The 130000-nt window shown below is 37.3% G+C and overlaps 1 protein-coding gene and 1 long non-coding RNA gene across 2 annotated transcripts; both read right to left on the bottom strand.

The window, feature by feature from the left end:
* Window positions 1–12082: 12082 nt before the first annotated feature.
* On the bottom strand, window positions 12083–115506 carry SKAP2 (src kinase associated phosphoprotein 2). Its single transcript, XM_057408298.1, has 13 exons — window positions 115377–115506; window positions 114658–114780; window positions 110839–110952; window positions 107422–107526; window positions 58371–58448; window positions 57563–57646; window positions 48534–48658; window positions 47582–47645; window positions 47119–47223; window positions 29353–29421; window positions 22747–22859; window positions 13112–13213; window positions 12083–12714 (listed from the first exon to the last, which is right to left on the bottom strand). Exons 3-12 carry the CDS (start codon window positions 110873–110875, stop codon window positions 13121–13123), a joined length of 873 nt encoding a protein of 290 aa, XP_057264281.1. The 5' UTR covers window positions 110876–110952; window positions 114658–114780; window positions 115377–115506; the 3' UTR covers window positions 12083–12714; window positions 13112–13120.
* Window positions 115507–119373: 3867 nt separating this feature from the next.
* LOC130598653 (uncharacterized) lies at window positions 119374–127890 on the bottom strand. The gene is made up of 3 exons (XR_008972046.1): window positions 127842–127890; window positions 119693–119798; window positions 119374–119538 (listed from the first exon to the last, which is right to left on the bottom strand). It is a non-coding gene; the product is annotated as an uncharacterized LOC130598653 (long non-coding RNA).
* Window positions 127891–130000: the final 2110 nt, after the last annotated feature.

Genomic DNA, 130000 nt, shown 5'->3' with positions numbered 1-130000 from the left:
TGTACCTTGTCTTTACTGAGGCGGAATAAGGCTGCCAGCTGAGATGAGCCCAAAAAGAAGAAAAGAGGGGTGGGAAGCCCTCCGCGCACCCTTCCTTTGCCGTGTTTGATGTTTGCATTGCGGGCAGCATGCAAGCACAAGGAGGGCTGCTCTGGCTACAGCCTCCTCTTCCAGCTGCACCTTTGTGCAGATTATTTGGCATCGCCTTCCCATTTCTTTTAAAACATATTGAAATCGTATTCAGTGTGAACTCTGGACACCTGATACACCAAATGGAAAACCTGCTGGGCTGTCCCTGAATACAATTTGGAGATGACCTGGGGAAAAAAAGGAGGAAAAAACCCACATTTGTATTTATTGTCTGTGGGTTTCTCTGCCGCTTTTGCAGAGTACATTGCAGTCTATCTCAACAAAGGCTTTTGCTTGCCTTGGAGAGATGAAAGGGGGACATCTCACATCACTTCGGAAAGCCACGACGTTCACACAGCATTATTGTGAAATACAACCTCGCTTGTACCCTGCAGCAGGGTTTGCTCCAGCAATGGTGTACTTCGGAGACCAATTTGTTTAGCTGATCACTGTCTCTTTGACGTGGCTGCAAATGTTACCTTTCTTTTCCAATCAAAAACACAGCAGGGTGTGCCATCTGTTTGGCACAGCCTTCACTCTCTTCCCCGATGCCTTTTTGTGCAGATCATTTTACATGGCAATTTGCACGAATCTTTTATACCTTGATTTTGGTAAATATTTCTGCTTTCCTTTTTTAAACAACATGTCGCTCTGCTGCATATCTTCAGTTTAAAAAAGAGGCTAAAAAAGCAGTGTGAACACGGGGAGCAAAATAGAATAAAAAGTATTTAAAAAAAGAAACATTTTCTGAGCAAATGGCTGCCTGTCATTACACTGATTATTTAAAATAGACATGTTTACTAAGGCCGGCTAACGCATTTTACACTGCTGTGTTCCACACCATTTTCCTCCTTATATTTTACCTGGCAGGCACAGCTAATCAGAAGATTAATTTAACCATTTGAAAGACCTTTTTAAAGCAGGTTAACAAAAAAATAGCCACCGTATTAAATTGTCATTATATAACAAAAGCTAGCAGTAAAGCGGTTAACTATTTTCTCCCCAGCTCAGATGCTGCTCGGAGCAATGAAACCCCCTAAAGCAGGAACAGATGATCAGCACCACAAGCCGAAGCCACGGGGATACTCATGGAGTCGTGAATGCTTCGCAGCATACAAATGAATTATCCTCATTCTTCTCCTGCCGGAGCATATAGGCCAGACCTCATTAGGATTCAGTATCACTCTGCTTTTCTAATGGTAATGTTCCAGTTATATAAGAAATGTGAAAAGGGGCTACGTATGGGGAGGCGGGGGGGGGGGGAGATGATGCCACACTGACGGTCAACGTGATGCCATAATTCTGAAAGCAGAACTCCATATTTTTGACCAAATTACTCTGGTTTCCTATATTCTCTTTCAGTTCTAATGCAGCATTATGTTCTTATCATAATTCAGCATTATGTTCTTTCCTCCTGCTCATCAGTGGGTTTTAATTGTGCACCCATCCCACAGTTACAACTGAAATAACAGGGTTTATAGACTTTTTTTTTCGGGGGGGGGGGGGGGGTAGCTGGAAAGAAAGATGCTGTGACTAAACATCAGATTGTGAAAGCTCCAAGTTCATTTTACTCTGAAAGGAAACATTGCACTTTATGTTAATAAACAACTGTAGGAGTTTTCACCATCCAGGAATAACTCAGACATTAGGCTGTGTTCTTTTGTCTGGAGAGCAGCAACCAGGGTAATGAAAACAAAACCCACTGAGACATAAAAATACAATTTATACGTTTTTATCAAGCAAAGAGAAAGTTGGTTAACGTTTGTAAAGGGAGCAGTAATGTATATTTATTGACAATTTTATTGTAATAATTAGATGTTTACACAGTCTGGACATCGTGGCTAAATCACTTCCAGCATGTTTATTTGTAAAGAGGTGTTTTCAGGGCAGTACAGTAGGCTCATTAAGAAGACAGACTGCATTAAGATTCAAAGAAATTACTACTTCCCAGGCTTTGCTTCAATGATTTGGATTTAAAATTAAAAAAAAAAAAAAAATTAAAAAAAAGGGGGGAAAAAATTGAAAAGCCTAACAGCAATATCAGCCAAATACCCAACGGCCTAGAAATTATGAAGTAAAAAGGAGAGTATTTTCTCCTGTAAAGGAAACTTCATCTTTTCTGATCCAAAATAATCTGGTATTGTATATTTGAAACCATATACAACATTGTGGATGCCACTTCCAAGTGCCTCTTTGTGGCTGTTAATATATATTGCTTCAGCACTTAAATTTTGCACTCCAGTTAAATGACTACGTCATATTTAAGATATACCTTCCTCTCTTTACTTTTTTTTTTTCCAGGCAATGCTGTTAGCTCACCTTTAGAAAGTCTTTAGGCCAGCAATAGGTTTGCCCATTTATTTGATGTGTAGGAGCCTTTTATTCCTTCAGCCAAAGAAGGATCAATTTTTACTACAAGTCCTCAGAAATGTTCAGTATTAACCAGTAAACTATTGCATGTGTTTTGGTTTCTGGGGTTTTTCTTAGGAATATAAAAAAAGTGAAACTTTAATATTTAGTCTGGATAAATCCAAATTCTCAACAGAACCCTATTTGGGGGCTTTTTCAGCAATCAATCTAAAGCCATTTGTTTGATCTGAAGTGAATTTCACACAAGCTAAGAGAGGCTAAACACCAAGTACAGATTTTTCTGGGTATAAAAAGGTAAGAGAAAGGAAAGCATCTGAAACAGAAGGAGCTTTCAGTAACACAGCCTTGATGAGGAAGTCCTTCTATATCAACTTCTGCACAGAAGAGCACACCACTGCATTTACTGCAATATCCCTTTTAAAATTTAAAAACTCTTTAAAAATTAAGGCAGTAAATAGGCTACAACGTTGCTCCTGTCCAAGTATGTTTCCACTACAATTAAGTAGTCAATATGCAGTATTTATTGCTGAAAGATTATGCATGAAGAGGAGCACATAAAAGGAACCGAGTGCTTAAACCTCCCTGACTTTCCTTTAGCTGCTGTTTAGCTATTTTTCCCCAGAAGCAGACTTGTTAAATGCCATCCAGTATGTTCTATATAAATGCTGTCTACTCCCTGCCCTCACAAATAAAAACAAAGACGATAAAAGAAATGGATAAAGAGATGTCAGTTTGCAAAGAAAATACTGAGTTATATTTCCTGAAAGCTGCACAAGTCAACTTACAAACTTGAAATATTACAGATTTAGTTTTACAAGTCAATCACAGCTATATATTTGGCCTCGTAATTACTGTCAGTTTTGACAGGGAAGGCAATAATTTTTTTCCTGACATGTGAGTTTCAATAAAATCAGGTACCCACATCACAGAACACTTTCTTATACAGAGAATTAAAAGGACTTCTCACAGAGATAAAGAATACTGCCAGGATTAAATATATGTCATACATTCAATTAAAGAGTATGAAAAAAAAAGAAAAGAGGACTATCCTTTCCGGTGACCTGATCCAAAGCCTATTATAAGGATGAGAATGTTTCTATTTATTTAAATGGACCCTGGAAGAAATCTCTTTTGATCTCAGAAAGGGGGAAAGAAATCACAGGCAAAACTGAAGACTATTTTCATCCTTTCTATTTCCTAAGACATTTAGACACCAAAGTGATAACTAAAATGTAACTACCTGAGATGAATAAATGGCTACAACTTGAAATTGTAGTTAATTTATTTAAAAATACGAGTGAAATGCTTTCAATGGCAATTAGAATCAACGCAATGTTGCACATACTCACAATTCATTTAATATCTGGTACAGGCAAACATGCTTTAAGGCACAGCAAGGTATATGATACTTGAAAGAAGCCTACAGTTTTCTTTACAAATACTAATTGTTGGCCAAATTAATTACTGAGGTAATGAGCTACCATGTTTATTGGGCAGGAAATAGTGAATTCAGGTCCTGCTTGGAGCCTGTGTGGTTGAAAGGGGTGAGGAACATGTGAATCCACAGAGCAGCAGCAAATTAAAGCTAAGACTGGACTTGCATTTATTCTACCACTTCAGAGAGGTTAGTCCACTGCCGACTTACAGAATTGCAGAAAAATGGCCTGGAACAGATTTTAGGAGGTCATTTAGCACATGCTCCAACCCCAAGGCAGGAATTGCCATGGTTCTGCCATTCCTAAAAGGTGAGTTCATCCCCCACAGGTTCTCCAAATCCTCCAAACATGGAAATTTCAGAAGCTACCAGGCAACCAATCCCAACACTTTGCTGCCTTCATCATTGGAAAGCTTCAACTTCTTCCTAACCTGCCTCTACCTGGGAGCAATATAAGCCTGTTATTTCTTGGTGTCATCCAATGATTAACATGATCCTATTTAGCAAATTGGGGGTGTAAGCCTTTCTGTGAACAAAAGGTCATTCAGGCATTCCTAATGTGAGATGGAGCAAATGATTAAAATGACTAATTTGAGCTTTCCCTAAAGCTATGCCCTGTGTCACCCACCCTTCATTTGGAAGGGGTGGAACTGCACCTCAAGCAGACCAGAGCAGGCACAGGCTCCTGGCTAAGCAAGAGCTGTATTCCCTCCTACTTTCAGAATGTGCAACTCCATTAAGTCCTCAGGATTGGACTTAATTATAAGAGCAATAAATTTGGCCTAGAGAAAATAGAACATACTGGAAGACATGGAGACTGTCAGTGCCCTATATACAGATGTTATAATTCTGTGTCAGTGTACCCATGTAACAAGATAAATCCTCATATGTTTATTCCTTGTCTGAAAGGACAGAGGCCCAGCCAAAGCATTCATCTGCCATTGACAGTTGTCTATAATAAAGGTTGCTGAAGACAGCGATAATGTCTGCTCCTATACAATTTAGATTTGGTAGGGAAATGAAGGGGACAACGAAATAGACGGGGTCAAACACAACTTTTCATTACACTGGCATACAGCTGGCATACCTGCGATGTTTTTGGAAGAGTAAGTCCCCATTAATCCTGGCATAATCAATCAGACCTCGGCCCAGAGTCTACAGACCATCAGTGTGCGAACTGGGAGTTCAAAATGAGAAGCGCATAAAATACTTCCATCTGGTTACAAGAGCTATCTTACACCAAGGAGATCTTCTCTGAGCAGCTGGAGATCAGAACCATCAAAGCCATTTGCTTTGTATTCATAATACTCCCCGTATTTGTTAAGAATTGCTGGGCACAGAGCACTTCTGAACATCAAGAAATACTTCATAAATTGACGTCCTATATCTAGGTAGCTAACTCATGGTTAGCGGTATCTTTTAAATCACAGAAATTAACTTTCCACAACACTAACAACTTGATTTTAAATCCTGTATTTAACACAAGTAAGAGGTTTTAGGAGCACTTCCAATGAAGCCAATGGAACTATGTTACTGAATACTTACTATTGCCAATAAGGAGTTAATACGGTGGCCTCTCAAATTATGAATTACCTACACAACTTTTGCTGAGGTTAAGGAGGAGTCACATGGCTAAATTCCCTTGTTTCAGCCTGTACATGCAGAACTGACTGTTTCCAAGAAGCAGACAGTGGAAAAGACAGAAGATGTTTGTGTCATTGACAACTGCCTACATTTCAATTTTTTTCTGTAATACCAGCAGAAATGACAACACTTAGTATGAGCAGAACATTTAAGAGACCACAGACATAGGAAGGGCAGACACTAATAAGTATTATGATGAATGTAGTCTGAATAGCCACTGTAATGTCAGTTAATGCATTTAGCAAACAGTATGTCTACTGTTTCTGTTAACTAGACAAAATTATGGAAATAATTGTCTGAATTATCACAATTAATTCATAATCAAACACTGTTTACAAAATGAAATAAATATGCTCTCAGTAGCTGGTCAGTACTCTGTTTAATGATCCCTGTGAGTCACTCTGGTCAGTCTTAGACTGCATTACCTTTACACATATTCCCCATGTTTCAAATGTTATGACACCTAAGCAAGGGTATTGTTCATGAAGGCTTCTTTAACAAGGGCAACATCAACCACAATGTGCGAAAGAGAATTCCACTGCAATACATTATCTTTATCATTTAATTAGATGGGCATGATGAAATCCCTCTGCTGTCCACGTAGTCTTCTTGGTATCATCAGCCTGTCTGACGATACTTACACAGGAACGCATTGCATCATGGTTTCATATGCCATTCTGTCAGATCAGGCTGTAATTCAAGACCCTGATCCACACCTGATGGACAAACACCTGCATAAATTTCTAGCTCATTGAATTTATTAGAGATTTTCAGTAGCAGCACTGCAGCTGAAGGGCCCAAGACAATATTGAACATAGATGACTAATGATCATTTTTTAGCCACATAGGTCTTCATTCCCCACTGCTTGCCTAAGTCTGACACAGACCACCCTTGGTATAGATTCAGGTTCACAATCGCCAGCAGACATCTCCTTATTCTGTACCTGAAACACCAATTTGACCCAATTCTGTACAAATCTGTTTCAGCAAGACACCTCATGGCACACGTTCTCCTTTCCATAAGTAAATGGATGCAGGAACACAGTGAAGACAGAGTACTTACAGAAGTGAAAGCCATAAACATGGCTTCATGAGAGAGATTATTTGTGGTGATGCCTCTGTGTTTTGAAGTTTCTTTCACTTTCTGAAAATTTACAAAGCCCATGAGACAAAATGCTCATTTCCCAAACACCGCTTTCAGAGCAATGCAAGATACATTAGAGGGGAGGTAATTCTGGTTGCCAGTCGATAACGACCTATAGGTGACCTTTGGTGGCTATCATAAAACAGGAAGTAGCTGAATAGGTAATCTCAGTCCAGACTGGTTAAGTACCCACATCATCTATAATGTGCCAGTCTCAGAAGAACAAAACAATGAATGGGTAGACCAAAACAGTTCTCATAGTCGGTAATGTGGATAGCCTATTTTTCTGTTAAGTAATGGAAATCTAGTTGGATAGACTACCCACCCCCCTGCCTCCCTCTTTTGTCATGGTCTAATACCTTAAAACTAAGTCCAAAATTAGCCAGAAAATAAGGGGAAAAGACATTGCAAAAAATAAGAATGGAGTATTTTATTGGTACAGGCAACCAAAATCAGTGCCACAAAAGACACATGGATTTTGGTAAGGGGCGCTTGATGTAATACACTAAGATTACTACTATGATGAGAAATGTAGGACAAGAGAGGAGTTACCAGAATAGCCCCTTTAATCAACTGGAAATAGAAATTTTTTAAAAGCTAGGAATACAGTTTTTCTGTAATAAAGGTAGTGTGGCTGCTATCAGCATGTAGATATAAACGCCTTTTAGAAAGGAAAAACCAGCATCAAAACATGATTGTAAGTGACTGTACAATAAAACCCACTGCTTCCCACACACATGTGCATTTATGCCTGGCTGCTTTTAATTTAAATATAAGGCAAGAATGGCAGCCCTCTCAGAAGACAGCAGCAAAGGAAGATGGTCCCTCTGCTTCCCTGATGCCATGTGACTGTTTACAGATTTCATGTTTTCCCTTCCAAACTGAAATAAGTCACCGAGGCTGAAGACCGACAGTGAATAAACTGAGTTGCCCACGCCTGTCAGACTGCCTGCGCTCTGCTCTTCTCATGCTGACCCTATTAGTTTTGACTATTAAAAAGCAGCATTGGGCCATGTCAGCTCTTGGGTGGGAGACTGCCAAGGCACACTTCCATGCTGCTGGCGTTTGAAAGATTGATAATGATCCTGTGTAATACTTTTTTTTCCCTTTAACCCAGGCAGTTCTGCACGAGAGTCAGTTCTGTGGTGCTACGTACCCTGTCTTGTAACATGAGGTGTAAAACTAAAACCCTGGTTGCCTATGGATGTTAAAAAAAACCACGGCACTGTTTGCAAATATGCAAGAGGTTACAGCAGGCTGGAAGTGGCCACACTGGTAATTCTATTCGGCCAACATAAATTCTCCCACTGTAACAACATGGAATTTTTCATATTTTTTCAACTCAAAGCATAAACTTTACAAAGTCTTGCTGCAAAATGCTCATTAGCCATCACATATCTTTATGGAGTAGCACTTGTTTTGGAAAAAGGAAGTTTGTTCTATGGTCTGTGAGACACTGAGGCTAGTTTAGGATAAAAGCTCTAACACATCAGTTTGCTACAGCAGAAAATTAATAGAGATAGCATGTGTGTTAGTGGCATTTCAAACTATCAGCCTCTTCATCTACCAGTGGCTCTTCCCAGACTGCCTGCTCTGTTGTACTTTATTCTCCCACCCATTACTACAAGATGACACCTTGGAATTTTTCAGTTTTTCCTATTAACTAAAAGACTTGCTCCTCCCAGGAGGCTGGGAAGAACCTGATATTTCAGTCTTAAATTTGACTCATGTTGGCATAGCTTTCAGGTGCAGCGGTTTTCCTTGTATTCTGCTTTGAACCCAGCTTGCTGTGAACTTCTGTTGTGGTAGTTTGGACTAAGGAAAGTTCCAGGCAGCAGAAACAGAATTGTCTAGATCCCATTACAAAATTGCTCCTAAACAAATCCATAAAAGGCTATGACATAGCAATTCAGGGCTTATCACTGCCTGATCTGCTCCACAATTTAAAGGCAAAATATCCATATACATACACAAATATGCATATATGTCTATCTGTACACGTTCCTTGCCACAACACAGTTGGATAAGAAAAGCAGCATCCTTTTGACCTGCACATCCTGTCATCATCCTGGCCTCCCTTTACTTCTTCCTGTAGCAAGAAGAGACAGCCACATCACACAAAGCAATTTCATCCCAGAAACATAAGATACCCGGTTTGAATCCACAAATTTAAGTCCATAGTCTTAAGTTGGTTGGTGCTGGTCCCTCTCACTCTGACACGAGATGCTGGCCAGGAAACGAACTCTAAAACAAAGATGCAGGTTTGGCAGAGCACTCTTTACTGAGTTCAGTGTCAGTTTTTCTAAATCAAGATGGAATTAAGTAGGCACTTGTCTGAGAAATGTCAGCCTCAGAGAAACCCTGGTAAGCAAAGGCCCTAAGAGTTTATCAGTACATTGTGGTATGTAAAGTGGAAAGTTGTTTATAAGGTTTCTATGCATACACTTATTCCCACAGTTACACACTAATAAATTTTTCATCAACTTGACAGAGAGAGATGAGAGAAACATCAAATGGCTCGTGGAGCTGAAGAGCACACCACTGTCATCTACCTGGTTACTTTCATCACATTTTAATATTTTACAGCTTTCCTACAGATCCCAGTGAACTTTACCAAGCCAGGACTCAGATCTACAGACGTAACTTCATTTTGATTTACCTGAGATAGAAAAATGGATTTCTATCATTCAGCTGTAGAGAAGTCAGTGCCTTTCTTTTGTTTAGTCCAGCTTATAGAAATAACTGCATCTCTTTCAGAAAGAGAACACAGAGCATTCAGCAAAAGGCACTTTGAAATTGTATTGCCTGTTTTTGAGCACTGTTCTGAGAGCCTGATGCAGAAGCAAGCAAATTCAATGGCTTCTCAGTTTCAACAGTCTTTGAATCAGGTTCTAAAGGGTTATTCTTTACGCTTCTTCTAATGCTGTGTCATACTCAGAATGCAGAGCCAAAAAGAACAAATTTTACACATTTGGCTTTGAATATAGAATGGGATCTTAAGTAGTATTTACATTCAGCTTAATTGCAGTCAAAGAAAGTTTTTATCATTAATGGAGGAGCAAAAAGTACACCAACGTACACCACTTTTCTAAATCTCATCCATACATCTCTATGATGGAAGAACCAGCACATACACTACTATCAGTACATGCAATTAGTGGCAGCATGCACAAAGAGGTATACCCTAACTGGATGCTGGAAAAATACATGAACTGGTTATCTGTATGTAGAAGTACATGAAAAAAATACTACAGAGTGGCACGATTATATCTGGGTGCAACTGCTATAAAAAGCCTTCGTATTACCCTTACTTCTCCGAATAAATTCAAATGACAGCCCCATTTCATTTCTTCATTCAGTCTGGAGGCCAGATGGCATTAGAATCATTTACTTCACCTTGTTGTGCTTAATTACTACAATCAACACACTATTTTCCAAATTAATCATAACAAAGTAATTTCATTAGTAACACAGCAGGCTGTTGAATTATTAGCATCATAACAGTTTGCAAACAATTAAACTTTATTTGAACCTTAAAAATTTGCAGAGTTGAACATTATTGTAAGATCTAATGGCAGTATAGTACAAATCCAGAACAGAGCAAATAACCAAGTAAAACGCTGTACAGAATATGACTCGCAACACCTCGAAAACATTTGCTTACTGTTCACACAAAGGCAAGCGCAACCTCGGTAAACAATGAAAATAAAGCAATTAGCATTTTGTACCACTGGGGTTTGTTTAAGTTGTATTCACAGAGGTTTTCTTACCCAAAAAAGGTTATGGTATTTGCACAGATTTCAAGTAACCAATTCATCCGTGGTCCACTGCTGGTTTATACCCAGACACTTCAAGTGAGTTTCAGGACATCTTTCACATTTCGGATTTTAAGGCAGTTTGTTTACAGCCACACATACATATGTCCTAAGGGAGTGAGGGGAGCTCTAAAGCAGAACTACAGACAAAAGACACTTCATTTCTCCTGCTGCCACCACCCAGGGGAGCAGGCTCTGGGCCGGCCCCACACCCATCGCTTGGGTAAGGACTCCCTCTCCTGGACATACGGCAGAAGTGGCGGAAAAGGGAAGGGGCGGGCTCCTCCTCACATCATAGTCATCCTCCTCATCCTCCTCCTCCTCCGCCTCCTCCTCCTCATCCTCCTCCTGTGATATGAAAATTTGCTGCCACCTACCGCTGCGGGCGCGCAGGGCAGCGCGTAGCGCGCAGAGCCGCCCCTTCCCTTCCCTTCCCTTCCCCCGGTAGCGCTGGGACCCCGCTACCACCTCCGGCTTCCCACTCGGCACCGCTATCCCCCCATCCCTCCTGTCCCAGATCGAGTTTCCCGTGCATACACTTCGTCTCAACGACAGGAGGGGGCTTACTCCAAAAGAGTAGGTGGTGGTGGTGGAATTGGGAATTACGTAATTAATACAAAGACATTTTGGCCGGCAGATTTATTACAGTGCCATATTAACAAGAGAGAAGGAGGTGTTCTAGCCGTGATATTAACGCTTCACATTCTGTACACAATCCACAAGCACACTTGATAAATTAAAGTAGTAAAAGATCTGAAGACCATAATCTATCATTTTAATGCTTCACTGATAACATACAGAATCAATTTCAACGACTATCTCTTCTTTTAAAAAATTACAGCGAGACTCTGTACCTTGTCTGACTCCTATTAGAATCCAGCGTACCATCAAGTACCATACATTAGCTAACATAAAGCACAACATCTCAGTTTACCGAAAGGATCTAATTCCGAGTTCAGACTAACATTACCTTTTAACCCACAGTGTTTCCAGGGCCCGCCTGAAGCGTAAACAGCACAAGCAACTACAAGGGGACCTGCACAGGCTCAGCGATTCGCAGACTGGCTTGACCTGCCTCGTTGGCAGATTAAGGGTCTCACAAATCAAGTGTGTGGGAGGACTCAAAAAAGTTGGTCTTGCCTGCTAATAGCAAAGCCCATCTCCAAAACAAGTATTAACTCTGACTTGCCCAACCCCTTCCACACAAGTGACAGTATTTTAGTGTACTTTTATATGTTTAAACTGATGCTTTTAGCCACAAAGAGCTGGGTTTGACACTGAGAGATATTAAGAATCCTTGTGGAGCTGAAGATGTCTGCTGCACACAACTTACATCACGAATTCCACCTATCAACAAGGTACCCAGATTTTATTGTGAAAGTATCTATAAGGTATAGAGAAAATAGCTCACGCTACCACAGACAAAAATCATTCTTAGCTGCCATTTGCCTCATGTTGACTAAGCAAAAACTGTGGGGTTTAATATATTCTCATTTTTATACATTTTCACATCACTCCTATCTCCAAGTGAGAACGGTATCAGGGCAATATTACCACACAGGCTGATTTATTATCAGCAAAAGAGCCAAGGCTTCATTTTGTGGTAACAAAATAATAATTAACAATGTAATACTGAATATATGAGAAAAATAAATCATTGGCTAAAGCAAAATACAAGAACATTTGGAAAAGAATACCCTGAAGACTTGCAATATTACGCATAAATTTTGCTTGAGTCTTCTAGGAAACTGCACAAAATGTACAGTAAGCATTAAAAGGTTAATGCATGCATGAACTGAGCAACAGTTTTCTACTTTCAAAGTTCAGATTAATTTTTCTAAATCTGAGGAAATTCCCTGAAAGAACTCAAACCCAACGCTGTGCAGAGTCCTGCTAGTATGCTGAAGGAAAAAGCAACAGGCACGATTTGGCTGTTTGTGCCCCATATGTTAATTACCATCTACTTCATTTCCTAGCGCTACAATTCTATAAAAAGTGATGAAGAAGAACATTTCCTCAGAATTATGATCAATTACAGTTTTTAATGTTTAAAATACACAAGGCAACGATCTGGCTACATTTACTGAAACCACAGAATGTGTACGGCAGAATCTTCTTCTTTCGGAGGCCGGGTCTGTAAACTGCAGCTGCACACCACTCCCAAGTGCAGATTTCTCCTGATTAGGAAGAAGGAAGTTGAAAGTTCATCATTAAACAGAAAACCTCAAGCGCGCATGTCAAACCCAGACCAAATATCTATCCCCTTCCACAGTTTTCTGCACAGATACATGCATATATACTAAAGTAATAAAACTACAAAGCACATGAATTCTACTGAAAAAAAAAAATCTGGAAAAGGAACATAGTTATAAAATACATCATCTTTTGTACACTGTGGTTTCATATTTCATACAGAATCCAAGAAAAAGTGCTTTAATTGAACCTTCAATATATTTTGCCATAATCTTTATGTTAACAGGACTCCTGCAAAGGTTCCAGGAAAGAAATACTTATGAAACAGAGAACAAGGGAACATATAAGCCATTACAGAAGATTGGATTAAAATGTACTTACCCAGGCCTCTCAAATATCATACATCTCCATTATGTAGGCTTTAGGCACCAAGCCAATGGTTCCCTTCATTTCTCCTACCCACCAGCCAAATCTATTGTACTCCTAATTGAAAACAATATGCAATATTAACCTTTAGTCTCACATAAATGCAATAGAGTTTTGTATGCAACTCCTTATGGATGCTTTCTCTTATATACAGTTACAATCATTTCAACTGAAAATTAAAACATTGTTATCTTTTTGTTGGAGGCATTCACATGCACTGTTAGGCAAACGCAGAAGTTAAGTTTTAAGAAGGCCAGGCATGCTCAGGAAAATGTCTTAATTACAGCCACGCTTCTCTATAACACCTACTAAAAATAGCTGACCTCTATCCTCTATTCATCACAAATAGAAAAACCTTATCTTTGAAGCTAAAATCTAATAGCGCAATGTTGACCTATAAGAATCAACTGGGATTCTTTTAGTACCACAAGGCTAAACTCTGAGAAACTTACAATCAACTTTATTTTAAAAGCTACTTCACTCAGATGTGAAGGGAACGCTATATATCTACTACATAATCTCCTTCTATGGTCAAAGTCTACCCTTGCTTTAGGCTTGCAGAAAATTCTACAGCAGATCTCATATGTCTGACAGATGACTAATGTACTTTTGTTTGAAATTTGTTTAGGCTTAGTGAGATAAATATGAAACAAAATGAATTATAATAGTTTAAAGAAATAATATCTTCCAAAAGCAATACCAAGTATTGTGGGATCCAAATTTAATTTTTTTCCTATGAGGTAAATATTTTAAGATCAATCCTAACAGCAGTTCAATAAATTGTAACAGCTGAAATTGCACACACACATGTATTGAGTTACAAATGAAGCATTATTAAAACAGAGACCCCATTCAAAATTGAATGATTAGTAAGACAGAAATTACTTTGGAACAAACACGGAAAATACGAAATACACAGATATCTCTGGTAAGCAACATCTGCTTCCTGCTACACTGCTCTTCCAATGAGAAAAGCAAAAGGTTGTAGGATTTTGAATTAATGGTCCTACTGAGATGAAGCTATTATTTTGGCTGTAGATAAAGTTTTTTGGTTATAAATAGTCAAGTGGAGCTTAAGGGTTAATGGAGTTTCATTAGAGCCCGAGCTATAATGATTTGCTGCTGGCATATTTGGCCAGGTAGAGAGTTCTCTAGGGTCCTATGAGGTGCTTAGTGTACTCAGCTCTCCCTGTGCTTAACTACAACGAAGCCCTGCTGATGGCCCACTTTCACGTGGGCTCAGGGGGTTTTGTATTTTGTAGGGTTTTTTTTTCCTTTTTATTTGCTTTAAACGCGTTTGCATGCAGGCACACACACACTTTTATATTTTCTTATTGTGGAAGGGTGAACACCAGTCTTAAATTAAACATTTTCTTCCCTCTCTTCATAGTGAATTGGTGATTTAACAGATTATATCCTACTACCCATAAAATACTGCAGTAAGCATGCTTTAAAGAAAATCCACATTAAAAAGCAGCAGGAAACCTCTGGTTTTGATGTGAACATACAAATGAGAAAGCTGCAAAAAAGAATTCCACCTTCTTCCCCCTTCCACTGCTGAACAGACTGCTGGGACTGGGGCTGGTCTGAAAGTCTAGAGGTATCTGGACTTGATCTTCAGTGCAAACTGCTCTTTGTAGAAGTTAAGAACCCCTCATAACTTTTCCCATGGGGGTACACTTTGCACCCCAAATCCTTAAAGGCTAAATAATAACCTGACACTGAGGTTTATAATGTTCCAGATCAGCCTGTTTTAAGATCTGTGGTTTATCTCACAATGCACTGGTTATATATACAAACTGGTTTTCTAAACTGAAGTGGGAAATTGCTGTAGGGAGCAGTACTCATGTATACTACTGGAATCTCAGCAATAAATCTCTCCAAGAGAAAGCAACAAAAGGTCTTAAGCTGTTACATGGAACTCGTGAAGTGACTGACAAAAGTGATTAAGCAAGTTTTGCTAGACGTCAGCCAAAAAAACAAACAATACATGAAATGAGGGAAGGGCTTAGTTAAGCGGTCATTAAATTGCATATGACAAATGGCACAGAAAAAGCATGTAGACTACATTATCCATTGAAAATGTTCCACTTAGCAACACTACATGAACTTAGAAACAATTGTTTTAAAAGAAACAATTCAGATACCTCAAATTAAAATTAAAAGCATGCTGCTGTTTTGAAAACTTTCTGGGTTTTGCTACTTACTAATACACCACTTACTGCTCTGGCATGAAGCTAAGTGAGAAGATGAAATGGATGTTGATGTAACAGACTAGTAAACTAATTTAAGGATTCACTGCAACCATTACACCATACAGACAATATTGCAACACAGAAGCTTTTACTTTACATTACTATTCTTTGCATGGGTCTCAAGAGCAACATGAATCCCAATTAAACTATCTGCAGACTGTAGAAGCCCAAACAAAAATATAATGCGGATACCTCACTACCAAGAATATAAAACCTTAATCTCAGGGTTTAGAATAATTAGATAGCACTCCTTTTCAGACTGATTAAAGTACAGACATTTCTCTTTAAACTCCTAACCACTCCTTTCCGTCCTCACCACCACAAAAGAGCGCTTACTGGTCAGGCAGATAAGCAGTCTCACCGCCATCACCAACCATTCCTTTTTTGAAGTCACATATAAAATCCAAATTGATGTATTGTTTCTATCAACATTAGCAACTATAAACTGCTTTATAGCAATATAATTTAATTATTACACTGCTGTTGTGAGGTCCATATGCCTGTTACTGCTGCTTAAGATGTGTAGAATAAAACCCTAAAGCCCACATTTGTGGGAAAGGATGAATAATACACAGAAGGATACGATTTGGAGTTTTATATGAATTCTTAGGAGTTGGGAATCACAGTGCTTTTGCAAGCATCAGCTTCAGATCTCAGGTACCACCGAGTTTACCATCTGGTATCCTTCACCGCATTCAGCTCTTAACATCACTGCTAACATAGGCAAGCAACTATACTTCAGAAGGACTGATAAAATAATGAAGAGTCCTTTAATCTAAGGAACCATTGTAGTCAATTTATAAGAAATATTGCATCCCTTTGTAGGATGTGTAATTATTTTCTATTAATCATGTGCTATAAAGCTACATTATGTGGTTATTCTGTTATCACTAGAAAGAGGCCTGCAGTCAGCTCCTGACAATGTTAGGTAATTACTAACACAAAGCTTCTTTCTCTGTATGTAGAAATGCTATCAAGATCCAGAGGTGCTGTGATGCTCGCTGTATGAAAATAACTCTCCAAAGAAATTCAATAACTGCAAAATGAATTGCTCCAAGGCAAAGAGAGGGATAGGAGAGGGGGGCAGGGCCAGATCCAGCAGCCCGGCAATGAGGAGAATGCACAAGTGTGCAGCCAGGGCTCTGCCATGTGACTGGGAGCACATTTGCCATACCAGGCAATGTTAGGCAGAGGCAGGGGCAGGAAGGGGCCACCGCAACCCCTGGAAGACAAGCACCAGGGCAAAGGAATGTATTATGCCAAATAACACAAAACAACTACCTTAACAATGACCAAGTGCTTTCTAAGCTACTTCCACTGTCTGTCAGAGTGGATTTATTCCCCCCCCCCTCAAGCAGAAATGTATTAACCAAAGTAATTTCACAGTGCAGCAAGGAACAGGTTAACAACATTTAACGTGCTGGCAAAACACTCTATACAGAGCACTATGATAGCAGGGGAAAACAATCCCGTCAGGGTTTACAGGCTCTTGAAATGCTCTCAACTGAACACACTGTGAGCAGATGCTGCTTCTTGTCCCCATCCCACCAATTTCCCTGCACCGATATGTATGTATGTGTGACTCCATGAGACATGGATCGTAAAAGTTTTTGCGCTTGGGGAAAACACAGTAAGGGAGAAATACACTACCTGCTTTTTACAGATACCTTTTAAGTCCACAATTTCTGTACTATGCAGAAGAGAATTTTGATATGCAAGAAGATAAAATTTTTACACTTAAGGGGATTTCCAAAACAGTCTCTACCTTTAGGACAGATCCTCTGCGTAAATGAGGATCTCCAGATGCTTTGCACCATATTAACTTCAGCAAAAGTTGAGAACATCTGGTCCTTATGCAATTGGTCCCTATTGTTCAATACATATGGTATGGTTTTTGTGTTTTGTGGGGTAGGAGTTTTTATTTGTTTTGTTTCTTTAAAAAAGTTGCTGAAAATCATCATTGTGTTTCAATGTCTTGAAGAAAACAATGCAGTTGTATTTAAAGAAACACAACTGAAGTGTGTGAATTCAAGATTTTTCTCCTGTTCTCTTCCAGTGGCACTATAAGTAATATAAACTTACTGGCTGAAGATCTGCAAACTTTAAAACTGAAAGGCAAATGTATCTGTAGGCCTGTTTGGGGTTAAAATAAGTGGCCTCTCCCATCAAGCTAAAGATGTGCAGGAAGCAGGGAGAATTTTTTATTTTTAGTAAGACTATCCTGGGGGCCAATTCTGGCAATAGAATATTTAAAAACATCTCCAATTCATCCAGGAGATTCAGACTAGCTAAAAGTTTTAGAACTTCCTTTGGTGTAATTGCTGGATGATACACTATCAACCAGGGAGCATTTCTGCCACAGAGCAGCATTTCCTCTAAAAAGCAGAAAATGACAAATGTTCTGGATAACTGAATGAGACTTCTTCACAGGTAGTAGAGTTGTTTTAAGACAGCAATAAAATGGTCATCTTTAAGAATGTAAGTCATAGATTTATTGTATAGTTGCATTATTGTTTTATTTCCTTTTATGATGTGAGACAAAATAGACACCAATTAGAAAGTTCCAATATAAAATCAGAGTAAGTAGACTGAATTCTGAACCAAAACTGGCCCCTGAAAACACCTTTAACGATAGAAGGCCATTTTATTTTCCATTAGATAGCACAATGCCAATTTTTTTAAAATCAGTTAGGTATGTGCTTACATACAATCAGTATACAAACCAACAGAGCTACAATCGCTTTGCATTAGTCTGTCCTAACTAACCTTCCATTTAAAGGTCTTTGCTCCTATCTGATGTTTAAACATATACCCATTTTTTTGCCCTGTAAGCAATATACCTAAACAAGCCAGAAGAAGGAAATGTACAAAATTGCATTGCATTTTAGTTTTGATCAGAAGCATCCCACTAAAGTGAATCTCCCAGTGCTCTACTTTGCCCACCTTGGCTCAATTTACAGAGCCATCAGTCTCAGAGGACCCATGCTACATTTCTTTCAGAAGCTAAAATGAAAGATGCACTTCAGTACGTTCCAATCACTAATGTGTTCTCATTCACTAAACCAGGCTGGACCTCTTTGGACATCAAAGCCCTTTGAAAACACACGGTGTGGACACCAGCGCCTCAGCACTAAGTGCTTCACTCTGCAAATCTGCTCCTATTGGTACTCCCTATTTGCTAGAGTAGACATAGGCAGTATGGTCATGGAAAGAAGAATTACTGTTAAATGTGGATCTCAGTATGATCTGTCAAAAAATAGCCTTTCACACCGTGTTGAAAAATACCGAAAAAATGCATTTTATGAAGATTATAGAGATAATGTACAAAATGCTCACACTGATTATGAAACAGCTGCACCATTAAGTTGTGCTTTACTTCATAAGCAGTAATCTGAAGTATGGAGATTCTGTTTGTCTGCTCAACTTGTATTTTTGCTTAGTAAAATATGAGCATTTTAACAGACATTTATTGTATTGAAAGAACAAAAATCTGCCACACAGGAAATGTACAACCACTGAATAAAGGTAATCTAGATGGAGTTAACACTCTACTTGCATGGAAAATTCTAGAGCAAAGGGTTAAGTCATAGATGTGATTTCCATGAATCATAAATACAAGAGTGAGCAGCATGATATTGCGCTAGCATGTGCTGAAATACAAAAAAGGGAGGGAGAATTCCAATTTAAGATATAATTTCTGATTTTGAAGTATTATTTATTGCTTTAATGCAAATATAAATATAAATGAGAAGGAAATCAAATTAGCTTCAAAGTTAAGAAATGTCAATAATTTTACTAAGCATAAGTAAAGCACACTAACATAAATAAATTTTACATTTACTTTATTCACCTGCTAACATAAGTTAATTTCCATTACTACTTGCATTTGGCTGCTGAAACTATGGAAGTTCCCAGCACAAAACACGCACCTAAAGCAAACAAATACTGGAAGTGCTGCATGCATAAATTGTGCATACAAACTTTAACAAAAGGAATAATAATATAGCTATTTCCACTCACAGTTGTGTTTGTTTCTGAAGATTGACTTTCTGAGTAGAGCTATGAAAGCCTTATATAAGGATTGTTATGCCACAGTTTGTTTTCCCATTTATCATATGGGGTTGAAAGCAAAGGCAAGTCCATAAATGAATGGGAGTTAAGAGCAATAATAATTTTAGAAAACAGGAAGCCCAAGTATCACATTTCTAATAGTCAGTATTAATTAAAAAGTCAATATTAACTAATAAATCTTATTAATGAGTCCCTCCATCAGCATGGCTATAAAATGTTTTCTACTGCATAGCAGGAGAGGGGTATAGAGTTTTCTGAATGTTCATATGATTCACAGTATGTTATAAAAGCCACTTTTATATATTCAATAATGCATATAGTACTCATGAATATTATAAATTAAACCAATAATGAGTTTATCTGTACAGACACATCGACCAATTAATCTGAAAATGTAACTATTTTTATAAATAAAGAAAAGCTAACAATTATTATTTCAACAGTTCTGTTAATTCTGCCCAGATTAAAAACCCAGCTTCTGAAAGAAACTCTCAAAGGCAGAAAAACCGATGAAAAAGGTTTGGGTTGGGTTTGTTAGTTTTTTTTTTGGAAAAGCCCATAGGACTGATGCTGCACAAAAGCAACAACTGACATAAAGATTTAGAAAAATAGCTAAAATAGTTACTGAACACACCTGTGAAACATGGAAAACATGCTTTTCTACAGTAATTACACTAGCCAGGCATTGACATTTGTATTATCAGAGTAAAAGCATGCAAACCATGCTCACTGCACTAACATTGTATTTTGATTCCCAGTTTAAAGCAAATTAGGGGGATTTGTCTTTGCATAACGCTTGGCTATCTTAGGACGCAAATGTTGCCAATCTCAAACCTTGCGCCCATTCTTCTAACAGGATTTCACCTAGAAACGTACATGTAACATATTGCTGCTCTTGCTTTATTTAAATTCTATCCATGCCCAAATTGCTCAACTGGTTCCGAATTACTTCCGTTGTACTAATGATCTCATTTCTTGGAAACAAAAGTGTCGCTTTTCCCCTCATAAAGGTATGTGAGAAAGCAGGTAAAAATATATTGCTTTGGCATAACTGTTGCTGGGAGAGACAAATATCTATCTTATCAGATTCGTCAGAGCAAGCTATACCTTTTATATTTCATTGTAAAACAAAGAACTATTACATGTTGCACAAATACACTTGCCATTTTGTTAATGCTTCACCCTTCCTACTATAATACTGCTGTACCCATACTCACTTCCTTATCAGCAAAATGTGATTTTTAAGAGTAATGTTCATACCTGGCTGACATATGATAGAAAGGCAATAAAGCCATAGCCGGGTTCAAGCTGAAGCTGAATTTATGACACCATTTTGGATCCGTTCACATCGCCTCCCGTCAGTACCTGCCTCTCTCATTTTCAACCACTAGATGGTGTGAAAAAATAAAAGAATTGCCAAGGCTTCCTACCGACTGCCACAAAATCCGATTAATGTTGTGGATTAGGGAATATTCCTTGAAGAAAAGTCTCGACCCACTTCAAGATGGTTAGGTTAACTTTCGCTTTGGTTATATTTCCGCTTACCAGACAAAGAGCTCGTAAATGATCAGACCTTGAAACTGAATCAAGTGGAGGGTTAAGATGGATAATTCTCTGGCACTTTCCCCTCCAAGGACCCTAAATTTAGAGCTGACAGCAGTGGCCAACACTCATTTTTCTGAAAAAGCTGTAACAATCTTTAAGTGAAACGGGACTGAATTTTCTGGGCTGTATTTTGGAGTAGAAATCATTCCCAAAGAGAGAGGCTCTATATATCTGGAGCAGCAGCAAGCCTGCTTCAAGGCCCGATTACGGATTAATCACGGCGTGACCACAGGACAGTTGATATAGAGAGGACAGCTTAAACTACTGTTTTTCTATTTGGCTCCATATTTTATATTAGATTTCTTGCTCTTTTGGAGAAGGAGCAAATGATTTTTTTACCTACAAGCTGAAGATGAAGATTTTATAGTCCACATAACATACCAGAAAAGTGCCACCCACAAAGAGGCCAAACTCATACAGTGGAAAGAATCTGTTCATCGGCTTTTTGGGGGGAGAGGGAGAGCAGGAAGAAGTGGTTATTTTAAATTAGATGCTGTATAACTGCTTGAAAGTCTGCCTAATCCAAGAGTGTTATCCGGCCTTTAGTGATGCAATGCAGTTATTAATTTAAGTGACAATGAAATACTTCTAAAGACATACATGGTCACATTACCATTAGTAATATATCTTCTACATTTTTATATAGGACCATCTTTCTATCCATAAATCTTAAATTTATTTAAAACAGAAGCTGTTACATTTATTATCCAGAAACACTGTAGTTAAAGGTATCAGTGAAGATTTAAAGCAATCGTGATAAAACTGAAAAGTTTGAAACTGAGACAGATGCCTTTAGCTTGCATGCACCTACTTGTATATTTCAATGACCTATGATATCTTTGGCATTAATTATACTGAACAGCAATTACACCTGAGATATATATTCTACATTTTTTTTAAAAGGTGTTTTTTTTCCAATGAGAACTTGAAAAGAGAATTTTTCTTTGATGAATTGTTCAGAAGTAGACTTCAATGGACCATAAGATCCCTATTTTAGGGGAGGTTTTGGTTTTGCTGGGGGGAGGATGGAGCGGGTTAAGGAAAAATAAGAAAATTAAACAACATTAATGTAGAATAAAATTTCATGCTTATACCGCTTATCATCACTTCAGATGAGAGGAATTACATTTCTCAATTGCTTTGCAAACAGGAAAGCGGTGAATTAAAAACTGCCCAAATCTGTCAGCGCAAACAAATTTGGCATCTGAGCTGTCAGAACAATTACAATATACATACAAAGATGAAAGCATAGTTCAAAAAAACAGACCACCTTCTGTAGCAAGATGCCCAAAACGTCAGAATGAGCACAGTCAGGAATATAAAACAGGAAACAAAAAACATAACATACAAGATAATTTGAAAATCTACAAGGTTAACTTTTACAAGCAGAAAGCACATTGTCTCCCATTAAATCAGTTAACAAATGGTAGCCAAGATTTAACAAGTAAATAAACATGCTTTTAAGTCAATTCCTGTTACACAGCTATGTTTTAAACGCGATTATAGTTCATTTGACAAAGTAATTAATTGCAGTGAATATCTGATTGTAAACAAAGGATCTGAAAGGGAGTGCCAGTTTCCCCCCATAGAACTGTGGGAATGTGCCCTTCTGGCATGGCTTGCTTTTTACAACTATGTAGCCCCAGTAGCATCCCATACCTTGCTGAGAATGTAGATAACGTCCCCACGTTTAAATGTCAACTCATCAGGTACATCTCCTGTGCAGTCCCACAGACCTTGATAGAAATTGGCATAATCGGTATTTTTGTTATCTGCAAAGAAAACAGCATTTTATCACAAAAGGATAATGACTGAGGGACTAAAGTACAAAGCAATTTATTAAAGCACACTTCTTACTCCTCTTTTTAGAAACATACCACAAAAGGAAGTGGAAAACAAGTCTAATGTGCAAGCCCTTCTTTTGCAAGTCCTATCACTTTAAGACATGCAGCTACAGGTTTTCAAAGCATTTTCCAGCTGCAATTTAAAGCAGCTAGTTTCCTTCTAGAATATATTTCCAGCAAGCCATATTTGTATCTCAACTTGAAACTGATAAAATTGTTACAGTATAATTAATAATAATCTGTGAAAGGAAGCCAAAGTAAGTATTCCGTGATACGCTCCCCCTCCCTCTCCTGTTCCAACAAAACTAAATAACTTCTCTGAGAACCTTTGAGATAATCCTTGATTGTTCCTTCTGAACTTGGAAACTGTTGCTGAAGCTGCATTTTAAAAATATTTGTGTCATTTCCAGTTTAGGACATTAAGCTCTGGCTAAACATGCAACTACACTACAGTTATAAACTCATCCTTCTAACGGCATAAGCACAATGGATGTGCTGTGTTCAAGCTGCCATACAGACCATTAACTGATTGATTATTTAGCACTCTTTGCTCTGTAATACGGCAATAACACAGTAATAAATGCTTTGTCATACACTTACAATACAGAGTACATCTACTGAAACACAGCGCTTGCACATGGTTAAATACACTGGCTGCTTCTGTTACACTGCAAACCATTTCCTGTTTTTAATTCCATGAGAATGGAGCGTGATGAGTTAATGTAAAAAGAATGTAAGCAATACCACTAAGATGACCAGTTACATTATGTATACACTAACCAGACAGAATGTATATGTACTAATAATTTACATCACTGGAAAGCTATCTTCTAATTCTGATAACATAAATATCACTGAACTGGCTGGATCAAGGCTGTCATCTTAGTTTTGTTATATGAGCCTTGAACAGCAGGCTTGCTGGTTATTCCAGCATATACCAGTTACATTTGCATGTCGTTAGCACTCTACACCATTATTTATAGTTTACAATTTAATCATGATTGGTTCACTTTATTACTGAAAAAATCCTGCTAAAATATCAAGTATCAAGACATATAAAGTGTCACGCTATAAAAAAAAAAGGAGTATTGTTGTTCCTGTTTTGATAGAGACTTCGATTTTAATACTCCCTGTAGAAGCAAGAAGGGCTTGTTTCCTATTTATCCATTTCAGTCCATGTTCTGTCCTGTCTTCCTTTGATGGCAATACTGTCATACTGCTACATATTTACATATTGAATTTAAACTTGCTATGCAAGTTAGCCACTATTTAATTTTCCATAAACTGGTGATTAATAGCTGTCTCTTGATATATAGCACTAGGGGGCGTTCTGGCTACCAGTGCACAAATTCCTTTCACCACACCAAAAGCAGCGATACACACGTACATAGAAACTCTCAACCATTCAGAAATGCGTTATTTGGTTATTGTAAAATGCATAGGCAGGATTATTTCAAGGGGAGGGTGAATCAGTTTGAAATGTTACATCTCCAAATCCCGGTCCTTCCTATTTGTCAGCTCATAATTCATCAGTTTAGCACTAGACAATTATAAAGAGTAACACAGGCTAACACCAAATTAATTTGTGATGAGTATTAAATCAAACCTCTCCTCAGTCTTTTGATACTGCACCGATCCCAGTTCCCAGTTCTATGCCATAAAAGATAACGTAAGGACACATGAGAAAAAAAAAGAACTATTCTGGTATATCCTACCTTTCAAATCTTTCAGCAGATTCGGTTTAAAATACATTAATCAGGACTTTTACTTCTTCAGAACTGAAATTAAATGAAGAATGATTTTTCTCTGTGACCTTTACTACTCTGAACTCTGTTCTTACCTCTGTGTGCCTGAAGTAACTCCTGTTAACACTAATGGGAGTTGCATGAGGAACATCAGCAACAGAAGAGATCCCACAGCAGGTGAGACACATCTCTCTCTAGATGTTCATCATGAGCATTTAGTTAAGCCTTAAAGCGAGAAAGCAACTCAACTAATAACATGGCACCACTGGAAAAGCTGCATTTTAAAATAAGCTTATTGCAACAATGAAGATGTTGCCTAAAGTCTAACCATGGTTCTGTGCCCTCATTTGTGAATTCAACACAAAACAGAGTTGTTTAAATCAGAAAGCCACATTTCTAGGAAAAACACATACCAATATACTGGGAGCACAGAAATGACAGGGACAGGAAGTGCCAGTGCAAGTTTGTGAACAACTGTGCTGGTCTTCCAAGTTTTAATTTCATACTTGAAATCCTATCTTGTACCCACCAGCACAAGTTTCCCAAAATTCTTTAACTGCAACTATGCACGTATAAAAGGTAATTGTAAATTTAACTCCAGAATCTATACATCTAAAGGACAAAATACTTCATAAAATGATTCACAGCACTTCACAAACACAGAGGTAGAACCAAAAAAAAAAAAAAAAAAAATGAAAAAAAAACCTCTGCAAAACACAAGCCCATTATTTCTTACTTCAGCCCCTCTTTCAGTTGGGGAGGACCCTGCCAAATTTCATTTGATTGCCCCTGAAGAACTGAAGAAACCAGAACCCGGAGACCTGGGTAAAGGAATTTGGCATTTATACAGTAATGAAATTACATGGGCCTTCTTAAACACATGCAATACCTGAAAACAGCTGGTGGATTTAGTGTCTAGAACTTATATGCCCATTAGAGTTCAGATTCAAAAGGTGTTGATTTGCTGGCATTATTCTGTCACAATTATATTCTATTTTTACACACTCTGAAATGTTGTGTGCCTTAAACATACTATGATGATGTAATTTCTAAACTAAAGCCTGTAGTATTTTGAAGGCATGATCACTTATGCCACAAATACAAGTAAGACAAAACCAAAGAAAATTTAAATGTGTAGCAGCGAGTAGAAAGCAATTTGGTTTTACCTACCCACTGGTTTTAATATTATCAATCACAAGAAATGACTGAGCAGGATTTTGGATAGGCTGTTTCTCCAGGAAACACTTTTTTCATTCCAGGACAGATACCCAGATGAACTATCCAACAGTTTCCAAAACTCTTCCATAAAGAATTCCTCACATGGTTTTCTTCTGTCGTCTCTGTTTTTCCAGTAACAACAGTAATAGGAAAAACAGATATTTTTCTCCAGTATACTGATGAAAACACTTCAGAGTTTATTTGACATATCAAACAGCAAGGGCTGCCAGCCTTCCTCACAGTAGGCTCAGTCTGCATATTTCACTGAAACATACTGGCACCTGACAATAAATGCTTGAAAAAGAAAGGTGACAAGTATCATCAAGCATACTCTTCAAATCTTGTAGACTGTTTAAAACTTAAGAATGCCCGCGGATTATTCAAGGGAAAACAAAATTATAAGAATATTCTAAAAGCCTCAATAGACAAGACAAAAACAAACCCTGGGGAAAAAACAACAGATTAAGAGTACTTATTTCAGAGCGATTTAAGTGTGCTGTCCCATTGCAGCCTGAGGCAATCTATCTGCAGGCTGTTCCATTCCTGACCCCTAATTTTTGACAATTTTGGCACATGCCATTTCTGAGCACAAGCCTGTCAGAACACTAAACTGAACAAAAAAAAAAAAAATCAGGAATTATAGCCCAAATACGGAAAAGCACTACTTAAAACATTAGAATAAATGTGACTCTGCCTGATTTCCACTCACCTTCCATTTTAACATTGTTAGCAAACACTACAACAGTAGTGACTTAGGGCTAGAGTTATATTACCTGCTTACACATTCCTTATGGAATGAACATGTATACATGCTTTCTTTTCACCACGGTGGTCGACTGCCCAGTATATTAAACAGCTTGCTACTCTGAATCATATTTCTTGATTCTTGATCAGATTCTTCAAAAGTTTACAGCATCAGATTTGAAGATTACAAATCTGGACACAGGAACAATATTTGACAGAGGTGAACGGTATCCTCTTTTAGTGATGATATGCTCAGTACTTACCATACTGGAGGCTTAAAGATGGGGAGACAGGTGAGGTTCAGAATTAACAGTACCAGAATGACTGTGTCTTATACAAATGATTTAGACTCTCAGTGTTGAGTCTTAATGCCCAGATGAGACATGCCCTGTTAAAGAACAGTTACTTGTTTGCCCTGATGATGTCCTAAATGGCAAAGAATGCCTGTTACTTACTTACTTGCCCTTTCTCCCACATTCCAGAAAAATTATGAAATAAGGGGAAAACAACTGCAGTGTATTTATGCAGACATAACATCTAATCTAGCCTTATTTGTTCAGTATAATCTTTCTCACTTCCCCTCTCCTACTGTTCCTTAGTTACTCTAAAATCATTTACACTGAGACAGCACAGAAAAGGACACTTACTGAAATAGTGATTATGGAAATTATAATGGGTAGATAGTGATACCAAAAAAAGTCCAGCAAGCCATATTACCACTGAAACTCTTCAATGCTTTGGTATATTTAAATAGTTAGGTCACTAGCAATTCATGTAAAGCTATCCAGCAGCCACAGTCAGCATCAAGACTTGAGCATCATTGCACATTAATTGAAGTACAGATTAAGTTAGGGCAAGAAAAGAGTAGGAAAAAAGAAAGTTTTTTGTACTTAACAGGCTGAGCTCAAAAACAATTTACAGAATATTTCCAGGTTTAATAAATTTAGGCAATAAACTTAAGAATGTATGCACTGCTTGTGTGGAAAATCATGAAATATTACTGATTCAAGTTAGATATTTATTATGTGATGCCTATCAGAAATATTGATGCAAACGGAGCCCTAAAAGTAAAAAAAAAATCCAGTGTTGAATAGTTAACTAAGTAAGATCAGATCAGAAAATTACTTCTTGAAATGAAATTGGTATCTGTAGAGAGCTGGTATTTTCAAACACATTGCACAAATACTAGAAAGACTGATAAGGCTGCTCCCATAGCTGTTGAAACTTTTCAGAAATGAAGGAGCTAAGGTTTTGATTTCCTAAAAGTAGGAACTCCAAGAAGATCTATTAGGGAAAAAAAAAAAAATGCTGCTGGCAACTTTATAATTGGATTGACCCCATGCTCCAATATGACATCACACTTATAATTACAGTAATGTCTAAATAAGTACTAAATATTAAGGCTGTAATGAGTCATGTTGTTTTACACATGTTTTTAGCAGAGCACAATGCTAACAGCATCTGATGACTTGGTTCTTGTTTCCTTTCCAAGAAAAGCAACCCAAAACTCCTCACAGCAACCTGTTCCTGCTTTCCTGTATGGCTCAGGAAATCAGGCCTCTGTTTCCTCTCCACATGTTGCAACAGGAAGAGCACTGCAGAGCTACTTCCTAAAGGAACTCTTCTTGCCCACCCTTTCCTTGACAGCCCTGAAAGAATTATGTGTATTAAGTACGATGGGGGAAGGAGAGCCAGTTTGCATGTCAGTGCAGGTCACGGTTACAATGCAGCAGATCTCAAAAAGGTGCAAGGTCTGATAAGAAGCAAGTCTTCTCTACTTGCTGTGTCAAATCGCCAACAGTTTATCTAGAGGTCTGTGCCCTTGAAGCACAGATATATCTTGTTTTTAAGCATAACTGGAAATACCTTTCTGTCAAGAAAAGTTGTCTGGCCATGTGACTTTACATGGGGTATTATTTTTCCAGTCCCAGAGATAATTAGCACAAGGGCAGTTTGCCAGACTGAAGCTGAGAGAATATCCTTCACAGCCTTTCTGGGCATTTGTGTCCTTTTCCAATTTTTATGCTGCTGTCACTGGACTCTGGCATTTCTTACCCAATTCATTTGCTTTCTGTGGTAATCATATGCACTGAAGATATGCATGGCCAACATTTAAACAGGCTGCAGATCAATTAGTGGTCTTAAGTTTATCTGATTTTTATCAAAGAAGACAGAGCTTTGGGTCGATTGTCAGAGCCTGTGTCAAGTTGACCTTTTCAGAGACGTCTACATTGCCAGTCCCTTGGGCAACTTGTTGTCCCCTGTTTGTCTCTGAATGGCAGAAGTCTGTTCTGCTCAAGCACAAAGTATACACAGATGTCTATATTAGATTCTTATAGGTTTGACAGCAACTGCATGTTGTATCTATAAACTGTCCTTTAGCAGTGACACTTCCTCAATGATGATAAGCTAATTTATGCAACTAAATCTCCTTTGTGCAGAAATGAAAGCTAATTGAGTCATTACAAAGTAATTCAGGAAGGAATACCTTGTATAAATTGGCTTACTTTATAAATCCTTCTCAAGTGGTTTTCATGCATCCTAAGTGGTGCTAAGCAGTTTTGCTGCCGTCAAATACCCAGATGAAAAAGACAGCTTTACAGAGCTATAAAAACATTATTTTAACACAGCAAAGGGAAGAGACAAGGAAATAAAGGTAAAAAGAAAGTGCATTACACAAAAAAAAAAAAAAAAAGAGGAAATATTTTCATTACCTGAAACAACGGTAACTTTCTCCTGGATGAGTTTTCCTGGCACTTCAGCCTTTGAAGGAGTATGTTCTTCTGCAAAACATATAACTGCAAATGAAACTCCGAAGGGACACCTCAGCTGACAGGAATTGCAGCCTGCATCAGTCTGAAAGCCACACTCTACATTTCCAGACTGTAAACCCTGTTTACTATTTTGCATTGTACAGAAGTTGGAACATTGTTATTTCTGTGGTTTCCCCCACCCATCCAAACACTCCAAGAGCTTTCTTTCAAAATCTCAATTGTGAACATCTGTTTCCCTTTTCACTTTGCTCTGGATACAGTAAAGCTACAGATCTGCTGGGTTTCATTCATTCTGAGGCAATTAGAATGAGGGTCCTATTCTGCTACATGTATTTCTTACCAGGATAAAGAAAACTGAACTGAGGATCACAGCTCTGAAGCGTGTTTTCTGGCTAACAGACCTGGAACACTGAAATCCCCACAGGCAATTTCAAAAGATGTTCTCCATATTCCTTGTCCGGCACAGACAGGGAACTACTCTCTCATGCCCACACCATCACTTAAGTAAATCCATATTCCACTCAGTACAGGGACAGAAGACCTGCTCCTTACATTTCACAGTCAACAATTCTGTTGATGAGGAAAAAAAAGGGCACAAAGTACAAGGGGGTTTAGCTGTTTTCTTTCCTTATGTTCATAAGGAAATAGAAACAGATTTATCTTGGCCTTTACAGTATATCAAAACTGACAAAGCTGCTGTACTGAATGAAGAAATAGTATACTGATAAACCCACTTCTCAAAGAAGAATTAAGCTTTTAATACATTTAAAGCATTTGGCTTTTATACTCCTCACATTTTACACAGATATTCATGCTTCATTTTAAGACTTGCATTTCAGCAACTAATTCTGATATTAATGACAGACAAAAGATACAGCTTTTAAAATGTTCCTTATTGTAAAACTTCTATGTAATTGCCTATCTACTTTTACAAACAGTGAATTTTATATCAACAGTTCAAAGGATTTTTAGCCTTGTAAAAAAATAATCTATCCACAAGACTGTTCCTGCAAACATTAAAGCAGATGTTTAAAGCACAAGAGCAGACCTGTTGAAATGAGTATGCATTATTGCTGCTAAACTATGTACGCAGTCCTACAAATTACATCATGAGATTCACTCTACAGAGCTCTGAAATTCTGCCCTACTAAGCCAGCAAGAGTTTTTTGCTTTCTGACTCTTGAACAACTAAAAATCTGGTTGAGATCAATATATATCATAGCCAAGGGAAGAAGAAGGGAAAAAAAGGAAAAAGCAAAACAATAGAGCTGGGAAAATGTGAAGCTGCAGTACAACACAAAACACTCTGAACTATTTACTGCGCTCAAATGTATTCCCCTACTTGGCATAACACTTGTTGCACATTCCCAAGTACACTCATTTATTTTTATTTTAAGCACTCACAGTCGGAGTATGAATGGCAAAAATACACCTGTATGTGCTGTCCAGAGCACTAGGAGGCACTGTCATTCTGTGGCTTCCCTACTACTATTACACCACTCACAGGTAGTATTCATCCATTACCGATCACATTTTCTAGAATTGCTCCCTTTTCCAAGAACAACCCAGTTGCATTCAACACGGAGTATTACATTGATTAAATAAATCTTGATGTTACATGTTACTGAATATTTGGACACACATCAACTGATGTGTTGAATGTACTGTGGATTTTAACTCACGATCAACTGAGGACTGACTTTAGTAGAGGGTATTTTAACTGAAGTAACAGCAGAGGACGTTTGAAGAGATGTGTTTTCATAAGGTACAGCTGAATACATGTAGACTGCATTGTGGTTTCATGGAAAAAAATAGAATATATGCATTCCCCTTCCTGAAAAATGTATTTCCTAGAAACAAGAGGTCACCAGATCCATATCTGAAAATGGAAAAATGTCTGAACCAAGAAAATATATGGAAATACTGGAAAGGTCCCAAATTATAGAATAATGGAATAGTTAGGGTTGGAAAGGACCTTAAGATCATCTAGTTCCAACCCCCTGCCATGGGCAGGGACACCTCACACTAAACCATGTCACCCAGGGCTCTGTCCAACCTGGCCTTGAACAAAAATATTCAAACAAAGGCTGTCCATATTAGCATACCTGTTCAGATCCCAACCATCCTCACCTATTCCACTTTTATTTACACTATAGAGTTGCACAGAGAGAACAAACCTTCAGGTGTAATTAGACTGGAAGAGGCATTCCGGAAGCACACTGAACATTGTCCAGCTGCCTATTCACATAGAGTCCATGGAACCAGACTAAAGAGAATCCATAGAAAACCTCTTCTGAAACATGCACAGAACGAACATCAGGTCTTTGGCACAAACTTGTGCTTTATCTGTTGCAAATGGTCCACACTACTTGCTAATGCAATCATACTCACAGTGGAGCAGAGGTAATAGGCTTGGCTTAGGCTGGTAGAAAAGAACCTATGGTTCTTACTAATGTTTTCTGCTATTATGTCCTGAATCAATATGTAATTAACACTAATCAAATCAGTGAACTCCTCTAGAACTGCAGACCCAAAGAGCACTTAAAATACAGGTTATGTTCCATACTCTGCTGGTATTCAGAGATTCTAATGGCAAACCCACAAAATTCTTTTGGTGACAGTGCAACAGAGAGCCAACTATATTTGTTAAGGGTTTTTTCAGTCAGTTCATGAAAGCTGTTGAAAATTATTTACTTACTTAATTTGCAGTCACCCAATCAGACATGATTCTACCATCCACACAATTTAAGAAGTGAACAATGAATTCTACACTAGCTGAGTTTTTTACATTAATCCATTTTTTTTAATTCTAGTTTTTCTTAAAAGGAGAGGGGATAAAAAAAAAAATCAGGCTACTTGAGTATAAAATGGGTAAAGTTTGGCTTGAACAGTGCATTCCTTCAATGGAATGTGGTATCTTCATGATAAATATGCATAAACTTCACAGTTTCCTCTACTAACACATTACTTAACCATCTTTTTACACTAGACTCTAATTTAATGCCATTATTAATTGGTATTTTACTGTCTTCTAGTCTCTTGACACATTGTCATTGCACAATACTAGTTTATACCTCGGATAATCCCAGTTTGTGGGTTAATATATTCAACACTTTAATCACAGTAAACAAAAATAGCTCAGCTATGCAGCAAAATCCACCAAAACACACAGATGGTTATGAGGTTTTCATTGTGTGGTTTCCATAGCAATCATTTTGCAAATCTGGAAGCTTCTTGCAAACAAGCAGCTTGTATTTACATGCCTCTTGACTGCAGCATGGGACTCTACAACATGTGAAGTTGTTATTCCAATCGCATATTGTTAGAAAAATCATTGGGAGATGTTTTGATCAGTCCAGATAAAAACTACTGCAGTGAACTAATTTTTCATCTATTTCATAATGACACAAGCAATCACACGCTTGTAATGCACACTAATACATCTTCATTTGAAATCTCACTGTGGTGTCAGAAGGCTATAAGCATACAAACAGGTTTTGTTAGACAGACTCCCACAAAAATACTTGCATTATTAAACAGTCAAATAAAAAATACAGTGTCTTTATTATTGTACTCAGCAGGGATGACAGATGCATGCAAATACAAAGGTATGAGGAGGAGCTCTGATGACACTGAACGTCATGGGTCTATATTGCTTTGTGCAAGAAAAAGTAAAAGATACAATGGCATGGTAACACTAAGAGTATTACTTCTCCACATCGATTTTTTACTACCAAATAATGACTCTGCACAAATGTAAACAAGAACTTTCAAACATGAATAAATGCTTACCGTGGGAAAGAGTCAAGAGTTTTTCTCCCCCAGATTTATAATTTTATGAATTGACCTAACCCCATTACAGATGAATTATTACTCTAATAAGGAACATAAATCAATCCAGCTATGTAATTTTTTTTTAATTAGTGAGAACTTGCTTTTTCACAAACAACAGAGAAACATTTAAGAATTCCAAAGAAGGAGTAATAAAGAAAAAAATCATTTTTATAATTTTGCCAAACTGACACCTTTTGCCAGCATTAGTAGTGCGGGCTATTGACCACCTGGGGTCAAAGAAATAAGAATTAACATCCCTGTTTTATGCAGGACCAGCAACCTGCCTTACCTGAGGACAGCGGTCCCCAGCCTTGGGGATGGAAGCAGTCCTCTGCAGTGTTATCCCTATATATACACACCTGTACATGCCTATATACTTCATCCAAACCAAACTTCTTATGAGGTTTTAGCCTAAGCAGCTTGGTACTCCAGAAATCCTTCACATGTTGCTTCATCCTAGGCTTATTTGCCTTAGTGTGCATATTTATAATGGCAGCGGTTTTCTTTTCTGGTGTCTTCTTTTAGACTCCAGAGCCATCCATTCTGTAGGGAGAGATCTCCAAATCCAAGAAGCAAAACTCTAGCTTTGATATCCTCCAGTATTCCCACAGATCCGCCCCTTTCCCCCAGTTCCTCCTGGACATGACAGATTACTGGAAGATTTACACACAACTTCTTGACATTTCACCCTGCATTCCCAGTAGCACTCTGGTGCACTCTGTAAACAAATGAAACAGCTTGGAAAAGGCTGCTGAAGGCACTATTCTCTAGCCATGGTGTGAGATCTGGGGGGCGGCAGAGAGAGGGAGACAGACTATCATTTTGTTAAAGCTTCATCTGACTGAACCACGGTGAAGGTTTGTAGATTAAAATCCTCTTCACTACAGTGCTAGAAGTTAGAAACAAGCTGGTTGCTATTTAGAGATGATGTTATAAATGTAAGAATTTCTTACTATGGCAGAAGAGTTCTTGTTTTATTCCTACTTCTATGGGTCAGCCAGTTACCACTCAACAGCTCAGGAAGAGAAATTATGTCCTGCATGACAAGCTTAAGTGAAAAAAAAAAAACCAAACCAAAAGCCCAATATCCACAACACAGTCGGAAAAGACAGACAGAAAAGGGTGATCCAGACACAGGCTAAAAGCTGGAATTGCAGATGAGGTGACATCAAAATAGGAGGAGAAGCAGAAGTTGAGTCTGAATAAATGGTCACCACTGTGCTCAGAAATACAGTGGGAAACAGTACAATTCTGTATTCCAGTGGAACACAGAAAGAGATCTCCCAGTTCTGATCAACATGAAAATACATTTTAATGAAAAGTATTACATATACTGAGATGCTTTAGTTTTAGTTGAGGACAACCCATGTCAGTTCCTAGCTCAGATTCCTTCCAACACATGTGATCCAAGCCTGATTCCAAGATGGAGGCAAAAGGTTTCAATCAAATACATTGCCAGCTAAACTGGATGGGAGCTCCAACTAACATCTTCTGAACAAGTTTTAATCAGCTTTTTGAAAACAACCATTATTTAAATTCTAAAGTAAGGCTGAGTATATGCACCACTCTGCCTGACCAGTAGACAGCAACGCAAGACTCTTACTACTATTGGCAATGTATTGACCTCCCAATGGCCTCAAATAAATAGCACTGGCTGTATAAAGTGAAAAAGCTAGAATCATGAAATAGTTTGGAATAGAAGGGACCAGTGGAAATTGCTTAGTCTAGCACCCTGCTCTAAGTCTGAAATTTAGATCAAGTTTCTAGGAGACAGCATTTGGCTTCCTTTGGTACTCCATACTAAGCTATTCAGCAGCAGTTTATAAAGGTCTGTGCATTTTAATAGTTCACATATGAGACAGATGAAGCTAATGACTTTATAGAACAGGATTAGCTCAAGTGACTCAGTTTTGTACAGATCTTGCCAAGCCCCAGATGTCAGGTTTCCTGGAGTCCTTGAGAAATTCTGCAGTTCTTTTTCCCCCTCAGTTGTACTCCTTGTATCTGGAAAAGGTGCTACTGTGCACCACCATTACTCCCAATTGTGTAAGCAGTTTTAATAACCAAATCAGCCGTCTCAGATAGAAGTGAAGCACTGCCTCATGTTGAGACAACCTTGGAGAAGTTACCCCACCATCCTCACAGAAAAGATTAGTATGAAAACAACCTTCCTGTGACACCACCCAATGAATCTAAGCATATATTATGGTTTGGCTTAATCAAAACCAAAAAGCAGATATAACATTCACTTCCTAACATAAGCATTTTGGAGTTACAGAATTTGCTAAACTAAAGAGTGAAGTAAACTGAAACAATTCCAGTTCCACTAGGGACAAATACAAAACACGCTTTAAAGCTGCAATTCTCCAGCCTTGTGCAAAAGAATGTTGTTTGGATCACATAACTATTGCTATGAAGAACAATAACAAAGTGAAGTAGCAGAGAGAAATGAGTACGTTTGGAGAGCTGCTTGAGAAAAAAATCCTTCTAAATACATCTGTGAAAAAGACACTGCATTTCTCCTATGTTACTGCACACATACCCATCCACATGAACTATAGTAGGGCAATGGATTTAAAAAATACGTTTTTAAAAGCAGGAAGATACTATATGACTTCTCACTGGTTTACTGGAAAAAAGAAGCAAAAAATATTTTTCCAGCAGAAAGTATATGTTATAATGTTTTAAGACAGAAAGTATGAAGATAAGCGATTAAAGAACACATCTCTGTCCTTGGAACAAAAACAGTTACTCTTACACAAGACAGAAAATCGAGCACTGTTGGCAAGGTCATCCACAGTTGTTGTGGATCTTCTCACTCTACTGTGTATAATATTACCAAGTTTTCAGAAAATGTAGGAGCATGCTTTGCTTTATTTACCTTTCCCACTTGTTAAGACCTGAATATGTGTTAGCATCTTTCCTCTTTCTTCTCCTTTCCTTTCTCCAGTACCAAGGGTCCCAGTACTCTTGCTCCCTTATCCTCACCCCATTCTGTAGTCACAACCAATTCAATTAAAGACTATATTCTCTTCAGACCCCACAAATTTCATTTATTTACCAAATGCAGAGGTTGCTGTTATGAAAGTTGCTGTTTTCGGGGTTTCAGAAGGCCCTTAACTCTCAGAGCAAAGTATTACAATGGGAGGAAAAACATGCTCAGTCACCTGAATGACAGAACAGCATATATTCATTAGGAAAACTGAACAATTCACAGAAGTACAGGCAATTCCTGATTTTAGTTGTTATGAAGCTAATATGATTTCATGGACTCAGCTTCCTGCTTGGAAAGCCTCTGTGGAGCTCTCCTTACAAGTAAGCAATCTTCACTCATGATTTAAGTGACAGTTAAATCAACTTATTTGTACAGGTCCTAGCACTAGTCTTCCAAACCACAGAAAATTTTAAATCAAAAAAAAAAAAAAGAAAGAAAAAGAAAACCAGAAAACCAATTTTACATTCTCTCAAACACAATGCAAAAGAATTAACAATTTGTCAAGCAAGTCTGACAGGCTTAGAAGGAATGTATGTCAAATCCTAGTTACACCAATAGCAAGCCTGGGAGAAGAGGAGGTAGAGAAAGGCAGGAAAGACAGGAGGACATACTAGCAAAGACCACTTAGAATGTCTAATTTTACTAATTTTTTTTTTTTTTTACAAAATGATCTATTATTAATAAAATTCAATACAAACATGCCAAAGTGCAATGTGCACTGCATAGAAATAAGGTATGGGTTTTGCACTGACCTTTATATTTCCTCATGAAGAAAGACCTGATAATAGTAATTTTTCTCAAGAGAAAAGATAAAGGTCATCATAAGCAAGTTCAATTGCAGATATGCACACAATAGTTACAATGGAGAATAAAAGGAATTAGAAAGATCCACTTCCAGAAACCCATTCATTCTTTTTGAAAACAATTCATTGTTTTCAGGAATCATGTCTCTTACAACTGTCTAATCCTATATGCCGAATGAACTGGTTAGAATATGTCAAACTCAGCAGACAAAAAAAACATTTGATGGGCTATTAAGCAAGGTGAAAATTTCATAAGTGACTTCAGGATGCAGCTCCTTACAAATTCCTCATGTTTGATTGGGCACTTTTTAAAATGTTGCCTTTTTTTTTTTCTTGTTTGACCAAGAGATAAAATAACAACTTCCACACCTAAACAGAAGCATCTCTGAAGGTAAAATTTCATTTTAGCTTCCAACAAAAGCACAATTTTTGCTCCACTTTTAAAAATGCTCCCAAAGCCTCAAATTCAGCATACAAAATCTAGGCAACAGGCGTCTTACCTAAATCCGTATTAAACAGTTAAAGAAGGAATAAAATATTTCACAATACCGCATTTTACAGTAAAGGAAAACTTCTGGAGTTTAATGTTTCTACATGCTCACCCAATTATTAGCTGTCCCTTCTCTGTCCCCCATCACCCTCCCAAAAAAGTAGCTGCAGTAACTGGACAGAATGCAAATTAGTAGCTCAGAGGGACAAAACAAAACACAGTTTCAAAGTCGATTCTGTGGTTGTATTGTAGGTTTACAGGAATTTGCGCTAGAGATTGCTTGCCTAAATACGTGTGGCATGCACATAAGTACATTCTTATATATAAACATAATAAAGATTTATGTGAATTCACTGTAACTAAAATAAATTTTTGTTCTCTCAACCCATAATAGCTCTTAGTTATGTAAATAGTTTAAGTGTTCAACATGACATTTTATAAACCTTATTATTAAAATGTTTTGCTAAAACAAATGTGGAGACTATTAAAATCTACATAGAAAATACAAATAGTTCTCTATGTAAATACATCTAGCAATCAACTATTCAATTAACTGATCTATACTGTATAACTCTGTACTACAGTGTTGTGTGCCAACCATGTACAGGGTTTGTATTTCTCAGGATTAAATTTATATGATAGACAGAATTAAAGTCTGTAAATGCCAAATAATCTTTTCATACTCGTTGATCAACAGCAAGATTTAAATTTAAAAGCTATTTCTGAAAACTACATATCCCTACTTGTGACAAACGTAACTTGACATAATACATATATACACATAGAATTCATAAAGAGAGAATCTTGTTTAAACCGCATAATATCCTTTAATAATCTGCAGGGTTAAAGTATTCAAATTTATAGTCTGATTCCAGAAATGAACTTACTCAAAGAGGGACAAAAGACATGGCATTTCAGTATAGCTCACATTAGTGAAAGGAAACACAATACAGTTGTTGGCATGTTTCCACAAGAAAAGTCTGGCTCCCAGATGCTTCTCTCACAACTCCTTTAAAAACATTCTACCGAGACATTTTTGCATTCTCTGTGTTGATCATTAACTGCACGCTGACCAAAATAAAATCCAGCAGCTTTCACCCTTTGGGTATTTTCATGAAAGTAACAAGCCCACACCACTGCCTCTTTTCACTGTTCACGGCCCATGCCATCAAATTAAATTGTCAACTACGCTAAATCCTTTGTCCATCTTAAATGATGAAATGAAGTAATTATAAAAATATTCTTGTTATGATTCAAAACCAAAATTCAAGTTAAATCAGAAATAAACAGAAAATTATAGCTGCAACGCAGACTGTTTACGCATACCATATTTTAGGTAACGTTCCCACATTCATTTCTACAAACACAGTCTCATTCTCATATATTAGGTCCAGACTACAACCAGCAACTCTGGATGCCAGATCTTACTAGTCCTACATGCCATATACCACAATGCACCTCAGAGAGATGAGGGAGGACAACAGGGATATGGAAGAAGTTCATAAGCAGGAGATGACAACTGCTCCCCAGGCAGCTCACCATGTAACTACGGGATTGGCATGCAGCTGGATCTCAGAAAACCCAGGGTCCCCAGAGTCCCAGATTACTTGAATCCCCTTGCAGCCAGTACTTTGGATTACTGAGCTCTCATGCCAGAGACACAACACAGTCCTTGTTGCACTGTAAGAGCCACAATTTGTAAGCCTAAACTAGGGCAGATTAATAAGAAATTATGTTTTATTATTGGGTAATAAAACAAATTCTTTTTAAACAGAAAACCACATGATTAAAAATTATGACAAAATTGTACCCATCTTGAACATTTTTAGTGAATTAGCTGTAACTACTAGTAGTAATGGAGATGACTCACTTCTTAAGGTAAACAATTTGAGGCAGGTAGAGAAGAAAATACAGATTCAGTTAGTGTATTTTGGGAGTACAGCCCTCGTGCTAGGATCCACAGGCTTTTCTGTAGATAGTGCTTTGTTTTGAAAATGTGATTCTTTCCTTCAATTCCCAGTTTTGCTGATGTTTGCCTTCAAGATTCAAGGACAGAATAACTGCTACAGCCCGCTAAATCAAAACCCTCCCACAAACAAAAGACAGAAATGCTGGAACCTCTCCCTTAAGGATATTGAAAGCTTCCAAGATCTTAAACTGCTTTTCATTAGAATTCAAACTCAGAGGTTTTTAGATGGAGGAAACCAGGATCTGCTCGGAAAAAAAAAACGATCAAACTTCAAAACAAGGACTGAAACAAAATATCCCTTGTGCCAACCATCCCCTTTCTGGATAAGAAAATTTTCCTCCTACCTTGTTGTATAATTCAAATCTCTTGGATGTACTTTCCTAAGTCTCTTAAGAAAACATTCTTCCCTTCACTGCTGAAGCTTATCTGTGTACCTGCAGCCTGGACTTCCCTGGAGCATTCCTCTCTCTAGGGCTCAGCAGACTGCTGCACCTTGCCCTCTCTGCCTGGTCCAATGTGTGGTCTGGGAGCTGTAGCCCACTGACCATTTTCCTTTCCTAGAAGCAGCCAACCTGCTTCTTTCACAGGCTCCTACCCAGCCCAGGGAGCAGTAGCCAAGACAAGGAAACAGCCAGCTTTTTCCTACATTGCCTTCCTTGTATACATGTAAACTGAATGTGACATCCACTGCAGACTCCATACACTGAAACACGCAAGCAAATCAGCTACACATGCAGATGACCAGTAAAATTCCTGAAGGTCTGGTTTATCAGGAGTATTATGTATGTCTAATTTCTGAATTTTGGGGGAGAGTAGGAAGGAGAGTGAGTAGCAGATAAAAAGCACACTGAGAGGAAGAGACATATATAGAAGGATTTATGCAGATACCTTTATTAAGGCTGAAAAATTCAAATAAGAGATTTGTATCTATAGTAACTGTGATTAATTCAGCCTTTAAAGCCCACCTTGCTGGGTCTTATTTGAGAATCTAGTTGTATAAATTATGGTTCTTTAATAGCTACCTTGTGGAAACCAGAAAAGTTGAGAGAGCCCGAGGCACCCTACAACCTCTGGTTGCTCTTGTTTCTCAAAGAGGAAAAAAATCTACCTAATAGTTTTAATAGCCTGATATGTAGTCATTCGTCAAAAATTCAAAAAGTAAAGGTTCCTTGATCTATCTATATAGTATTCATCACAGTTACACCCAAGCACTAGAGCGAGCACATTTCTATTTTCATAAATATACATAATACAATTGACATTTTGCTTTGAACTTGCTAAACTACAGCAATTCCTCAAATTTATGGTTAATAAACTATCTCACATACCAAGACATTTCTTCTGAATGCTTTGCATTAGAATTATTGCACTGCTTCTTAATTAGATAAAAAACAGTGCTACCAAAGAAAACTACTTTGCTTTCAAAAGAATGAACTCCGGATCCATAACCCACTGAAGACATGCTTGCATAAAAAAAGCTTTAGTCACATTTAACATGAAGCCAGCTGCCAGAAAGAGAGTGAACACAGAAAAAACTATGACACAAGTAAAATTAGTTTGTGTGAGTTTTGTCTTGCCAGAATGACAAGCTCTTGAGACAGGATTCTATCTCTTAATAACAACTTCTGTCACATACTGTTCACATCAGATTGGTTTTATAAATCAATAGCGTCAAACATTGTTTTGTGGCGAAGCACAGAAAACAGTATGAAAATGAATGATAAGTACTTGCAATAAATATCTTATTTTGATAAGTAAATTTCTTTCAATGAGTTGTGTGCTAATTATTTTTTGAAAGAGTTCTTTACACAGAAAACCACATGATTAAAAATAGTTCCTTTTTAGATATTATTATGTCTTCTAATTTTAAGTAAATAAGCTTTGAAATCCAAATAATTAATGCAGATTTGACAATCTATTCCTGGGCTGGGGAACAGGGGTGTCTCGTCGGGCTTCAGGATATCTTTAATTTCGTTTTTTAATCTCTCAAATACAGAAATAAAATTTAGCCTTTGCTAACCCAAGACTTTAATGAACACAGCCTCTCCACATGATCTCCTTCAATGTGTTGAAACAGTTGACCGCAGCTTCAGGAAGGTCGCTCCTATTTCTCCACTTGTAAACTCTGAAACCTATGAAATTTGAAACATCTGAAAACTATGAAGTCCTGCATGCAGTTCAAAGCAAAGAGAATAAATACCTAAACTTAATAGCACACATTTTCCATTTACTGTAGATGCTGTAATTAACTACTTTGAATCTCACAGCTAACAAAATTTTCTGCAACCGAAGTATATTACTAAAGAATACTCTTTTTTCAGAGTATTTCTCCGTAAACAACCCCACCCTATTCCAATCAGTGAATATACCCCTCACATGCAAATCAGACTAAATATGAATACTCAGTTATTATTTCATTTTTATTGGCCTCCTTACTTGTACGTTTGTGACCGGAGAGCAGGGATTGAACTGCATCACAGACAGTAGGCTTCGTGGTGGCTATAGGCCACCTGTTCTTCACAGACCACCATTTATATTCATTTTACAGGAAACACAGAATAGCCTGTGAACCTTATTCTTCATCCCAAAGACTTGCCACTTCCCACTCAATGGACATCTCATTCTTCTCAGCTACACCAGATTTTCTTACCTCCTCTTCCATCACTGCCACTCAACCTCAACAGAAAGAGAAGGTTCCCTCTTTAGATGTGGGAATACATTAATTGAAATTAAAGCTCAAGTTCTTGCGGCAAACAAAAGCTGAGGTCCAGGTATCGAGTTCCTAACCACCTCCTGGATGCAATGTCTTTACATACAGAAAGTTGTCTGGATTCTTAAATCATGTCTTGTGAGGATTTAGTACCAGCTGAAGGACACTCCAAGGTATATACTTCCCATAAGTGTACTGCCTCAAAACCCACAGTGATCTAGAATTCAGACACAGTTCCATTTCAACATACTAGCTGGGATTCAGCAATATACAGTTGAAAGATACAATTTTTCACTTATTTCCATGTCTAACATATAATCAAAGACATTTAATAGACCCCAAATCCCAGTGATCAAGGAAACCAAACCATGCGTCTTGGACAGAAAAAAATGTCTTTACTATTCCCTGACACCAAAAGTAGTTTACATCTGCTTTTCACTGATCTTATGTAGTATTTTAATTACTTTCAATTTGCAGCAAACTGAATAAACCCTGTAGCACCCACTCCTCCTTATTCTCCACCCATCAGTAAGATATTAAAGGCAAAACACACCATATATTACAATAACACAATGGCTAAACAAGTAAAAAATACTAATTTCTTAACACCACCAGGATTCAATCTTTGAAAAACACAGTTTTGAAGAATCCTCTCTGCTTTAAAACAAAAAAAAAAAAATTAAAAAAAAAAATCTCTGGCTGTGTTCTCAAACCTGAAAGACATTTTGATGGAAATTATTCAAAAGTAATCACTTTGGAAACTCATCATAAGTACTGTCCTCGAAAATACCCATCTTACACATGGTCTTCTCAGCTTCAAATATTCCTGACCCTACTTATACTTTGAAATCCCTTAATTTACTTATTAAAAGCACTTACAATTCTTTCTGTGGAAAAAAATAAAAATAAAAAATTGGTAGCACATCAGCATTATATACAACTTTTCTGGACAAGAAGTAAAGAATTGCCTAACTACTTGAGGCAAACAAATGTTGGGAGGACAATATACCATGATATGTAATATACTGACTTAACAGCAATGATTACAGATACCACCTCAGATTCCATGTCTCTGCTGACTTAAACCTACTGCTCTAGTTTACACAACCAATTATCAGTTTCTTCATTTTAGTTTACTGGTTTTAGGAACTGATAGTACAGCTATAATCCACAACTTGGACAGTTTGACACCAAACGCTATGTTGGTCCCACAAACCCTGACTGTGATATATTGAAAGCTCTAAAATAAGCAAAGCTCTCCTGAAAAGGCATTTTCATTAATGCAGTGCTGTGAAATTTTCACTTCTAGTGCCAGAAAGTCAGTACATCTGACACTACATTTTGAGAACACAAGTATTTGCTATGAGTTGGTGTCCATGAGTAACTTACACTCAAACTCTACTACATAATCATTATTTTCCTTCTTCCCCAAGAAGAGGTAAATCAGAGATCATGTTCTCCCTCCCCCTGCAATGCTCATGGAAAGGGCACAAAAACATAAGCACAATTTTCTTCTTCAAAGCTCAAGCAATTCAGCAACAGCAGATGAGGATGGTATTAAGTTAAGCTGCTTAACTACAGAGGCTAACTGTTAGAAAAAATTAAAGTGACAAAGCTGCTGAAAGAGATAACCATAAGATAGAGACATACTTTCTTACTCAATGTCAGAAATAAGTTCTGAAACAAAATCAGTATGATTTTAAACTATAAAGTCAGTAAACATCAAAAAGTGTTTCTCTGCATAGCACACTTTCTCTTGTATAAGACATTTCTTACCTTTCCCTGAACTTTGCCTTAGTTTCCATAGCTAAGCTCCCAGCCACACTGCTAAACAGAAGTATTGTCTGGACACCTGGCTTGACATGGGCAAATTGTTTGGCAGAGGACTGACTGTAGGAATCAAAAGACAAAAGCAAGCTTTCCATCCCCACAATCCTTGGCCCAATCAGAGACTGAATCAGCCCTCAAACTTAATTTACAGTAGAAGACTAATGCAAATTGTATTGGCTGGGTTAGTTCTCCACAGCAGTTCCCCTGATCAGAGATCACCATAGCACCAAATTTCACTGCCTCCAAAAGTTTTCTCTATTATGGACAGGCAGAGAAGAGATGGCACAAAGCCAACAGTGACAGGCCTTGGGTCACATCATGTTGCTTCAGGATTACCAACCTGACCTACTTAAAATTGTCATCTTTTCACCTACATGAACAAACCAAGCACCACCAAAGTAAGAATCAAACCATTTTAATGGAAACTAGATTGTATATCACAGAATCTACTGCTATAATGCAAGTTTGTGACCAGAAAGAGAACAGAATTGAAAAAACAACACAAGATTGAAAATGAACATAAATATTAACTTAGATTAACACCTCTTTTCTCCTATTGTGCAAGACTGTTCCAGACAGTACACGATCTGAGCTGATGTTGTAGAAAGGATGAAGGTGTCAGGCAGCAGTTAACATTGCAATTTTGAGTATGTGCTCCATACAGATGTGAAACCACAGAAGAGAATACTGAAGGCCATTAAACATTATGTCACTGAAACCCCAAATTAATAAAAATAAAATAAAAATCAGTCTCCAAGAGCTATAGCAGATGGAAACATTTTTAAAGCTGGCAAGTGTTGTCTCCTCTGACAAGGATAGTTGTTTAAGACACCACTAACCTAGAAACTCTACGCATCTAGGTAGCTTTATAGGCACACATAGCTATTTAATACAACATATTTAGAAGTTATTTACACCTTATAATATCCAGTTGTGGACTGTAAAATTATATAGAGTGTACTATGACAGAAAATAGCTAATTAAGCAAAAATGGGCCTTTATTGGTAATAATTTTGCCTAACCAAGTTTTCCTCTGTGTTTTTATTAATAAAAAAAAAAAAGGGGCAAAAGCTTATTTGGTTGAAAAGAGTATAAAGCTTTATATTCCTGAGGAATCTTGCAAGGAATATTTACAAGTTGGGAAATCTTTGGAAGTTCTGACATTCTTGACTCTACCTGAATAACCAGAGTAAAACACTAACTAATGCTGAGAACCAGGAAAATTATGTTTCTACAGTAAATATGAATTTTTATGTGCTGTTAAAGAAGTGACTTATCAGATCAAAATATTAATCTTCCCACCACTCTTTGTACCCCTTCCAACTGTAAACCCACTCCTCCTGCCAGCAGACACTTCAAATTGAATGCCACTGAAATCTGTGCTTTTAATAGGCTAATAGACTATTACCATTCTGGATGCTGGCTTGGGGCTATCCGGCTGCTGCCTGGAAAATTCATCTACACTGTCTCCTGCCACAAACATGGGAAAAATAAAAAATAAAAAATAAAAAACAAATCTAAGCAATGAGATAGCTAAAATATCCATCATCAGTTAGGCCTGATTACTGCAATGGTTCCTGAAAATTCCCAATTTTCAAAACTGCACAAAAATTCCCTTTTAATCCAAACACTTTATTCAAATACAAAACCCAGTATTACCAGATGGACTGCATCGTGAACTATCTTAATTTGCTTTAGAAATGCTAATATAAAGAAACACTGAAAAGCCACCAAAATGTAAAATTTTACTTACTTGAGAATTTATCCCACAATACATCGAGAGGTGCTTTAACAGAGTGTAAGCAAGCACAGAAGATCACTTTCTGTAAAAGCCTGAGCATCCAAAAAGCACTGCAAATAAGATCTGCCTGTATTCTCCAGCTAAAATATTAAGTTCTGTAATGGAATTTTTTTATTCACTGCAGAAGAGGTTTTCAGCAAGCATGACACAATGCACTCCATTTCAGCAGAACTTGTGCTCTGTGCTGGAGTAGCGTAGGTACAATCCAAGGAAATGGAACAAAAAAGAAACAACTTAGCTCTTAAAGAATTGAGTGCTGCTACAATTTTACAATTTTATGATCGTAATTTTCACTCGTGTTCCCTGCTCCCTTGGTTCATTGAAATGACCGTAAAATGAAAACTGAGGCATACTGTAAACCGTTCTTTTCTCCAGTGGTCAGAATATTGAATCTAACAGATACAGAAAGTTAGCACCACATGACACAATTTTTCCTCTCAAGTTATTGCTGATAATTGCACTGCCCCAAACAGCAAGGAGTGAAGAACATTATTTTATACAAAGTGATTATTAATTGTCATATCACTTTAAAATACCATTTGTTAACTAATGGTGACTGAAACATTGACTTTTTCATAGCTTCTTAAAATATAACCAAGAACGACTACCTTTCTCCTAATACTTGAATGCCTACAATCAACTCCAAGAGATTTTCACCAGCTTTTTCTTTTGTTTTGCCATCTGATAGATACACTTGGACATTTAGAGGCATAATCATTTTACCACATCAAAAAGTCCACAGTAAAAAGTTTCTGTATATTCATAATCATGCAGGAAGATATGAAACAAAACAGTGTCAAAACTCATGTCAGTTTATTTACAGTTAATCTCCAGTGCCTTTTCCAACAAACGCATTGCTTTCTTGCAGGGTTATAACATCATGTATTAGGCAACAGCTGATAACATATGGCATGATAGTGAACTTTTGCTTCATACAAATTCCAAAATTAATAAAGAAAATATGATGGGCAAGGTGGTGGAAAAAGCTTTAAGGCAAGGCAATTTCCAGAGAATCTTAATGCGCCAAAAGTCCCCTGAGACGACTTCTACACATGCTGCACTATTCTGATGCCCTTATAAAGAAAACTGAATTGTTCTCACTCAGATCTGGTTGAATACACTTTTTCTTTTTAATGTCCTAACAAAACCTGAAATCTGAAAGTGTCTTACTCATCTGATTATGTCATTCACTTACTTCTAGCCACTCAGAGTTACCAAACTGGAAGTGGAGAAGACAAAATGATTACAAGACACAAAATAAAAAATTTCAATACCTTTAACTTCTTCGTAAATGCTATCATCTATTGATTCACTGCTCACATGGCAAACGTCATCATAATCCTCTTCTTCCTCCTCGGGAATAGTATTAGATCCTGAATCTATGCAACAGCAGTTTAAAAAGTTAACATTTACTACAGAAGAATGCCTTAGCAGAAAATCATGCAAAGAAAACCACAATTCTTCTATGACCTGGTGTTTGCAGTATACTCTGCTTATTTTCTTATATGTTCAGTAAGGGAGAGCTTTCAAGATAAATACTTTTCTTGGAGAAAAGCAAAAATCTCACAAAAGGAGAAAAGTCATACGAAAGCTGTATGATTGAAAAATAGGACTTGTTATTCAAAGCTTGGACAAGGGAGAATATAACATATACAAAAATGATAGATAATGTTAATGGACAGAACTACCATCACTAAGCAGTACTAGCAAAGTCTACTGCTTTACTGGCTGGCTTACCTTGGATGACAAATTTGACTTGCTGTACCCATTCCTCTGCTTCTTTGGGAGTGGCAGCTGTAAACTATTAAATGTTTATTAATAACTACTAGCAGTAATGACAAAAACACAACTACAATTTCATTGGCAATAAAAAAGAGGGACTGTAGCATTCTCGTCACTTCCTCAAGAAACCATTAGAAATTCTTTTCATGTCTTCTGGTACTTTTCTTGCAAGGATGCTTCTTATAATGTACAGCTAATTTTGACAAATTTAAGTAATTGAAGGAGAGGATGATGGATTTGAAACTCTGATCAGCAGCTGGCAGCTGTGCAGAAAAAAGCTGCTTCTCTTCATCATTGTCAAAGCCAGAACTGATGAACAAAATTTGCCCTTGACAATTAGAAGACACCCATGAATTTCTTTAGACTGCTGGGTACAGTTTTCTTAAAAATGTTCTTGTCAGACTCCAACACACTACCTGACAGCTTAATTAACTGGCTTTCAACTGCAATCTTAGATATTTAAAACTTATTAAACTTACATTCCATATTGATGTCTAGCTGATAGATCTCTGAATTGCACAGCTGACATCTGCCTTTACGTTGATTTTCTTTGCAAAGCCATGACCGATGCAATATGTATTTAACACTAATATATATTTTAACTTTTTTTACTAACTAATTCATCCAAGAAATCACACAGACATACGATACAACAGATATTAAAATGCTAATGTTGAAGTGACCAATAGATAAAGATGACAGATTTCTCTGCTCTTGTCCAAAAAGATAATATTTGAACACATACGTATTTTAAATCAGATTTTTTTTCCTAATATATAAGCAAGCAAGGGTTTCCTTTTTCCATTAAGATGTCAGTGAAAATTGTTTTACTGAAATGTTAATTTAGTAACTGGAATTGTAACAGCTTTATCAATTTAATTTCAAGTCAACATAAAAAAAGTCCAACCTGATAAATGCGCTTATCAGGAGCGGAGATTTCAAAACAGCAATCTTTCTTTGCATCCTTCCGAAGGCTATTATTCATTCTGATGGTGTAGCCCTCTAAGGCAAATTCACCTTTCTGTTGTTTGTCTGTTGGAGATAAAAAACAAAGTTAGAGCTTCATTTACAACAGTGAACGTAAGTGGCTCAGCAGGTTATCTTTTATTCAGATTTTGTTTTCTATTTCATGAATTTTACAAAGAACAGGGAGATTTTTAGCAAAATAATTAAGTGATGCTGCTGAAGATAAAGCTTTGGTTTAAAGGAATATGTACACAAAGTGCATTTTTTTGTAGGATGCCTAAGGAATTTCAGAGGGGGATGTTTGCAGATGGTGGTCTTATTTAGTAAGAAGTGCATGTTATGACACTTGTATCTAGGAAAAGTCAAGAACTGGAACTTGCAAGACACGTTTCCTATAAATCAGTGTCTTTTTCAGGCAGTAAACCAATGGGAAAACCTGTCTAGCTCAGAACTTGCTGAGCACCCTTCTAAACTAACCACTTCACTCAAAAAATAAACTTCAAACTCCTTTATAAGCAATTGGAAAAGCTTCTTTTCACATTCCCCCACCCGTTCCCAGATGTGCCTTCTTTCCACATGGCAGAAGTACAGAATGAATTTTGTTATAAATTCAGGTGTGTGTTCCAAAAGCATTTCTCTCTAGACAGCAAATATTTAATTAGCTAATAAAAGCACTGAGCCCTACCACAGTTTATTATGTAGAGCCATGTGTTTGTGCCATGTGGTTGTTTTAAAGACAATTCTACTTTTCAAAGGTTCTGGTTTATAAAAGTATCACTTAGAATAAACCTGAGTTTAAAAACACTACATGGTGGGCAGGCGGCACCTGTGCATGCCTTCTGAGCTCTTCAGGCCAAACCCTTCATCTGACTTTATATGCTCTGATATGTTTTGGTGAATATTAAAAGCAAACCTAAAAACTAAAAGTGACTCAGTTTTGCAATTTTTGTAGATCACAGAAATCAAGTGAATACAGTATCAAGTGAAGATCATCATCATCATCAGTCACATTTTGCTCAGGCAAACAAAAAATGAAATGCAGTTCCAAATGAAAGAAAATTCCATTAAGTATGGGATTTTTCCACAATAGAGAAAAATTAACAATAAGCATCAGGCACAACAACAAAACTACTTTAAGTATTGCTGAACAGAACTTAAGTGCAAATCAAACATCCATTGCTTATGCTTGTCAATAAGAGAAAGAAACTTCTTACTGTAGACAAAACAGAAAAAAACTACAATTTTCAACATAACTTTGTCATCTTCCTGGAAATTTAATAAGAGATCTTATCTTTTTTCCAATCACGAGGGGGCAAAAATTGGCTAACATAGCAACATCAACATCAATGGACATCAGGGCAGTCACCATACAACTACTCCTGCCAGTAATCTTACAAGCACATAAACACAAATTCTTTGTCCTTCCACCTTTTTATGAACTCTCACCCAGAGCAAGTAAATACCAAATAACACAATTATATGAAAAAAAAATCCAGGGTACTGTTCTATTGTCCCTTCTCACCCCTTCCCCCACAGTAACTTTGATTATGTCTTAATTAAATACTAATAGCACAGTACTAATGCTTTTTATTTGCTCGATCCTCCACTCCTATATCAAACAGCACACATAACACCAAATTCATGGAATCACAGCAAGGCAGATATAAGAAATAATAACTTGCAATAGGTTAACCAGGTCCCCTTTTAACAAAATTCATTTCTGCCTTGAAATTTTATTGTTCCTTCACTTGTGACCTCAGGGAGAAGATGAAGTGAAAGACATTAATTTCTCACTCTCCCATGCTGGAGGTTTATCAAAACCCAAGAAGATAGGAGCACGCAGACAGAATAAACAAACACCAGGTTCAAAAGTTAAAAACATTTTGTCAAGATAAAAATGAGGCAAGTATTCAAATTTAGTCTCTTGGATTATTTCTGAGACTGTTTCTCTGCGACATGTATGGTCCATTTTATGGTAATACAGTTTTATAGAGAGATGATCTCTGTACTAGTACTTGTTCTTTCAAAGAGAATTACAGTTAAAACACAAAGATGCTGTACTTTGCACTGGAAGGGAAACATAGTGCATGGTACCCATATTGCATTTGATTGGTTTTATTGTTAATACTGTCTGTGTCTTATCTCTCTGAACACACCATTCCAGAGCTAATGAAAATTACCTGTATGCACCACAAAAAAAAAGCAACACATACTCCTTGCTATTAAATTCTTTCACTGACCTTTATAGCAACAGAGTCGTCAAAGCATTGCTACTTTTGCTTCTAATTGTCTGTCCAGTAAAGTAGCTCTGACTAAAGTCCAGTGTAGCATTTCACACACACTTGAAGTATTAACCATGGGGAAATTTTAAGACAATGAAACACTTCACAGCGCTGACCCAGAACCCATTAAAGCTGAAAGACTTTCAGAATGCATTCACACTCCCTGTGGCAGCAAGCCAGAGATAAGACCTAGTACATCCTGAGAAATGGCTTCACAAATACAGAATGGCAGGACACAGGTCAGCTACAGCTTAGTTGCATGCTCAGACGGTGACAAGCAATGGAGGTCTACAAATCCAAGTTGCTCTTGCAGACTATACTTTTCCAGGTAGACTGGAGACAAGCCCCATCACCTGATCACCATGGAGCAAAACATGACCCATGGTAGCTGTTTGGCCAGACCCTATAGTCAGGTGCAAGCTTGAATGCAGGGCCATCCTGTAAGTGTCCGACTCAACAATCATCTCAACTGCGTTTACTGGCAAGGCCTTGCAGCTAAACAGGGGTGCAGACAGACTTGGGCTTTCTGTTTAAAGCTGCTGTGTGAAATTAGTGCCACAGTGATTTCTGTGAACTTTCACATTCGGAGTTCTATTGTTAAACAGTTACTGATGTTTAAAAACTTTGAAGACTAAAAGATTTTTCTTGAAGACTTAAAATGAGGTATCGTTGGGGTTTATGACAGGAGCCTTAAAAGCAGCTTCAGGAAGCACATTTACATTACAGAGATTTCACTTTCATTTTGAACTACTAAGTCAGAACTGGAGTTTTGCCTAGGCAGGAAGGAATACAACAGCATATTTAGGAGGAAAAAGGGAGAGACGTGGATGGAATGCGCTTCTCTAAAGAATGGTAACATTCTTGCTGCTTCTTATTTTCTCAAAGTAGAGCTTTGCAATTCAGCAACAGGATATCCTTAGGTTGTCGTAGAACACAGAATAGAGCTGCAAAAAGTATACTATCAGTCTAGTGAAAACAAAAAGGATCACAAATACCAAGCATAAGTCATTCCACAATTCAGTTAAATCTCATTTCAGAATAAGCTGGTCTTTGCTCTCATCTCCTCCTCTTCTTCTTCCCTTCTCCCTTATCAGGCACATAACAGAAGAATAAATCTGGGTCTGGGTGGACCATTTTGCATCCAGAATTTAGAATTGTAAAACACCAGTATAACAAAGTAGAGTGTCAGGAACTAGTTTAAGAAAAATTAAAAGGTCAAATCTAGTACATAGATATTCGAGAGAAATAAATATGGGAAGCTGTATTTGAAACAGAGAAAATGCAGATCTGCATTAAATTTGAGAGCCACTTTAAACATTTTTCGTACATATAAGCTTCATTCATCCTAAAAATATTTAAATGTTGTTAACAACGGAAACAGGTCCAATATTGTATCAGGGAAGAAAAGAGTCTCAAGGGAAGCAGAGAAAAGGGGTTTGAAGTAACCTTGCATAACTGAGTCCATGGGAACTTTTAAAACAAAGAAGGGTAAACCTTCAATGGGGTCTTGAAATGATTGGGTTGTAAATTTGAGGCCTAAGGCGATGTGCCCATATTATTAGCACATGTAAAATGAATTAGTGCATTCTGAAGAACAGAGCAGACTCGGGTAGTAGAAAGGAAAGAAGTTACAGAGAAAGGCATAAGGAACAAAGGCAAACAGAAAGATTTCAGACACTGATAAAGTATTTATAGATACTATTAGAATCTATAATTTAACTCTCTTCATCTTGAAATTAGGAACCTGTAAAATCTTACAGGTTTACATGGCTTCATGCTAAATTTAGTTGACATATTTTTCCATATGCAGGATGTCTGCTTCCTAAAAATAGTGTCAGTATCTCCAAAACAGTAATTCCTTCTCCTGCTTTTGGAACAGTCCTTTCCAAAAGAATGCAAATGAGTTCTTCCCTTTTAGATAGCAGACCTGAAATGCAATCGACTTTTTCTCTCTTTCCTTTAATCTAGTCCTCTGAGAAATCTAAACTAAAAAAAAAAAAAAAGAAAAAAAAATAAGAAACAGAGGGAATTCTTGAAACTATTCAGGGCATCAGTTTGTTTATATGCAGTCTTTTTTTACTCAATAGTTACTTTTTAAAATAATGCACTGTTAATGGCAAGCGTGTTTTTCAAGGCCTGAATTTAACATTCTCATAGCAGAAGATTCAGTACTCATTCGATAGATGCCTTTGATTGCCATTCCCCTGCTACAAAGTCCTGTTGAATATCCACAATTCCTGGAGATTTCTGTTACTGATTCTGTCAAAAGTATAAACTAAACAAGGATTTTTGCCTTTTTTTATCTGGTTGTTCAGACAGGGAGGACTAAAAGAAGGAGGTCTGTAGCTATAAGCAAAATGGTAGGAGAAATTTGTGAGTTTAGCATGTGGCAGAAATTCCAGTAGCCTGCTGAGGCAAGTAACTATGATTTCGCTCTCCCTTAATAACACTTAGTCACCAAGTTCTTCAAAAAAAAAAAACAGAACAGAAAATAAAACAAAATCACGGTTTTTTACACAAATATAAGAAGATTCCATTGGTCTGGCCACCACTGTCTTCCTATTCAGAGAAATACATAATTTTTATGTCCATGTTAAAAATACTAAATAAGTATATAAATAAAACCTCAGTCACTTCTAAAAGCCTCTGAATTGTCCCTCTCTTTAATATCATATTACTGGCAGGCAGGCAGATACCCTTTTCGAGTTATAAAGATTAAAATAAATTTTTAGTGCCCATTAACAGTGGAGAAAATTGCCATGATGTTATCAATTACTGCCTTGCTAAACATTTAGCTGATCTCTCCAGCTTGCTGAGACAGAAGGGCATATAATATTGTGGCCTAGTGAGGAAGAAGGAACGAAGTCATTAATTCATTCATTTACAAAGCAACTAATTAACTTTCCTTCTTCACATGCACCTCTAGGTCTGGAAGGTTAGCCATACAACCCAGATGCTTGAGAACACAGGAACTGCCAGAGATCACATAGAGAAATGATATGCAAAAAACAGGGTACCTAACTCAGGATGCAACTGCATGGAAGGAAAGAAAAGAGAAGGATTATACAAGTTTTATGGAAGGAAAGACTATGAAAAGGAGGACCAGGCAAGCTTCTGGAAATCCAAGCCAGCTCTGACATTTGAATGTGCTTCTCTGCAGTGTTGTGGGCCACATGCTGGCAACAGATACCACAGCACAAGCACAAATACACATGCGCCTCCTGCAATACCCATTTTTGACATGAATTAGGTGAAACCTTTAAGCGTTTTTCCTCCATCTACTCCACGTATCATTGATCGGGTGGGGGAAAAATGTAGGTGATTCACTTAGTCCTGTCTATACTGCAAGGATAAATAACACTGTTTCACTATCCAGTGCAGTGTACCAAATGTATGAGAAAATACAGGAGGAAGCAGTGAAACAAGACATTCCTTGCCCTGCAGGCATCACAACTGTTAAAAGCATGCTTGTAATCTATTAGGTGAACATACACACATACACAAACACACAGTCATTTACTGTATTTTCACAAGCTTTAGCTTGTACTATATTCTCCTGGACTAGGCCTCATATTTTTCATCATTCAGCTGTGAATAAATGAGAGTTTTACTTACATGCGTCTGTGAGCCTTATACACTTCCATACTTCTTGTTTTCCCGATGTAAAAAGGATAGTGTTAGAAGAACTGAAGTATTTTGGAAACAACAAATCCACACAACCTAATAAAAAGGCATCCAGCAGCCTCACATTTAGCATTCAGTTACATTTACACTGATATGTAAGCATGAAAATCAAACTTTGCCCAACAAAATACACACTGCACCAGATACAAAATATCCTTCACAGTTACTCACCCATGTGTCCAGTTTTAAAAACATACACAACGTAAAACAAGCCAAGCAGGACCTAAGAAATCCCTGCTGCCTCTCTGCATTATGTCCCCCAACACACACACAGGCACTAGCACTCCATTACCCAGTAAAAGTGATTAAGGCAGCAGGACTGAGCATGTATGGAATCCCCATCTCTCTTCAAACCAGGTTCAACAAGGGGGGAATATTCCTGGTGTGTGAATCAGCCCTGGAACCTGTCAGAAACCTGATACAAAACACTTGCAGACGTGGCACAGGCAAGGGCAGACCAGCATCTTTTAGACAGACACCACTCCAATGATTCAGGGGGTGGTAACAATTTGCATGAAGCCACACAAATGCACACTTCACCCATATGCTGCAGCTGGTAAGAGCACACACTGATCTTCTATGTGGTCCAAGTTATCTGGTACAGCGTCAAGGGCCACAGCAAAAGAAGGGTCCCAATGCAACAGCGCACTATAGAATCATAGAATCATAGAACTATACTGCTGACTGTAATAGTTGGAGTGAAAACAGTTTCAGGTTCTTCCAGCAACTAAATGCCAGATCTCAGGATAGTCTCATCACACACCTCATCCATGCTGACAACCTGCAGCTAAACAGTGTGATAAACAGCAGCACACACGTTCACAGCCATCAGGACATCAGCTCAGTTTCAACAGCAAACTAGTTTGCCATGGAACTACAACAGTCACTGGTATTCAATTTCTGCACAATGATGGTGATTTGCTTCTGCACTGGAACTGACACCTTTATGTACTACAGCATCACAGGGCTGAAAAAGAGTACCTCCACCAAGTATAGAAAAAAGCTTTCTGCTTCAAAGGCAAGTTCTGGAGTGACTGTTGATCATCCCAGATCTGCAAGATGAAACAATTCTACCATGCTACACTAGTTTTATTGCACTAACAGCACCAGTCACATGGGGTAGGGCAGAAATGCATGCACCTAATTTGTTTACTTCCTCCATGAGCTACTACTTTTTGGAGCCCAGCCATGCCTACATTATTTACATGGATTATATGCCTCTCCCCACATCATTAGGTTACAGTTAGCAGGATCTTCCCTAAACAATCTGCAGCCTACAAAAGCTATAAATGTATAAGCCAAAGCATCTGTCTATAGATTCTTAACGGAAAGAAATCCCACGTATCCCACAGTCAATTCCTAACATGACATCAACTTGTCGAAGGCTAAGCAAAGTGCTTCTGTGCATTTTAGGGAACATGATTCCATGCATCTTAACTTTTAGCAGTCATGATGCAGCCTGGATAGTCAGGTTGTTGCAAAAGAAAAAAAAAAAAGAAAAAAAAAAAGGGGTGGAGAAGGGCAGGCAGGCAGTTGCCTGCCTTAATGCAAAGACCATGTACTAGAAATCATGAGTGATTATCAGCATAGGCACAAGGAGAAGAAATAAAAATTACCAAGCCTTCCCTTCTTTGTTCTGTGGTTGGGGTTTTTTGGTTGGTTGGATGCTTTGGGAGGTTTTTTGGTTGGTTGTTTTGGTTCCCCCCATCTCTTCCCCCTCCTCCCAAAAACAAAATCTGTAAGAACCAGCAATATATCCCAACTAAAAAAAAAAAAAAAATCCATTTTTTAAAGTATTAGGTAATGTATAACTACATAAAAACAAATATCAGAAGATAATTTTCCAGAGAAAGAAATGAATCGTTACTGACAAGTCACTGTTAATGCCACACCTCCTCAAAAATTTTAAATAAAGACTCTTTAAAAGGTTTTGAATCTTCCTCAGTCTACAAATCCCAATAAAAGAGTGAAGAAGAAAAGCAAACATTTAGCAGATATACTAACAAAACACTAGAAATGGAGAATACGATGGGAAACTCGTGAGATGAAAACTGGACTTTCAATTAGAACATTATTTCTTTTGGTTTTAGAGAAAGGGTGAGTTTAAATAAATGAGTCAGCACATATTGAAGAATGAAACAAACTGGATCAAATTAGTCTTTGAATAAAACACCACAAAATAACTACCTGCACTGATCTCAAGAAAAAAGTTTCAACAGATAGTTTGCCCAGGAATAAGTACACAGGTTGGTTGTTGGGGTTTTGGGGGGGAGGAGAGGACAACATAATTGCACTTATAAAATTTACTCAGATCTATTTCTGTATCATTTGTTCTACCCTTAGACATCAAATACACTTAGCATACAATTTAAAAGATGTTTATTAACTGTCAATTTTAAAAATTCAAAGTGATATCAAAGCATTTATGTCAGACTCTTTCTAGATTGGCCATTAAAAGTTAAAAGTCACTTTCACGAGCTAGCTTTAGTGTCCAGGACTGGCTTTTAATTAAATATATTATTTAATTTCTAGGTTTTTCAAAACATAAGGCATTTAGAAAGAAACATGGAACTCTATGCTCCCTGCAAAACTATGTGGGTTTTCAGACTAACACTTTCCTGGATAGAACCATCTTTAAAGAGCTCAGAAGGTATAATTGCCAGAGAGTGTTTTAAAATTAAGATTCCATTTAGACAGAAAGAATATTTTCTGTCCAGTAAATCAACTGAGTACCAGCATAGTATCAAACCTAACAGCTAGCTGTTATTGATGCACAAAGTAGCTTTACAAGTAACCCTTTTTCCTCAGTTTCCCCTCTCTAATAAATGAGTACATCACTTACAGATTCTGAAGAATATTGACACATTTTTAAAATTCAAAGCACTGTTTAAGAACCATCTATTCTTTTAAAATTTCCATTTGCTTTCTTAAAATGACCTCCACTAAAACTTTTTTCTCTCATTAAAATACTGTTTTTATAGTTTATCATCATTATTACAAGTACCTTTATCACTTCCATAGTAATAGAAGACCGTCTTACTGATAGCACACCAACGCTTCTGCCACTCAAAGCCAAGAAAACTGTGGTCTGCAATTGATATAATTTCTGTTACATCACCGTCATTATTGAACATCAATACGTTACTTCTTTTCAAGGTTGGGGTAAGAGACAGGAGGAGACTGGAAAAGCACTAAGGAAAGGAAACAAAACCTGGGCATGAAGAGAAATGTATGGCACTGAGAAGGAAATAAAAACTGGTGATAAGAAAACAAATGGGAATTTGAAATCATATAAAGAGAGAAGCCATGTGTAACATTAAATATAAGGAAATAATTATCAACTTCCTAAATATTTCCTACACTTATCGCAGCATTAAGTGGGTATTAAAGTGACAATATAAGATTTATTGAATCAAGGTAAATATTGACCGAACCAAAGCTGAGATCAATATTTGCCCTCTTGAAGGAAAATAAATCTTGATGCTCACTGAAACATGAAGTCAACATACGGTACTTTTACATATATTCTTAATTTTTTCCTCAAAAATATCTATAAGTCTCTGAATTGTGGCTGACAGTGGACTTGAACAGCAGGATTTTGTTAGTCAATAAAGAAATAAGATTTTCTTTTAATACTACAGGAGTAAATATGTGCTCTGCTTCTTTTGCATAATAATGCTTCAACATTTCAGCCTCTATTTCGTTTTAACACTCCTGTATGAAGTTATTTGTGTGTATAACGTCAAATACTGACACACAGACTTCACAGATAGAAAATATACACTACTTTTGACAAAGACAGTTGAACTTACCCTTTCTGCGTTTTTCCAGGTATCCGGCCTTCAGAACAAACTGAAGATCCTGAGCTGCAATAAGAGGAAACTGATGCCCTGAAAGAAAAATAAATTCTGTAAAGCACCACTTTTTAAGAAAAATGCTATAGTAGCATTAATAAACTTACAGATTTTACACTCTCAATTTGCAGGAGCTACTGGAAAAAATAATTCTAGTAACTATTATGTCAGATTATTTTAAATACAAAACCCCTATAACGATAAATGTCGGAGCTGTTGCTGCTGTCCTCACCACTTCAGTAAGGAAAAATATAGTTGCGTAGCAGGCTCTGCAAGTCTCAGAAGGGAAAATAAGTAATTAAACAAGCTATGGCAACTTAGAAAACATTAGTTTGTGATTTGAACATGGTCTGTAAAGCAGCAAGTTGGATGATCAAAGCAGTAAGTTCTCAAATGTGCAAACAAAACCAAGTATCACAATTCAACACAATTAAAACAGGAATGTGGTTTTCACAATGCCAGCTTCATAGAAAAACATCTCAAAACAACACACAAGGTGAGGATTCCCTATTACACCATCTACAAGAAAAAGGAAAACAGACCAAGAGAACATAAAAGGCAATGCCTGCTGTTGACAGACCATGTCTGATTTGCAATATGACGCAAATGTATTGCCTATAGGATCTATAGGGTGATGCTGGATAGACCAAAAACATGGCATAGAACTCTACAAAATTGTTGACCTACAGATACCAGCTTTAGATTTTGTAGACCACGGCTGCATCTGCAAAACAGTGAGGATGTTCCACTGTATTTTTTTGTTCTTCTCAACTGCTAATTCATAGCTAGAAGCATGAGACTGACCAGTCGACCCTGCCTCAATTTAGAACACAAATTTACATAAGAATTGTCTTCTGTCCTGCATTCTTCCCCTCCTACAAGAGAAATATGATTTAAATGGAGCTCCTAGTATTAAGAACAGCAATATGTTAGATAATTAGCATGTAATAATTAGCATGTATATAATCATCATACTGTTTACCATAAGTGAAAAAGCAGAACAAAAAAAAGGTATCCTTCTGCTGCTGTTTTTTTAAAGTGCATGTGAATATAAGAGTGAAGTTCCTACTACTTATTATCATCAAATATTCATAAGACTCACTGTAGGTAGGTGGCAAGTTTACAGGTAATCTCATGTAATCTCATTAAGTTCTACCAATATAAACATACAAAAAAGAACTGATAGCAGTAGACAACCCCTGAGCTAAAAAAAAAAAAAAAAAAAAGAAAAAAAAGGAAAAAATCTAACCACTTTAAACTACGCAGTGTGGGTTAAAAATCAATTGACTTTGAACCAAGAACACTGCCTCTGGAATGTGGTGCCATCTTCCTGGATTTTTAGGTTGTCCCATAAACCAGATTTTTTTCCACAAATGAGTAGGTTTATGGTGGCCTTATTTAAACACAGATGTGACTGAAAAGACAAGAAAAAGAGACAGGAACACGCAGAGAACGTTATTTTTTGAAGTATGAAAATACTAAAAATAATACAACTGGCTATTTAGGCAACAAAAGATTCTGCCATAAGGCAGTAGATAGAAATTTATACACATTGATATTTCCACTGAATTTTTAATTTAATATTCCTTTTAAAGATTAGACGTATGCTAGCTATCATTTCATCTTCTATAGAATTCTTACTACTGTGTTAAAAATAGAAGAGTTACTGGCCCCGTGTACATGTATAATAAAATGATGCAGCTGTCTCCTCCTTGATAATATGCAATCACTGCACAACATTAAATGAGAATTAAATGCAAAGACACTCACTAGCTGGTACATGTAAAGTTTAATAGTTACTTAAAAAGATGATCTAATGATGCCATTATGAATGGGGGAGGTGAAGAGTTTTACAAATATACAGTGTGCTGCTTTATATTGGTCATTGGGAGGCATCAGTGTGCAACGCTTACAGCTTTGCCTCATCTAGTAGAGCTCATTTTAGAACACTGCATCCCCACAGATATGGAAGACATAAAACCTAATTAAACAAACAAAAACAGTTCGCTCTTAATTTTTTTTAACTTACGAATTCCAAGCACTAAGGATCTAAGCTTATACATTCCTGTTTGTGTCAGTTTGGGTTTTGATGAGAAAGCTTGGCAAGTGATCATTTAGTGAACAGTCAAGTCAAACGAGACATACAACCCCAGAGAAGGTAGGCAGAAGCTCATCCAAACTGACTGCTTCAGAAAGTCAAAACTTCACTTCCAGTTTTGCTACTTCTTCTGAGATAAGTCAGGATAAATTTGACAATGCCTCTTTCTGAAGCTACATTTATCTCGCACAGAGCACTGAAAGCTTCTGAGGAAAACCTGCATGAAAAATGACAGACTTCCACAGTTCTGGTGACAGTGCAGAAAGAAGCCCTCCTCACACCCTCAACCCGTAGAGCACCCAGATCCTTCTTCTGTTCCTTAAAGCAACTGAGGCAGTAACTCCATTGAACAAGCAGCAGCAGCTGGTCAGCCCCTCTGCCACTCACAATCTCTAAGTAGCTGAAGCAGAAACAGATCCCATGCATATTATCATCCTTCTGTCAGAGAAACGTGGGAACTAAAAAATATGATGGAACTTTAGCAGAAGGGCAGGAGAAATGGACCAAATTGTAATATCCCAAGACGCATACGGCTGTACATGACAGAAAAAGCATAAATCTGGGTAAATTCCTTCTTTCATTGCCCTGTATCTCCAGGAGGAAGGAGGGGGAAAGTAAGTAGTATAAAAAGTATAGAGAAAGAACCACTTCCTCTCAGATTCTCATTAACCACAGGTGTTGTGCATATGCGGCTGGAAGAACGCACAAGCATGGATATACTCTTACCCCTGTATTGTAACAAAAACAATGAGAGAAGGAAAGAGAGAATGACATCTTCCTTAACAGCTACTGGTTAGAGTCAGCATGGAAGACTCCTAAACTCTGTCACCTTTCTATGTTTCTTCCAGTTTTTTCACTTCTTTACTCCCTCATCCACATGTCAAACAAGATTTAGAGCAAACTGCAATCCCTAGCTGTGGGAACTCCTAACTGAAAGTTTGGAACTTGCATAGCAGGTTGAGGTTTTGCAGTTGCTTTCAATCAAAATGCTGCTTTCACATTCGTGTGAAACAGATCAGGCTTGACACAAATCTCACTTTAAAAAGTATCACTAAAGTAGTGTTTTGCTATAGTAAAGCAGCATTCACTTACATTACACCAGCAGCTGAGATCACAGACTCATTAGTTGACTACTGCGTGGGACTTTGAATAAGACAGCTCCTTCTTCAAACAATCTACTTAACACAGAGACAGACTGCCAAGAAAGAAGGCATACTATTTTTTTTTAATAAAAAACTGTGAAGCAAATTAAACAACATGCTTCAAAACACATATTCCTTTAGAGTTCAGAGCTCCAAATTCCCAAATATCACACTCCCACCCATGTGCATCCCAGGATGTCTTTATGACCAGGAAAATTTTTCTCTTCCTTCAAGGATCCAGGTGACATGGCCTGAATTTCAGTGCCCTCTAATTTCACTGGAGATAGCCCACTACAAGGAATGAAACGTAAAGATGCAAGGAGCTTGCACCTATTGGTATAACTTTCTTGGGTGTCTCAGTGTTTACTGCTCAGACACTTAAGGTTAAGCTGACTACCAGACCAGCAGAGACCAACAGGTCTTCCTAACAACTTCCTACTACTGTATGGTCTATTTCCAGATGTGTCATGAGCATTTAGAAATAAAGATGTTTAACATAGTCTTTCCTGAGTTCTCCTTTGGTACACTTAAGTTTCTGAAGCCAATTTTAAATATCAAAGAGTAAAGTTGTACTATGGGTGAAGAAGTGCTCTGTGACTTACACTTGTAAACTTGTGAGTTTACAGGTGGAGAAAGGTACAACGGCTCCTGTGAACCCTTCCAGTCCTAATTTCTGCTGCATCATTGCCCTGACAGTGGTGGGCAAGAACAGGATTTTAAAAAGTCTCCATTCCTGAGTTTCTACCTCAGAAATAATTTTTCAACCTTATGCTTTTGATGTGCAAACCAGATCAATACTATCCAATATTTGGGGAGATGATTATCTTGCATCCCCAATATATAAAATAAGGGAGGTCCATCTGCTTAACATTAAAGTTTTTCCTTTTTTCTTGACCACCCACTCGCAGATGAATCTGCCAGAATAATCTCTCTTCTTATCATGGTGGCAATTATTACAATGTACTCCAAACTAAAATCTGCAAGCTTTGCTTCACATGCATATTCCCAGACTGATGTGTACAAAGGCCATGAAAGACCAGATGAAAATATTTATGAGGCCTCAACCTTCAAGTTTTAGAGAAAAGTAAATTATACATATGATACACCAGGCTCTTCCTCTTGGTTCTAGACACTCTTGTGCCAAGTGAGCAGCTGGCAGTTATTACAATGCTATTGCTGCCAGGCTAAAAATTCCTCCAGTGAAAAGAAAGTAAAATGCTCTCACTCAAGCATAAAGCCAGCTATTCTACCATTCATGCTTTGACTTCAGGAAAAAAATACACCTATATGAATGTAGGTGTATTAATGTACAGGTTCCTGTCATGGTTTAAACCAAAAACACGACAATGGGGTTTTTTGTGCACAAACCCCACAAATCAAGTGTACCCCATGACTTCAGAAAGACATTAGATTATAGCCATGGCATGGCTATAGGTTCTGCAAATTGGTAATCAGACAGTCAAAAGGTTGAATTATGCAGTTTTGCACCCTACCGCAATTGTGAATTTGGCCCATTACTTACAAACATTTTCATCAGTGTCACTTGACATGAAATTCAATCATTACGCATGGTGGTTTTATTTTTGAAGGACCCAAAGCTGTTAAAATTTCACTCTGCATACAAACTAAATAAAACAAGACCAGGTTGTGTTACTCTGCACTGTATACCAATAAGAATATTTTTTATTTCTTCAATGTGGGCTAAGGGATACATAAAGCAAGAAATAATTAGAGTTCAATGCATTCTAAAGAGGTGCTTAGCATGCTTATGGGAAGTTAAACAGGCGAAGTGGAGATAAGTGTAATTCAGTAACAGCTAAGTGGTTGATTACAGCTTGCTTTCCTAGTAGAGGACCACAGGTTTAACTATTATAATGGTAAGGACTTCTTGCTCAAATAAAAATAATTCACTGTTCTTCAGTCCTTGTAAAAGAAAACTACCATTACAAAACACATTAATTCGATTATATGGAGAAAACTGATTGCTATTTCTTTATATTCCTTTAACTCAAAATATAAAATCACTATTATGGAAAATTACTTTTTCAGCTTCCTTTTACTGCACTCAAGACCCATTTATTCAAAAGCAGAAACTGAAATCCATTCCTGTTTGAATTATTGCTATTAAAAAACTTTGACACACGCTAGAAAACAGAGAGGAAAAATGCTGGCAATATTAACGTGTATCTTGTAATCTAGTATGAAACTGTATGTTTCTCTAGAAACAAAAAGTTGCTACTCTACATATCCTTTAAAATATAGAAAATACTGGGAGGCTGTCCTCAGGCTCAGGGCTCTGATGACATCTCTCAAGCTGCAATTGTAAATTGGCAAAGATTTTCTGAAAATATTCGTGCTAAAGTTGAGCAAAGGAGGAGTCATGTTTCTAGCAACAGAAGTATTTTCAGCTCCTTTTCTTCCTTTCCACCCTCTCCTCCCACACACACTCAGAATTTTGTCCCAGAATTTTTCATATCTCTCCATTTCATTTTGATCTGGAAATACAGCATTTACCCATTTTTAATAGCTACTACAGAGGGATTCAATTAACTTTGAATCTGTACATAGCAATACACTGGGGTCACATCTGTTGCACAAGCACTGTAAATCTAGGCTGAAGAGGAGGTGGTTTACTTTCATATGCATACCTTCTGCCTACATTTATTTATTTTTTTTTCTTATTAAAGAGAAGATTGATGCATACTGAATTTAAAAAAAATCCCATTTCCTACAGTTTTCTGATTAAGGAAAAGATATCAGTAAGAAGATCTCATAAAATCTCATTAGCTTCATTAACTGTCTTGAACACTTTCACAAAGACTACTTCAGTACTTTGCAAATGTGTAGTCTAATAACTCTGAATTAGCTTAACACGCAAGAATACAAAGGTAATTGTTAAAGAAAATGCATTTCTTTCAAGGGAATAAATACAACTAAAATGTTCAGCTTTTGAAACATTGGTTCACGAAAAACTAGCATTCTGATCTTCAAAGCGCTTGCTCCAAAGACTGCCTAGTCTATGATGTTTTGCACTGGAGCCATCCCCAGCATTCACCATTGTGTTCTCTAACAGTTTACAATAATTATCACAGAATAACTTGCCTTGATATATTCCTCTAGTAAGAGCCAGCAGTGTATTGTACTAAAGAATACTTAAAGCAGTGTCATCTGTTTCTAGTTTTAATTCTTTCTAATTTGGGATATGAAGTTTGGGTTACAAATGCTAATACCACACCCTCAGAGGCCTAAATGCTGAGTATTTCTTCTTGACTCCTCCCTGGGAAAGAGAGCAGTATGAGCATTTCTCCTCCCTTCCTTCCTGTAAGCTCAGGAGAAGGCAGTGGGCCAGGCAGCCTAAGAAACACTGCAACATATTCTGTATAAATATATTTGGTTCTTTAAAGCAGTTAGCATGCTCAAGATCTGTCTTTTTGTCATTTTCATTTAGCCCCTAATTAAATAACCATGTATTTAGATAGTTTAGATTTTAAAAATCTTACATCTATGGCTTCTCAATCCTCATGTCTTTTCTAAGCAAAGTTTCATTCATATTGCATTTGATAAAAGACTTGTTCATTGCTGTTGTTGTTAATAAATTGCCCTAGTCAGTCAGTCAGACTCTATTGACCAGGATCCACACACAACCTGATGGAATTATCCTGGATCACGCACTCCCCATCCAAATTTAACTCTGAATTTATAAACCAATATTGTCCTGGCCTTACACATTCTTTTGCTGGCTTTTAAATTCAGTCTAAACAGCCACTGTGACATTTTGCATAGCACTTTAACACACATGGCTTCCATCTCTTGATCCAGAATTGATTTTCACATAGGTAATTATTAAAATTTCACAAATGACACCCATAGCACATGGTGGAAAAAAAAAGTAATGTTTTCTGGTGTGAGCGTGCATTATCCCCTCAGGGTTATAAAAGGGGCCGTGGCATACTTCACAGGAGAAGCCTTCCCACTTCTTCTGTTACTCAGATTCTGAGGCAAGACAGAAAGAAGATACAGCAACAATGAAATAGTCTCTTGTACAAGGTCTGCTTCTCACAACACTGAAATATAAGGCATAGAAATACAGAAGTTTTACTCAAATTCCTCCAAGGATCATGAAAGTTTAATCAATCATTCCAGAGCAAGACAGAAAGGTTTCAATCACCCAGAGGTCCACACTACCGCTAACAGTAAAGTGTATCAATTGTAGAGATTAACAATACAAATTTTTCTTAGGCAACAAGAAGCTCAGCTTCCTACTTTGCTGTAACAAATCAAGTATGCAGGAAAACACAGAGATAAAACCAATGCCTCCTGCACTGCACTTCAGACTAGACCATCATGGATCAATTAGAGGTACTGGAAATTCTCATGAAATGATGTAGGCAAGCCAAAATTTCCCAGCATCATCTCACAGACAAGCACACACATCCAATTTTGATTAGAAACCCGAAGTACAGATCCAGAATATCTACACAATAGCTGAACCAGAGAAGGTGCTGTTAGCTAATCAGAGAAAATTAAAAGGCCAGGAATAAAGAGTCTACAGCTGGAGCACGACCAGCATGATGTCAAATTGCATATGGATAGCATCTTTAACCACATCATGATTCCTGTATTCCCAGATGACTAATAGGAAGAAAGTCCTAAAGGTTTATCAAACAGCAAGTTAAAAGCTAGTATTTAATATGTCCAGGTGAAAAAAAACAATTTTCAGCTTAATAGTTAAACATCTGGAAAATGTAATACTACAATACAATTGTACACTGCAGTTTACTACTATTTTTAAATAGCCACCTGGTGAGCATAAGAATCCCTTGGAAATAACAGCCACATATCACAACATCTTAAGAAAAACTTATGGTAATCAGAACTAAAAGTTTCCTATTACTTTTCTGATTTTGTCATAATGCTTTTAATTAGTACTTTGAAAGGGTCTAAAATTTTGTCTTTAGGCAACTGACACATTTCATTCAGCAAATGAAATAAGCCTAAATAAAGACTAAGCAATGACAACTGTTTAACTGAACATAAGAAGGACTTAATATGTTTTGGCAGAAAAACTGCCAAATGTCATTCCTTGCAAAGTTAAACAATGAACATTCAAATTATATTTTAAAATTAGTAGTACATGTTCTTTTAGTTTCAGCATCCTGGTTATGCAAGTATTTGTTACTTAACATTTTGACAGATCCATGAGAACTTAAATCAAATTAACTCTGTGACTCTTACCCAAATTTTGGCCAATACCACACAAGCTAGATTCTTCACAAATCACAGATCCATCAAAGAAAAAGCATAAATATTCTTCCTCATAATTTTATCATTTGGTCAATTTTTTGCTTTGTCTCCTCTCTTAAGTAAGCTGTATTGTGTATACCTCCTTTCCTGTAATGTTCTGTTTCTAGTTCCAGAAGCTAGTTTAAGCCCTCTTTAAAAATTAAAAAAGCAAACAGTACACTTTGAGAAGTGCCCAATTTAGCTGATCAGGAAAATCATCCAATGTAAATTTCAATCTTTGATAAGGATATTTGAACTTAGGGACATTTTCGACTATTGCTCTCAAAAGCAGCGTAGCACACTGGAAATACAGTCAGCAATACCAAAGAAATCCAGGGAAAGAAGGAAATTCTCAGACTACCACAAAACACCAATAAAAAAAAAAACAACAAAGTAAATTATATGACGTTTTATGTATGGAAGTCACTTATGCCAAGTGGCAGCCTCTCAGATTAACTGTGTAGTCTGCAAAGTTCCAACTGTTCTGACTCCTGGCCAAAGGCTTGGCCTGCTAAGCTTCTGAAAGGAAACATACATACACACTTTGAGCATTTCAAATGCTCCAACAGCTCATATCCTTGATCAAAAAAAGTTGTAACGTTACTGGTTGGAGTTGAAAAAAATCTTTCATCTGTATAGAACAAGAGATTAGAATTTCTACAGTCAGCTAAAAACAGCCTCACATTTTCAAAAGTGGCACTTGCAGATTTCAATGAAGAGATCCACAAAAGCTACAGTTTTCATTCTCCACCTTCTACGTAGTCCTGCAAACACAAAATGGCTTGAATGTTCTGCCCCATTGCCTCATTCTTGATACATTTCTTCCACTACTGATAATGTAAGTAAAAAGCTGTGCTCAGTGATCAGTGAACTATCACACTCAAAGCTCCTCTGCATTCAAAAGCTAATTTGGATTAAGATGGAGGTAGGACTTTACACTGCAGTGTGCATGTAAAGACAAGCCTTTTTAAAATGAAAATGAAAGGGAAAAAATCTCACACGAGCCTTTCAAGTTTTCCCACTGCAGCACACAAAATGCATATCAAATGTCATTCAGCATGTAGAAGTTGGAAGTTCTGGTAGAATCAGACTCTTGCAACGACACTGCACTTACAAAAATCAATCTATAGAGCAAAACCAGGAGAAAACATGAAGGTAAATACTCAAAAGTGACTAACAGTGTAATTATTTCTAAGTGCTCTGAAAAAGGTAATAAAGAGGTAATAAAAATCAAAAGGTTATATTGTTGGTAAAACACGCTGCCATTTTCAAACCTCCTCTCACAAGGAGGTTGCTACCAAAAAGAGAGAAAATTCTCCTATTTTGCTGTAATTGCATGGGGCCAAACTTAAAAAAAAAACAAGTGAAACACTCTAAGAAGCCAGCAGATCACACTACAAAGAGCCAGCAGAATACTCTTGTGTTTCCTGAAAGCTTTCCAGATGTCAATTTCAGTGATCATTCACCTTGGAATACTGAGAATTACATGAAGAATCATTTTCCAGTATCAACTTCAAGTTTTCTGAATGACCGCATTAATATTTTCATTCCATTTTAAGTCTCCAGAAGAAATCATACTTGAAGATGCAAGTAACAAGCACTCTGGCAGAAGCTGTTTTGCTCTGCTCCAATTGTCCCGTTAAGTCCCATTTTGTTACATCTTGTTGCTCAAAATGTCTACTTTAAGTTTTCAGTGGCCTAAGTGATACCAAGCTACAGAATGTATTTCCTGTTTCCACAAGATTTATCTTTCTCAGATGACTGTACGCAGTTTCCACTGGTTTTATCAAGGAGGAGTAGGAATATTTCAAATAATATTTTTATTTGAAGTTAGTAGCAATTACTTTTATTTGGGTACCATCTATGGGATAGAAATCCAAAAGTGAAAAAAGATCATTTATATTGCCTTGCTAAATGACAGCTTGTCTTTTCTTATGGTAAACACATACAGGTTTCTATATCTTCAGCATCTACCATGGGAAATCCCAAAGCATTAAGGGACTGGAAGTTTACAAATCACAGTTATCAGCATATTCTGCAATAGAAGACACAATTTGGGAAAAGAGAATCAAGAGAAGAGCTGTGATTGAGTTTCATGATCATCCATATAAGAGGAAGAAGATGAAACATTGAGAAAATGGGCATTTTTAAAAACTTTAAACTTTCACAATGAGGAAGTAGCTGAATAAACATCAGCAGGATTTTTTCCAAACTCATTGAGCTCTCATCTTGTGTCCCATGATTCTCACAACACACCTGAATTTTCCTTAAGCCTACCTCTGCACATAATAAATGTGCATTTAGGATTAGAAGAACAAATCGCCTGGTGAATGTACCACTGTTGGAACTTGAACCACTTGTAACATTAAAGGTGTATGAACTAACTGAACCTGCTAAAGGAGTAGCACTGCTTGGTCTGTGGACAGTATTTATTGATAGTTTTATGGTCTGTGGACATAAGTGGGACAGGATCTGTGAGAAGCATAATAATCTTTATCAGATAGCAGCACTGGAAGAAAAACAGACAAGCCATTAGACAGGCATAAGAGCTCATTTATACAAAAATTCCTTGGTTATTTGCATTTTATAGCAAATGGTTAACACACATACACTTCTCTACAATCCCGGCTTAATGAAACTGCAAACTTTTATTCTTAAAGCATATACAGTATTTTCTTCTAATTTAAAATGTGTTGATTCAGCTCTCTTTAAAAGTGAACAAAAATAATAATTGTGTCAAAGCTATAAACTGGTATTGCCAGATTTCAACAGAGCAAATTTTAAAGCTGATCTATGAACAACAAATAAAGAAAATAGGAATTTTAATGGAAATGCTGATACAAACTTAACTATGACAATGCTAACAGCGCTGCTATAATGTATCCGTCAGTTTCTGTAATGCCTATGACAATCCCATTAATATGAATGATGTACACTTCACATAGCATACTATATAGCAACTGCACAACTTATATCATCTTCATTCCAAGTAACAAATCAGTAATCAATATTTGTAAAAGCAGACTAATCCTTTGCAAAAATCATGGTTTAGTGATTGAAGAGTTTGCTCAATTTACACAGCTAATCCCTCTTCATCTGCTTGAGCCCTCTATTTATTCCAACCACTTACAGTGGTAGCAATAGCAGATTAATACATCCCCTCATGCTAAACATGTCTTGACAATTAACCCAGCATACTGCTGTCAGGATAAGCTTTACAAACACTGAGCTTTTCTTACCAAGCCTGAAGGCAACATTTAGAAATCAAAAGTTTACAAATAGTCTCAGAAAGATCCCCTCACACATATTATCACTTTTCCATTTAATTATTTCTTGGAGGCAGCATCTACTGTCATATTTTATGGCCCCAAAAGGTACCCTCCTGACCTTTTTTTTTATTAACAAGGTTAAAAAGCATTATAATGATGAATTCACACAAACATTTTTTTGTGCAAGAAATTTCTATAGAAACAGGAAAAACAGTGAAGAATGTGTTGTAACATATTGTTAAGTGAAAAAATGAGATGGCCATCTGTGTAAATACAAATAAATTATCATTCTTTATTCAAAGAGTTGAGCTGAAGCAGTAGCACTAAATTAAGATTACACAAAAAGAAAAAAGGTCAAAGTCCATAATGAGAAAGGAAAAAACAATAATGTTTAATTATAACACAGACAAAAATATTTAGTTACATGTACATACACCTCTGTAGCTCTGAACTGAATTTTACAATAAAGATTGGTGTAGTCCTTCAAGATTTTTCTCCATTTGGGGATTGCTACCCCTACAAAAGACAAATATTAATGAAAGCACTGTTTTCTAAACAACCTTAAAGAATTAATGTAGATAGTACTCCTAGATACACACTAAATTCATACTAATTGTTCAGATCTACGAAGCTATTTGTGCTTAACTTGCCATTGCATACAACAGGAAAAGTTAAATTCTGCAACTAAACTGACAAAGTAGTAAATCTGAACATATTTTTAAAGGTACAAATCTCAGAAGGACAAATAAAGTAGAAACCCTTAAAAAGTTAATCTGCATGATCAATCATGTCATAGTTCTTATTGTTCTTGGTAATATGTCAGAGAAACATGACACCATATTATCTGGACCGGCCAAAATAATTTTTATGTCCTCATAGAATCAAATGTCAGTGGTACAATAGTACAATCACTTGAGTTCTCATAACAGCAGTTCACAAGCATAACAGCATAAAAAGAAAAAAATAAATATTACAAACAAACAAACAAAAAAAACAAAAAAAAACACCCCCAATGGGGGTGGGTTGGTTGGTTTGTTCAAAAAAAGAAAACAAGCATTAGGAGAGAAATCAGAGAAGCTGATGCTCAGAACAGAAACTGAAACATGCTGCTTTGGCCAATACATTAATTACCTGGCTAAATTAATCCTGAATTATCCAGCTAGCTCTAGAGATGCAACCTAGATTCAGGAATGCACTTAAACACAACTGGCAGAGAACAGAACACTGACTTAGTCATCAGGTATACTCAAAGCATACATCACAAACTTGATGTGCTTGATTTCTAATTTGAAATAGATCCAACAAAGGGAAAAGAAAACCCACAAAACTACAGTTGGAGCACTAACTTGAAGGGGCAGTGATGAACCTCAACAGTGAAGGCCATTAGACCAAAGACCGACATGAATTTTTAGATTAAAAAAATAAAATCTCATTAAGCAGACTGACAACCCAAAAATCAGCACTAACCTGAAGCTAGTTGTGGTGACGCAGACTCAGGGGGGAAATACTGAACTTCACATCTGTGCCATTTCTGCTGTCCTTTCCAGGTTGATCAGAAGAGATGTAGGGCAGTTATTTTCCTACAACACAGTCCAGTGTGTTGTCTCTGCAAGTACTGAAAGTGTTCTAGCCAATCAGAAACTCAAATGCAGAGTAGAAATAATTTTCTGGAACTAAAACTCTAGATTTTCCCTTGAGTCAAGTCATCAAAAAGGGATGAAACCCAAATCTTACTGGTTAAAAAGCATACCAGAATTTAAGCCTATTAGGAAAAAAGGCATTTTGTAGCTATGTGAAGCATTATAAATTGCATAGTGGCTCAGATATATTAATCTTTCTTCTGTTATTCAGATGTTCATAAATCGAAGCTCACAGCACTCGAAGCTGTTGCATAATATTTTTTTTTTTTAAAGATTTCTGTAATACAGAATATGATCTAGCTTGGCAATTTTAAACCTCCAGCAAAACTCTCACAGGGGACTTCAGCAAAGCAACAATGTTACACCTCAAATCATAGAATCATAGAATAGTTAGGGTTGGAAAGGACCTTAAGATCATCAAGTTCCAACCCGCTGCCAAGGGCAGGGACACCTCACACTAAACCATGTCATCCAAGGCTCTGTCCAACCTGGCTTTGAACACCACCAGGGATGGAGCATTCACAGTTTCCCTGGGCAACCCATTCCAGTGCCTCACCACCCTTACAGTAAAGAATTTCTTCCTTATATCGAATCTAAACTTCCCCTGTTTAAGTTTTAACCCATTACCCCTTCAATGTAGCTTCAATATTTAGCTGGACTGTGAGAAAAGTGTCTAAACATCTCTAATTTGCAATACTCCAAGCAATCAACAAAAAGAGCAAGCATGACAAAGACACCCATTACACTGATGTGAACGTGATGAGTATCCTAGACATTGCCTATTTGATCAAATAAGAGGGTTTCATTTTACCCTACTGACAATTTTACTAGTTGATTGGTTGAGTAAGCCCAACTGTACTTAATCTTGACTGACCAGTGGATGGAAGTTGAAACCACCACTCAGAGGGTTTTCCTGAAAGCTTCCAGCAACATAGCTAAAACCCACAGAGTTTATTTAGCAACCCATTATGACTTTTTAAAAAGATGTTACATGGTACTTGAGTGCTCAGTCTTTTAAGGTTTAATTTGATATCCTTCTCTACTCTTACACATTCTCCTATGAACCATTCTGTTTTAGCAACTAGCAGCAGACACTGCTAATTTGATCTCTAAATGGCACGAGTGCCAAAAAGAACAAATGAGTAAACAAATGCCACTGAGAAAGTCTGCAGCTGCAGCAAAATCTTAAAATATATTAGATTTCCATGAACTCTGTCCCACTGCCATTCAGTGAAATTCAGTCAGGAAGACTTCTGGGGAGCCACACTAACAGTTGGCATCACCAGTGAAAGACAAAGCAAGGCCAGACTTCTGATCTGCAGCACCCCAAAGTGCCAACAAATGGCACACTGCTTTTGCCTCCACATCCACAGTGAAGGGCTGAATGAATATCAGGATAGCCAATGGGTTGCAAGTCTCTGCAAGGCTCAAACAAGCAGCCACTGCTTGTGCTTAAGGCCAGGCTGTGAAAATGGGCGAAGGAGCAAAACAGCTGGAGCAATCTGACTGTAGGTGTTGGAGCAATGGCAAGACTGAGAAGGCAGAATGCTAAAATCCTGAGGCAATTTCTGTGAAGGCAGCAACAACCACAAAATATTTCCTTAGGTACCTGTTAACCCTTTAACGCATGCTGATCATGTGGACTCCTCTGGTACCCTGTAGTTGCAGCAGTGGCCATTGCAGAATGAAAACTGAGGCATTATAGGGTTATAATTGGTTTAACAAGACCTTTTCACAGCTGACAGGTAATTAAGTTTTCAGTTCAGTTCTAAAATATTTACTCTGACTCTCTAACTGCATATAAAGACATATCTCTTGAGCACATCACAATGCTAGTTACAACTAGTAATGCCCCATTTAGGACTTTTGAGCAACCTTCATAAAGCTGATATGGAAGATGCATCAATGATTATGGTTCTTCATCTAACTAAAGACATCAAAGTGTTCTGAGCAATATGCATTCTTCCCAACAATACTGTAGCATGGTGTATTTTTACCCACATTTTGAAATACAGCTTTATAAATTGTATATATTTTAACCAGTCAGTGTAATTCAATTCCCCTTGTTCAGTATGTCATTTCATCAACATAAAGGATGCAGAAACTACTTTGCTTTTAGACATCCTAACAAAAATAAACATTCGCATATGATGACTAATCCATTACATGTTCTCCACACGGTTTCCTATCACGCAGAAATAGGAGTGAAAAGATGCAATTCAGGGGAAATTTTGTGTTGAGAATGATCAGTTGATTAGGTACAGGGCAGAAAAATATACATAGAGGTTGTCAACACTACTGTCACGTACAGAAAGGAAAATTAAGAGTCATTTGTTGTTCTCAGCTGGAGAGGTCACTAATGTTATCTTGCACATGATGATTTGATGCACTACATATGATTAATGCTTGTTTAAAGGACACCACCAAGGTCTCTAGGTCAGACAATGACCTTCCTTTTTTTTTTGTCCAGGTATCTATAAGCAGTATATTAATAATTCTGTAAGCACTTTCCTCCCCCTTGAAAACATTTTAATACTATCTGCTACTATTAAAACAAGAAGTCCAACAGTAGAAGGTTGCAAAACAGCAGGAAAAAAAAATCCATTAAGGAAGCAAATGCTTCAGAACTTACTTCAGATTTAAAAATGTAACCATGTGGTTATATTTTTACCTTTATGGCTGTACTCCAAATGTTTAACAACAGATTTCTATATTGTCCATGTATTATTCTGCTTTTCCACAGGGTAGCAGTGTGCTTCAGAAGACGACCACCACTGTGGGAATATGAATGAGTACACAAAATCCCTGCAGAAAGCAGCTGTTCCCTCTTGTACATATGCAAATGTAAGAATGCTAAATAATGAGGGCAGCTTCATTTCACAAAGGCAGTGAAGAACAGAGCCAAAGTGGACTACAACAACGTTTTTGTAGGAAGCGGTGAACTGAAGTCTACAAAAATAGGAAAAAAAAGGATATGAATTCTTAATTTTGTCAGTCATGAGAATGATGCTTATGAGGAAAATACTGACTTTTTTTTGCAAAATTAATCCTCAAAATTTTTAAAACCCTAAAGACAAAGATGCATCTTTTCTAAGACACTAAGTTTATTCAAAAAAATTATCACATAATTAAGACAGAAGTCTGGACATTCTCCTCCCACCCCCCCACCCGCAATACTATCATTCTTATGTGTGACCTTGGACATGTCATTGAATCTAACTCAGTTTTCCTGTCCATAAAATGGAGATAATACCTCTGCCCAGGGCTACTGGGAAGCTAAATTCATCGTCCATAAACGTGATTTGAAATAGCAAGGTGAAAGGGTTTTATCAGTGTTACGTACTGCTGCATTTTTCATTGCTTTTAATAAGCCTAATGAAACCATGTAAATTTTGAATGACAACATTAAGGAGATTTTCAGGCCAGCTCTTGCTAGAAGTAAAAGGCATTACAGATTTCTTGAGATGACCCCGATTTGAGCTGTGACAACTAATGGCTGAGTCAGAACATTGCTATGTGAAATACTGTGAAGAGTCTTCCAGATGTCAGTTGTTCTAACAGGGAACCATTTATTCAATACTGAAGAGAGCAGTCACATCAGTGATAGAGTAGGAAGAAGAAATGCTAGAAAAGAAGGAATGTTTCACATTTGCTGGTTGGTGAAGCAACAGCTTGTGGCTGGCATTCACTAGTGAAGTTTTAAACAAACCATGCCTCTCACACCAGCATGTGCACAACGACAACAACTCATTTATCAAATCAAAATTATACAAGCCAAAGACTGCACAGTTCTCCATACTAATCAGCTACAATTGCTTACCATCAAAAGCTGCCCACGTAACTCCAGGGTGTTGGGGTTTTTTTTAATAAAAATACACACACCTTGAATTCATAATCCATGAAGAAAGCCCTTCAACAATGTCTTTTGCAATGACACTGAGTGTCACAGCTCTCACATGACACGTGTTTAGGATCTCCACAACTGCTGCGCTTTTGAACAAACATAAATTGATCTCAGCTTTTAACCTGCATAACTGAGCAGCATGAAGTTACAAATAAGAGTGGTTCACTTTGCATGCTCTTCCCGACATGGTCTACAATTAAATGTTACACACTTTTTAACAGAGAAATCTGGACCAAAACAAATTACCTACTACCCTCAAGTGACATCTACAGAGAATATCCATGTTACTGAACAAGTCTGTGGGCAGCACAAAACTAAATTTTACAATTCAGAATCTTTTGCATTATATTTTTAGAGGATTATTCAACAAAATAACTTTGAAGAAAATAAAATATATATTTCTAGTGACATTGAGCTCCCTGCTTGCGCTGATCATTAGTAGAGTTGGCAGGTCTGCTACTCTGGGAAGTGGGAAACTTTTTTGCCATCACCTACCACCTCACTGCTTTTAGTGCTAAACTATGAGACTTCTGTACATATATCAGACTAAGCTACCAGGCACCCTAAGCCCCCAATGTAATAGCCACTACACTTGCACAGAATCAGCTCTACATCACACATACAGTAAGGACACATATTTCACACTTGCTGCCTGTGCCAGAGTAAACTGAATACAGGACATACCTATTTGAAGGCCTGCTTTCATGACCAAGTATCCCAACAGACACAAGAACACTAGACTGCTGAAGCACTAAAAACCACAACACAAAAAAGCAGACTTTTTCCCCAAAAGAATATCTTGAGAATGGCAGAAAATAACAAAAGCATATGTTTTTGTTATTTTTCTGCACTTGGTTCTTCTAAATACCGCACAAATTTTTTTTAGCTTTCTTATTCAAAGTTTTTACCTCATCTGGGAATGAAACATGTGTAAGTGTTATAACAAGATGCCAAGAAGTCTTTTCTTCTCCCCTCCCTCTTGAGACATGAGAGAATTTCTGATCCCAGACGGCACTAAGAAGGGCCAGAAACTTCTGGGGCTTTCCTTAGTCTGCCTGACTTCCAGCACCCTTTTCTCCTCATTTCCTAATCATGTTCTAACCTTCGAGGTGGGAAACAGCAGTAAGCTGCAATGGTAAGTTGTGAGAACCGATATGAGGCACAGGAAACGGTCTTCATACCCAAAGCTAGGATCTGGGCCTGGCAGTGCTATAAACCAGTATACACTGACTACCAAAAGTATCATCAAGCGTAGCAGTGGTGTATGAGAGAGACAGATCTCTGCCTATCAGAGGTGAAGGAAAGCACATAAAACAAAAGTATGAAATTCAGGAAACTAGTTTTTGCCATAATACTTATGGCATAAATACAATTTCACAGAGGAATTGTATATTCCAATCTTAAATCCAAATGGTTAGCATGTAGCCTTCCAGCTGGAAGGTATTTCCTTTTTAAGCAACAGCTTCAATGCCGCCAAGCCTGGGTCACTCTGGTTAGACCATTTCATTGTCCACAACCACACCTGAATATCAATCAACACCACATTACGATTGGGCTTTTCAGACTCGTCCTCTCTCTCACCATAAGTGAGAATGTGAAGTTTATTTTTGACAGGTATTTCCCCTCTAAGGAAAATGAAATAAACTTCTTGCACAGAAGCTGGAAGAAAAATGTGTTTGCAGGAAACCACCTTTCCCACCCCACTTCTTTCTATTCCAGCCATTCGCTTTGACACTGGTGCCTATCTCTGGAAAGACCCTTTCTCACAGCATAATTTTCCAGGCTTTTTTCCACTTTAAAACTCCCATCATTTCTCCTTCTTATCTCCTCTTTCTCCATATTTTCAGTTCCAGCTCCTCAAGATCCTGCTCTATTTAATGGCTTCCTCCATTTACGAAGGACTGACCTCCCTGCATTACCCACATCACATGCTACATTCATTTTACTCACTGGCACCTCTCCACATCAGGGAGATTCTTAGCCAAGTGATAGCTCTATTCCTACATACCCAACCCTCCTGCCACAGTCCTCGTAACGGGGTGAGCGTGCCACCTCCACTGGGCACAGGTCCTGTTGCCAGCTAGACTCACAGAAATAGAATCCCCAAGCCATCAGCTCAGGAGGGCTGAGGCAAAGGGGGTGCACAGGTGTCAGGGACTGAGCTGTAAGACAGGTCAGCTGTTTTGGGGGGAGCCACATCCATCCTGTCAATCAGGAATCGCCTCTCCTCTAGGTTACGACATTCCAGGGAATGAGGTAAACGTGAAGACATTTTTTGGCTTCATCCCCTCCTTTCAGTGCTCTCTCTGATCAGCTTTGAATATCTCATTAGAAAGTATCCTATTACTTTTCTATTTATAATATCCCTTTCTCCATTGTGGCCCCAGTCTTCACTATTATACTCTACCACAGGTACAGTCTTCTAGCATTACAAATTTAAGAAATGCTTTGGGTCCCAAAGCATATCAGCAACTAAAAACAACCAGCCCTCTTACCCCAGCAGGAGCCAGTGCAAGAGGCACTGCATGCCAACCAACTGGAAAAAATATAAATAAATAAATCAGAAAACCAGGATGAGAGCGACCTCAAAGAAATCTTTTCCTTCACACACCCACTCTTATTCCCACATCAGGGCTGAATTTACCTAAAATAAACATCTGGCACACGTGTGATAAGTGCTTCATGGACAGCAGAGCTATCGGTGCAGAAGTAATAAACTACTGAGTATGTTATGGTAAACTTATCAGCTACCCTACTGCAACTCTGAATCAAAACTCAAACACACCTGCATTAGCACCCAAATGCCAGAAAAAACACAAGCTCTATCCTCAAAAGCCGTAACTCCAAGGCTGTGCACCTACCAAGCCCATACTCCTTGGCCCCACTTCTCAGAATGGCTATTTAGCCCAGGGGGTTTGCTGTGATGATAGCACTCTACTATTTCCCATTCCAAGACTAATACTATAAGCACCGCTGTTACAAGCAACTTCGGCACCATGCTGGATTGTAAACCCCTGCCTTCTTTATTAGCAAAGAACCTACTGCAACGGGACCCTATTTTTGTTTGCAACCTTTAAACTTTTGAGGAATGACAATGGTAAAAATAAGAAGCAGCACACATGACAGAGCTTGTATCAGCAGATTTGGAAAGCTCCATACAGAACAGACTTTCCTTTGAATATATATTCTCTTGGCACAGCTAGCCTCAAAACCCTTGGGACCAACAGTGATACATATTTCATAACTAAGAGGCCTTCAGACAGCTATAACCAACTTCCACATTTATTTATTCTAATATCATCTGCTGTGTTCATAGCATATATTTTATCAGTGTGCCTCTATAAAACAGTCTACCACACAAAAGCTTAGCTGAAACACAGAGCAAAAGCCATTGCAACAAATGTAATTAGTACTGTAGCAGTACCATATGTACTAACTGTACTTCACTGTGAAAGCTTACACTGATCACTGCAACATAAAAATGTCCATTAAAATAATGCTAACTGTATTTATTAGTACTGTATTCCATAAGATGTTAACTGCAGTAATTGCCTATGCTCTGTTAACACAAACCCAGGACATACCCAATTTTACAGAAATTCTCACCATGCAGTACTGTCCAAATCCAAGGGGAAAGTTTAAAAATAGAATTTCAGTCTATTTAAGATGCAGACACTCATAATAGCAAACATATCCCCCAAATGCAAGAGTGGGTAAAAGTCTGATGCACAAATACCATTACAAGCTTTTTCCTCTACTTTCTCCCAAGACAAGAGATTTTTAATAGCAAAGTAATTTTTAAAAAAAGTTTGGGGTTTTGGGGTTTTTTTTTACTGAGTATTTGGAGTTAAATTCAGATCAATACAGAATCAGGCATACACTTCAAACTGAAAATACAGAGCAGACTTCCACAGTTGCAGCTCTCAAATGCACACATCTAACTTACACTGAACTGTTTATTAGCAAAGAAGGCAGATGATGACACAACTATTTGTCTAACAAACTGGGGAACACACTGTCAGTATTTTCTAATGAAACCTTAACTAAATTTATTTAAGTCTTGAAAGACCTGTTAGGTTTTAAAGTACATTTGGGTTAAACATGAGTTCAATATGTAATTTCCTATGGGTTTTGGAATCATTAATTTAAAGCTTCATCTTTATGTGCTGTGTATACTGTTCTTTCATTCCAGGAACTGCAGAAAACTGCAAAACCTGAAAAACTTTGCTATTACTTTTAAAAGGTGAATAATCACACTAAGCATGACAAGATGATTACAGTGCTAAGCATGGAATCTGATTTATCTTTTAAAAGATCAGTTTAAATCATCAGAAGCTGCATTTGGTTTTATTGGAGATTCATCATATTGAAAGCTTTTTGAAGAAAACAACAAAAATAGTTTTGTTTTAATGTTAAGAAGGGTCAGACTAATAGACATAAATTATTTTAGTGCCTTAGTGCACCAAACACCTGTGTGCAGCTTTCAGTGAATTATAGGTAGCTTTGGTTTTGAAAAGGCAAAGTTTAATATAAAGATGTAGCTGACTTGTCAGAAATACTTAGCACAATGAAACTTGTGCTTCTGGAAATACAGATTTCAATGTTGTTATTAGCCAAAATGTGGACCCAAACTGCAGACTCCTGAATATCATCTCAGCAGTTCCCAGTATCCCCCCAAATATACTGACAGAGATGATATGTCACACAATTGCACCATACAGTTTTGGCAACAAAGTCAGTTTCTAGCCTGATGTGTTAATCACATCAATTATGCTGTGATTCTGTAGCACTGTTCAAAGAGGATTTGGGATAATGTATATTTGTGGAATGAACCAGCATACCTGACAAACAGAGACAAAAGCCAAATAAATTAGAAATTTAAAAGTAATTACAGATTTAGGTATTAATTTTCAATTAATACTTCAATATTAACAGCAAATGAACAACTCCCATTAGCATCAGCAGAAGCTAAAACTGGGCAAGGACAGAACGTTTTCCTTAAGTCTACATCATTCTCTGGCTTGGGTGAGTTTTACGGGGTTCCTTCCCATCTCCTTCTCCAAAGGGCACCATAGGAGAGAAGATGCAGCTTTAGCATTTTGGCTTTACAGACTCAGTTGGAATTGCTGTACTCTTGAATTGCTTTCTCTGTTTTAGACATTTTTGCTGTTTACTTCCCAGCCATACTAGACTTGTGAGGATCTCATCTGGAACCTCCAGTGATTCCCACTCTTTAATCAATCACTGACTTAATCATAGACTTAATGATATACTGAACCATAGTAATCAAACTTGTAATGGAACTCTATCAAGGAAGCAGAGTTTATCCACCAATTTTGTGAAAGCTGCAAGGATCCTTGTTTCAGTAACCTCAGCCAAACTCAGTCGGAACATACTTTCATTCTTTCAGCAATCAGCTTATCTGACTAGAAGAAGCAGAATGCATAGAAACTTTGTTGTTATTCAGAAATAGAAACTGAAGTAGGAAAGACATGATTCTAAGCAGAAAAAATGTCTATCCTTAATCAGCTTCTTCTTTAATTTTCATATAGATTTCTGTGTTGTTCTTTACAGAACTATGCAAATATACAAATTCAAGTTAGTATAGATGAGTAGTTTACTGCAGGCATTCATAAGTACTTTGTTAAAGCAAAAACAGAACTTTCCACCTTTGTGTAAGATGTTATTTCTACCAATAGATGTGTAGAAGAATACAATATGAAATACATTTAATGTAACAGAATGTAGTAAGAAATCAAGACAGGACTTGTATATGCCAGTATTAAAAGCCTGATTATTCATTCCTCATGTCAAATCTGAAAATTCAGGGTCACTCATAATGCAGACTAATTGAAGAACATATGTAAAAGGATTACAAAAGAGGTCTTAACATCTCTGCATCCCAGTATCATACACCTCATGTCACTATTTTGCTGTCTTTTAAAATTAGCTTTCAGAGTACTACTTTCAGGTTCCGTAGCTACTTTCTGCTTTTAAACACTGAAAATTCCCACCCTATATCATGTGTCCCATCAGGATCTGGATAACTAGAACCTAGACCTCTTGTTTGTTTGGGTTTTTTAAGTGGAAGCTGAGGATCTCTCATATTCATAGGGCTCCAAGAACTGAATCTTTAAGATGGAAAAAATAATTCATGCTATCATGAGATAAAAAACACTTCAACTGGTAACTTAAAAACTAGCACTGCTAATTTTCTAATCAAGCCTGCAAGTTAAACCAGTGCTTTTAAAAACACTTTTGTAGTGTGATTGAGAAGAAAGTGCAAGAAAAGAGGGCAAGATATTTTTGTCTCAAAGTTAGGTTTCCACACAAGTTGCATTCAACTTAATTAATTTTAATTAATATTAATCAGCTGATTACCTTCAAAGTAAATGGGGCGGGGGGGGGGGGGGATACAGACCTTTAAGGATACCGCAAATATTACTATTTTTTTTAATGTACAGTCATACCAGAAAGTATTATTCACATAATAATTTGTCCATCTATGCCTGTGTACTCTATTCAATTTCAAATGGAAATCTCAGTTTTAAAAATATAAAACAGATTTACATTATTATTATTACTCTTTCTTTAAGCATCCACTTTATTTCTAAGCTTTTTCATTTTCTCAGCAAAATAATAACCCTTGGACCTTGTAGGCAGCCAAATATCAGGCCTTAACCATCTGTCAACTGGCTTAGATTCAGCAAGCATACTCCAGTAGTTTTAGTTCTAATTGTGTTTAATGCTGCACTAATTATTTCAATGGGGAATAATTTTGTACAGTCAAAGTTGACTCATTTTATAAACTGGAAGCTCCTCAGCTATAAATTGGCAGGTCTCATCCTTCATTTCTCCTAAGCGTTGTGCCAAAGGGGAATAAGTATATGGTTGCTCTGTGACCAAATGTCATGTGCTGGGCAGAAACATTGATCCTGGCTATTAATCACTCTGCAAGCCCTCCCAGTAATCAAAGGGCACAGCTGCAATGATATATGACCAGTGTCAGAGCAGAAAGCCCTTTACAAGACTGCATGCCTACCAGCTGATGGCCAGTATGTAGTACAGCGCACACACTAGCCAGCCCAAAATGCCCAGGCCAATTAATCATCACCCCTAACTGTTCATACTATCATTAAACACCTTTATTGGCTGAATTATCTGAGGATTCTTACACCCTAATTACTTAGGTCTGGAAGCTAGGAACCTTCTCACCTGGATACAAAAAGCTGCCTATTACCTGCTGTAGACCGGCATGCCCTTTCATTCTCTCCTCGGTAAGAGTTTGCTGACCCAGCAGTGAACCTGTGACTAGGAGAAAATTGGATACTGTTGTGACTGATCTTGGTGTGGTTCATATCAATTTGTTGAAAGAACTAAATAATATCAGAACTGTCAAAATCATTAGGTTGGTCTTAAAGCCTCAGGTTTGGATTTACACCCTCAGAATTGTGATAGCATGTAACAAATCTGATATTACTTTTTCTAAGAGACCAAGAATGTTTCACTGTAGAAAACCACAAGTTTTTGTTAATAAAAAACCTAGGCTTTTCCTCCTCTTACACAGGGGAGATTTTGATACTATTATTTCCTAGCTGGTACAGAAGACTTCACTGACCTTTCACTGACAGCAGACTTATTAAAATTCTGCCTTTGTTTCTAGTATTACAGCTACCCAAATGCATGTAAACTCTAAGAAATCTGACATAAATTTTAGCCTAAGTCTGGAGAATCACCTAAACTAAAAAAAAAAAAGAAAAAAGTTACAAACAATTGCCTTATTTCTATAACAGAAGTATTCTGAAGTTCTTACTCTCTCTATATTCACCAAAAGGTTGGTCTCCCCACTATGCAAGAAAGCACCATGAATTTCAGCATGTAATGAAGGGCTAGGGAATTGGTCACCCCAGCCCTGCCCAGAGCCTTCTTTATTATTGAGACAGTAAACAAAAGCAAGTACATGAATTAGAGTTAGAGACCTGCCACAGGCATCTAAAAATACCCCTGAAGGAAAATATATTCACCAAAGTAATGGAAAATATGCCATTTTTTTATTTTACATTCTATAAATGTGTGATATTCCTAGGTAAACACTACCCAACTATTTTTTCCCCCAATATGGAGTATTTTATAAGCAGACGTTCAGTCAGCTCCCAGTGAAGCTAATGGTGAGGATGAGGAGTGTTGAATTCCATTGGCATTGTATAGAACTAGGAGACATTCAGTGAAACTGAAAGGCAACAAACCTGATACTGATAAGTAAAAGGAAGAGGTACTTTAAAAAGCAATCTATCCACAGAACTTACAAACTGAGAGACAGGGTTTAGCAAATTTGGAAAAAAAAAAAAGAAAGAAATAATTATGGCTACATTGTAATAGTTAATATGAGAGGGTATTAAAAATGGTAGGGGATATAAATATTTTGGAATTAAAGCATAAACAATTCACTGGTGTGGCCTAGGAAGCAACTTCACTCCTGGAGGCTCCTCAGTACTCTGTTTATAACCACCCATTTCTGAAGCTTTTGACAGGGATTACAGTTGACTCCAGAAATTTGAGTAGCAAAACAGAGCAGTTGTCCTAACCTGGTACGGCTCTGTGGAAAACTGACACTTGCTACAAGAGGAGCAGGAACAGACACTAAATATTTATTCTGATAAAAAGTTCACGTGGAATCTCTAGCATAGTTCAACTTACACAAACTGCAATTAAAATACCACAAGAATAAACAAACCAGTCTATCTCAGAGCTTGGTAGGCAGCGTTAGAAGAAAAACAAACATGGAATCTGCAGTCCTAAGTTTTAGGCATGCTACCAAAAAGTTTTCCTTAAAGACGGATAGGAACTGAAAAAATGATGAAAAAAAGAGAACAAAATTTAAAACAAGATTAAAAAGCCCCTTCCTCAGATCAGTGTGCAGCAATATAGAGGAAAAAAAAGCTGATGCTGAGAAAAAAACTCACTGGAACCCAACCAATCCAGTGATAGTCCCAAAATGCATTTTAACTATTTCAACAGCAGAGAAATATGAGAATATAAACACTTACTGATTTTTCATTAAAGCATCAGAAACACCACTTCTTCCATATTAAAGGCAAAACCAGCCTCTCCAAGGGGCAAAATTTTCTGGAAGATTTGAAGCCTTCTCAGTACTACATTTCTCCAAGCCCAAAACTGCACATATAAAAATCTGAGTTTTCAAACACTTTTTCTGCTTTGAAGTATTTAAGATTAAATGACTGATACTTCAGAAACATAAGTGCAAAAGATTATAGAAAAAAAAATGCAATATATTTTTAAGTAAATTTTCTAATTCAAGTAGTAGCTCACTGAAACACATTGGGGTGGTTTTGTGGTCAGAATGCCTACCTGATTAAAAATTCCCAGAATTCCTGATAAACTGACTTTTACATGACTGAGACCTTGGTAAGTCCAAAGAAATATTCATTGTCATTAGTTTTGTTTTCCTAAATGCAATGCATTACCTTAAGCTAAAATGAAAAAGGCTGTATTTATCCCGAAAACTTTACCTACTGTTTGAACGAGCAAATAGTCCTGATTTTAGAAATACACAAGTAAAATAAGTATATTTTGGTATCAGCAAAATGTAAAAGTTCAATACATAAATATTTATAAAGCGCTGCATGAATGAAAGTTAAATTAATTCTTTAAGTCAAAAAAGACGGTACCCATTTGCATTTCAACAAGTGAAACTTTTCCATCCATTTTACAGAGACAAGACTATAAAAGGTCTCAAATTTCTCCAATAAAACTGGAAAATTACATCTCAATATTTCGTCAGAGACTAAAAACAGAATTCTAGATGAATTATCCCATACAAAAATGGAAGTGAGGGTGCTGCTTCAAGATCTACAGAAGTAGAGCACTTTAAGACAATTAAATGATTTCCCTGCAGGCAATGTCTTTTCAATCCAAGCTAATGACATCATTTAAGGAGGATGGTCCATTTAACTGAAAGGATCTTTTACAAGGCAGACAGACAGAAGGCAATCCCGGAATGTTTTCAAGGACTTCCCATATTTCAGAATTATAATGGTGAAATGCCTACATCAAAATCTTAAACTCAAGCATTAATCAACAAAATGAAAGACTAATTTTATAAGAAAAATGTAATAGAACTCATTTTAAGAAGTTTTCCCTTCATTATTTTTTTCCTTTAAAGGAACCAATTCTCTCCTAATGGTAATTAGGCTGCTTTGGAGTAATGATAATACTCAGGCAGCTCAGTGTCAGGCTGCTGTTTTTAAAGTGAAGCCAAATCACTTCAATCACTTGCAAGTTGAAGAGTAACTTTCATAAACTTTTCCACCAGTTTATATGTTAGCTGTGATCTTTCAGATACAAAGCATTTTATTATTGCCTCCAGAATGTACTTCACTGCTTTTAGTACTGTCTATATACCAGCCTTTAAATTGAACCACCACTTTTTTCATAAAAGAAAAAGAGCAACACCCTTAAATGAACTAGAAAGAAAACCTCACAGTTTTAGTGTCTGTATCAGCAGTTTAATGCACTGTTTTAAATCCAGGGGGTAGTGGGATGGGGCGTCCTATCCTCGGTATTAGTCTAAATTATTTTTCTGATATTGAAAAATCAGTGCACAATATGCTCTTTTAAAACAGCTAGAGGAACACAAACATTTTCATATTAAAATAATAATATTATTAAAACTAGGACAATATACAAAACTACAAACACCTCTTGTACTTCAGAAGGTGGCATCAGTTTAAAGCCAACCAAAGAGTCTTTTTACCATTTACAATAACACTCAGAGCCATGGAAGTTGTATACACGTTAGGATGACATCTGTTAATAAATGATGTGGTTCTGAGGACAGAAAAAAAAAAGTTTACCCTATGTTCCTTTAATATGCATTTCAAATTGTCAAAAACTTCAGAAAGTTGGAAAGTGTGAGACATAACGGGGAGATCTTACCATGTAAGCAGGAGCTAGAAAATGTAGAACTAGTCCTAGCTCTTAATCAGATTCCTTTTGCCTCCACTGCTCCTCTTCATAACACAGAAGTAGCATTCATGTCTTTCTAGAAATGCTATAAAATGCTGTTGGCTTCATTACTTTTAAAATAAAATAGAAAAAATTCAGGGAAAAACACTGCATTTTCAGACCTGCTATGCCACTTTACTGATTCACCCCTGTGGCACCCATAAACACACTTTCCCAAGGTAATGTAAGCAGTTGGACAGAGGGAGAGAGAAGGGGCGGAGAGGTTACCGCATGTGTAAGACTGGGATGTCACATATGTACTGATTCATGCATTTCACAGAAAACTGCATACTTTCTTCTGTGACTGCTCAGCATATAACAGACTGACAAGAGAAAAAGTGAGGAAAAGACCACGAAAGATGATCCTTACAGTAAGAAGTAGGATGCTGTTCTAAATGCTGGCTTTTAAAGTCTGAATATAGTAATACGGAACAATAAGTGGCAATGCACAGAATACCACAGCTGTATTCCTAACCACCTGGGCTTTTTCTTACTTGACAGCTACATTTTTAGTCAACTGACAATTTAATTTCAGTCCCTGCCACACACCTTCTGCACAACCTAGGTCCTCCACTAGTATATTTGTATATCAATTTCCAAAACTTTTCTCCCACTTCTTGTTTTTGTCCCGATTAGGTTCTCTGAAGCTCATTCAAACGAAGGGCACATACATACAGTGGAGGATTCTAAACTGCCTTGATCCAGTGAAAGTAAGATGACACATGAAAAATACATTACATACACTTATAGGCACTTAGCCAATTTTCATGATTTTTCATTTTTTTCACCCCAAAAGCACAGGTTCAGTGTGTACATAAAGTGAGCTCCCAAAAGCAGCCAATAAATTTATGACTAGCAAAAACACTGTCAAAATAAAAATCATTATAAAGGTTCCTTTTTATTTTGGCTCCCACAAAAGCATTTGCATCTACAACAGTTATGATAATGCACACTCAGGTTTCCTCATGTAAACTTGTAAGCCTCTAAAAATAATATACTTTGACAACAAATACTTGAAAAACACTTGACAAAGTTGTGCTAGAGAACACTACATGGAAGCCAGTCAGTGACATAGGAGTACTGAAGACAAGACTATGGGATCAACTTCTTTGTGCATTATCTATACCAATATGCATCTTTATATCACTCCCAAAACTTATTTCTGTGCAAGGTTAGAGGTATATTGAATAAATAAAATGACCCATCACTGTTGTATTTGTTCTTCTTTCATGAACATATTTTTATTCAAAAGTATAGTCAATAGATTTACTGGAAAGGAAATACACAAAGATAACTTTGTTCAAAATATTTACAAATCATCTTACAGATGAAGAAACTAACATGAAAAAGTCTTCAGAGCTAGACAACTGACTCTCAGTCCCAAAGGGTCTATGAAGAACTAAAGGAGAATCATCTGTGTAAGTATCAAATCAAAAGGACAAATTATGGCCTCACCTGTACAGCAGTGGGAACCAGAATATCTAGCTCTATTGTAACCACGCTCTCCTTTATTGTAAGATTCTTAGAATAGAACTAATTTTTAAAAGGCATGGGAACCCAAACAACCTAAACAACTCCAGTTCTGAACGACTCATTTTATTTCTCTGCTGTAAGATGATGATCATTGGTTTGGCCTGTTCAGTTTCATACATGTGATTTTCAGGTTTTCAAACATTTTGACTCAGCAGATTTGCTTTTTGTACAATATTTTCACCTTCCTGGTTTATATTTGTGATGTCCTTCATTGAAGGCTATTTTTAATTTAAGACCTGAATCATCACTAACTACAAGTACAGTGAAGAATTTCTCTACCTCACACACCTGAGACGACACTAATCACAGAACCTGGAAAAGGAGAAGTCAGTTGAAAAAAGACCAGCCTAGAGATTTAATTAAGGTTTAGACACTTAAGTCCCTTTCCAAAACATAACAAGCAGCTATCTGGTACCAACATAGTACAGTATGAATCGCTACACTTCATTGTTATTCCCTAAAAGGGAAAACAAAACCAAACAAAAACCTTCCTCAAAATGTCTGTTTCTGAAGGACAAAGGCAATTAACGGGGAGAGGAAAAAAGAATATTCCAATGACAGTGTATTATAGTGGCAAGGGAATTTGAAGATGCCATACACATTAACTCATATTTTCTAAATTGATGCTTACAGACAACAATAACTGTAGATTCCTCAGACCTGTTCAAACTTACCCCAGATTGAAAACATCCTGGGAGCACAACAAAGCTTGATTAGTTTCCCTTCTCACATTTTTAAGGCTAGAAATCCTTGTAAATGCTATCTTGGAAAAGATTAGAAAAAAAATGCCACTAATATAAACATGGTAGTGGCTTAGTTGTGTCAGTCTACCCAAACATAGGCACAGGCTTGATGACTTCAGTCTTGATACATTCGGTGCTCTGCACATCTTAGAACATTCTTTTATTTCTGCCTATTTTAAGCCATACAACCAAAAATGATGCATAATAATTTTATACAGACTCTTTAACATGATTTAAAAGATGTTTCTAAAGAATAATAATAATTAAATAAAATATTCTTTATCTGTATTACAGTTATGTTCATACACAAGTCAGTCACTCAATATCTCAATGACTGTTAATGAAACTGAAAGCCTAATTAGCAAGATGAGGGGAATAACCCCAGCATTCTGGCCCACCTCCAATATGAATAATTGCATCTACCTATGCAAAATCCCCCTTGTCATTTCAATTAGGTGAGATATTCCTCATATCCTGCTCTTCAATTGCTAGGTATTGTTCATACTGCCATTGTAAAAGCTACTGCATTCTACCCTGGCTACAGCTGCATTTTGACAGTAGCAATGTGGCAATTCCTGTATATTTTAGTTACTTTGTTCAGAAAGCCTAACACTGACAAAAGGCTCTCTGCTATCAAAAAAAAAAAAAAAAAAAAAAAAAAGCCAAAAAACCCCAACACTAATTCATTGTGCATATATTACTGAAAGAATAATAAAATCTGTGTAGGACACAGGTAGCACCTTAACAGGTATTGAGGTACCAAAATAAGTCAACCAGGTTCAAGCATCTCTGGCAATTCAGCAGCGTAACAAGCAGCCACCACATTATCACAACTTTGAATGTCTGAGAAATGAAGCCAAAGCTAAGACCTCTCCCTACTTACTGCGAAATCCTACCAGTACATTAAAACACCCTTCTGAAAATTTATGTATACAAACTTAACAAGGAAGAGAATTAAGTCAGTCACCAATCAGCCCTTCCAAGTCCTCCAAAACAACAGCTGTACTCATTTCTACACCTTGCTTCCTGCCTAGCAGTATGCACACCCTAAATACCTGTTCCCCTGAATAGCCACTGATTCTCCCTCATAGATTTCATTTTCTCTCACTCCCTTACTATCCTCAAAATTCTCCAAAAAGCCCACATTTCGGATTATGATTTATTTTAATTGTTCATCTGGCTAAAAAAAAACTCACAAAAAAAAAACAAACAAACCCCAAAATAAAAAAAGAAGCTCCCCCCCAAAAAAAAAAAAACCCACAATTCCTACATGAAAAAGGATTTAAAACTTTGGTAGGTTTAATGTTGACTTGAAGAGAGACATCTGGGACTTGCTAGTGCTTCACCAGAGCTTTATTCCTCTTCCCTCTGGGATCTGAATTGCCACTTATATTAGTAAGTAAACTTCCTGATGCTTACATTAGCCATGCTAATATGGCCCACAGTGCTTTTATTGTGCACTCCTGTTTTAATTCTCACTATCCCTTAAAAGATACAGTTTTAACAGATTACAAAATCCATTTAGTTATGAAAGTGAAAGATATCTTTTATTTAGGAAAACGTGCAAACAGATATCTGTATCAAAAATCCACTTTAACACTGACTGTACTTACTACTTCATGAAACATTTCAGTAACCACATCAGTGATTTATTGCTACACTATGGCAGTATGGAAACTTCCACAATAAAATACAGGCCAGGAATGAAAAGAGCTGTAAAACCATTAAAAAAAAAAAAAAAAAAGGAAAGGTTGCTTTTTTCTTGCCCTGGCCTCCTAGGACTGTAAATCCCAGGCTTTCTTTTTCCTAAATTGTCTTTTTTCAAGGATTACCAGTGCTATAAATACTTTGCCTTCTACTGACTAGACACATTTTCTTCTGTAGACTCACTTCCTGTGGGAAATGTTACATTGAAAATTACACACACACACACTATTAGAATTGCAATCACTGCTGCATTTCTGTTAAGATATTAAAAATAAAAAAAAATCACTACGAATAGAACAGCTTTCATTTTATCATTCATTATCTTCTCTGAAAGGCATATCTACTGCATGGGAAATAGTAATACACGTATTAAAATTTATGTCAAAATACGGTAGAAAATAATTTCCATTAAGTACACCTGCTGGGGAAAAAGCTGCACACACCAATGATTAAGCCTAAGTATGCATCTGTCCTTTAAATACGCATAGCAGTAATAGCTTAAATGTAGGAGTTCAAATCATGGCCAGTCTCGCTGCATATACAAATCTGCATCAGACAATGCTAAATTAAGAAGCACCTCCAATAATTTTACAACAGACAAAGAAAAAATTGGTTGTAAACTCCTCTGCATTGCAAAGATCTCTTTTGTCTGCCAATCAACAGAAAAGTATTATTCCACCCTCACAAAAGGCAAACCTTTGGAGGCAGTATAGGTCTGTGTGTTGTGCAAATGTGCAGTTGCTAAGAAGCAAATATGCTTCTCTTCTAATCAAATAGCCCAGCTCAGCAATGCTGCTGGCTTGGGGCAAGAAGCAAATTCCACCAGCCACAAACTTAGAAACAGTCTTGAATTATTTGTTGCTGACCGCTGGCTGAACCCTGTCCTGATGAGCACCATCACCATTAGCCACTTCTCAGTGTATTCCATCAACCAATGGCAACAGCAGCATGCTACAGCTCAGGCTGCAAGGAATTGATCAAACAGGGTAATGAGACTATTTCTTCATGGAGGTTATTTTAAATGAATATAAATATTTTCTTTCTACATAATTTGCCACAAAAGGTCACTGAACTCCCTGCGATTCTAAAGAAAAATGCTGTGGTATCCCCTTTATATATTTGAGTTAGGATATAACCAACAAACAATTCTGGCAATTTTTGATGATCGTGTAAATCTTAATGAGGTGCCATCCCAGACAATTGATTAGCAGCAACATTTTATATTCACATTTAGTTATGAACAAAAAGAAGATTTGATACTATTTTAGAAAATCATGAAATTCCTACACCCTTAAAATCTTTCATGAGAGAACAGATGCTGTGAACCTAAAGACTAACACTTTTACTATTAACAATACATGATGCATATTTAAGTGTGCTTGCCATACTTTGATATTATAGCCTTTTCTATAGATTTCTTTCAACTGAACACATATGTTAAAAATACCCAGTTGGTATCAGAGTCAAGTTACTGATAAGGAGACCCACATTCAGACACCCTGTCTATCACCCTTTTTAAAGACTACTATTAAGATACACCAACAGATCCTTGAAATTTAATTCAAACCAACTGCTACAAAAACCTCACTAAGGCCCTCCTTGCCTCATTTAATATTTTTACTCCTATAGTTTGCAGTATTGGGCAATTTCTTCAGTGCTGGAAAAGCACAATAATATTGATTTAAATACCAATTTAATAGTATTTCAATAACAGAGGCATTACGCTATGGTAGTACTAAGACTATGATAAACAAATAGTGCTTATTACTTTCTACTTTTAGTAATAATAATATAAAAATATTCCAACAGGCCAACTAAACACAACTGTTCATGTTTGAGAGCTCATAAGGTTACAACTCTAAGAATATACTTTCAACAGAAAAGAAAAATCTAGATTTATACCCAAGGATGAATATAACTTACTCATTTGAGACACAGCACTTCAAAATGGTGGTTAAAATGAAATTTTAAATATATCTATAAAGGATTTAAATTAATTAATCTGATTAATAAGAGTTCACTTACATAATAATAGAAAGGGCTTTGGATTTTAATTCACCCAAAATATTTAAAACCGTTTTTCTGAGCTGAATAAAAATGTGTTTTCTGAAACTCTATTCCTCATATTTTGTTGGGATCCTTGCTCCTCAGGCTGATTTCTGCCTCTCTCACCCAAATGAATGTTTCTGACCAACAGAGGAAATCAAAAAAGAAAAAAAAGAAAAAAAAAAACAAAAAAAACCACAATAATAATTGCAAAAAGCTTTTAGATCAAGAGGATTCTCCTCCTACATCCCATCCCCACTAAAATACTATTTCCAGAGCATTCTTTTCTAACTCTTTATCGATACTATCATTACACCTTGTATGGCAGTGAGGTGCAGCTAAGGCCTGAATAGAATAAAGCAGCTCAGATGTGTTTGTTCTACTGAGCCACCATTCCTATAATTTTATAATTTTTTAATAAAAGTTGACATAAAAAAATAAAAGTGTACTTCTGCAGTACAAAAGACAGCTTGGTTGGCTGGCTATTCTGAAACATAAAGCTTCTTACATCTGTTACACAGACCCTACCAATTATTATTATTTACCAGTAATTTCTTTAAAAAGTGAGGACTCCAAACTAAAAAGAAGACAATTCTACAGTAACACTGAAGATCTATAAAAAACCTGTGAGAGAACATGATGCCAGTGCTATTCAAAAAATACAAAAATCCTGGGCATGGACGGAGGAAGACAACTGATGCATAAATCCTGATTTTTCCTCAAAGAGATCCCATATTAAGTCCTAAATTCCATTTAAAAGAAAAAAAGGAAAAAAAAGAAAAAAAAACCCACACCACATACAATACAAGGAGTCTCTTACAACACCAATAAAAAACAATACTGACTCGGGTGGAGGTGGAAATCAGCACCCACTGGCAAAAGACATCAACAGACTAACATTTGACAAAAATCAGTGGAAACAGCAAAGAAGCCAATACAACTTCCAGTGCCAAGGAGCCAGATGGCACCACTGGAAAAATTATATCTACAGACTGGCAGCTTGATCCCATGATTACTGCCCAAGGGAGGAGGAAGAGCAAAACAAGAGGTATTTCAGTGTGATGGAGTAAATCAATTATCACCAGCTCACTATGGCATTTTCACATTATTTTTATACCACATTCTAAATATCGCTCGAGTGAATAAGAGCACTGGAAGACTCCAGCAACTGGAGACAGAAAAAAAAGGTATGCCACGTATTAAAAAAGCAATATGCACCACTATTGATTGCATTGCACAGTCCTTATTTCCAAATGAAATTTGTGAGTATGTTGTGGTTAACCTAAAATTCCAAACGCTATCTGTACAGATTAAAGAAAAAAAAAAATAATCTCTGCACTTCTTAATGTTATGACATTCCCTTGTGTATTTTCAGCTCTTACGCAGTTATACGTTCTTACACACACAATTACAGAACAACAGTTTTACTAAAATATTCGAAACAGCTTTGATAAAAAAAGTTTGTGGTAGTCTCACCAGTTATTTTTCTGTTAAAATACAGTACTAAAGCTAGCTTCTGAGGAAACTTCTCACGAAAGGAAAACTAGCCCACCCCTACTTTCATACAAGGAAAGCTGCTCTAAAAATCAAAGACTCCACCACCACCTTCATTTGCATACATATTCCAATTACTAAATACAAAACAGAAGTATGGGAATGTATCAGACTCTCCACGTGAAAACAGACCAGGTTACTTTTTTTAATTGGAAGCCAGTGCCAACACTTTCATCAGCTTCTTTTCCATGCAACTCTAATAGTAAGGCCCATTTCCTGTATCCATGTTTGCAAAAGAACAATTTGTCTGTTACCTACCAAAAAGACTTGGGACCACCTTCACTTCACTTGTCTGCTTGTGTTGTATCACACAGTATGCTAGAGATTGGAAGGGACCTCAAAAGATCATCTAGTACAATCCCCCTGCCAGAGCAGGAACACCTAGATAATGTTACACAGGAATGTGTCCAGGCGGGTTTTGAATGTCTCCAGGGAAGAAGATTCCACAACCTCCCTGGGCAGCCTGTTCCAGTGTTCCGTCACCCTCACTGAGAAGTTTCTTCTCAAGTTTAAGTGGAACCTCTTGTGTTCCAGTTTGTACCCATTATCCCTTGTCCTATCACTGTTTGCCACTGAGTAGAGCCTGGCTCCATCCTCGTGACACTCCCCCTTTATATATTTATATACACGAATAAGGTCACCCCTCAGTCTCCTCTTCTCTAAACTATAGAGACCCAGCTCCCTCAGCCTTTCCTCATAAGGGAGATGCTCCACTCCCTTAATCATCTTTGTTGCCCTGCGCTGGACTCTCTCCAGCAGCTCCCTGTCCTTCTTGAACTGAGGAGCCCAGAACTGGACACAATATTCCAGGTGCGGTCTCACCAGGGCAGAGTAGAGGGGAAGGAGGACCTCTCTCGACCTACTAACCACCGCCCTTCTAATACACCCCAGGATGCCATTGGCCTTCTTGGCCACAAGGGCACAGTGTTGGCTCATGGTCATCCTGCCGTCCACTAGGACCCCCAGGTCCCTCTCCCCTACACTGCTCTCTAACAGGTCGTTCCCCAACCTATACTGGAACCTGGGGTTGTTCCTGCCCAGATGCAGGACTCTACACTTTCCCTTGTTATATTTCATCAAGTTATTCCCTGCCCAACTCTCCAGCCTGTCCAGGTCTCGCTGGATGGCACCACAGCCTTCTGGCGTGTCAGCCACTCCTCCCAGCTTAGTGTCATCAGCAAGCTTGCTGATAGTACACTCAATTCCCTCATCTAAATCGTTGATGAATATATTAAATAATACTGGTCCCAGTACTGACCCCTGAGGCACTCCACTAGTTACAGGCCTCCAACTAGACTCCGCCCCATAGACTACAACTCTCTGGCTTCTCTCCTTCAGCCAGTTCACAGTCCACCTCACTACCTGATCATCCAGACCACACTTCCTCAATTTAGCTGTGAGGATGCTGTGAGAGACTGTGTCAAATGCTTTGCTGAAGTCAAGGTAGACCACATCCACCGCTCTGCCATCATCCATCCACCGTGTTATTTCCTCATAAAAGGCTATGAGATTGGTCAAGCATGATTTCCCCTTGGTGAAGCCATGTTGACTGCCCCTCATAACCCTCTTATCCTTGATACACCTTAAGATGGCACCAAGGATAAGGTGTTCCATCACTTCCCAGGGATGGAGGTGAGGCTGACCGGTCTATAGTTACCCGGGTCCTCCTTCTTGCCCTTTTTGAAGACTGGAGTGACATTTGCTTTCCTCCAGTCCTCAGGCACCTCTCCCATTTCCCACGACTTGGTAAAGATGATGGAGAGTGGTCTAGCAATGACTTCCGCCAGTTCCCTCAGCACCCACGGGTGCATCCCATCTGGACCCATGGATTTATGGATGTCCAGATTGCTCAACTGGTCTCTAACCCATTCCTCATCAACTAAGGCAAACCGCTCCGTTGACCTGATTTCATCTAAGGTCTCAGGGGTACAGGGCTCTTCAGGACTGCCTGCAGCAGAGTAGACAGAGGCAAAGAAGGCATTCAGTAACTCTGCCATCTCTGTATCTTCTGTCACCAGGGCACCCATCCCGTTCATCAGTGGGCCTACATTGCCTCTGGTGTTAGTTTTGTCTGCCATGTATTTGAAAAAGCTCTTTTTGCTGTCCTTGACCCTTCTCGCCAGGTTTAATTCTAAGGAGGCCTTAGTCATCCTAGCTGCCTTCCTACATCCTCTACCAGCAGCCTTATATTCCTCCCAAGTGGCCAGCCCCTCCTTCCATGACCTGTAAACTCTCCTCTTCCACTTGAGCATACCCAGCAATTCCCTATTTAGCCACGCAGGTCTCCTGGCCCTCTTCCTTGACTTCCTACGTGTCGGGATGCTCCGATCTTGAGCTCAGAAAAAGCAATCCTTGAATGCCAACCAACTATCTTGGGCCCCTTTACCTTAAAACAGCCTTACCCATGGGATTTCCCCTAGCAATTGCTTGAAAAGGCCAAAGTTTGCCCTGCTAAAGTCCAGGGTTGCAATTCTACTTGCTATTCTACTAGTCCTACCACACAAGATCCTGAATTCCACCATCTTGTGGTCACTGCAACCAAGGCAGCCCTCAACCCTTACTGCTTCGACCAGAGCCTCCTTGTTAGTGAGGACGAGATCCAGCAGCGCTCCTCTCCTGGTCGGCTCATCCACCATTTGCAGGAGGAAGTTATCATCCATACACTGGAGGAACCTCCTGGACTGTGGCTGGGTTGCTGAGTGGTCCTTCCAGCAAACATCAGGGAAGTTAAAATCCCCCACGATCACCATGGCCTGTGACTGTGAGGCCGCTCTCAGCTGCCTGTAGAAGGCCTCGTCAACTTCCTCACCCTGATCCGGTGGTCTGTAACAGACACCTACAACAGTATCGCCCCTGCCAGCCTGCCCTTTAATTCTCACCCACAGACTCTCAACTCGCTCGTCATCTGTCCCTGGACAGAACTTGGTGCATTGTAGTTGCTCCCACACATAAAGAGCAACCCCACCACCCCGCCTGGCTGGCCTGTCTTTTCTGAAAAGGACATAGCCCTCCATGACTATATTCCAGTCATGTGAGCTGTCCCACCACGTCTCTGTAATTGCCACCAGATCATAGTCTCCTGACTTAACACAGGTTTCCAACTCCTCCTGCTTTTTCCCATGCTGCGCGCATTGGTGTACAGATATTCCAGGGAGCGAGCTGAGCACACCGATTTCACCCTAGGATTATAGGAGGCCTCCCAGTCTTCATCAATTCTGGAATGCTGCCCCACTGGGGCAAGCCCAGCTACAACCCCATCCCCCTTCGAATCTAGTTTAAAGCTCTCCAAATGAGCCCTGCTAATGTGTGCCCCAGCATCCTTTTGCCTCTGTGAGATAAACCTTTCCCACTTGTCATTGTCCAGACTGGTGCCCTATAAAACCAGCCGTTATCAAAGAGTCCAAAGCCCTGCCTGTAGCACCAGTCTCGAAGCCAATCATTTATGAACTGAATCTTCCCATTCCTTCCCACATCATCAGTGGAAGATGGAAGGAGTGAGGAGAAGATCACTTGAGCCCCAGACTCTTTCACCATCCACCCCAAGGCCCTGTGGTCTTTCTTCATCCCCCTCAGACTGCGGGAAGCAGCTTCCCCCCTACCTGTCTGGAAGATCAGCAGCAGGTAGTAGTCTGTCGGGTGCACCAGGTTGGGGAGCGCCCTGGTGATATCCCTGATCCGGGCTCCAGGCAGACTACACACTTCCCTATGATGAGGGTCAACTCTGCATATCGGGCCCTCTGTTCCTCTCAGAAGGGAATTGCCTACTACAATGACCCTTCTTTCTTTCTTGAGGCAGTCTTGAGGTGCAAAGTCGACCGCCTTTTTCTACGTGGCCTTGTAGGCTGGCCTTGCACCACATTCTCACCTACCTCCCGTTCAAGATCCAGGGCCTCGAACCTATTACGGAGGGACACCTGTGTTGTAGCATAGCCATGTACACAATCCAACTATCCTTCTGCTCCCATTCACATTTTTTCAACACTAATCCTTTCCCCTTACTCTTCAACGCAAAGCAGCAATACACAAGTGCAGTTATGTGAAGCACACAAACGGCATCTTTGAATATGCTTTGTGAGTATTTATACATCACCCATGTCCATGTACGGAAATACAAAATTTTACTGTTGAGGAACCAGCAAAAAGATGCTTTACATGAAGCCTAGAATATATCTGGAAAGTTATTGTCAGGCTGTGACGTACTCCCATTAAGGAATGCATGTTCAGGTAGATAGAGCAGATACTCAGAAGGACAATAGAAAATTGTTTAGACCAGAAGAGGATTTCCTGCATTTTGTAGTGTAAGATTATCCATAATTCCTAGCTCAATATGGGACCAAAACTCTTTCTGACTATCACCAGTAGAGAAGATAAGGCTAATATTCTCATGGGATATCACCTGTCATTATTGTGATAGTAGTGAATAGGCTATGCCTAATACTAGTTAAGAAACTGTAGTAATAGTTTGGAGAGAAGATTGCATTTTCAGTCTGCTACTCTACTTTTAAATCCTACTCTTGTAAGTGATCCAAGTAAACATCTATGAAGAATTACTGAGGAAACTATCAGCCAAACTAACACTGTCCACTGACAGATATCCAAAGAAGTATGGTTCCTGCTGCAGATTTTTAAATCAGTAAATAATACCTGCAGCATCTTCTTGAGAAGGATAACAATGAACTTGCATATACAGTTTACATAAAAGATTTAATTTACATTGTTTTTCATTGCAAAATGCTTTAATAAACCTTTTAATGACATAGTTTTACTTTCCCATTCAAATTTAATCTCAAAATTCACAAATATTAATCCACGGCAACCTCCCTCTCATCTAAAAGGAAAAAAACCAAATCTGTTAATTAATGCTTGGATTGCATGATGCCTGACAGAAAACAGGTCTGTTTAGTACATGTTTAAACTCTACAAATACAATTTGCACCTCCACAGAAGGTACTAATCAGTTAAAATACAAAAACAGGAGTATGGGAAAAATCTTTTTCTGTTCATTAGGATCGATACACACTTCAGTGCATGCAACAAATTAAATATGGGCACAAATTCCTAATCACCAATTCAGAGAAAGAAAAGCCTACACCAGACTTAATTTGTAGTTTTATTGCAAGGGTTTACATTTTTTTCCCCCATTTGGTTCTTATATTCAGGCCTCTACAGCCTCATTCTTGAGACAGAAAACATGAAGTACCACACAGAGCATTGTTTTACATATATCTCATCTACTCTAAAACAAAGAAAACACTATGGTTATCACAGAATCACAAAATGATTTGGGTTGAAAGGGACCTTTAAGCTCATCTAATTTCAATCCCCCTGCCATGGGCAGAGACACCTTCCACTAGACCAGGTTGCTTCAAGCCCCATCCAGCCTGGCCTTGAAGACTATCAGGGATAGGGCAAACACAGCTTCTCTAGGGAACCTGTGCCATTGCCTCACCACCCTGAAAGCAAAGAGTTTCTTCCTCATATCTAATCTAAATCTACCCTTTGTCAGTTTCAAGTCATTCCCCCTTGGAATGTACAGTTTGTTCTCCCAAGATGTTTGGGGCAACTGTATGTTGAAGGCAGACCTGAAGGCAGACTCAAAGGCAGACCCATTTTCCTGTTGTACTTCATAGATACCAGGATGGAAAAGATGCTTGTTTCCTTTAATGCCGAGCAGCAACAAATCTGTTGGACTTGCTCTCCTCCAGAAGGGTACTAGAAGGGTTCCCACTTCAAACTGCCACTGGAGTAGCATGAAGCAATGCCATCATCTACAATCGATGCAACTGTCTGGTTCCGGGAGGAAAGAAGTAAAGAGGAGGATGGAAGCTGATATGCTACTAATGCTTGGCAGGAAGAAAGAGGAATTAAAGGGAAATTAGAAGGTAGATATTCATTCAGCTGAGGGAAAGTGTTAATAAGGTCTTAAATCTGTAATTAACAAACAACCTCCAAAACACACCTGAAAAGCTTATTACATATTACAGATGCTGAAGGAAAACCCTCCCTCTTCTGTTTTATTTCAGCTATTTGTGATGTATAAAAACTGATACAGAAAAACATTAGGCCAGCAAGCAATATAAAGTAAATAGAAAAGTCTATTGCACTTCAGCTTTCTGTTGTTTTGGGTATTTTTTTATTTACCATAATATTGTATAAAATTATGGTATAATATGAAAAAGAAATGGATTAAGCAGGTCATTATTTGTTTTCTATTGTGGATATTGTCTTACCTAGTAGTGGCGCATACACGGCTGTTTTGTTATTGCTCAGTCACTGAAGCAACATAGATGAAATAAAATGAGCAACAAACCATGTCATCTCTCCCATGGGAGAAAGGTAAATGTTAAAAGAACACAGGGGTTTACTGTTTAATAGGAAGTTTTCATCATGATAATTAGAAGTTGCAACATCTTAGTACCATTAATTTGTACACACTGTTAACCTATATGATGCCATTTTTAACTTTATTGTTGAATTTAATAGGGCCAAAATTTCACTTAAAACTTCCGCTTCCTATCAGAAATAATTTCCTTCTATTCTGTGCAAATGGTTTAAATCAAAATTAATTAGATTAGCTTTGCATATTTCACATGCATTTTTTAACTTCTTGCTTTTCCAAAAATATATTCACTGCTATGGATACTACAAACAAGTAAGCAGTTCAGTTGCTTGTTCTTTTCGTAAGGTTCCAACAGCAGTTACATGTGGAAAGTTATAAGCATTCTTCTCAGTCTTCAAATATATTCATGACAGAAGGGGAAAAAGGAAATGCACCATCCTCATGTCTTTTAAAGACAAAAGAGAGCCAAATGTCAACAGACTGACAAAAAAAAAGCTTAGGGTCTGTATCCTCTGTTAGCAAGTACAAAGCTACCTAAGGGAGACTGAAGTCACACCATTAGAGATTTTTAGGAAAGATAAGACAGGCACCCTCAACTTGCCTGAGACATTTTTTCGCAGGTGATACATTGACTTTACTCTTAACGTTTCTCATACCCAACAAGGAGTTGATCTTCTTTAAGACTTCTGACAATTTCAGCAAAGTTAGCACCCTTTTCTCATTTGTTAAACAGATTTCGATCTGGGAATTTATTCACATATCGTCTCAAATACATCAATATCCTGTTTGTTGGTTTTGTTCGGGTTAAAAAATAAATAAAAAAATCTTCATATTTTAAGTTACTCTCTAGTATGCTTTACTTTTCATTGTGTTCTATCAGTTTATAAAAGATTATATTCTGGGTGACATCTAAGTGTCTCAGCCTAATTCCCTAGTGATGTATCTTTCCTCTGACAGAATCAGCATACCAAATCAATTCTAAACTTCAGCCTTCCTGCCTAAAACTAAATGACTAATTACAATTTCTTAGAATTATTAAAGCAACATTTCTGATCAGTCGTATTACCTCTTCAGACAGAAATGTCCCAGAAATGCAGAATCGTAATACATTGCAATACATAATATTTCCTTTGCCGTACAACATCTGTTCAGACACAGGAAGAGTCTATTAAACCATTCAAGAAAACTTAGAATTACATACATATATAAAAGCAATAGATTATTTCCCAGTCACAATTCTTGACAGGAACTAGCATCCCCTCAAAACAAAGCTGGCATGCCAGAACCCCTCTCTTTACCCATTTCCCATGGCACTGATGCTCCTGTCCTCCTGCCAGATCCTAATAATAGCGTAAAGTAGAAGTCACCTTTTCCCACCAAGGATCAAATGTCCCAGTAAATTTAGATCTTTCCTGCTCTCAATGTGATCTTTTTTAAATAAGCTTGAATATTCAAAGGACATAAGGAATAAGAAAATACATTTTTCTGCCTTCAAAGAGATCTACCTATAAGAAAAACAAGTGAAGAAGTTTATCACTTCTTTTAATGGCTGTGACGCACTTAGTTTGGAACTCTCACAGTGCTGCAAAGCAATTTATCTCCTAGAATGACTAAGGTGAACTTCCAATACTGTCATCCCCAAGACAACCCAACATCCTCTCCATGTACATGAATATGATACTAAAATAGTATTAAGCCAATACAAGACCAGGTGGATAGGAAGGGCAAAAGGAGAGACGACAGAAAACTAATAGCAGTGTTTTCCATTCTCCAACCTTTGCTAACACCTCTTAACTGGCTGGCTCAGTGATGAAACACACCCAGATTATTATTAAATAACATATTAAAGTTTTTTGCTTTAATATGGTGCCTCAAAAATAAACTCAGCAGAAACATAACCAAAGAAACAGGGAAAATATTTGTATATGCAATGTACATAAAGATAAAATCTTAAGCTGAACTCTACCCTTCTTCAGAGACAGTATTCAAACCTTTATGCCAACCAAATAGGGAAAAAAGGAAAAAGAAAGAAGCTTAATCAGTACTTGTATTTGAGACTTAAAATGTCAAAAGAAGCAGCATGCAAAATTTAGTCACACAACTTTTCATTCTCACTTAATCAATCAAAACGCAAAATGGGATGTTCATGCAAAGGAAATACTATAGATCACATAAAACAGTTGAATCAAGCCTGCAAAGACTTGCATAAAACTTTTCCAGGGAGCTGCATAATAATGAAGTGCTAGAACTCATTGTTTTATCCAAAAATTATACCAAGAAAAGCATGTTACAGGGAGCAACAAGTTCTGCACATTTTCAAGACTGCACTCTGAGGAAAGCTAAAGCACACCACCTTCATCTATTCTGATTTCCCAAAGTCCTCCAAACATCCTATTTTAATCCTATTTTAACATCCTTTTATATTAAGACCTTCCTGCACTTCAACTATAGAGAATTTCTAGTATGAGATTTTCATCCTATTTAAGAGTTTTCTACTAAAAAGCATATTTTATTCATAAGCTATAGCCAAATATGATAATTTGAAGAGCATGCAAGTCCCGAGACATGTTTTTGGTACTTCTTCCATCCTTACATGCTCAAGGCAACATTTCTAGACCTTCAATGAAAACGATGATGTTCTAAATTATTTCATCCCAGCATTCATTCTGATCTTTTTAGATCTTGTAATTACCCAGTCACATACTCCCTGCAGAGCTAAACAGACATACCTTCTTCAGAAGCAGCTGGATCACTCACATCACTTCCAAAGTCTGAAAGTTTGTTCTTTAATACTAATGGCATTTCCTACTATGGAATCAAGTTACCATACCACAAAAAAAAAAGTGAAACAAAAATTACTGTTAAAAAAATCCTTTGGAATCATAAAAGGGGATATCTGTCTTAAATAGGAAAGCATCATCATGCATTACATCTACATTTAATACCATCCTAAGAAACCTGAAAACTAAATTAAAACCAGAAACTTTTCCCCCAATTAATGTCTCAACTAAAAGTAGTATTAGTAGTAATAATAATAAATAATAATAATAATAGTCACCAACTATTTCAGTTTTTAAGTATTTTGGTATGTTCTGTTTTTTAACTGATCAAGACATATTTTCTGCTACACACATTCTTCAAAGCACAGATGGAAGGGGAGTAAGAATTTACAAGACATAACACTGTTATACAATGTACTATACAAAAACCTGTCACTTAAGTTGCAAGAAACCTAGTCATCAATAAGTGAAAAAATACCCTGCTCAAAAATCAATTATGTTGAGTCTTTTGTATAGAGAAGTAGTACACCTTTCAGGCAACTGGTATTAATGAGCAGACATGGCTATAGAATCTCCATTTGTTTTTCTGACAAAGCTGTGACTACTCCAGTCTCTCATTGAAATTCCATTAATCTGGTGCACCAAGGACCAATGCGAAAATCAAAACTCCATCTAACCCTTTATCAGCTCACAATAACCTACAAGTGAACTCTGCCTGTTAGCATACAGCAAGTTATGATTTTGCTATCAATCAGGCTGTTAGCCAATAAAAAAAAAAATCAAGTTAAGAACGGAGTGCCTGGCAGTGCTGTTTTGTTTTGTCTGTCTTGTTTTGGGGGTTGTTATTTTATTTGGGGGTTTTGTTGTGTTTTATCCCTCTTCCAGTTTCTGTAGGGTGTCTGGACATGTAAGCCTATGCATCATTCTCCTTCACTGTGATTTAATTGCTGCCAGCAATCAAGTCAAAGCATCACTGAAGTGTGCTTGAATTTCATTAGATGATATAACTTATGCTACTTTCCTACAGTACCTAATAAACCATAAAGAAACCAAAACACATATGGCTTGAGGGAATAACTGGAAAATTAGGTGGCCATTTGGGAACTGAGTGAACTTTTGAACCGGAGGAACAGAGAAAAAGAAATATTAAAAGGAAAGACAGACTTAGAATGCACACAGAGATGTGGGGGTTTGACCTTTTCAGTACCTAGAAAATTACATTAGCATTATGAAAAATACATATCATGTTTAGAGTTTATAATCCATCAAAGTTTAGATACTTTGTTAGTGCCTAGCATAAGGTAAAAGTCAAAAGGACAACATAACAATCAGATTTGACAAAAGGCCTTTAGGGGACCTGTGCTAATTTAGTTATCCCATACTTATTGTTAAATGGATTATCTCTCTTGTAATTAATACACCATTAGACGGAGGTCACACAAAACCTCCAGGATTTTACAATGACTGTAAAGTACACGTAATACACTAATTCTTTATCTGTTACCAAGTGGGTGCCTTCACAAATTATATTTTGACAGTAACACCGCAAAGTCAAACAGTGACGCTTTCAGAAGTCGTACAAACCTTACAGTCTAACTGATGTGTACAAAGCTAAATGGCTGTTTTGTTTTGGGGTTTTTTGCAGAAAATATATAAAAAATATTTTACATTAAAATATGAATGGATGCGAATATAAATAACAAACATCTCAGTTTGGTTACCTACAGTTACATCCCTCTGTTAACGCCAAAAGCCTTAATCATATACAAATGTGGTTTTACATCTCCTGAACTAAGCTGGTAACCATCAATCATCTACCTTACAGAGGCAGCTTCTTGAGTAGGTTTTAAATACTGGGCATTAACAGACTGTTTAAAAAAAAAAAACAAAAACAAAAACACACACACAAAAAAAAAACACAAAAAAAAAACACACAGTATTGAGCTTCAACAAACTCATTCATGCCTGTGAGAACTGAAACAAATGGCACCTCTGAGAATCAATCCACCTCTCATAAGATTCTCTCAACATACATTTTCATACATAGTCTAGGTAGGCAGACTTGAATGATGGACCACATATGTTAAAATCAAATGGTCTCAGAATAACACACTGGACATTCAAAGAGAAAACAGAAACTCCTCCAATAAATGAAAGTATTTAGAGATCAAAATCTGCCACCTTTTCTCGACTTCTCATGTGGCACTCCTACAGGATAACTGAACAGGATTTATCATAAAAAGTAGAAATATTAGTGAGGCAAAATAATCTTAAATACAACAAAATCACACCCGCTATATTTCTACCTAAACTGGAATGTATCAGCCAAGATACTGTTGGGCAGCTATTATACATACTCTCATAATCTTAACTTTCAAAATAGGCTAAGAATTATTTACCCATCTGTTTAAAGTCATACAGTATTTCATATACTCTTGCATCAGCATTATTCAGCCATTCATTATTTAGGTTTATGAACATTATAATTTTTTTCTTAATTAGCTGTTTTGAAACAAATCTATAATCATATCTCCTATTAAACAGCCATATAATTTTGTCACATACCCTTTATGCAATCAGTACCATGTTATTAAGTTACAATTAGAAATAACGCTAAGATTATGTTTGTAAGCAATAATAAATACATGGAAAGTTGCATTCAGCTGTATTTTGGAAAATTAGCTTGGCTTTCCTAAAAGCAATATTCAGTTTGTCTGATAATTACATTTCAACCAGAAAGCAAAAAGGCTTGGTTTTATTTCTTAATAGAAGGTCACATTGCCAACATGCAAAAAACTAAAGAGAAACCCCAAAAAAAAGTGTGATTATTGTTACACATTTTACAGAGTTCTGGATATAAAAAAAAAAAACAAGTCCTTTAGCCTGAATCAATGCTTAGAAGGTTTATCACTTATGCATGTACTTGACTTATCCCTGTTCTGCAATAAACATAATTTTATATCTCATAAAAGCAATTTATGTTTCCAAAGGGAATAATCTGGATAACATAAAATGTGGAGTGCTATGTTGCAGGAAGCATATTTTCATTCAGCAATTGTATTTCAAGATGGAGCTGCACAGTTTGATCATCATATCATGTCAGAAAACATCATTCACTAGTAAGTCTATCTAACTTCTAGTGCCAGAAATTAATATACATAGTTAATTTATTTGTACATATATTTAATTTATTACCAGATATTATCCATAGAAGGTATTTATATTATGTATACAATAAACTAATCTCAAATATGGACACCATGCTAAAGCACACTTGTTAACTGTTGAAGTATTCAATTGTTCATGTCTTCAGAACAGTCACACTTAGCATTGAATTTAATGAATACAAAATAAAACAAGGAAAACAGCTACAGAGCCTGGATTTTTTTTTTAATGCAAACTCAAATTTGAAATTTATATAATGAAAACATTCTACAAAATACTGTCTTAACGGAAGGAAACACTGTAAGAATAATTAATATTTTATGAACCTATTCTGCATGGAGTTTGCAGAAAAATATTAATCACATAAACTCTTTCATTATTTATTAGATAAATAATACAGTAAGCCATTAAGTAGCGCAATAAAATTAAGCAAGAATCTGATAACATTGAATTAACAAACAATTTGTTACTACAAATACTCAGTTTTAGCCACTGATCTATCTTCAAAAACATATGCATCTACAGAAGCTGCTTTGTTACGAAAAAACATGAGTGTAAAAAAAAAAAAAAGTGTAAATTTGAGACAGCTTCACTATGCTCTAGAACCACTAGAGAGAGCTCTTCAGTTCCTTTAAAGGTTTGTAAGAAAACCATCCAGCTGTAATGCTTATCTGTTTATCTGATTTCCCACACTAGCATTCGTATCATGAGGATCCAATTGCATGCGTTTATAGAAAACTGGCAAATCTAGTACATTCTAAGGTAAGCAGTGTCACGTACCATCAGAAGGTCCTTCATCCTCTTTATCATATCGGTCAGACGCTATTGAGAGACTATCAGGAGGTGAAGTAAAAGAGACTTCAGACTGTTCCTCATCTTCCAGTTCTGTAAAAGTAAAAAATACATTGATAGTTAATATACTCTATCGTGCAAACACAGATAGAATCTAAAGACAAGTATTTTTATTAGGAATACGGTTATCAATTCCTATCTGAAATGGAAGAAATCCCATTTCTCATTGATGCTTGTAACAGGTACATTGCACGCTCATGCGCAGCTGTGAGCACTGCTGTTCTGGGGCTATCTTCCAACCAGCCATGTACATGTTGCTGAAGCAGTTTCCCTAAACACTGTCATATAACGAACCCACTCCCAGCACTGCACATCTGACAGCTTCTCACACAAGGTGGAAAGAAACACACAGCACAGCAAAGAGGTGGGCAAGGGAAAACACTGGCAGGAGACACAGGCAGGGCCAAGCTCCAAAGTTCCGCCCTGTCCATGTGCAGGAAGGAACTGCAGCAACTTTCCTCCAAGGAATTGCCAAACTCCTGCTGGCAGCAGTTTGTCACCCTCTACCCACTTTCACTTTTCTTCACCGTAATTAGGCACTACTCTGCAAATTTTGTATGTGTACTCCTCCCATGAAACTAAAAACGGAATCCCGTTCTGACAGCACCAGGTCTGAACCAGTGCCTTCATGCAGCATTCTGTTAATGAATTTCTTATGCAAATGAGAGTCCTACAACAATATATATAAAAATCTACATTATGAACTAACCTATGCACTACAGTGATCAGAGTGCATTAAGTGTAAAGGTCTGAGAAGGGTAAAATGAAATCAATATTAGTTGAGGTTTCCATTTAATGAGACAAAATTTAAGTTCTCCCTCTCAAAACTCAGTATATTTTCTCAGATTTCTTTTTTTTAATACCATCTAGGTGAAGAAGAGGGGAAAAAATAAGAAAAGAGAGTGTTTCTTTAATAAAAAAAATAAATAAAATTGAGGAAAAGTCAATAATTAAATATGATAAAAATCACCAAACCAAAATCTTAAATCTAATGCTTCAATAGATCAAACGACCCTCAATTTTCTCAAGAATCATATGAAGCTAAATTGCTCAATCATTGCCTTTTGGTATACTCCCATGGTGAAAGCTTTCCAGAGACCTCCAGGTATGCTTCCCTATTCATGTACTCCCTTTTAGAGCATTGTACCCGATAATTAATTTCTTAGAATACAAAATAAGCCCCACACATAGAGAAAATATTCTTCTCTGCAGACATGTGAATTGCATTAATCAGGACTGCTTAGCCGTGGCTGAGTTTTACCCCTTTACTTCCCATTTAATAACAGAAAATCATAGAAAATTCAGAGTCTGTGCCCAAAAAGAACCATAGCTGCTAGCAAAGAACGGCAAGTTTTTCACGCAGCTAAGACAACAAAGCCTCATTTTTGCTTTGCTGGAGTTCTTTTATATCCCACAACTATAGAATACCAAATTGGTTTTTCCTTAATTAATTTAGCATGCTTTTCTCAGTAAAGCTTCCTTTCAAGCTCCCATGCTATATAACAACTGCTTTGAATCTGAACCTGACTCCAATCTATTTTTGACAAGGCCATCCTGCAGTAGCACTCCAGCCATCGTGTTAATCTGATCAAAATATTTGCATTTCATCACACCTGTCAAACCAATCAAAGTAAATTATCCCCCTCCAGGATTCACCTCTCCCTCCAAATAGAAAACCAGAGAGCAGATAGCACATGAACAGAAAATATTATGCCATATTTACAACTAGCGTTATTATCTTTCACACTTACATATCAGAGACCAGTTGCCTGTCTGTCAATATATGTATATCTTTATTAGACAATAGACTCCCTTTAAATAGAGCAGACATGATACTCACAACCTATACTGTATCAAAAGTTGCTTCACTCTTTTCCTATCCTGAACTAGAATACTAGTACTAGAATGCAAGGAATATGCACCTATATAGTGTGTGTATATAAGTGTATATATACATATATATATGTATACACACACACATATATATAGCATATATAAGCCCTGTTTGTTAGACAAAAGTGTCCCCATCAGCTATGAATAAATGTACTATCATTTAACCTTCATGAAGGTGCCAGCATAAATTACTATTATGCTGTATTTACAGAGGAAAAATGTTTCCACAAACACCACACTCCAGCACTCAAAATTCACGGGCTGAATAGTAAGAGTAAACCTAAATATATCTAAATGAATAGCACTTGTGGATGATAAATAGGAAAGTAAATATGTAGGAAGAACATCTCCACAGAATTGTGCCCCACTCAGCAATACCTAATCTCTTCCATGTTCTTAAGGGGCTTCTTATGCAAGTTGCACTGTTACCTATCTTTTCCATTAAGTCACAATACTACCGTTTCCAAATTATGCTTAGGATTTCAAGTTCAGTAAATATATTGTGCTTTGCATTCATATAAAAGCCAGCTCTAGACACAAGGGGCTTTTTAATACATACATACATATATATATATATATATATTTAGGGCACACCATGTACCTACCCCAGGTATATCCTGTATTTGAAACAACAAAAGCTGTGAGCACAGAGCACAGATTTATAATAAAACAAGCACCTAAGATATTCAACTTCAAAATGCTCTTAAAACAAAAAACATGTTGAGGTTTATGAAAAAGAAGTTACACTCTCAGTGCTTTTAGCAAATTTATATCTTCAAATCATTCTCTAGACGTTAAATCCCAAATAAAGGCTTGAAAACTTCCATACGAGGAGAAAATGGCAGAGGGGAGGCAAAAAAAACAACAAAACATCACACAAATTACTAAGACAAATATGTAAATCCCATATACAGCTACAATACTACATACAGGTATCCACATTTTATGCAAAAAATGTGGAGAATAGGTCACAAACCATAAACAGAGGTACAAGCAACCTGTAGCCTTGCAGGACTAGATCATATGAAAAATCTTCCAATTTTTATTTTAGATTAAATCAATGTATTTGGAAGTTTATATTATACATTGAAATGCAATCCTTAAATTATCTAATTTGTACAAAAGAACTGCAGGCATGTTGATAGACAGCTGACTCAGTCTGCTCTGGAGCTTTAATAAGGAACATTTCACAACATTTTTATGTACTTACATAGGGAAATGACTACAGGCCAGATTCAACCTTGGGATTTTGCCTCCTAATTCTCACAGGGTTAAAACACATCTTAGAAGTGTATGTTACTAATATATAAGGATATTGCTCCTGGCAATTCACTGAGAGGGTTCCTGTTGGTTCTGTGGGATCTCCTGCATTCCCCCCTCAGAATAATCTCTGTCTCTTTTCCACTTTAAATGCTCCTCCATCAGTGTGTTGCACTGCAATTTACATTCCACCAAGACAGGCTAGACAGAATTGCATTTGAAGCTGCATGTGTTACTCCTTGAACAGTCAGAGGAGTCAGTGTTGAGCAGCACAAGCCACTACTCCTCTCTTCAGGTGCCAAGTACCTAAAAATACACCTGAAAAGCATCAATAAATTAAAGCAAAGCATTCAACTTGCATTTATGTAATAGAAAACCAAACTACAAAGCAACAATGGGCATCAGGTAAATGTATCCAATACAATTTGCAAGCATAATTGAAAGCACTGCTGCCTAATCAGACATCTAAAAGCAAAGCATGCTCAAACAAAATGTCTATAGACTCATTAGTTGGCAGCCATTCCATTACAATCACACATAATGTCAGTAGTGCCTTGAACCTGTGCCAATGACAACAGCATAAATTTTGCATCTCATTTCTGTGGCCATAAAATTAATGATCAGTTTAAAAATACTTCTTCGCAAAAGTTATTGCACAAAGAAATGCCATGAATGTGTCCCTGTTATGTAGTCACAAGGATAATTAAGGAGTTGATGCTCATTAATATAGTTTCTTGTTTCCCCAGAATACCATATGATTTATCTGGAAGTTGAAAAAAAAAGAAGTTTCATTAACAGTAGATAGTTAGCAGTTAAACAATAACAAAAATATGCATATGAACTGACCCTATTCTCCAGTTTCTGCAATTTAAACTAACCTTTTGTAGGTTTGATAGCAGAATCAATATTTTGTTATCTGTAAAAAAAAACCCATACAATGTCTTTACTTATTAAATGCTTATTTATTGATTTAGGAAGTAATGCATAGCAAAGGGTAAGTATACCACATTAGGAACAGAGCATAAAACAAACTCTCCTCATTGTAACAAGGGCTGCACTTCAGTCCTTGCCCCCTATTCTGAAGATTTCTAACAGATTTAGTTGGTATAAGCTGAATATAATGAACAGGACCATACTATTTTGTAAGAATCTAGTTTATAAGAAAAATTAATAATATTATTTTTCCCCAAGAATTCATTTTCATCTAAGATAGTGATTATAGCAATGAACTCCTAAGTATTAAAGATAGTGCTTCCACCACTAACTAAAAAAAAGAGCATGCAAGATGTTTCAGCCAATATCCCTGAAAGAGCCTTGATAGCTCACATCCTCAGATCACTAAACAAAAAAGACAGAGTGATGCATTGAAGTTGCTCAAGTATAAAAGAAATAAAACAATTCACAAAAATAAAATGTCATGCAGCTCAAAACACTCTGCCTCTTGCCATTTTGTAAGGTCCCACGTCACAGCAGGTTGAAATCACTTCCTTTTGTCCACTCTCTGCTGCAGTAAGAGCCCACCAAACAAAGGACTGGATGGAGCCATCAAGCAGATCAATGCAAGGTTCTCACTACACAGTTTTTCATAAAAATAACTAGACAAAGCTGCTTTCAAGCTGGCACAGGTATTCTCTAGCCCACTAATAGTTGCTGATGCTTCTTTAAGGAGATGCTACTGACCCAATCCACCAGTCACCTTGCCAGACTGGATTCTTTCGACAGCCACTTTCTCAACGTATGCGTTGCCATGCAATCTGCTTCAATACACCCATTCCTGAAGAGTCTTCTAGAGTCTCATATTAACATGGCTGTTTTAAATGGCTTGTTTTATAAAGGTCAAGTAGGAATTCTTTAGCAGCTATCTGTTAAAACAATACTGAAACACCATTAAGTTTGTAAGCAAATGCGCTTCAAGCAAGAAAAGCAACACAACTCTTACTTGTTGAGCTGTCTCTCATTCTGATGATGGACATAAGACCATTTTGTGCTGCACTGGTGGTTCTGTCTTGTGCTGCTTTAAATTGCACTTAGCAGGGACACTACACAGATAACAACTACATGAAGCTGAAACAGACACCAGTGACTTGCCTACAAGGAAACCCTCCACACTTCCAGGAGAGAGTGATACTTGGCACAATTCTAATGCATCTGATGGTCTCTCCAGAAATACATCATGAAGATCCTCAAAGGACTACACAACAACTAAGCCACATCTTTCCCATTTATGGTTATTACTAATGATGTATTTATGCCCCTGACTGAAAGCTCAAGTGTGTTAAAATACAGAACTTGCATCCACATACTGCTGTGATGACTACAAGCTACTGCCTCAAGTCCATAAAGACTCCTACCTGCTGCCATTTCCTGAAGGGGGGAGGGAAAGAGTACAGAAACAAAAAAGGAAATAGCACCTCAACAAAAAACATGGGGCAGGGAAGAAAATACAAAGCCCTTGCATACAGTGCTACTCTGTCAGCTTGACTATTTCCAGGAAGCAGATGTCTCAGGCTCCAGACACTGCTCTACCAAGAGCCAGAGACATCCAAGTCACTTAAAGGTTTCCTCCAGGTACTCCCAATAACTACATAAAACACTGATGCTCTAGAGACGCAAATTTATCTTCTCTTATACTACAATGAAATTAAAATGAAAGTGAACCTTCATCAGTCTTCATCAGACTGAAAAGTGGTAGTTAGTAAAGGTTATATCATACTTTTCTGCACAAATAAAGCCGAAGTCGTGTGCCACAGCTCATATATAAGGTACACCAAGTGCTTTATGGGGAACTTGTTCTGCAAATTCCCCTATTATGACTTGATTTGGTTAGTACTTTTGGTGTCTCACTTTCAACACCGAGCCAAAAATCTTTTGAGAAAAGTGATTAAAAATGTATCTTTTACTAAAATAAATGCAAAGAGCAGATGGCAAGTGATCTTCAAACACAAAAACTGATTCTAGGGCTTATGGTGCTTCTGCCAACTTTACTGCTATTTTTAGCATAAATTGAAAGCAAGGTTCTTTTTACTAAACATTTTGGCAGCCACGGTATTGATTCAATTAATCTCAAAACAGAGAAATGCCAAAAACTGTATTAACTCAGGATCTCTGACAAAATCCAGACTTTTATATCCTTAGTGGAATACTAGTCTTATGAAAAATGAATTCAATTTGTATGAGAATTATCTTAGTTTTCAAGTTCTTTCTCAATTCTAAGATCTAGAACAGGTCACTTTGAGTGCGACTATGGCTTTTTGGTTTTGTTTAAACTACTTAGATGAGGAGTCAAATATTTCAAATTAAAAGAAAAAGAAAAAAAAGCAGTTTCTTAATTTAAGAATAAAATAAATGCAATAAATGTTTAATAACTCAATAAAAAATAAAATTTGCGGAAAGATTAGTATTTTGGGTATTAGTACAATTGTACATTTTCTGTCATAAGAACACCATGCACTTTGTAAATTAACTGTAAAAGTCAGTGTAAAATCAGATAACACATCACACATGAGAATTAAATATTTTCCTATACAACTAATTTTATGTCTTTAATTTTCACATATACCCACCTTCCCAAAAAAGCTTATTTTTTTCACTGTGTAGACACAGAAGATGCTTTTGCCAGCATATTTACTGACCTAACAGAGAAACTAAAAAGGCTTCTTTCTAGGAGGGCGCAAGCAAGTCCCAAAGTTTATCATTTGGTTGCAAAGAAATATGTATGTGCTTTCTGAAAGTTAGAGATACTCACACAGATGATTTTGGTTTTAAGGAGCCTGGTTCTACTTGTGCATGTGCTCTTCAACTTTTTTTTTTATTATTCTTTTAAAACCTCTGTGCTTTATTTTTATGAAAGATAAGATTCTGCATGATAGTGGCCAAAGCCCATACACATACAGTACCTTGGTCAAACTGACCAGTTACCACATGCAAAGCCAGCAGAACTTCAAGAGCATGCAACGATGAGAGTGGAGTCACAAGCTGATGACCACAAAGCATAACTGTGGAACAACTCACAAGCTGAAGGAGCTGCTGTTTGAGAAACCACAGTCAAGTTTCATTACGTTATACAGAAGATATAACAATTTTTAAAGCATTTGTTCACTTCTTTCAGCTTCCAAAAGATTCTTCTGAGTGCTTCTGGAAGGATGACAGGTCACAACTCATTAGATTCTTGAAAACAGCTGACATGGTATGATAATTAATGTACTGTGATAAATACTATACCATGATAATATGGCACATAATATGAACTATTCTTCACCTTTCCTTCCAGCTACAACAAAGACTATTTTATTTGCATTAAAAAAAAACTAAAAATGGAGTCACTGCTACCACAAAACAAGGAACAACAAACATCAAGTTTAAATGTGCACAGTAGCTTTTATTCTTCCTAGTTTGTTTCAGTGCAGTTTCCACATTTCTGCTTCCACCTCTCCCTTTTTCCTAAAGGATATTCTCCTTTCTCATCTTATATTTTGGGATATTTCTTTTTATTCTGGAGGGGAGGAGCAGGAAAATGTCTGACCAACACTGGTTTTAACCTCTTTTCAAATGTTTAACCTTTTCTCAAAGGTTATTTTTTTTTTCCTCAGTTTTTAACCTTTCCTCAAATTTTCCATTTTTTCAAATGTTTAGGTGTGCACAGAGATATGAATGGGCACAAAAGCTGACCTCACTCAGCTGCTGCCGCTGCTTTGTTACACTAGTAGCTGTCCAAGAATCTCACTGCTTACCTCCATGTGGGTCCTTTGTCCTACACCTACACAAGTCATGCCTAATTTGTACAGGCCTGGAGTAAGAATGACACAACCAAATAAGTTTAGCACACACTTCTTGAACTCTGGAAATGATACCAACAACCCATACCATATTTCCTCAAATATTTTGCAAATAAATGTAGGCTCCCATTTCTCATCGTTTGGGGTTTCTTTTCGTATTTATTCATGTAAAGGCACAGAATTTAGAGAAATTTACCCTCACTTGCAGAAAACAATGGTATTACTTTAGAGCCTTCTCATTTTATTGACAAATACTGAAAGAAAACTAAAGTATCAGCATTTGCAAGCTTCACCATCTATGTGTAGTTCTGAACCAGTAAGACATCATGAGAATTTAAAGGGGCAACATATCCTTCCCAAGAATCAAATGCACTCTAACAAAAGGAGTAAGACTGAATACAACCTTCACAGAAGTCAGAACAAGTTATACAGTAACAACTGCAGACTATATCAATTAAACCATCTATTTTGATGGCGATGAGCTTTCATTAATAAATTTGTTGAATCAGAAAAGAAATTCCAAATCAAATGCCAGTGAAGAAAGTAAGCACAGTAGAATTTTCCTGACCTTCATAAAAAGCAAACCAGTAAACACAAACTCTGCTCTCTACAGACAACTGTCATGTTTACTGGCAATTCACAGCCTCAGAAAGTTATTAAACCTTAAAAAACATGCCCTCTGGAAAGTCAGATGCACTTGCAATGAAATAACTAGCCTACCTTATTTCATGTTTGTTTAGCAAAATAACATTTGACTTTTCTACATTTAGTTCTGTTGGACAGTGAGGAGAGGAAGGAAACTACGTTTTAACTTCAATAAGGGTGCTGAGGTGCATTATTAAAAAAAAATAGTAAACTATTTTAATGCATTTTTTAAATAACCACATAGTTTGAATTTACAAAACCTTGGCAACCTTTGGGAAGTTTCAAGCTGTATTTTCATCTTATTCAAACTGCTATGGCTGTGTAACTTGATTAAACAGAGATAAGAAATGTATGAACTTGTTGTGCCTTGTCACAGCATTACTTGCCTAATACGACTTACATATTTTCACTCTATCAGGAGGCACACTGTAGCCCACACATTTCAACCTCCTTGTCCAGAAACAGACAGTTCTTCAACCACTGCAAAAAAGTGAAGCTTTGCATTGGCTTTTTTGACCTCGCACTGTGACCCTCATACCAGCATCCACAGGCTATAGGTCATGACCTCAAGAATTAGCATCATGGAAATAAGAGCCCTTCCAGGTTTAGTTAACAGAACAGAGCACTGTAGCAACACACTCAGACTTCTCTAAACTGAACTCTGCAGCTTTGTTTTAACTCCACTAGAAGACAATAGATAACCCACACTTCAGTTTTCATTACTTGCACACTAAATCATCTCCTCTCCAACTGAAGGTCTGAGCTCCGGCTGCACTATGGAAACATTCATTCAGCGTGGATCGAAAGCCAATATCATATTGCCACTAGATGATCCTATTAAAAGGTTAAAGAAACATCACTATGGAATTAAAGACTTTTGCAATCTTAAGAGAAAATGGCTGAAATACTTTATCCCTATTAAAATTTTATCTCCTAAGCAGACTGCTTTGCATAGGCTTCCTCTGGAAAACAAAAAAAAACCTGCTTACATGGTCTTTTGCAACGCTACGCTAGTCCTAATTAAGCCAGACATAACAAGCTCCTATTCTGAACTATATTTCTAAGCTCATCCTTTCATCAGTAAGCCTTCTCATAGGCGTTCAATGAAGGAAATGGGACCTGGCTTTGAGCAATGGCTTAGCGAGAACTTGGCAACCGGGAAGCTTTTCCCGCTTCACTCAGCAGGGGGAGCCAGGCCCTTCGTCCGCGGGAGCACCTGGGCACGGCCGCAGCCAGCGCCTTGTGCTTCTCCGGCTTAGGGTATGCCAGGGGGCAAAAGTACATCACGGGGAGGAAGGAAAAAACAAACAAACAAACAAACAAACAAACCGCGACATTTACCTTTATCCTGGAACTCTTGAGGGTAACTGCAGAAAGAAGAAGAAACACAGTAAAGCAATGCACTTGCCAATCCATAGTACTAGAATACAGCACGGAACAGTTGCTAGTTTTTAACAAGTTTTGTAGTTGAAACTTAGCACTGTCAAGTTTTCCTTAATAATTTTTAAGTCTTTATTTTTGGCTAACGTATTTACTCAGTTTTTCTTTTGCCTCTGCAGTTGAGAGAATCCCGTCACTTCAAAGAAGGCTGGAACAAAACCAAACTCAGAGCTGCCATTTATAGGGATATACATCTATTCAGTTATCTTAAGGTATAAACATAAATAAGCATCTTTAGTAAATTTTCCAAATGGTAACATATTCCAGAAAGTTTTGTGCACAAGTAAAACCCACTAAGCATACTTTAAAATAGTAGGTCAGCAGAAAAAAAAAAATCCACAAATACTGGGTTTAGTTGCAATAATCTACAAAATTCAAATTTAAAAGTATTAATAATTAACCAGAAATATAAAAATTGATGCAGGCCTAAATTTAAAAAGTCATTTTCAAATAGGAATATCTTACCATACTTGATGCTTAAAACACTTCTATTGTTATCATCCCAGAGGGGAAAAAAAAATATTTCTTCAGAGCTAAATCTTGGTATTTCAGAAACAAAAATAATCATAGGATACAGTATGATGTATAGAGACAAATAATCAGGACAGTGTTATCTAAAACAGCACCTGAAGAAGCGTGCATGGACTTTATGTGAAAATGAGAGGATTTCACCAGAAATAACTGGCAAATAAAATGCAGCTGCCAAGACCATCTTTATAGACAATAAGCAGTAGTATGTGTATCAGGTTAGTTCTTACAAGTAACGAGCAGGAGAGAAAGGCATGGTCTAGCAATAAGAAACCAAGAAATGCAAACAGAGATAAAAGGCCAGATCCGAGAAATCCTGTATAGGAATTAGCAGTGTTAGGCACAGCCCAGTATGTGGGATGCGAAAGTCGAAGATGACTACAATGTGCATATATTTTACAGCCTGCATGAAAAAACAAAATGTTACTAAGAGTGAATTACAGGAGACAAGGAAGGAATTAGAAATTAAAACAAGACATGAAATGGTGGGGTCACGTAAACAAATGGCAAAGCATTCAGGGTCAACTGCTTCCGTAACTGCAGGTTCCCTCCTTCAATATTTCATCAACCAAAAAAAAACCATAGTTGACTCATAAGACTGAAGATAAAAAGTCAGTAGCGCTGTATCTGCAAGTCATCTGTACTGTCCCAGTTTAGCTCAATAACCCAGATGGGAAAGCATGAAAAGAAAAAAAATCCTGATTCCTTAAAAAAGTAGTTCCCTAAGCATTTATAAACCGAATCAAAGGCACACAAACCCTCAATTACAAGACTCTGGGATACATCTCATGTCTTCCCACAGTTAGTGTCATGCAAAGAATGATGCCCTTGCCAGAAGATTGTGCTGTCTTTGAAATTGTAAACAAGTTGCCACAGAGGCAGGAGCATGTCATCAAAGGAAAGGTTAAGAGATATCACACAGGAGTGGATCAGTAGAAAAACAATTTGGAAACAACAGTGGGAAAAGAACAACAAGTACTAGATTATATCCTAGTTGATCAGAGTTGTAAGAAAAGAGATTTTGCAAGTAAAATTTTGTAGCACAAATAAAACTACAGCCAAATCTCTTCAGCTGACTTGTCTGACTGAAATTAAGACACAACAGAGTCTCAAATCATACCTATTGAGAGAAAAAAAGAGAGGAAAAGGGAAAAAGGCCACAGCGCTCTGCGTGGTCTGTCACAGTACTTCACTATTTTAACACTGCAGAAGCAAAGTATAAATAGTTTCCAGTTATGTTTCAATTTGCTATTACAGAGCTAAATGACAGACTATAAAGTAAAGCAAAGTCAGCATTGAACTATGCTGGTTTACACCAGCAGAGTATTGTGACAGGAAACTCATTCATATTCTCAATGCATTATATTTCTTAAATTTCAGTAAGTCTTATCAAAGCAGAGGTGAAGGCAAGCTCTACCGAACCAGGCTGCAATCAGGGTTCAGAATATTACAGCAATTCAAATGGGACAAATCCTTCTGTTCCCATTTCTGACAATTGCAGCAGCTTCAGGAAAGATATAAAGACTTGAACCCATGCAGATTATTTGACAAAATCAGTACCTAAACAGATTTTTGCTAATATTGTTAAAGGTTATTGAAAGATTGTAAAAACTTTATGTGTGACCTTATAGCATATTAAAGCCTTGAAGCTTACTTACCTTGCCTTAACATTTTTTATCTTCTTAAGAAGAACTTCCCTTTTCTCTTTTGCTTTCTTAGATAAATTTTCTCCTTTTAGCGTTTGAGAAATAAATGTGTCAACATCTAAATAAAGAAGAAAAACAAAATACACCTCAAAAAAAGAGAAATACCGATGTAATGAGTTCCTCCTGATACTACTGTGAAAAAAATAAAAAAAATTATTTTCAGACCTACACACAGCATAGTTAACGGACATTTCAGATGCTAAATGAGATACATTTGTTCTCTGATCTACTTATGCTTAGCACAGCAAATCCTATGGTGACATTTGATTCTTGCTCACTTAATTATGCCACATAAGTCCTAATAAATTGCAGTACTATAACAATTACTTTCCATCACCTAAAGTAGAGGATAAAGCTAAAACATGGAAATAGGCTTTATGCATGTATTACTGCCATGTTATTTCAGAAGTGCAAGTTACAAAAATGGCTGAGTGATTCATTATTTCAGCACTAACACCTACCCAGCTATTACTAATACAGGTCACTTAGTGGTTACAGCATTTTCAAATGGTCTCACGTTGCCTCTGAACTCCCTAAATGACTAAAAGTTCATATCAAAAACCTTAATCCTGTAAACAATTATGGTTATTGTGCCTACCTATCAAAGAAGTCAAACTCAAGCGTGTACTTGAAGTTAAGCATACCTACACTTGTAGAATCACAAACTAAGGCTCTAATCTGCACTGTAATTTTTAATTCTTATATAGACGATACATTTATATAGTCATGTAAAATCAAAGTATATACATAAAAGTTACCATGGTTCTTCGTAAATATCCATTCCATAGGATAAAAACAATGCAGTGACTGAGAATTTGGAGGAGTGCAACTTTGCCAGTAGTATGTTTTCTTGATTAACAAAAACAGTTGAGAAAAGTAACTGTAAAAGTTTCTTATAGTTACCAATCAATATACAATTATCCTGAAAACTGAAAAGTAGGAATATAACAAAAAAACCTGCTTGTTAATTTGGATTTCTCAGATGTATGGGTAACAACTGTTCACTGAATAAATGAAAGCATATGTAAGTAACAAACACCCCTACACAGTGCCTGCCCACTCCCCATACCCACACAGATACATAGATGTTGGCTCAATCTGCGTAGATGCAAATAGATATGGATAGTACTGTTTTAATCCTGTAATTTTTCCAATCTGATGAGATCTTCCATTTTTATAAATCTAAACTAGCCAATTAAGAACTCAAATATTTGTGAACAAAAGTTCACGTTTTAAAACATTAAATGAATATTCACTGCAGATTTACTAACTGAAAAAAATTGACTGCTTTTTTTTTTTTTCTGAAACAGAAGTTCTGCAGAAATATACCCCACTTTATATTACAAATTGCAAGAAAACAAATTAAGTTACTGTTTGAGAACACTGGCATAGCTATTGCAAAAATGTCATTCTTTATAAATAATTTATGAGATGATTATTTAGATGTTTAGATTGCTGTCTTCACAAAGCATGGCAGATATCTTCTTTTTGGTGTTGGGTTTGTTTTTTTTATAAAGTATTTTAGGGTTCTGAAAAATAATATTACTCCCCATAAGACAGAGAAGCTTCCCCATTACATTTTCCAAAGCAGCCCTGAAGCGGCGTGAACAACCACATTCAGTTCTATGGCATTCCTTCTTTAAAAAGACAGAAGGAAAGGCACTTAACATGCGTATTAATGAACCCTGCACACACACCCCCAACAGCCTCTATGCCCTACACCAAGCATCCCTGGAAACATATCTTGCCCTAACCCATAAAAAACTTATACACCTTCATAAATTCCAATTACTAGAACTGGCCACCAAGCAGGCGAACGAGGACCAATGCAGTCCAAAGACCAACCACAAAACCTAGGTCAAAAAAACCAATACTTTTACTGCTGAAGGCAAAACCCAAAACCATCAACAGTTTCTGTCAGTGAAACCCAACAGGATTTTCCAGTGCAGAACAACCTTTCATTCTGGGAGGTACAGGTGATTTAAATATTTGTTTCTTCAGACTTTTACATGTTTATTTCAAAAATTAGATAGCAGTTTCAAAGTTCCCCCTAGGCAGCAACATGTGAAAGCTTAGAGGAATTAGTCACATTTATAAGTAAGGAACAATGCTTGCACAGTAATCTTCGGACACCAACTAATCACAGAACTTTGCTTCAGAAGTCTTCACCTAAACTCAGTGGGCTTCTTTACTTCTTGGAAAAGCTCAAAATCCAGGTGAGAACTCTGCCATCACAGGTTTTGACTGACTGTCAAAGCTTTTTTCAAATACAAACACTGAGGTAACACAATTACGGAATATGTGGGGAAGAGAAATCAAGTTGATTATCATAAGCAAGAATTTCTACTTCTGACACACACATGATATTCAATAGGATGCTAAAGAAGCAATTTAGTTGAAAAGTACGCTTTACTGTATCATAGATTTTTCTTATCTACTCACAATTACACAGACTGTTATATAGCTTGCTCAAGCCATGTTCTTATCCAGTGTTGTAAATTCATCCTGGATGTGGCAGATGCACAGGAGATGAGTAATTTAATTCCTCTGGACAAGAAGCAAGAAAGTTTAGGATATCTAAGCTGTGATCATCTCTTTACTATCTGTACTTCCAACACTAGGGAAGAGTATGGAAGAAGCAGTCCTGGCGGTCAAGAGAAAGCTTCCAGTGGCTTAACAGAAAGGAATGTTTATGCAATTTCTCTTACATTCCATTAAGTGATATACCTTGGAATGATAACAGGACTCAGGACTCAGTATGACAGATACAAGTCATACACAGTGAACTTCAAACAAGCAAAAAAATTCACCTATTTCTCACCACTATTCTAGTCACCTACTTGCTCTTTCTCCGGATGATCCTCTGCTAGTTTAATGCTATACAGAAAAGGAAAGTGTAAACTACTAGTCACAAGCACTTCAGAGTAGACATGTTTCTTTATGCTTCAGTAGCAGTTGGTCCATTGAGGAATTTAAAAAGGAATAAAAGATAAACTCCAAACAAAACAACTTTGAGTAGATTTCCAACTTAAAAGCACTTTTACTAATTCATTACCACACAACAAACAAAACAAATTATTTCCATAAATTGTTTGTTCTTAACAAAATGAGCACCTATTTAGTATCACACATTGCAGAGACTCAGGTGTTTCCATTGAAAACACTAACATTTCAAAGAGAAATAAATTTTGGAAACCTATTCAACACCTCTTCACATTTTTTAAGCTTCTGTGTTAGACTTCCTGATAGCCTGAACACCCATCTTTGTTGCTCTGATTCTTAAAGCTTGTAATTTTAACTTTGCATTAGCCATAGCCCAGAAAAACATGCCTCCAGAAATGAACAATAGCTACTGATCTGAAAGATCCAATTGATACGATTCACTCACAAATTGCTCTGTCAATACAGGTTACAAACTGACAAAAAAAGGAAGTCACACCACAGTCTAGTTCTGTCCGCTTCAACCAGCTCATATAGTTTCAAAGCTTAATTGCTAGTTCATACAACAATCAAAAGCTAAAAGGCCATTTTAATTCTATTTTCAGCTACATTCCTTTTACAAGGAAAAAAAGCTAAGATTTATTTTGCACTTCATTGTTAAAACATTTTGTGGTTCTCATTACTTCAATGATTATAAACAGACAACACTGCAAGTTTTTCATTGGTCTAAGTCTTTGGCACTATTTCCTTTCATGAAGGCTGAAACTATGCAGATGGGCTTTTTCAAGAACACTGTAAATTTTTAGCCCAAAGCAAGTGCTGCGTTACAGAGAGTTACTTGTAACAAATCACAGCACTTTTATTGTTTACAGAGTTTAATATCATAATTTGCAGTTAATAAACAAATATACTTAGGGCAGAACTACCTCATTTTTGTGTCAGGGTGGGTCAAACACACTCTCATAGAGGCACTCAAAGACTGTTCCCTGGGTCTTCCTTTTTCCCTTCCTCTAACAGATAACCAAAATGTTGTCCATCACACTATCAAAAAGTCAGTCACTTCTTCATCACCTGATGACTTCATACTATTCAAATGACAGAGAACAATCATAAACTGGCAATTAGATAGGTGTGTTTCCACTCACACAGCAGAGCTTGAAGGCAGCACCCTGCCCATTACCCAAGGAGAATGCATGCTGCTGTTTTGTGGCTGGACATGCATCCATCATATGACAAGGGACACTTGCGTGGTGTCACCTGCTGGATGCGCTGCCAGTCACACAAGAAGGGAATGGCAGGTCAGCCACCAGCCTTCACTCATCATTCTCCTCCACCTCAAGGCCTGAGAGAGCCAGAAGCTGGCTGCAAGCCAGAGAATTTGGGAAAGCAGACCAAAGAATTTTGGAAGATAATGCAAGCTAGGCACATTTGTGCACACACACTGTCCAACGGTGACCGGCATGAAAGAGACTGTATCTTTCAGTTTTACATGGGCTGGCATTAGAAAGCAATTAATTTGATTTCAAAGTTTTCATGCAATTCATTAGTAGGGAACAGGTCTGAAGACAAATTATCAAGCCACATCTGTGACTGCCTGCCCTCCTGAATCAAGAAATACAAAAGAATTTTGCTTCTGCTCTCCCCACATCCTCCCCAGCTACATTTAAAAGTCTCTGTTCAGAGTTTGCTAAACTGTCTTTAAAGAAATGTACATATACAGAAACAGAACACATGATGTAAAATAAAAGTAACTGACACATTTTGTGTCACATTTTGTGACGTGTCAAAATGTGTCAGTCACTTTGATCAAACCTAACAAGTAGGTGAGCATTCCTTTTTAGCGCAAAGTCCTGAAATGGACCGCCTTTAGAAACTGCTGTACCTTAAATCCCCAAAAGCACGGCTATCTTGCCATATTGCTACACACAAAGTGAGTTTAATGAAAAACATTGAGATTCAATGGTTTCATCTGTGATTTAGAAAGCAGAAATACACACTGACTGCTAAAATTTCTCAAATGAAGCAAATAGATAAGACATCTCTTAAGAAGTTCAAGAAGAAAAATTATAATCAAGGACTACATGCACCTAACCTCACTGGCTGAGGAGTTGAGCATCCTCTCTCTACATTAAAGATGTGAGAAAAGATGAAGCTGTAACATATTAAGCATATCATGAAAAAAAACCACACCAGTACAAATCATGATCAAGTTACAAAGTGATTCCAAATGAACTATAATAAAGAATGTTAAGGATTAACCTAAAGATTTACACTGTGTGCCACATTATGCTGCATCTATTGTGGTTTGTTGACATATGATTATGAAAGAAACGTAAACCCAGTCAGATGAGAAAGACAGACTCCACGTTAATTGAAAAAGACAAACTAAGTGAATAATGAGTATATAAAAAATAGCCTGTGCCATTTTTATCACCCATGTACGACACTTACTCTCAAATTTATAGCAGAGACAATTGAACTATGTTTCAAATCACTGGAGGTTATTTCTTACCGGGAATGCCTCCCTGCATTTTTTCACCTCAATCTTTCTATTTTTATTCCATTACTATTGAAATACGTATATATTTCCAAAGCTGTAAATACATGTCAGCTCAGAAAGTGTCTCCGATAGTCACCCTGGTTTATCTTGTAAAGATGGATTCTTCAGCAAGAACCAGCATTCATTAAAGCCTTGGAGTTGCAAAAATGATATTTTGAAGCAAAGATTAAAGTTTTAAACAACAATATCCCTTAAAAATTGAAACAGCCAATGAAGAAGAGCTACACTGTACCCAGGTGGCTTTCTCTACAACAAGAATGTAAGGAGTAAGTCCAGCAACAGCTGACAAGAGGTCACAAAAGGACAGTTCATTTTCTGAGCATCAGGGGTAAATATAACTACTGTAAGGGCCAAAAAATTAAGATGCAAGCAAAATTAAACTCATGCACTGGATCTGCTGTCTTGTATTTTCCCTGCCTTGCCCACTTCTGCATGCCATTTCCAGGATGTAACTGAACAAGTGGGCAAACAATATTAACTGGAAGAAAAAAAAAATAAAGAAATCATGTTGAAAACAAAATGCAATTTGGACAACATGACTCAGCATTTAAACAAACTCAATAATCTCTTGGTGGAAAAGGTCTCTACCACAAGAACACTGTTTTCTATTTAGTTCTGGGGTTTTGTTTGGTAGAACAAGGAAAATGGATATTGGGACTGGATATAAGGTTCCATATGAACTCAAGAAAGAGGTTTATGCCATTTTCACAGCAAAAAAAAAAATCTTTGTAACTTTTAAAATATGAATACAAAAAATTCAAACTGGAAATACAGCAAAATGTGAAAGGAAAAACGGAATTTAAAAAAAAGTAATAGGACCCTTACTGTAGTCACAGGTATCACAGAGAGAGGGAAGACATAAACAGTAATGTATCTAATGATCATGACACCATCAAGAACTCTTACAAAATAAAGAATTCTTAATTCCAACTAAATCTCCATTACTGGGGGGGGGGGGGAATTAAGATTATTTTTTTTTCCCAAACAAGGCGACTGAAGCAACCAGTCTGATTTATGTTACTGGAAAAATAATATGCCTTTGGGGAAGAAGCAGCCTCCAAAATCCTCCTCAGCTATGGACAAGCCAAAACTTAAGAGCATGCATCAAAGAGTAAGGAACAGTAAAAATGAGCAGGCCTCCAACTACTTACATAACAAATAATAATTTGACAAATAAACACCACACAAGTAACATCCTATTTTGCCAAACACCCACAAAATGGTCCTGAACATATAAACATGACAGGGGATACCTTTCCAAAAGAACAGACACAATAGGGCTGGGCTTCCTTCACTAAATTCCCCAAAATTTCAAGCATCATCTAGAAGGTGCAGAGACACGGGTAGGGAAGGAAGAAGTTACCTACACTGCCACACACCTCCCAGGTGTAAAGAGGAAGATAGGATCAACAAAATTACTTTCTCCTCCCACCCAAAGCTCAATCCATGACCAGAGGACCCTGTTTCTGTCTCCAGTGTTTCCTTCCCACCACTTGAACAAGTCAGAGGATGGGATTGTGAAATCTTCACCGTCTTCTGCCATAAGCCTATTGCCACACTGACCTTTCCCTTCAACTTTACAGAAACAGCTTCCTCCTGTTTCCAACTAATGCAGTTAGCCCTGAGCTCAAGCTGTGCTTCTGCCTGGAACATTTCAGTGCCACTGACATGCAACTATAATGACCCTGCCAGCATGTGTGACAGAATTTGTTTTTACGTTACAGATATAATATTGTTTAGGTTCAAAGAAAAGCACTCCCAAGTCAGAAAGTTTCCTGTGCAACTTCAATTCATCCCCTGGTGTGTTTACTCCCATTATCACCATGTTTAACTACAGGAGCACTTAGTATGTTTTCCAGTAGGAGCCTTACTTGTTCAGCATAGTGGGTGGACAGTACTCCAACAATAAATCAAGGCTAAGGAGGGATAAGGAAATCCATATGATCACTCCTCCACTTGTTTCAGAAGTTGGAAGCTGTAGGCAAAAAGGCCAAGGAGATGAAGAAGAGCACAATATTTATGAAATTTTGTATATGTCACTGCCTCACTGCTATGTGAATACTGGATTAAAAAAAAAATGATGCTTCTCGCTAGACATTAACTGCATATTCTCAACAGAACCTGATATGAAGAAGTACCCAGCACTTATAATGGCCACTGAATGTAGATACCCAACTCACTTTATTTTCTGGAGAAACTAGTACAGTATGGAGACAGGTGAATTTGAATTCTAATTCTGTTCCACCATTGATTAGTTTTTGCAACCCCAGATCACATCTTGTTTATTACACTAATTTTACCGACGGGAAAACAATATTTCCTCATCTCAAAGAGGTGCTGAATCAATACTTGTGAGCCATTAAAATAATACATTAAGAAGCACCCTCGAAGAAAAGCATGCAGAAATTAATAACTACCTACTCACTGCAGTCCTTGTATTGGGTAAGAGTTGCTTAATGAATAGTAAAGATATTACAGAGCTCCCTTCCTTCCTCCATTACCATACATCTTCACTACTTGAATAGCTTGAGCAAAAAGAACCAGGAGACTACATAAATAAAGATTAACAGAACCTAAACATATCAGTAGAATTGCTCATACGCTCTGAATTACTCCAGTTTCTAAATTTCATGCACTTAACTGGTCACCTTAACAAAGAAACAAAAAAAAAAGGGGAGGGGGGGACGACGGACGACTATGAGAGGTTAGCAACACACAAACTGTAAAAAGTAATGTCGTATTTTTTTTAAAAAAAAAAAAATTAGTGAATTTTTACATTATATAACCATAATTACCCTTAAATTTAGTTCCCTTTGAGAATTCTGCAAGTCAGAAGTAAAAGTTACAAACGGTTAGTTGTTCCTCACTACCCCATTTCCATCCTGTTGATTTCTGCTTACTCCATAACTAAGCTGCCATAAAATTAACAAGTGTTAAGTTCATTTTGCATTGAGTACCAGACCAAATTTGTGTATGAATGCAAATTAAGTTGAAAATACTACCTTTAGAATTGTAAGGATGTATTACATTATGCTACCGTAATAACGAAGATTTAAAGATCATAGGTAAATCATCCCATTCTTTGCTTCAGTTCTATAGACAACACTAAAGAAACCACCTAATTTTCTTCCAGAAAAGCTGAAGCCGTACACACAGTACAACCTAGGGGGTTGTACCTAGATACCTAGATATTTAACTTAAGTCATTGATCATAGTGACTCTGAAATAACATACACGCATCCTCCCTGAGGGAAAACAGGTGTTCTCAGTTTCACTTCAAAATTCAAACTTTTGTATCACTCTTCCCATGGCAGACTGGATAAAGATGGGGAGAAGAACAACTTTCAGAAATGAGGCACTATGACAAACAAACAAATCACAGTCTTGAATGATCCCACCTGCATCACACCATCCCCTAAAAAAAACAAATAAATCCTAGAAGCACTTAAAACATTGAAGTGTTTCAAGATCAGCTTCACCTGATCACTGGAAAATAGCTCTGAAATACACACACATTTCCTGTGATCAAAAGCTTCGGAATACAGTAATGTCACAGAAAATACCAGCGTTTTACAAAGGCTGTCTAAGGCTATTTTTACTTTTTTTATTATTAAGAATCTATGCCATGATAAGAAATCATCGAAAACTTTCTTTGTTTCTGGTGGCTTTTAATGCAGATTTTACTACAGGCGGTATGGTTTGCAAATAATGTACTCACAAATAGCAGCAAAACACTTAAGACAGTTGGCAGAAGTGCTTTAAAGATGAAAAGATGTGGTAAGGGCAGAATGTTTGAAGCACTAACTCTTACAATCAAAGTGTTACAAAAAAGAACAGCCTTCAAAGGTGATGAGCTACTTTACATTCTGGCAGGTGCCCCGTAGTCGAGTAGTCGATTTCAGCGGGAAGATTTTGAAAAGCATTTGGATGACTTAATCAAAGCTACGCAAGTCCCAGTGGCAGAAACAGAAGCTCCCAAAAGAGACTCCCACTTAAATTAAAATTGTTTCAGGCTAGCAAAGCCTTTTATTGCTTTTTCCTCTGGGTATAAGAAATACCAAACTGGAAATGAACAGTTTATTTTAATGAACAACACAAAATAAATTTCAAAAGTGAAATGTACATGAAAATCACTACCAGTATTTTGAAGTCTCTACTAACGCTATTGCCGATAACCTTTCATGGCGAGTAGTCGTCCGATTCCTATGCTCCAACATACCCGTAAGGGCATGGACAGTCAGAGTCACACGTATGTGACCGATATGACAATATGCCAGCAATTCAGTGATATCTTAACTCACTTCCGTATCGCTAGCCTCGGTTGTTTAGCGGGAAAGTTTGCGGGGGGGGGGGGGGTTGTCGTTAATTCGGGGAAAGGGCCCTGTTGGCACCGTAACAGCACGGTGCAACGCAGCCTGAAGGGGAAAATTCCCACGCTCCTTACCCCTGCCCAGAGGCAACGGGAGGCTGAGAACGCCCAGCCGCAGCCCGACGGCCGAAAGACATGCCAGGAGCGGGACCAAGCTCCTTCCTCATTTCGGGTGCGCCGAGAAGCGGCGGGGAGGGAACCGCAGCCCGGCGCGGGAGGGCGGCCGCCGCCAGAATACAGCGGGAAGAAGTAACCGGGCAAGAGAACTTGACGGGGGAAAGGGAAGCCCCGAACCCGCAAAGTGGAAGCGAAGCGCGCTGCGGCGGGGGTACATCTCAAGGGGCTGCTCCCCCCGCACGTCCCGGCCGCGCCGGCTACCCCGGGCCGTCAC

Source organism: Pezoporus wallicus, unplaced genomic scaffold (genome assembly GCF_028554395.1).
Source record: "Pezoporus wallicus isolate ANWC-B61680 ecotype Strahan unplaced genomic scaffold, APGP_CSIRO_Pwel_v1 contig_7841, whole genome shotgun sequence".
Taxonomy (NCBI): Eukaryota; Metazoa; Chordata; class Aves; order Psittaciformes; family Psittacidae; genus Pezoporus; species Pezoporus wallicus.
The sequence above is the reverse complement of the archived record's forward strand: the minus strand, read 5'-3'. Positions and strand labels throughout refer to the sequence as shown.

What these genes read in the sequence shown, in the direction of transcription:
- SKAP2 (XM_057408298.1), bottom strand. Translation starts at nt 110,875, where the DNA reads ATGCAGCTTCAAATGCAATTCTGTCTAGCCTGTCTTG. An exon ending in TTACTATGGAAGTGATAAAG is followed by an intron (nt 48,659 to 57,562) that starts GTACTTGTAATA and finishes TATCTCCAACAG; the next exon opens with ACAAACAACAGAAAGGTGAA. An exon ending in GAAAGTTACCGTTGTTTCAG is followed by an intron (nt 22,860 to 29,352) that starts GTAATGAAAATA and finishes TTTTCTTTGCAG; the next exon opens with ATAACAAAAATACCGATTAT.